At 40.0% G+C, this 139,574-nt stretch overlaps 65 non-coding genes and 1 pseudogene across 65 annotated transcripts; all 66 read left to right on the top strand.

Annotated features, from left to right (window-relative positions):
* Positions 1–36,884: 36,884 nt before the first annotated feature.
* On the top strand, positions 36,885–38,576 carry LOC141010724 (uncharacterized; annotated as a pseudogene).
* Positions 38,577–49,903: 11,327 nt separating this feature from the next.
* LOC141011323 (U4 spliceosomal RNA) lies at positions 49,904–50,044 on the top strand. Its single transcript, XR_012180294.1, has one exon. It is a non-coding gene; the product is annotated as a U4 spliceosomal RNA (small nuclear RNA).
* Positions 50,045–50,426: 382 nt separating this feature from the next.
* LOC141011267 (U4 spliceosomal RNA) lies at positions 50,427–50,567 on the top strand. Its single transcript, XR_012180239.1, has one exon. It is a non-coding gene; the product is annotated as a U4 spliceosomal RNA (small nuclear RNA).
* Positions 50,568–50,948: 381 nt separating this feature from the next.
* LOC141011324 (U4 spliceosomal RNA) lies at positions 50,949–51,089 on the top strand. Its single transcript, XR_012180295.1, has one exon. It is a non-coding gene; the product is annotated as a U4 spliceosomal RNA (small nuclear RNA).
* Positions 51,090–51,471: 382 nt separating this feature from the next.
* Positions 51,472–51,612, top strand: LOC141011258 (U4 spliceosomal RNA). Its single transcript, XR_012180231.1, has one exon. It is a non-coding gene; the product is annotated as a U4 spliceosomal RNA (small nuclear RNA).
* Positions 51,613–51,994: 382 nt separating this feature from the next.
* Positions 51,995–52,135, top strand: LOC141011257 (U4 spliceosomal RNA). Its single transcript, XR_012180230.1, has one exon. It is a non-coding gene; the product is annotated as a U4 spliceosomal RNA (small nuclear RNA).
* A 382-nt stretch (positions 52,136–52,517) lies between these two features.
* Positions 52,518–52,658, top strand: LOC141011339 (U4 spliceosomal RNA). The gene has a single exon (XR_012180309.1). It is a non-coding gene; the product is annotated as a U4 spliceosomal RNA (small nuclear RNA).
* A 381-nt stretch (positions 52,659–53,039) lies between these two features.
* Positions 53,040–53,180, top strand: LOC141011338 (U4 spliceosomal RNA). The gene has a single exon (XR_012180308.1). It is a non-coding gene; the product is annotated as a U4 spliceosomal RNA (small nuclear RNA).
* A 381-nt stretch (positions 53,181–53,561) lies between these two features.
* Positions 53,562–53,702, top strand: LOC141011337 (U4 spliceosomal RNA). Its single transcript, XR_012180307.1, has one exon. It is a non-coding gene; the product is annotated as a U4 spliceosomal RNA (small nuclear RNA).
* Positions 53,703–54,084: 382 nt separating this feature from the next.
* On the top strand, positions 54,085–54,225 carry LOC141011322 (U4 spliceosomal RNA). The gene has a single exon (XR_012180293.1). It is a non-coding gene; the product is annotated as a U4 spliceosomal RNA (small nuclear RNA).
* Positions 54,226–54,607: 382 nt separating this feature from the next.
* Positions 54,608–54,748, top strand: LOC141011256 (U4 spliceosomal RNA). The gene has a single exon (XR_012180229.1). It is a non-coding gene; the product is annotated as a U4 spliceosomal RNA (small nuclear RNA).
* Positions 54,749–55,130: 382 nt separating this feature from the next.
* LOC141011255 (U4 spliceosomal RNA) lies at positions 55,131–55,271 on the top strand. Its single transcript, XR_012180228.1, has one exon. It is a non-coding gene; the product is annotated as a U4 spliceosomal RNA (small nuclear RNA).
* Positions 55,272–55,652: 381 nt separating this feature from the next.
* On the top strand, positions 55,653–55,793 carry LOC141011253 (U4 spliceosomal RNA). The gene has a single exon (XR_012180226.1). It is a non-coding gene; the product is annotated as a U4 spliceosomal RNA (small nuclear RNA).
* A 381-nt stretch (positions 55,794–56,174) lies between these two features.
* Positions 56,175–56,315, top strand: LOC141011336 (U4 spliceosomal RNA). Its single transcript, XR_012180306.1, has one exon. It is a non-coding gene; the product is annotated as a U4 spliceosomal RNA (small nuclear RNA).
* A 381-nt stretch (positions 56,316–56,696) lies between these two features.
* Positions 56,697–56,837, top strand: LOC141011252 (U4 spliceosomal RNA). Its single transcript, XR_012180225.1, has one exon. It is a non-coding gene; the product is annotated as a U4 spliceosomal RNA (small nuclear RNA).
* A 382-nt stretch (positions 56,838–57,219) lies between these two features.
* LOC141011335 (U4 spliceosomal RNA) lies at positions 57,220–57,360 on the top strand. The gene has a single exon (XR_012180305.1). It is a non-coding gene; the product is annotated as a U4 spliceosomal RNA (small nuclear RNA).
* A 382-nt stretch (positions 57,361–57,742) lies between these two features.
* LOC141011251 (U4 spliceosomal RNA) lies at positions 57,743–57,883 on the top strand. The gene has a single exon (XR_012180224.1). It is a non-coding gene; the product is annotated as a U4 spliceosomal RNA (small nuclear RNA).
* Positions 57,884–58,264: 381 nt separating this feature from the next.
* LOC141011334 (U4 spliceosomal RNA) lies at positions 58,265–58,405 on the top strand. The gene has a single exon (XR_012180304.1). It is a non-coding gene; the product is annotated as a U4 spliceosomal RNA (small nuclear RNA).
* A 382-nt stretch (positions 58,406–58,787) lies between these two features.
* On the top strand, positions 58,788–58,928 carry LOC141011321 (U4 spliceosomal RNA). Its single transcript, XR_012180292.1, has one exon. It is a non-coding gene; the product is annotated as a U4 spliceosomal RNA (small nuclear RNA).
* A 382-nt stretch (positions 58,929–59,310) lies between these two features.
* LOC141011250 (U4 spliceosomal RNA) lies at positions 59,311–59,451 on the top strand. Its single transcript, XR_012180223.1, has one exon. It is a non-coding gene; the product is annotated as a U4 spliceosomal RNA (small nuclear RNA).
* Positions 59,452–59,833: 382 nt separating this feature from the next.
* On the top strand, positions 59,834–59,974 carry LOC141011249 (U4 spliceosomal RNA). Its single transcript, XR_012180222.1, has one exon. It is a non-coding gene; the product is annotated as a U4 spliceosomal RNA (small nuclear RNA).
* Positions 59,975–60,355: 381 nt separating this feature from the next.
* Positions 60,356–60,496, top strand: LOC141011333 (U4 spliceosomal RNA). The gene has a single exon (XR_012180303.1). It is a non-coding gene; the product is annotated as a U4 spliceosomal RNA (small nuclear RNA).
* Positions 60,497–60,877: 381 nt separating this feature from the next.
* Positions 60,878–61,019, top strand: LOC141011265 (U4 spliceosomal RNA). Its single transcript, XR_012180237.1, has one exon. It is a non-coding gene; the product is annotated as a U4 spliceosomal RNA (small nuclear RNA).
* A 382-nt stretch (positions 61,020–61,401) lies between these two features.
* On the top strand, positions 61,402–61,542 carry LOC141011361 (U4 spliceosomal RNA). The gene has a single exon (XR_012180329.1). It is a non-coding gene; the product is annotated as a U4 spliceosomal RNA (small nuclear RNA).
* A 349-nt stretch (positions 61,543–61,891) lies between these two features.
* Positions 61,892–62,032, top strand: LOC141011340 (U4 spliceosomal RNA). The gene has a single exon (XR_012180310.1). It is a non-coding gene; the product is annotated as a U4 spliceosomal RNA (small nuclear RNA).
* A 382-nt stretch (positions 62,033–62,414) lies between these two features.
* Positions 62,415–62,555, top strand: LOC141011360 (U4 spliceosomal RNA). Its single transcript, XR_012180328.1, has one exon. It is a non-coding gene; the product is annotated as a U4 spliceosomal RNA (small nuclear RNA).
* Positions 62,556–62,936: 381 nt separating this feature from the next.
* On the top strand, positions 62,937–63,077 carry LOC141011264 (U4 spliceosomal RNA). Its single transcript, XR_012180236.1, has one exon. It is a non-coding gene; the product is annotated as a U4 spliceosomal RNA (small nuclear RNA).
* Positions 63,078–63,458: 381 nt separating this feature from the next.
* Positions 63,459–63,599, top strand: LOC141011319 (U4 spliceosomal RNA). Its single transcript, XR_012180290.1, has one exon. It is a non-coding gene; the product is annotated as a U4 spliceosomal RNA (small nuclear RNA).
* A 382-nt stretch (positions 63,600–63,981) lies between these two features.
* Positions 63,982–64,122, top strand: LOC141011318 (U4 spliceosomal RNA). Its single transcript, XR_012180289.1, has one exon. It is a non-coding gene; the product is annotated as a U4 spliceosomal RNA (small nuclear RNA).
* Positions 64,123–64,504: 382 nt separating this feature from the next.
* LOC141011358 (U4 spliceosomal RNA) lies at positions 64,505–64,645 on the top strand. Its single transcript, XR_012180327.1, has one exon. It is a non-coding gene; the product is annotated as a U4 spliceosomal RNA (small nuclear RNA).
* Positions 64,646–65,027: 382 nt separating this feature from the next.
* LOC141011331 (U4 spliceosomal RNA) lies at positions 65,028–65,168 on the top strand. Its single transcript, XR_012180301.1, has one exon. It is a non-coding gene; the product is annotated as a U4 spliceosomal RNA (small nuclear RNA).
* A 382-nt stretch (positions 65,169–65,550) lies between these two features.
* On the top strand, positions 65,551–65,691 carry LOC141011330 (U4 spliceosomal RNA). Its single transcript, XR_012180300.1, has one exon. It is a non-coding gene; the product is annotated as a U4 spliceosomal RNA (small nuclear RNA).
* A 381-nt stretch (positions 65,692–66,072) lies between these two features.
* LOC141011317 (U4 spliceosomal RNA) lies at positions 66,073–66,213 on the top strand. The gene has a single exon (XR_012180288.1). It is a non-coding gene; the product is annotated as a U4 spliceosomal RNA (small nuclear RNA).
* A 382-nt stretch (positions 66,214–66,595) lies between these two features.
* Positions 66,596–66,736, top strand: LOC141011269 (U4 spliceosomal RNA). The gene has a single exon (XR_012180241.1). It is a non-coding gene; the product is annotated as a U4 spliceosomal RNA (small nuclear RNA).
* Positions 66,737–67,117: 381 nt separating this feature from the next.
* LOC141011329 (U4 spliceosomal RNA) lies at positions 67,118–67,258 on the top strand. The gene has a single exon (XR_012180299.1). It is a non-coding gene; the product is annotated as a U4 spliceosomal RNA (small nuclear RNA).
* Positions 67,259–67,639: 381 nt separating this feature from the next.
* LOC141011357 (U4 spliceosomal RNA) lies at positions 67,640–67,780 on the top strand. The gene has a single exon (XR_012180326.1). It is a non-coding gene; the product is annotated as a U4 spliceosomal RNA (small nuclear RNA).
* Positions 67,781–68,162: 382 nt separating this feature from the next.
* On the top strand, positions 68,163–68,303 carry LOC141011356 (U4 spliceosomal RNA). Its single transcript, XR_012180325.1, has one exon. It is a non-coding gene; the product is annotated as a U4 spliceosomal RNA (small nuclear RNA).
* Positions 68,304–68,685: 382 nt separating this feature from the next.
* Positions 68,686–68,826, top strand: LOC141011354 (U4 spliceosomal RNA). The gene has a single exon (XR_012180323.1). It is a non-coding gene; the product is annotated as a U4 spliceosomal RNA (small nuclear RNA).
* A 381-nt stretch (positions 68,827–69,207) lies between these two features.
* LOC141011316 (U4 spliceosomal RNA) lies at positions 69,208–69,348 on the top strand. The gene has a single exon (XR_012180287.1). It is a non-coding gene; the product is annotated as a U4 spliceosomal RNA (small nuclear RNA).
* Positions 69,349–69,730: 382 nt separating this feature from the next.
* LOC141011353 (U4 spliceosomal RNA) lies at positions 69,731–69,871 on the top strand. Its single transcript, XR_012180322.1, has one exon. It is a non-coding gene; the product is annotated as a U4 spliceosomal RNA (small nuclear RNA).
* A 382-nt stretch (positions 69,872–70,253) lies between these two features.
* Positions 70,254–70,394, top strand: LOC141011352 (U4 spliceosomal RNA). Its single transcript, XR_012180321.1, has one exon. It is a non-coding gene; the product is annotated as a U4 spliceosomal RNA (small nuclear RNA).
* Positions 70,395–70,775: 381 nt separating this feature from the next.
* On the top strand, positions 70,776–70,916 carry LOC141011312 (U4 spliceosomal RNA). The gene has a single exon (XR_012180282.1). It is a non-coding gene; the product is annotated as a U4 spliceosomal RNA (small nuclear RNA).
* A 382-nt stretch (positions 70,917–71,298) lies between these two features.
* Positions 71,299–71,439, top strand: LOC141011351 (U4 spliceosomal RNA). The gene has a single exon (XR_012180320.1). It is a non-coding gene; the product is annotated as a U4 spliceosomal RNA (small nuclear RNA).
* Positions 71,440–71,820: 381 nt separating this feature from the next.
* Positions 71,821–71,961, top strand: LOC141011328 (U4 spliceosomal RNA). Its single transcript, XR_012180298.1, has one exon. It is a non-coding gene; the product is annotated as a U4 spliceosomal RNA (small nuclear RNA).
* Positions 71,962–72,342: 381 nt separating this feature from the next.
* Positions 72,343–72,483, top strand: LOC141011350 (U4 spliceosomal RNA). The gene has a single exon (XR_012180319.1). It is a non-coding gene; the product is annotated as a U4 spliceosomal RNA (small nuclear RNA).
* Positions 72,484–72,865: 382 nt separating this feature from the next.
* LOC141011349 (U4 spliceosomal RNA) lies at positions 72,866–73,006 on the top strand. The gene has a single exon (XR_012180318.1). It is a non-coding gene; the product is annotated as a U4 spliceosomal RNA (small nuclear RNA).
* Positions 73,007–73,388: 382 nt separating this feature from the next.
* On the top strand, positions 73,389–73,529 carry LOC141011348 (U4 spliceosomal RNA). The gene has a single exon (XR_012180317.1). It is a non-coding gene; the product is annotated as a U4 spliceosomal RNA (small nuclear RNA).
* A 381-nt stretch (positions 73,530–73,910) lies between these two features.
* Positions 73,911–74,051, top strand: LOC141011300 (U4 spliceosomal RNA). The gene has a single exon (XR_012180271.1). It is a non-coding gene; the product is annotated as a U4 spliceosomal RNA (small nuclear RNA).
* A 382-nt stretch (positions 74,052–74,433) lies between these two features.
* On the top strand, positions 74,434–74,574 carry LOC141011347 (U4 spliceosomal RNA). Its single transcript, XR_012180316.1, has one exon. It is a non-coding gene; the product is annotated as a U4 spliceosomal RNA (small nuclear RNA).
* A 382-nt stretch (positions 74,575–74,956) lies between these two features.
* LOC141011346 (U4 spliceosomal RNA) lies at positions 74,957–75,097 on the top strand. The gene has a single exon (XR_012180315.1). It is a non-coding gene; the product is annotated as a U4 spliceosomal RNA (small nuclear RNA).
* Positions 75,098–75,478: 381 nt separating this feature from the next.
* On the top strand, positions 75,479–75,619 carry LOC141011263 (U4 spliceosomal RNA). The gene has a single exon (XR_012180235.1). It is a non-coding gene; the product is annotated as a U4 spliceosomal RNA (small nuclear RNA).
* Positions 75,620–76,000: 381 nt separating this feature from the next.
* On the top strand, positions 76,001–76,141 carry LOC141011326 (U4 spliceosomal RNA). The gene has a single exon (XR_012180297.1). It is a non-coding gene; the product is annotated as a U4 spliceosomal RNA (small nuclear RNA).
* Positions 76,142–76,522: 381 nt separating this feature from the next.
* LOC141011268 (U4 spliceosomal RNA) lies at positions 76,523–76,663 on the top strand. Its single transcript, XR_012180240.1, has one exon. It is a non-coding gene; the product is annotated as a U4 spliceosomal RNA (small nuclear RNA).
* Positions 76,664–77,044: 381 nt separating this feature from the next.
* On the top strand, positions 77,045–77,185 carry LOC141011288 (U4 spliceosomal RNA). The gene has a single exon (XR_012180260.1). It is a non-coding gene; the product is annotated as a U4 spliceosomal RNA (small nuclear RNA).
* Positions 77,186–77,567: 382 nt separating this feature from the next.
* Positions 77,568–77,708, top strand: LOC141011277 (U4 spliceosomal RNA). Its single transcript, XR_012180249.1, has one exon. It is a non-coding gene; the product is annotated as a U4 spliceosomal RNA (small nuclear RNA).
* Positions 77,709–78,090: 382 nt separating this feature from the next.
* Positions 78,091–78,231, top strand: LOC141011262 (U4 spliceosomal RNA). Its single transcript, XR_012180234.1, has one exon. It is a non-coding gene; the product is annotated as a U4 spliceosomal RNA (small nuclear RNA).
* Positions 78,232–78,613: 382 nt separating this feature from the next.
* On the top strand, positions 78,614–78,754 carry LOC141011325 (U4 spliceosomal RNA). The gene has a single exon (XR_012180296.1). It is a non-coding gene; the product is annotated as a U4 spliceosomal RNA (small nuclear RNA).
* A 382-nt stretch (positions 78,755–79,136) lies between these two features.
* Positions 79,137–79,277, top strand: LOC141011271 (U4 spliceosomal RNA). Its single transcript, XR_012180243.1, has one exon. It is a non-coding gene; the product is annotated as a U4 spliceosomal RNA (small nuclear RNA).
* Positions 79,278–79,658: 381 nt separating this feature from the next.
* Positions 79,659–79,799, top strand: LOC141011260 (U4 spliceosomal RNA). The gene has a single exon (XR_012180232.1). It is a non-coding gene; the product is annotated as a U4 spliceosomal RNA (small nuclear RNA).
* Positions 79,800–80,166: 367 nt separating this feature from the next.
* On the top strand, positions 80,167–80,307 carry LOC141011266 (U4 spliceosomal RNA). Its single transcript, XR_012180238.1, has one exon. It is a non-coding gene; the product is annotated as a U4 spliceosomal RNA (small nuclear RNA).
* A 382-nt stretch (positions 80,308–80,689) lies between these two features.
* Positions 80,690–80,830, top strand: LOC141011254 (U4 spliceosomal RNA). Its single transcript, XR_012180227.1, has one exon. It is a non-coding gene; the product is annotated as a U4 spliceosomal RNA (small nuclear RNA).
* Positions 80,831–81,212: 382 nt separating this feature from the next.
* LOC141011345 (U4 spliceosomal RNA) lies at positions 81,213–81,353 on the top strand. Its single transcript, XR_012180314.1, has one exon. It is a non-coding gene; the product is annotated as a U4 spliceosomal RNA (small nuclear RNA).
* A 381-nt stretch (positions 81,354–81,734) lies between these two features.
* Positions 81,735–81,875, top strand: LOC141011261 (U4 spliceosomal RNA). Its single transcript, XR_012180233.1, has one exon. It is a non-coding gene; the product is annotated as a U4 spliceosomal RNA (small nuclear RNA).
* A 382-nt stretch (positions 81,876–82,257) lies between these two features.
* LOC141011342 (U4 spliceosomal RNA) lies at positions 82,258–82,398 on the top strand. Its single transcript, XR_012180312.1, has one exon. It is a non-coding gene; the product is annotated as a U4 spliceosomal RNA (small nuclear RNA).
* Positions 82,399–82,779: 381 nt separating this feature from the next.
* LOC141011270 (U4 spliceosomal RNA) lies at positions 82,780–82,920 on the top strand. Its single transcript, XR_012180242.1, has one exon. It is a non-coding gene; the product is annotated as a U4 spliceosomal RNA (small nuclear RNA).
* A 382-nt stretch (positions 82,921–83,302) lies between these two features.
* On the top strand, positions 83,303–83,443 carry LOC141011341 (U4 spliceosomal RNA). The gene has a single exon (XR_012180311.1). It is a non-coding gene; the product is annotated as a U4 spliceosomal RNA (small nuclear RNA).
* The last annotated feature ends 56,131 nt before the right edge of the window (positions 83,444–139,574 follow it).

The following is a 139,574-nucleotide window of genomic DNA, read 5'->3' as shown; positions in this document are numbered from 1 at the left end:
CACCAGGGGAGGGTCACACTGCTACATTTATGTGGCTCAGGTCCAACAGCTACAGATGTCTCTTTTGTTTTTTTGATAACCCAACAGAAGAATGTAAAACCATCAGATACAGAGCAGTGGAAGGTACCGAGTGTCATTAGGTCATATCAGGTCAGCACATAGAGTATGATATGGTTTGAGCATAACCTTATATAGTTACATGATAAATTGACATTACAGCAAGAAGTAATCATTCCATGATCTTGGTATGCCAGCAATTTTCTCATTGTGTGCTACAGCAGTACAGTTGTATTATGACAATTGATAAAAAAATTGTTAAAGTTCTTACCACTTAAAAAGCCTGCAACTCCCCTCCAGTTAGTTAGAACTGGAAAAGCCTCTTGGATGAGAGATGAAACGTCTTCAAGAAACTGAAACAAGTCCAGTTGCCTATGATCTAGCACTTGACCTGACCTGGATGACTGAGAAAGTTCATCAACATGCTACTCATATAGAATTAAAAGTTCTAAGCAATGACCATGCAGCAGAGCTGTGCAGCTTGCTGCTACACGGTGGAAACAAACAACAAAAAAAGGGTCTATTAGAGTTACTTAATTTTCTAGAGGGAATCTGTCTATTAAGACACTAAATGTCTGACAGGCAGGGAGTAGAGCCATTACCATGAAAGATACACCACCAACCTGTATCTGTTTAAATATGTATACTAAACACACACATAAACCACACAGTGGATGCAGTCACAAACACATGCATAATGGATGGAGGGCATTATCAGTGTGTCCTTTCGATGCCAACTGTGTATTCATGAGATGAGATTGCAGAGCAGGGACAGAATTACAATACCTATACACACAGACAGACACAGCAGTGAGTAAGTAATTTTAAATGCTTGAGAAGACACAAGGAGCACTTGATTTCTTTCATCTGTCTGGTCCTGTGATGGTGGCTCCTTAAGGGTCTGGTAGGATAAACCAAGTGCATGCTCAAGCTGAGGTTTCTGTAACCATTAAGCTGGGATTATATAAAAAGCTTATGCTATGTCTGCTGTTTTCAACCCAGGTGTATTTGGCAACACAAAAATCCACATAGAATTCACCTGTTAAATCCACATAAAGAATATTTTATATATTATATTTTATTTTCTTTCTTTCCAACAGTGAAATGAAAAGATCAATACCAGCATATAAAGGCTGACAAGAAAGGGGAAACAGCTGGGCAGGCTCTAACGACACACATTTGTGTTTTTTGGGAGTGCAGTAACTATCTGAGTAAACAACAGTGTCTCTCTGTCCCATCTTCCCATCGTGTGTTTCTGGCTTTTGGTTCCTGAATTATCGCTTTATTTCTGGTTTGTACTTTGCCTTTTGGTTTATATCTTACTTTTGGTTTATAGTTTGTTTTGCTTTTGTTTCTTGGAATTTTCTTGTTATTTTATCAGCCTTTTGTTGCTACATTTTAGATTTGGATTTTCAGTCTCTTCATTCAAGTTACTTGTCTGCCTGTGTGTCTGCATTTGGGTCCCTTTTGTGTAAACTTAACAGTTATAGGCAAGGTGGTAATAAACCTGGTAACCAGAATGGTATGACAAGACATCTTGGAGTTACTGTACTTGGCTGTTCTTAGCTAAGAATAGTTACACCACCTAACACTCCCATTTTATGTGTATATATGGATATACTGAGCTTTAGATGTGTTAGTTGGCACATTTCTGAAACTTCAAGCTATTTTCTTGTGCTTCTAATAAGTAAAGCTAACTAGTTCCTAACTTCAATTACAATCTGAGAGCTTGCACAGAAATGAGAATACGAACAGCACTTATGCCAAAATATTTAACATTTTCGTCAAACTTGTATTAATAGTTTTTTGGCCTCATGGGGACAATAGAAATGGGCAGTAAACACATACTGTAACAAAGGCTTTTTTTTCGTTGTTGAAGTTGAGATGGCAGCCTTATGAGCAAACGGTTGCCTATTTACACATCCAGCAGACATAGCGCAACATTAACATTCATTTTAAGTTCTGTTTGCAGCCCTTTATTCACTCTCCTTTTTCTCTGCATTTGGCCTGGGTAAAAAGAAACCCTAGACATTGTATTTTGTGTTTTCACTGTTTCATCTTCAGTTATCCAGCTAACTCAAACAGATAAGTTAGACTAGCAGGACTCACCTCTTCCTGGTTGTCGCCAAGGAACCTAAAAAAGAAGGGTCATTGCATCACTGAATCTTGCTTTGGGGCCAGAATGTGGTGACAGGTCAATGGGAGATGCATGGAGAAACACACTAAAACCCAACATATCTACGTTGTCTATGACTACTGAAGAAGACACACTTCAGAGAGTAGGTTAATGACTGATCTTTTTCCCCAAATGATTGACAGGGCTAATAATATCATGACCAAACTCAGCAGGCCCGACCAAATATTGCTGATGAACAGGAGCCTCTCCCAAAAACAACTGAGGAATGAAATCTATGGTTAATCTACTCTCAGATGTGTGTTCTTTCATTTTCTGGAGGCATTTCTTCATCAGAGGTAATACAACATAGATATGTTGGGTTCAGAGCTCCAGGAGCAAACTGTTAAGATGAGGGACGGGAAGAAGGTGAACAAACAAATATGTCAATATGTATTATTCCATATGGTTGTGGTCTGTTCCACCTAATTACCTGCAGCAGGTAAGGTATACTGTATAAAGGAGCTAGTTGCTTTCACTATACATTTGACATTGGTGTGTCTCATAGTGTTTAAGACAATAAATGCCACATTTGTACTTTTCATTTTACCTCTATGTCATACCTCTGTTGGACCATCTAACATGTAGTGTAAGGTATGTTTTTACTGTTTTTTTCAAAAAAACAATCTGCCTGAAAACGTACCTGAAAATAACGAGAGTGAACCAAAAGCGTATGCATGGAACATAAATTCTCAAGACTGATCTGTGAAGAAAAATTGAAAAGGAGAAAAATTGAAAGGATCAAGACAGGAATGGCAGCAAAAAGTCATGGTACTTGGAGGGAGTAGGGAGAAATGAATGTCACCCTCTGCATGTTGGAGCTCAGTGAGAATTGTAACCAGACATCAGGGGAATCTGCTTGCAGAGGTGGAGCTGTAAATACACAAACAGACATGTTGTACCGGGTTTGGAGGGAAGAAACAAAACTGCTTGAAAACACACATCCCGAAGCTTCCAGGTAAAGTGAGAGCAGAGAGCTTCTACGTGTCTTTTACAGTTTGTGGGCGGTTCAATGCATCAGACAACAGAGTAAACAACTCACTCAGAGTTCATAAATGTCATGGCAAGCCACAGAATCCCCTGACAAGTGCAGACAGGACAGAATCCACAGCAGAATGCCACTCACTGTGTCAGCACAAAAACAGACACCTTCAAATAAATCAAATACCTGAGAAGCTAAAATCTTCCATTAAGAAACAAACTGAATTTGGAAAACCGTGTGTGACATATTGTTGGAAAGAGATAAGTGATGAAGTGCTTTTGTGAGGGGAATACAGTGAAAATTAAATGTGACTAGTGACTTGGAACAATTGACTTTGGTATTGCTGTTTGTTACATCACTTGATTAGCCCACTGCCTATTGACTTTAAATGTTTATTCAAACTAACAAAAAAGAAACTTTTAGTAGTCCTACTGGTCTTCATTTTCAGACAGTTGCATACTATACACGGTATGTATCACAATAATAAAAAACTATATATTTTTTAAAGAAATTAGATGTACATTTTGTAAATATGATGACTATGATTTTGTTATTATTTTAAGAGTAATGGACAGTGGACAATGGATCAGTTAGCAGTCTATGGAACACTCATTGGGGGATTTTCTTAATACATCCATGGTCCGTCTCTTTTATCCTTGTGATAACAGCACCTAGAGTTACTATTTATTAATATTACACTAAAAAAGATTTTGTTCTTTGTTTTGTTAAAAGTGATAAAAAACAGCTTACAGCTATTTAATATGACTAATATGAGGCACAGTCAGTTAAACCTAATTGATTGATTGTGTGGGTGAGAGTGCAGCCTTGAAAATTTCCCCAAACACAAGATACACACAGAGGCAGGCAGGTAAAGGAACAAAAAGCAAGCTTTAATGTTGATAACCAAAGTCCAAAATCCAAGTAACATAAAGGCAGGCAATGAAAAGGAAGGCAAAGGAAAATACCAACTTAATGCAAAAACTAAGGACAAACCAGAAAACCATGAGGAACAAATCAGAGACACTGGGAACACAAGAGGACCGAGTAACAGGCATGAACCAACCAGTAGTGACGCAACAACACAGGCCTAATGTCCCAATTCAGGGGCTGTGTCCCAATTCAGGGGCTGTGTCCCAATTCAGGGGCTGCATCCTTTGAAGGACGCATTTGAAGGTCGATTATGTCACAATGCCGTGCGAAGGCTGTCCCAATTTGAAGGCTCCTCCAAATGCGGCCTTCTTTTCCCTCTTTTTGGAGGACGCACCGCTACTATCCTTCGTGGCCTCCCATATCCCAAGATTCTTTGCGCCCGAAAAAGAAGAAAGAAAGAAAGAAAGAAAGAAAATGGCGACATCAAGTGGTGTAGATCGTCACTTCGCGGGCCTGGGCGGCAGAAATCGTGATGTAAGGGTATGGGCGGGAACATCTGGTGACGCAACCAGGAAATGCTCCGAAGGCTAGACCGTCCCATTTAACAACGTTTAAAGGTCTCTCCGAAGGACTCGCCTTCGAAGGCTGCAAAGGCCGCATCCTTCGAAGGATGCAGCCCCTGAATTGGGACACAGCCACAAACTAAACTAACAAGGAGATGAGGTGCAGGTGAAGAGACACTGGGAACAGGAGAGTGCTAATGAGGCTGATGTGAAACAGGTGTGGGGGGGAAAATCAGGCTGGGGAGGAGCACAGGAACACAGGAGGGAAACAATAGACCTTTTTCACAGCAGCCATATTGACATGATATAGAGGGTGAACACAGGTTTCATTAGTGGCAGTAAATGAGGGTTCCATTCCATTTAGTGTAGCGGAGACTTTCTAGTGAGCCAACTTGCACAATAGCAGCACCTTGACTCTGTTTGACCTGAATGGAACAGAATCTTAATTAGTGTCATTGGTAACACCTGTGTTTACCCTGCTGTTTAATGTCAAAATGGCTGCTGTGAAAAAGGTCTATGAAGCACCTCACAAAACTCAACTCTCCACTTAATGTGCAAAAGCAGCCATTAAACCCCAAAAACAAAATTCTATAACAAAATTAATGAAAGGTAAAAAAAATCATTTTTTCTTTTACATCTTACATAGAACAACCATTAATTCTGACATATCAGTTGCCACCTTGACATTTTCATATCAAACCCTTGTTGAATTAATGCCAAGTCAGTCTATTTTTATTGCATCTTATGTTGCAGGTGATGTGAGAACAATGAACATGTGTGACTCAGCCCCTACTGCACCTCACCTCCTAATTAGACACAGTTACCTTTACAGTGAGTCACCAGGCTACCAAGCATACTGAAACGAGGGACAGGAAACCCTCTGTTCAGCAGACAGAAATGCCACTTTACCAGAACGAACAGTTCAGTCATGATAACAGAACCCACTGTGTCCTGACTCACTATGAGGTGAGCTGTTTGATTAGCTGCTGCATTAGAATATTACACTGTGTATTTCTCTCTGAAATGCCATCACTGAAGTGAGCTATAGCAACTGTTAAACACAATGTAAAGTTGAACCTGTAATGTATAGGCTATGCTATTTTTACACCCAGTACGGTTTTACAGGTGGTGTTAGCTGAAGAGTGAACTAACAGCAGCTGGGTCATTGGGTCAAAGGGTTGACAGTGGCAGAGAGGCAGTGAGAGAAAAGGCATTAACAATCAGGTGACATTAGCTGTGAGGATTCATTAACATTAGACAACTCAACATTTTCACCTACCGGCATCAGCAGGACAGAAGCAGCAGAGTGTGACCAGTGTATGTTACATGATTTTGACTGTATTCCCAAGAGGTATGAAAATGTCTCTGCTCCTTTAAGTCTTACCACTGATAATACACAGAACCAGGTTTCAGCCAAGCTGGAGCAGGTCTGTTCTATTTCTGTTACTGCTTGTTTATATGGGAAAAGGTCAGGTTATGAATATATGACATTTCGTTTTTTTACATAATTATTTTCTTTTTCGCTTTCTTCTGCATAATCTGGTTGTGTTCCTGTCAGGCTGTGTTCCCCGGGTCTGGATATGACTTTCTAATTCAGCGAGTCTTCATTTTAATACAGGGGTGGTTAGGTACAGCAGTGAGGAAAAAGTTATCTCATCATCTATCCAATGCTTCTCTCTCCCTCCACTTCTTTCCCTCCCCTGTTTCTGTCTTCATTCGTCACCACCTGCTCTTTCTGTCTCTTTGCACAATAATCTGTTATGTAACATTCCCACTGCAATGACTTGTTGTTTGCATTGTAGTAAATTGGAGCATTGAAATATTACCTGTATTTGGTAAATATGAATGAAATATGGTGAATCTATGAGTATTAAAGTTTAATGGGTAATTAGCAGGCAGGGGTGTGTTCATTGTAACGATTTTCATGTAGTCACACCTTGTTTATGCTACTTTTTATGGGTAGCATTCTTTCAGCAAGTCATTCAATGTATTTACATTTAATTTATTATCAGTGGTGGGGTACGCTTTTGCTCCAGGGTTGTTTAATCCAGGGTTATAATTAGTTTATCTCATTGATATCAGCCTCACTATATTGCTCACTCTGCTAGCACCAGGCATGCTCACAAGTCTTGTTCTGCGTGTCTCTTATGGCCGTAATGAGGATTCTATCATTTGCTCTATGCCATCCAGTCTGCTTAGAACTCTACATAACTATATCTAAGGAATTCAAAGCATGTGTTATTGTCACTCCTTTATCTTTTAGCATACAGTATCAGCACTGATCAGTTTTTGGTATATGATCACTTTAATAAAGCTTATTGCATTTCAATCTGAAAAAACACAAAATGAAAGCTTTCCAAGTTCATAACTGCATTGTGTCAACACCGATCTAATCAAGCTAGCTAAGGTTAGATAGCTCATGATGCTGACCTAAACATCTTTGCTAACCATCCATAGATGCTTACGTTACATTTCACAACTGACTAACTGACCTATCCGGGTGTGTTTTCAGGTGCCTGATAACGTTTGACGTGGTCGATCCAGTATGCTTTATTTTGATTTCTGCAGATGTTGCATTTTGCGAGTCTTCTGTTTGGGCCTTGTGTGAAGTCTTTATAGCCAAAGGTGATGACAAACGACGTAGCAGCTGCCGGTATGTTCGGCATGGTGTTGTTTTGAGCTGCTGAAGCATACATCATCATCTGTGGCCATACGCTTGTGAAACAGGAGGGAGGGGGAGAGGGAATGACGGTGAGCTCGCCAGACTTAAAACAAAGATTGGCCATGAGTCCCAGATCGTGATTCCGAGTGAAGTCTCAAGTCTCTGTGTGAGGCGACTTAAGTGCGACCCAAGTCCAAGTTGCAGACTCGAGTCCCCATATCTGGCTAGCACCGAAGCAGAGTTTTATTTAGTTGCTGCTATTGCACACCCAACGTTTCCTACTGATGCTGTTTCACAAAATATAAACATTCAATTTGTTTAACCGCAATTGCTGTTACCACCAGTAACCACGGGTATCGGCAAAGCAATCAGGACTAAAATTCTAAAAGTTATTGTTTTCTGTGAATCCACTGTGTGTTTGAAGGGAATTTGAATCCACTGTGAGATAACATCGTAAACTACTCTTTAGAGAGGTGTGTAAATTGAATAGCTATTGCTGAAAGACCGAAAAATTCATATCATGGACAGTTTTAGGATTAATGTTTTAAGATTCACTTTATGAAATAAATGTTCCAATGATGTTCACCTCTGTTTTGACTTTAAGATTTGTCTTGGTGCTTTTACTTTACTTCAAAAACCAGAGCAGGGTGTTAGATGAGACAGATGGGATATTGGAAGGGGAATAAAAAAACATTATTAACAGGCATCAATCACAGGCACAGTCAGCGGTCAGATCTTAGTAAATCTAAATGCAGGGGAAAAATCCTTTCTTTTTTGTAACAATGCTTTTGAAATGGGTAACACCAAATGCAAAAATGTACCTTTAAAAGAGATACTTCATGCCATCCAAAATAATACAGAAAAAACATTTCAGCAGTTTTCTGATTTGACATTTTAACTTCTATGAAAGAAGGGAAGAAAGATAAAAGGACTACTTGCAGAACCAATTTTCTTTGTTTTCATGTTCAAAGTAATTCAAGATACTACATTCTTCAATATGCAAATGACCAATTTTATAAAGTTCAGTTAAATTTAATTGAATTAACTTTGGAGCAGATAGTAGTCAAAACAGAGACATGACTGAAGAGAAAGGAGCAAGTATGGAGGAAGAGAAACAGAGAGGGAGAGACATGCAGAGAGAGGTAGAAACCTAAACTGCTGGTTAGTCTGATCGATGAAGGGTTTGTGTAAAGTGGGATTGCCGGGATCCTGTCCGCTCTTTGTAACGTCTTCTTCCAGGAATTACTTGACCATAGAGACCATGTGGGAGGAATACCTCCACTACTCATCTATATCATCCAGTCATCTCTCCATCTGGAGCTGTCAAACAAAGCGCAGTCTAAATCAATGAGAAGGAGCGAGGGAAGAGTCAGATGAAGACGTGGAATCAGAGTCATTTTACAAAGCTGGAAGGTAGTTTGCAAATTGAGATGTGTTGAGCTAATGTTAAAGGAACAGGCTGACATTTTGAAAAAAACAACAACGAAGACACATTTGCTTCCATGCAGCGAGAGTCAGAAAGTTACCACTACCAGTCAAGAGTCTGGCACATAATCCACGGTAAAGTCAAACATGTTTACACATGAGTTTTTGTATGGATAAAACAACGATAGGTTGCAATTAGTTTTAAAACTATCTTAGTTGGGTTTTGTTAGCTACTTACTGACAAAGTCATGCTAGCTGTTTTCCACGGCTTGTGGTTATAGATTCATATTTATTATACAAATGTGAAAGAGGTATTAATCTTCTCATCTAGCTCTCAACAAGAAAGCAAAGCAGTGCATTTCCCAAAATGTAAATTTCTTTAATTGGGCTGGATATACTTTAAATGTAATGGAATGGCGGACCCCGCCACTAACAATGAAAAATACTTTTTAGAGGGATAACCATAGAGATTGAATGGCTATTGATGAAAGACCAAACACTTGATATAATGAAACATTAAGGGCTGCAGCCTTTTAAGATTCATTTTATGAAATACACGTTTAAAGTCAGGATATGACTAAACCTAATTTAAAGGAGTGCTGTGTAGTCTTGGGGAAGAAATTTTATTCATAAGAGAAACATCTTTATTGACTGAAAAAACTAAACAAATAAACTCTCATGTTTTAATGACTGGATAAACTAAATAAATAAACTCTCATGTTTTAATGATTGGATAAACTAAATAAATAAACTGACCTTAAAGGACAACACAATTTCATACTGTTTTACTTTGTTGATATGTGGGGGACCCTGCCACCTTTCTAGCTTCAAATAGTGTCTTGGGACCTTATTTTCCTCTGAGAACAGCTTGTTTATTCAGTCATGAAAAAAAAAAGAGTTTGTATTATTGCCTCATTCGTATGGTAAATATTTAAATTTCTTCTCCAAAACTATACAGTGCCCCTTTTTAAAGAGAGGGTTTAAATAAAGACAAATCCGAAATGTAAAGACAGGATGAGAGGAGGAAGTGAGGAAGAGGAGAGTTAGAGACAGACAGAGGTTGATGAGGGTCTAAAGGTCAGTTTAAAAGTCTAACCTTCAGTTTGACTGATTCTGCCGGCATTTACACAGAGTTAATGCAGGCATACACACACACAAACACTGACAGACAGGACTGTAAGCAGAATATCTCTGTCAGTTTGCCTCTTGCCACATAAACTGATACACAAGAACAGAGGAAGGGCTCCATAATATGAACTGCTGCTCATATCTGACAGCCTGCTCAGTGCCTGTCTGCCTCACTTTGTATCTGTATGGAGTGGCTTTGCTGACTTCCTTCTTCGACTGCGATGGCACCTTCTGTATCATAAACATACGGGGACACATTAATCAACACTTCAACAGATCAATCAGCAGATTTTTGTCAAATATGGAGCATTTGTTTTACATAGAAGGAAACACATGCAGATGAAGACATTCAGGTACAACACATTGGAAACAATGACAGACAGAATTAATTTCAGTGCTTTTATGTGCTATTTTATAAGGTGTCGGAAGGAAACAGATGATATAACTTGTTTTGCATATACATCTTGAAATCGAGCAGTTCATCTTTGAGCAAATTCAGTTATCCACACAGTTTAACATATTGCAGAACAGAAGACAGATGTACCAGTTAAGAAGTGTTGTATATTACATAAAACTTCAAATGAAAGTCTGGAAAAATAAGAAAACGATTAATTTCTTTGCTCCAGGTGAACTCTGAACTGAAAATTCATCTACCTTTATGACCTCCAGACACAGTATAAACACTACGTGACAAGGTTGCAGGTACATTAAATCATTTGGAAAACTTGTTTGATCTGTATGTTATGTGTGGTGAATATTGAATTTGTTTCACTTTAGTATGTCAATACAGTACAGGAGAACACAGTGCTCTTGTTCAGTGTCTAGCCGGGAGATGAACTCAGATAACCCTTAGTGAGTGAAAATGAGGGGGATTTTGGATGAATGATATGACTAAATCAGGTAGGATTTAACTCGGAATGGAGTCATCTTTTCCAACAGAGCCTCAGGCTGGGTTGTGTTGTGAGTACCCGCCCCATAAACGGCCTCTTAGTCTTAAAGGGGTGCGACCACAATACAAAGACAAACTATCAGAAGCTAAGTAAGACTGGAATACATAGCATAAAACACAAAACTATATCTTCCAAATACATCCAATACAAACATACACACAAAACCTTACTTATTTAAAGTATTGTTCTCTGTTAACACTTTCTAATAACTATCATTAATGAATGAATGTCTATTTTATAGTTGATTAAACTTTAATTTATAGCTATTTCGCTGTTAACAGACAATGGAAGTCTTTATAAACCATTTGAAAAAGCAATTGTCAAGGTTTATAAACTTTAGATGCAACTTTGTAATGGTCTTCCAAATAATATTTATAGATAAACTACACTATAACTACTATAAATGTATCATTTATTAATCATGGTTATTATAAAGTGTTACCAAGGAATTTAACCACTTTTAACTTCAGGTGTATCCATTGTCATGGGCTCTGTTTGTTTCCATTGCCTCCTGCACATTGGAGATGAGTTCCTGAAGCTAAATTTGGCTGCTGCTCAGTAGGTGGTGTGAAATCCAAGTTCAAAGTAAACAGAGAGAAAAATGCAACAATTTGCAACACAGCAAACCCTGTAATTAATAACACAGGACATGTGAAACACCTGGTCGAGCCAGATGGCCCACCATTTTCTCGCCACTGTGATTTGCAAAACAAAGTGAAAATGCAAGGCAGATCCATGAACCAAAGCTCTAGAGGCTATTAAAAGCTCAAGTTATGGGTAGCTCCCATAACTTGGTTACAGGTTGTTACAGGTTGCTAAAAACTACTATGTGCTACACGTTTTTCTGCAATATCTAACAGCAGATGTGACAAAAGACAGTAGGGGTAATTTAAGGTAAGTAGTGTAACTAATGAGCCTTTGGTTCTTCAAATATTCTCCAGCTACCTGAGGGGTGTTCACAGCAAGTTGAAAAATGGTTTAATTTCACTGTAATGAAATTTACTAGCAATTATCCCACTTGGTGAATGCAAAAAATGGCTGTTCTAATCAAAGGTTTCACTCTCACTGCTGAGGTCTCAGGGGAGGCAATTATGATTCAACGCCAAATCAACAATAAAAATGGTCTCGGTATGAGTCACTGTGACTAAATGTGATCAAATGGAGGTCTGTGGTTTAATGTGCCTCTGTTTGGTGGCTTGTGAAATGAAAACGATTAAGAATCCCTGTTCTTTACTGTTCAGATTTTAGGTGTAAGGAAATGCAGGAATATTTGACCATTTGGGCATCCTTCCAAACAAATGTATGTAAATACAACAAGCCAATTAATGTTGCTAAAGATAGACTGCACTGCAAAATAAAAAATAAAAAATTATTACCCTTGGAACTATGCATATCAGCAAGGTACAGTAGTAGGACTCTTTTTTACATGGTGCTTTCTCTGAAAAAGAAATAATTTTGTTTGCATGTAAATCACCTTGTCTCAACAAAGGTAACTGCCTGAATAGAGTTTTACTTTAAATAAGGGAAAGTTCATGTTCATTTTGCCTATTGTACAATCTTCATACTTTGTTGCCTCATAAATAAAACCCTGTATTTGTGTCTACACTGTGTACATCCACTCTCTGGCACAGGCTGAACTTTACTTTCATTTCCCCAGCCAGACAAAGTTGTCCCCCCTGCCAAAACACATAACCACACATCACATTACATTTGCATATTTTGCTAAGGGTACAGACCAGACTGTGTGACTGGAAAGAATGCAAAAGAGACCAGATCTGGATGATGAAAGTACCCTGAAAACAACTGAACACATTTCAGCAGCATATAAACTATGGGGATGCACAAGCCTCTAAAACTTGGATGGTATTTTAATAGGAAGACAAATCCTCTTCTGTTGCCATATAGCACACAATCTTGTCCTTATTTTGTGTGTGTGGTAACAATATCAATCTGTATGAATTGTTTTTGCCCATTTAAGGTTTGTACAGCATGCTATTGACCCATTGCAGACACGTCACAATGATCACGTGACGCGGGAGGCGACGCCATGACGGACGGCAAAAGAACACTGGACTCAATAGAAAGACAAGGAGGCTTGTTATTGTTCCTGACATTTTGTGGTTTTCTATCGGTTTTAACTTAATTTTATGTTGTTAAAATGGGTATTTCCTGCTGTGCCGTGCAGTGTACCAACAGACAAGGCTGCAAACTTGAAATAGCCTTTTACAGAATTCCCTTTGAGAAGGACAGAAGACGGCTACTCTGTTCGTATTAGCTGGTGGTCCTAGATCGGATGTTCTATACTACTGGGGGTGCCAGCTTATGCATACAGAGTCATGAGAAGGACTAGCCAGCTAGCATCGCTAGTAGGCTAGTAAACAAACCCTACTTGAGTTTATTAGCTAACAGTAGCTACGTGAGCTAACTACATTGAATTTGTTTTGACTGACCCTAACATAACTTTGCTAACGTTTTAATATGAAACTTACCTTGTACAAAATGCTCGCTGCAGATCCTCGAGTATTTTGAGGGCTGCCAGTCCTTGCGATTAATTGCAGCTATTCGTAGCCGTCTTCTATCCTTCTCAAAGGGAATTCTGTAAAAGGCTAGATCAGGTTTGCAGCCTTGTCTGTTGGTACACTGCACGGCACAGCAGGAAATACCCATTTTAACAACATAAAATTAAGTTAAAACCGATAGAAAACCACAAAATGTCAGGAACAATAACGAGCCTCCTTGTCTTTCTATTGAGTCCAGTGTTCTTTTGCCGTCCGTCATGGCGTCCGTATCTCGCGCGAGTGGAACGTGACGTCACGTGCAAAGGGTCAATAAACACAAGACTGACATATGAACAAACAGTTACACATCCAGCAGACATGGGGCGTTAGCATCAGCAAAACATAAGCATGCAGTCAAAATTGTGTTCCTGCTCACCTGATGAATCTTACCTAGATGAATTCTAAAACCAGAAAATAAGCATTTTTGCACTTCCAGTTCCCTTGTCTCAAAGGTAATGGGTTTTTGAATGGCCTTATTGGTTGGATGCCTAAAATAAGGTCTGTGATTAACGTTTTGCTATGATATCAAATACGTCAGCAAGTACCCCATGTTCAAATTATGAAGCATTACTTGTCTTCAAAGACGCAGTTGCTAACAAGTGGCCAAAATGATACAGAAGATTTTGGAGACAGTAAACATCATTACGCCAAACATGGAGAGTCATCAATCTGCTAGACAGTCTTTACAGGCAGACTTTAGTTGCAACTATTCTGGCTCTAACTTTCCAATTTGTAGATTGATCAGTTATAGTAGAGTGTATATGGTATAGTGTTGTAAAATGTTAAGTGGTGGTGACGCTGAAGTCAAGCCATCGCGATGTTGTTCATTACCCTAACATTAGCTTTTAACTTCTGACTATTTCATTTACACTTTAAACATGGTAAAAGTGTTGTTCATCTGTGAAGATTATCTTGCTGAACAAAACCATAAACTTGTGTTTGCCACACATTTTCTGCAATAATCCAAAAGTTTGCTGCTGGACAACTCTCCCACCCTCACCTGCCCTGTCTTGTCATCCCCAAAGTCATAGTTGTTTTTGGAGCTGCTGTAAATCACCTCTGTTCTATATCCCCTGTTGTGAAACTGACCTCTGGCAGTCTTGGAGGCTGTGTTCAGTCCAGTTCATTTGCCTCTCATGTCAGGCTGCCAAATCCAGTTGAGCTGGCCCCCGTCGCCTGTTGAATCTCCTCCCGTGATCCGAGGTCCCGGTCCTGACAAACTCTATGGCTACTGGCTCCACGGCTAACTGCACCATGAGCTTATTAGCCAACAGTAACTAGCTGCAGCTACTTTTGAATTCTGGCCACATGCTACAAATTACACTTTTAGGCTTGTCTGTTTAAGTAAAAACTCTTTCATAGAAAAGCACTGATTTGCAGTACGTCTTTTAAACTGTGTGAAGTCTATGTCCTGCTAGCAACCAAACTGTTGGCATAAAAGCTAACTAATTAGTTTTGTTTTCCTTCTTGAATAACTTTTTATTGAACAAAATAGTCAAGATCATTAGAATTGGCAACCATCACACCTTAATCACACTCCATGTAGGCTACATGTGTAAATGTGCATGGGATGGGGAAAGAGAAGGAGAGAGAAAATTGAAACAAAGTACAAATTACTTAAGAGCCATCCAGTTATTCAGCACACAACACTCAGGGCTCGAGCACAAATAAAACCACACAAGCACAAAAGCTCAGAGATATAGAGAAGAGATGAACAGTGAACGGATTGTCCCCAGGTCAAAAGCCTCCCCCCTGCAAATGAGCTTTGTTAGGAGGTGGAAAAAGAAGGGACAAAAGAAAAGCAGAAAAAGAAAAATGTAAGGCCAGTTGAGAGGAAGCCTGTGGAGGTTCATTTACCAAAATAATGGGCTTCCTCCTGGGATTCTAACAAGCCCAGAAGGCCTGCCACTTGACAAGAGAGCAAGTATGTTTTATTAGACTGATTCTTTGGGTGAGAGGTGAAATCTGCTCAAAATGTGGTGAAAGAAAACAAAAAAAACACTGCCATGTGATTTTCTGTGCTATGAGAGGTGCAGCAGCACTGCAATATTAAACATTACTGCCACAGGTGACCCTACAATAGTGTACGAAAGAGGGAAATTTGAAGCATACAGTACGATCGCTAGGCCGAGCAATTGACGAATCTAAATTTCTGCCCCCCTTAGTTACTGTAGTTAGCTTAACATTAAGAAACATCATGACATCGGTCCCGTTTAGCCTGGTGCCACGTTGTTTATTAGAGAAGCGGAGCATTGTACTGGTAAATGGTACCGACAGAAATACGTATTTTAGCCACCTAAAAGAACTTCCACCTAAAAAAATATTCATCCCTTTAAGTGTACCCTATATTTATAACACTTAAAAAAGAACTGAAAGCATCACTACCAGAGAAGCGAGAGCAGGTGAGGTAGAGTTTTAAATGACACCACTGGTCATATTAGAGCCTGTGCCCACCTGATACCTTTTTGAAGCACTAAGCAGACAGTTTTGATAAGTGTGGCAGCATTGGAGCCACTGAAAAGGCATTTCAAGAGCATGATCCTCTGCTAAATTGAAATAATTTCAGCTTTGAGTGTCGACGCTCATGGACATTATAAAGCTACAGGCTGGTGCACACAAATAGACAAAGTTTGTGAGCTACTATAAAGACTGGGCTGGTGGTTGTGGTAGTGTTGTTTTCATTCTTCCTATATGCAATATGAAACATGCAGACTTATATAGAACTCTTCACCTCTTCTCATAGAGTAGAGCCATAAAAGAAACTAACACACACCATGGGAGTGCCCAGACCGCAAGCGAACCAATTTTTATCCCTCTTGTCTCTCTCGGATTAAATATTCATAAGGAAAGCATCCATTGTTTTCTTCCTTTTTTTCTTGTGTGGCATACAAGAGGAGAGATGTGGTATGTGCGTGACTTTGTCTGCACAACAAAGATTTATTTTTAGCATACTGTCACAGCTTTTCGCACAAATTGAAAGGTTCCTGTATCTCTCTTCACTTATTATTAATAACTCATAATACAAGCACATTAAGTTCTAAACGTATTCTTACTACAACTTGTGGGATTAAAAAAACAAACGTTAACTGCAGATATGTTGGCTTTATTTAACTGTTAAGTTACATTCAAACGGAACAATATGTACAGAGAAATTCCTGCCAATAGCTCATCAAGGATTTCTAGGAATCTCTCCTCCAAGCCCACCGTGTAACTTCACTGCTGACAAAGTTAAAGTGGCAGTTAAGAGTAAGGAATATATGACTGTAAGATTATGCCTTAGTCATGGTTAAAAACCTTTTACTTTAGTGATCTGTTTCAACTCAAAATTGATGCCATATAGAAAGCTGAAGTCATGACGTCCTGTTCAGGCTTGCATCTGTCCCACTAGCTTCTATAACTCAGTGCAATCTCTTCTGTCATCAGTCTTCCTGAAAAATGAGGAGTGTTCCTTAGGTTTACTTTCCATTTTCTAAGACAAATCACTATCTACTACAGCAGCTGCTATAAAAACTGAAACCTTCCTGGTTTTGACAAGGTTAACATTGATTATTTGTGAGCACTACAGCTCCAATGAAGAAAGTTAAGGTGCAGCATTGCGGGTACTTGAGTCTTAAAAAGTCACCAACACTGTCCTCTAAAGACATTTTTTCAACTTTCTAGTTGTAGTCCTAGCTGTCTCAAACAACAACAGCATTAATTCAGCATAATTCTTCTCCTGCTGTAATTAGCAACCGAGTCTCACATCAAAATGTGCGACTGTCAAGATTCTGAAACCAAAAAATGGCAGACCTTTATTTTCATTCTTTGCGGAAAATGCAATATTTTGTGTCTGCATTAAAACATGTTTTGATAATATTTTTAGTGAGAAATATATGTTGTATTTTCATAATCCAACCCAAATAAAAATGTCAGAACTAACCGTAACCTCACAAACCACCTCTTTTGTTGAGCTGTGAGGTTGAGCCTGAGTGTCTTGTGCATTTGACCAATAGTGTTTGTTTAAAGATAAAAACATAAATACTGAATAAATAACAGTATTCCGCCACACAGCATACTTTTCAGAAAGTCTCTCTTACAAGGCTGTTTATTCACTAAGGTTGTTGTATATGTCAACAAGATTTTGAAAGAGGGTTTCTTATTTTCTTGCTTTTGGAATACAACCAGGATAATTGTGAAATGCGGGTCATTGTTTGTGGAAATATTTTGGGTTCTTCACCATAGATGGTAAAATACCAACAAAGATAATGAACGCAGCTGCCTTACTTTAGAATGAAAACAAATCGGAGGCCTCGCCTGCTAGCTTTCAATCCAAGTGAAGCAACAGAGACACCAGAAAACTGTAAAACCTTGTCTGACATCCGAATCATGACACGTGTGGTTGTATGACACCTCAAAAGTAAAATATAAAGATTATACTGAAGGGTAAGACGTTCTGTCTCATTTCAATGGATGGCCAAGGAACCTCAAACACACTACTTCTCAGATGAATGGTGTCATGATTATCTGATAAGTAAGTACAAAGCGACATGCAATGGGCCAAGCTAGGAGTGATTCTCCCAAACAAAGAAAAAATTTTCAACTGAAATGAACTCCATAAGTGTACTTGGATGACTGTTTGTTTCAGCCACATCTCTCTGCTGTCTGTGCTTTGTATTTTCAGTCTGAACACAAACGTCATTATTTATGTTGAGTTGAAGCTTGTGAAGTCAATGTACGTAATGTACAGCAGGTAAATCTGCAGGCCGATAAACAGTGAATTAGGATTCTGTCGCATGTATCGACATTAAATCTTCAAATTTCTCTTTGGTACCCTGAGAGATTGGAAAAACAATGGTATGGATTTTGTCCAGAACCAATAAACATTATTCAACCAGCTTGCGACATCTTTCTTTGGAACAAGCATTTCCCCACCACCTTGTAATTAGCAAACATTAGCTCCAACCGCAAATGTATTAGCATTAAACAGCAGGCACATTCACTCCAATTAGCATTTAAGTGCCATACATTACCCGGCTCCATCTGAGTGAGGGTTTGTTTGGTTTTCTTACTCAAATATGGCTTATTTAGTCGCACTCAATGTGTTCTCCTATTCAGACATTTCTTCTCCTCTGAAGCTTATTGGTATTCTTCCTCTATTAAATCCCTCACCTGCTTAAATTCCTCCTCCCCTTCTTCCTCTTTCTGTTTTGGCAGTCTGGTTCTTTGCTAATCTGGTTTTAATTGTGGTTTAATTCTCTCTTCGACACCGCCTCAAGATCATATTACCACAGCAAATCAGGAACATGACTCCCTCCTTCCTCCGTACCCTCCGTCAGCCTGCGCAGTTTTTCTCCTTTTCTCAGCCTCTCTCTCCATCATGCTCTCATTAATAGTTTTATGACATCTCTCCAGCAGTAATGGACTTTAAGATACCCACAGTGTTGGGCAATTTATATTCTCATCATGCCACTCGCTCTCTCACTATCCCTCTCCCTGCCGCTGCGTTGCTCCCTCTTTCTAGCAACATAACATCATCTTTATTCAGATCACACCTGCCCCTATCTTTCCTTGCCACATGAAACCTCTCAGTTATGAGGATGTATTCTGGATGTTCACGAAAGACACCTGTGTATATGCAGTAGAAACTGCCTTGACCACATACTTTTTAACACTTAATGTGCAAAGAGGAATGCTATGATGACAAGTTGTTTGACAGGTATTTGTAGTAACTTTGGTGGTAGCAGCCGCTGTGTTGGAGTGCGCATTTTTTCCGTAGTCTGACTCACCAGATATAGACTGCTGGAATTAAGCCTGTCATAAAACGTTCCCCTCAATAACAATAACAATACCAATCTCCAAGCTAGAAACCTACACACTTATAATGCCAAATTACCCTAACCTGGTTGCTAACAGTACAAACCTTAACAAGCCAGTAGCTCTTACCTTTTCTTTTGCCGTTTTAATCCCAGGGCTTGCTTCCCCACGTGTAAAACAGCGTTTGTGTGGGGAGGCGAGTGTACTATAGATGCCATTAGCTAGTTAGCCCAGTTAGCCATGTGCAGCTAGCGGTTCGGGCTTGGAGTTTGTAGCAAGTGTTGGTGTTTACACCACTGGCACAGGAGCTTTGAACCCAGACAGGTGGAACCTAGCTGGTTAGCATGCTGAACATTGCATACATTTCCTTTACAACAGGGTTTTTTTAACTAATGACACACTTGTCTTGAGTTGTGGTCAAAGGAGCGGCTGTACACTCCTTCTCCCTGCAGTACCACTAGCAAAGCTCTGCAAGGAAATCCGAGGAAAATGATTAAATTAAGATTTTACTATTTTTATATATTGTATTTTATTTTATATTAATAACATGCAGTTATGCAGGACACAGGTTCAATAAAAAGATTCCACTTGGGCAGAGGATGGGTTCAGTTAAAAATAATTTATTGGACAAAACAAACAAGAACAAAAAAAAGGTAACCAGCTAAACAAAAGATGTCGGCCATCAGGGTTTAAACCGAAAACTAATAGCACAATAAGGGAAACCAAAAAGGGGTTGAAGACAGGGCTGGGGTTTACCAAGGCAGCAGGGATCAGAACGAGGGAAGGGGGTCCACAACCAAACAAAATCACCCGTGACACAGCAAACCAGCAAACAAATCGGGAGTGCAAAGAAAACCCACCACCAGAGGAGTAAACTGCTGCCTGGGCCCACAGCACCTGTCAATTAAAAAAAAATTAACACACGTCTGCAAGGAAAAAAACACAATACAAAAACCCTGGTGGTGACTATAATAAAATCTAACTAACCAAATCTACATACTCACCAAATCAATATTCACAGGATAAAGAAGTACAAAATAACCAAATTGTTTTAATTCTTAACACAAATTAAGGCAGAAAATAACTAGATAACTAAGGAGCGATAATTAGAAAACAAACAAACACAAACAAACAACCAAAATCAATGCACACAAACAATAAGGAAAGGACCAGAGCGGCAAAGCGGCAAAGCAGCAGTGCAGCGAAGCAGCAGAACAGCAGCAAAACAGCAGCTGTATTTAGGGGGCGGTGGCCGGTGACAGGCCACGCACCTCTACAGCCATGGCAGGCACTGACCCAGCCTCACTGGCTATAGGAGGATGAAGTCGCGGGTCTGCGGCTGAACTTCACGAGAGAACCGGAAAGCAACCACGCAGGGCTCCGAGTGGGGCAACCAGTCCCTCAGCACCAACAGCCAGCTTTGGACGACAGTGAAGCACGTTGGTGGCCACGCAATCACGCCAAAAACACACTGCTCCACCACGCCAGGCTGCAGCCACCACCACGGGGATCATCCAAGGAAGGAGAGAGAGGAAGAGGTGTGGTTGGGCACCTGCCTATGTAGGTGCGCATGGTGCCGCCCAGCAAACAGCACAGCAAGACCCTGGCACAGTGCCATACAGTGGCATGGAGAGCCACTACATCTTCCGGCCACATTTAGTACATTTCATTTCCTGTTATTTTGTTATTTAAAAGTTTTTAGAATGAAGCAGGAAATCAGAAAATTATGGGTTTTCACAAGCATTAAATTAACACAACTTCTGAAACAGCTGAAAGCGAACATGATGAACAAGTAAAATAAAGCAGATATCTGAAAGTGCCAACAGGGACACAGAAGAGAAAAAAAACATCAAACCAAAGATTCAGTTGGCAGCTACACAAGTACTGAGAGCTGAACACACACAGACTTTTGAAAATGTCTTTCTGTGTGGTCTCTTGCACAGACATGAGTTCGCAATTCCAACACATCTTTGTTTGAGAGAGACAGGGGCTCGTCACTAGTTGCTCGCAGTAGTGAGATGTCACTGCAGCCCATTTGGAGGCAGGATGGCACGCTACGTCCCTACTCCGAAGACAGCCCATCTTGGCACTTAGGGCTGGCACAGTAAACTGGTGGAAACACAAACCAGCACGGCACGGTTTCACTCAGCGTGGCCCAAAATACCAGTGAAAAAGCCCCTTAGGTTAATTGCTGACTCTTATTTACCTGCTATATGAGGGGTCAGCAACCTTTACGATCAAAAGAGCCATTTTTGTCCCCGTCCCTCGCCAAAAAAATATGTCTGGAGCCACAAAACATATTTGTGTCTTATAATGAAGGTAACACGGCCTAGAAAGTCTAAATTAGCCTATCAAGATTATTAATCAGCCTCAATGAGCATTCATTTATAATTCCACATGATGTGGCAACTCTGCAGTGGGCTACTTATGCTTACAGTATAAGGTACTTGAACTTTGCATTTCCATTTCAATGATGCCATGTTTTGGTGCATTTATGAAATAAAAGAACTACCCTACAATAAATAGAAATAGAGGAGCAATACAGAACTATATATGCAGACCTACTTAAGTCCTCCCTGTGTTTGTGAAAATGTACATAATAAAAAGTAGCCTCTTTTGATAATAAATAAAACACATAGTGGCAGGCAGTAAAAGTAAAAAAAAAAAAAACACAAGACAGTTTAAATTTATTTTAGTCCATTTCAGTGTGAGTTAATCCTTCTTTTTTATCCTTGGCCACATACAGCAATCAACCCTCGGGCTTGAGCATAAAACACAATGTGTTAACTCAGGATCATTCAATTAATCACAACTTGATAGAACAGATACAATTCTGTGTGTAGGCTACGCATTTTTACTTTAGGAGAATGCAAGAATCACTGTCAGCCTGCAGTGATGATGATAAAAAAAAAAATATATATATATAGATATATCTATATATCTATCTATCTATATATATATATATATATATATATATATATATATATATATATATATATATATATATATATAGATATATATATATATATAATTTCTTTTCATGTGAAATGTCAAAGCCAAAGGGAGCCACTGCAGTGGGGCAAAAGAGCCGCAGGTTGCAGACCCCTGCCATATATGTATGTGAAATGGTGACCTGTCCGGGTGTACCCTGCTGCTCACGCAATGTCAACTGGGATAGGCTGCAACCCCCGACAACCCTGCAAAAGATAATAACAGAAAGTGGATTTATTCAGCAATACTGTTTTAATTCTTTTGGGAAAATTACAAGTCTCAAGTCATTCAACTTGAAATCAAAGGCTCAAGTCTTGTGTAGTCAAATTACAAGCCTTATTCTTAATTACACCCAATTTACTAGTTTTTCAGAGCCTTTAGCCTCATCATAAGGTCTTCTTCGGCAGATAGGTTGTCATGAAGATGCCAGAGCTGAATTAGGCATCTCCATGGGCACAATTATTAACACATATGCATTTAAATCTTACCATTAGCTACAACTCTTAAACGGATCGTTCGGGTCTTTTGATGTGGGGTTGTATGAGGTACTTATCCCTAGTCAGTGTATTACCTGCAGTAGATGACCGTCAGCTCTCCCCCTGTGTAGAGAAGCAGTGCGTAGGACCAACAGGGAAGCAGAGTATTGTACTGCTTAATGGCACCGACCACAAGACGTATTTTAGCCACCTAAAAGAATCGCACAATGAGTGAACTCATCCAGTTTTTTCTTGGTTTAGCTGGCTGACCTGCTGATGATACTTTTGAGTTACCAGGACCAAAAAGCCCTATCTTTTCATGACACATATGCTTTAATTAGGTGCAGATAATGCTATCTTCCTGTTCAGATGACAATAAAATATTCTTTAATACCACAATGGCTTTCTGTAGTACTCATGTTTCATCTATCACTTCCATGCAGTGTGGAACCTGAACATGACCTTGCTCCTGCTTGTCAGCCAATCACAGCATGATAAATGACCTGCCTTCTGTCTCTACTACCTACATATACATTCTTTCTTCTCTTATATGTTTTCTTCAGGCATGTACTGTAAAAATACAGTACATGCTTTCTCTTGCAAATATAAGTCATCTCTGAGTGTCTGTAGGATTGAAAACAAATTAATATGACTATATGTATGTTGTAAAACTGCTTAAACAAATTACTTGAACTTTTCAGAAATTTTTGCAACTCTTTCATCCAGAGCAAATTACACTGAGAGGAAAAGTAGAACACACTTCAATATAGCTATTTTCAACAGTATAGGTTGCCGATATGTAACAATTCTTTCTCTTAAATATCTTGCACACAGGGAAGAAACTGTGGGGAGTCAGATGACAAAAGCTGAAACTATTGTTTTCCTGTCCAGAACGTCAAACTGTACATGACTGATTACCTACATTATGTGACACGTTTCAGGGGACAAGCAGTAATTAGTGCAAGAGGTGAAAAGTCTGCTCATAGTAACAATGTTAAGTCTATGCCACAATCGAAAAAAAGTATATCGTCTGGAAGTACATGGAGCCCATTTAATTGAAATCATCCCAGTGAGGGACAGACTGACAACTGACAGCTTATCACCCCAAAACACAGCCACACATTTGAAACCATTCAAGCTATTCTTTGCAGAATATTTAAACATTTTTTATATCTTTGTGTAATTAATGTAAATTAGACCATGAGTGTGATTAGACCTGAAATAATTAGTCATTTAATTTGATTGAATTAATCAGCCAAGCTTTTTTTAAATGTTATTTTATTAAAAACTGATGTCTTTGGGTTTTGCACGTCGTTCAGTCAAAACAAAGTAATTTAAAGATGTGTTATGACACATGAATAGTATTTAGGCTTTAGGAAAATATGATGGACATTTTGAACTATTTTCTGACATTTTATTAACCAAGCAATTTATTGATAAATGGCCAGCATTAGGGGTGATAATGATTAATCAAATAATTGCCTTTCAGAATTTAACAGTTTAAAAATGTATTAACCAACGACTTAATTTGTTCTGTTAACTCCTAATATAGCCTACTCTGATTTTACATTGAACATAGATCATGTCAGTGGTTCAAACAGTTTTCTAATAGAAAATGCCTATTTCATATATTATTAGTGATTAATCAACAATTGATTGAAAAGACAGCTGACTATCAGTTAAAGAAATGACTTAAATTGTACATCCCTAGTATGAACAGGAGGAATGATAACAGCTCTTTGAATATTCACAAGGTTTATTTTCATATGATTTAAGACACACTTTTTGTGAACCTAGTCCCAGTGTCAGGTCTTCATCACTGGTACTGTATGATAGATATCTCTAGTCTTACATTCTTTCACATGTACAAATGACTTCATAGACAGAAGGTATGAGTATGTCTTTGTTTCTGAACAAAGAGGGCACAGGTTGTTCATATTATCACTAGACAATAATAGTGGTTAATGCTAACAAGATTGAGGTTGTATCTATATTCCACAATCTTCCCATTGAGTTCTCTGTGCTTTACATCAATTCACCCCCACTACTGTTCTGCTTAAACTGCCACATGTTGGCATTTCTTTATTACTTGGCAACTGATTTTCTTGTTGAACAGTAATTGTACACCAGTATGAGCGTCTGCTTTGGCTCTGATTGTTTCAAGCCTGTTAGTTTTACTCCAGTGTTACTTGAACATCTGTTACTTCTCTATATTTGTTATGTGTTATCTCATATCCACTGTAGTTACATCAGCCTGAACTGCTAAAGCCACAGCCCTGTTTTTCCTGTAAACACTGACCTCTGTGTGAACTCTTAAATCTCTTATCTTACCTTAAATTCTGAATCTACTCTTTAAGGTTTGCATTATAGCATCTTCCTATCTTCTGAGTGGATTCTGATATTGTTGTGATTACCTCCTAAAAAGATTGGCTGAGCAGACAGGGCATCCTGTCATGAACCAATTTCAAGCCAATCCTGCTCTGTGAAGCATATCGGGATGTCTTGGAAATAGTCTGTGGCCAGATTTTGGATTATATCTGGCACTCTAATAAAGTGTGCGTGTGGGGCTGAGCTGAGTATGTTTTCCCACAAATACAAAAGTGAGATCTCTTTTCTGTTGTCTGGCTGATTGAGTTTGGCAGCAAATCTGGGAAAGACCCATGGCTGGATTTAGAAACGTTTTAATGGGAGAGCAGACTGGGCATCTGATCCAAAGAATGTTTGTAAAAATAAGTAAAAACATGTTACTGTTTTCTTTTATAAATGCTAAGTCACATTTCTCTAAATGTTCTTTTACTCTTCACACAGTCAGCACAGCAGAAATCGATGTGGTTTCATTGATTTTTTCATTTATACACACATTTATACTGACAATGTACAGTTTTATATTGCAATACTTTTTATTTTAGTAAAATTTTACTCTATGGCAAAATGGCAACAAAATCAAGCCAATTGAAGTTTACAAATCTGTGACTGTGAGGTAGAACAATCCATGCAATAAATAAAAGATACTTCACAAAGACAATTTTGACACTTTTGTAAGGCCCTCCGTTGTTAGTGATTTTTATTGTCATTATATGATGAATGACAGTGTTAAGATTGGGAGGCAAATGTTTTCAGTGTTCTGGTACACGAGTTGGTCCTGAGATGTGAATGAAGTGTTTTAGTTGCATTAGCACATTTTGAATGTGAGATTAACTGTTGAGCTGAGCTGCATGTTGCTAAAGCAGACTGAATTATAGATACATGTGGCTCAGCAGTAAAGAACTGCAAGATTCAAATTGAAAGCCCTGCTCTTGGAGATAATGAACTTGTTAAATTTTTTCAGTTTAATAAAATAATTATAACACCCTTATTCTCTGTGGGATAGATTATGCTGAATGAAGAACTGTAAATATTGTAATATGAAATAATATCGATCTGTAGCTCATATTTTAAACTCACTGGGCTCCTGCACACAGACATGTAGAGGGACTCTGGTGGAGGGAGCATCACCACTCCTCTGGCCCTGCCTCTGTGACTTTGTTAGCTTGCAACACATCCTTATGGTGTTATCTGTGTCTATTAGCAAAATGCATCTGGGATATATTTACTGTTTAAATACACATACCTGCTCTGCTCCTCCCTTTCCTCTCACAGGCCCCTCTCTGGTGAGCTCCTGTACACATGGTTTATTTTCAAAATGTTCCCCTAACACTGTCTTTCTTCACACCCAAATCCCTGCTCCTCTCCCCATCAACTTAGGTGCCTTCTATTATTTCCTTACCCCTCTCTTAACACCTCCCATCCCTCTTCCTCTTTCTCTTCTCTTCCCCTGTTGTTTCATTTACTTCCAATGGGGCTTTCAATACAAGTTCAAGTGGTAAGACACTTGCTTTCAGCAACCTGATTTGTCTCTTTGCTGTTGTACAGTATGTGTGTCACCCTTTGCCTCCACCACCACTCCAACAAGGCCCCATGTGTAGATGCACAGAGGGAGCCTTGAGGACTTAATTTACTTATAGGGACTGATCCTCTACGTTGTTACTACAGGGCAGGGTCAATGTCACAACTGTTGTTTTATATCCTTTTATAAATAACACATTTTGTACATACCCTTCCGTGTCTTCACTGATTAAATCATAAATAGCCTCCTGAGGCTTTAATGCGTTTTATGTCTCCTATCTTTTTATGTTCTGAATGTTGCAGACACACAAACTACACCAGATAATTCATTGAAACAGAAGTGCAATTCAGGATATAAGTGCATATGTGTGTGTTTCTTGTGTGTGTGTGTGCATGTGTGTGTGTATGTGTGTGTGTGTGTGTGTGTGTGTGTATTAAATGTACTTTCTGTGCCAACGGATAGCAGTGATCTTGTAGTACCAGTTGTTTTAAATGAGTAAATACTCAAAAGTAAACGTTCTCGTCTGAATAAATGTCAATGTCGGTAATGTACGTTTCTGCCAACGACGGAAATGTTTAAAATTTACATTTCTTTATGTTGCATGTTTAAATTGTGTTTAACTTCTTGTTTCAATTGTATGTTGTGACCAGGATGTGCTAATGGTCTGGTTAAGTTAAGGAACTAAAACCACTTGGTTAGGGTTAGGAAAATATCATGTTTTTGGCTTACTTGGTTCTGCTGCCACAAAAAAGGCTGGAACTTGTCAAGATGTTTTCCTTAAAATAAGACCCAGCTTTCGGCTGTAAACTGTTCCATCTCAACAAAAAATTTGTTGAAAATATCCAGTGGTTTCAGACTTACGTCTCAAACAGTAGTCTCTCGCTGCCTCTTGATGAGATTACTATCATGAATGCAGGTTTAAAACATGTTTAGGATTACCAGTGAAATGTAAAAAGCCAAGCAAACATGACACATAGGCAGTCAGGTTTATCTTCACAGTTTTAAAAAACTCACCAAAAATGTATCCAGTGTGATCAAACCCCAACTTGTTAGTAACAGATGTCAGACAGTGCATATATTCCTACATTTACAATGACATAAACATTTCCTTCAAAATTGGTTAAATTTGTGAGTAAGACCCAATCCCAATACACCCCCTGGAAATGGAATATGAAACTAAATATTCTACTTCTACAATAGCTATTATCCATTTAGTGTGGCTGGTTTCACCAAACAACTTCACTATCAGAGGAGACTAATAAGGTAGGGATTATTTTTATTTTTATTATGTTTATCTGATTCAAATAAGACCTCACCGTGAGACAGTTTGAGACAGTATGTAGTGGCTCATATGGCACATGTAAATGTGTCCATTCTGTCTAGTCCTGTGAATTAACACACGGGTCACAAATAGAGATATAAGTCAGGTCTAACCCAAATGAGCATTGAAATATTATGAACTTAGATATATTAATCATTGTCAACAAAGTAAAGGATCATCGATTTATGGTAAGCTCTCAATGAGTTAAACCCTGCATACATTGCCCTTGGTAGGGAAAGTGTACTGGGTCTCCATCTTTGCCTTGAGGAGGCACAGAAGTGAGGGATCTTACAACACAATTATCAGTCACGCATCACAAAACCTGCAGAGTCAATTTCCACTCTCACCCTGCAATCTGTTGCCTTAAACTTAGAGTGAGTCTCTTTTAGCCTACAATCTAGATTTTTCTGTCAACTTTTCAGCATTTGGGGATCTGAAGTAGTTTTCATTCATGAAAAACATTGTTTGCAGCTCTGTGGTCACACAAAAGCACAAATAATACATTTTAAAGTGCATCTAAGGGACAGTATTGTTATCCCAAGGCTGGATCTACAACTATGGCTCTGTACACAAAACTGAACATACGTGTGCCCATTTTTATCAAACTGCAAAAAAATAAACTTTTATTTTAACTTCCAATCATTTTTCCCCACACACAGCAATTTAAAACAGACATACAGACAGTACAAGATATCATTAGTCATGATGATGCAATGAATGATACATTACCCGAAGAAATGTGTGTTTTTCAGAATAGTGTAGTTTGAGTCAGTATTTGCATTTAATTGCAACGTTTAATAAAATGCTTAACCACTTGTCCTCTTTTGTATTGCCCAGGGCTGAAAAACTACAAGAATACATGAGGGATTGATTTTGTTCGCAGTCACTTTGCATGCATCTTCATCGTCTGCACACTCAATGTGATTTTTTTTTTCTGGTGTTTCTTCTCTGATCCAGTTGATTTTTTTTTGTTTCTATTTGAGCCTATTTCCCAGTGGTATAAGAAGTATTCAAATCAGTCGTTGAAGTAAAAATATTAACTTTTCAAATACTTCACTACTGTAAAAGTCCTGTATTTACAACATTACTTAAGTAAAAGTGTTATAAGCGAAATCTATTTAAAATATCAATAGTACAAGTACTCTTACTCTTACTTTAGAAGTAAAATGTTCCCTGTCACTGATATTTTTGGATTGTTATTATTGAGCAGATTTATCTACAGCAATGCATCATATTCTATAAGATCATCATATGTTTGTACAGTGGTAGACTCTCACCATGTTTTGTCTACCATGGGGGCATCCGAGGGGGCACTTTCGGAGTGTTCTTTTTTTTTGTCCACCAGTGTCTTTGTATCATCGTTGTGAAACCAACATACAGTATTTCTGAAAAGTCCACTTGTCATGGGTTCAGACAAACAGCTTTGTGACTATGTATTTTCCAGCTAATCAAAGAGGGTTGTTAAAGAGTTTATGTTGCTTAAGAAGAAGTATAGAAGTAGGAGTTTTCTCAACACATGAAAGAACACTTCAAGGGTATGAATAATTCTAATCTGATAAGCTGTCAAGGAAATGGTTGTCGAGTAAAAAGTACATTTTTCTGTCTCTGAGATGTAGTTGAATACAAGTATAAAGTTGCATAAAATGGAAACGTAAAAGTAAAGTTCAACTACCTAGAGTTTGTAACTAAATGCAGTACCTGAGTAAATGTACTTACTGACACTCCATCACTGCAATTTCCTGTGACTTTATCCCCTTTTGAATTGTTATTTTATAATTGTTCATTTCACATGTTAGTTGATACTTGTTTATGCAGAATAACTTAAGCTGGGCATACACTGTATGATTTTAGAAATGTTGTTGTTTAATTCCAACTCATACTGCTCACGATTAACATGCTCACACTGTACAGTTCGATTGTCAAGCCACGACCTGAGAGCTCACACTGTATGTGTAAAAAAGGCCCATCGGCCCCTGCAGACCATCCTGGCTATTGACAATTGTCAATAAAAATCAGTTTGAAATCTCCAAGGCAGGTATTATTAACAATGTTAACATGGCAGAAGCGTGCTGCCTTGTTAATCTGTGCAATCCTGTGTGCCGAAACCTCCACTGAAAAAAGAGGCACCGGTGCATTTGGATTCGAAGATGGCTCGGAAGCCGTGGACAGTATGGCTTGTCCATTTTGTAGAGAGAACTGGAGGTAAGCTAGCTACTTTACTGTTGTTAACTTAATAGTTAACGTTTCTTGTTGTGCAGTTGCTACCAGCCATGAACTGCACTTCCTACATATGTTTTGGTCCATTGTCCTGTTGTTGAAAAAAAGGCACTGACGTGGGGATTCGACTCTTGGCTCTGCTTTAACTGTGTGAGAGCCTGTGTTGGGCGACCAAAATTTCTGTCAGAAATTCATCCCACTGTCCGACAACCGTTCGGGAGCAGATGATCAGTCCTCACTCCCCCTGTGCACTGCACGGCAAACAATGCCTTACAAAGCTTAAATTCGGCCTGACTCTAAAATGATTTGTGCAGCTCAAAATCGGTCTACTTGGCTTTAGAAGTATAATGTCAAGGTTTTTTGAAGGACGAAGAATATGGCAGATGTAGGGTAAATCCTTGTCTCTGATTTGCCATTCCTAAAATTGTCCTCTGAGTGAGTCAGATAAATGCCTTATATTTTACTTTTCAACTCCTAAACTGGCTCTCTAGAGAATTAAGAGTAATTTCAGAAATGTGTTGATATCAGAGCTTGATCTGGAAAGCCTATGTGCTAAATAGGATTACTGGATTTGAAGTGTTGTTTTCGTTAAGAGATTCTCATGTCAGATGGTGCAGACATCTTATCAGAAGTCCCTCTCTAAATTATGTCACCTTGGTGAAAGCTTGACATAGTATACAATCTACAGACATGTCATGTAAAGCCCTGTTTGGCAGCAAGGACACAAAGCAGAGATAACCTGTGTTAGCCAAGTGAAAACATTTTCCAACTACTTCATCAGAAAGGAGTCATGGTCCTCCTCTCCATCAGTAAACAGTCCACAACTCCGTCATACTTTTAGGAGGCAGGCTGCAGAGTGTTTGTCTAGGAGGGATTATGCCAGGTAAACGGGGGATTTAGCATAATGTGGGCCATGCCTGTTTTGGCTTCAGCAGGATATGGGGTCATGTAAACATTGCCGTGGCAACCCAATCCACTGTGGGAGGAGGTGATTAGAGAATTAAGGGGGAATGAGCTGTCTAATCCCTTTAATTTGACTCTCTATGCGTCTCTCCTGCTTTCTCTCTCTTTCACTCACTTTCCCTATTTTTTACTCCCCTGCTGTGCTTGTTTTCACAATTTTCTTGTTATCTTTTCTCACTCCACCTTTCTCTGTCTCTCTCTTTCTCTCTCTCAATCCTCTTGTTATACTTTTGAGAGGGAGGTCAAAATAATTAAACTCCGCAAAAAATAAGCCTGTAAACTTTTTAAAAACTAAACTCACTATTTAAATATTAGTTTCCAAAGCATCATTAGGAAGGTTGTATCTCAAATAGGACAGGCATTTAAATATACATGCTGTATATATATGTCCAAATTGAAAATATATCAAATTCCTTTTTATTAGTTACATTAAGCACTTTGTTGATTTAATATACAGTTGCATTCAAAATTATTCAACCCCCATTGCATTTTAGGTTTATTGGCAAAATTTAACATTTTTCAGGTGTTTGCAATAAAGAAATTACACAAGAACAGTTTAAATAGTTAAATAAAACTAATATTACAAGGATTTTATCCAAATTCAACACTTTCAAATCCTACTTTCAATGACTACTGCAGTCTCAAAAATATTCAACCCCCTGAATAGAATTCCTCATAAGAGCACGCATTTGCAAATCAGGTGTGGTCTCAAGCACACCTGATGCAACCAATCAAGGGTTTCATTAGTTGCATCAGGTGTGCTTGAGATAGAACACCTCAAATACCTGGACTGTTGACGGTGACGTTTCATTGCATGTTAGAAATATGGCTGAGTCAAGAGAATTGTCCAAAATGTTCAGAGAAGAGATCATTGCCTTGCACAAACAAGGAAAAGGATATAAAAAGATAGCAAAAGCACTGAATGTTCCTAAAGATGCAGTTGGAAGCATAGTTCGCAAGTTTAAAGTTAAAGGAACAGTGGCTACACTACCTGGACATGGCAAAAAGAGGAAGCTATCAATGGCTGCCACCAGAGTCCTGAGGAGGCAGGTGGTCAAAAACCCTTGACTGACTGCAAAAGACCTGCAGCAAGACTTGGTGGCAGCAGGCACTGAGGTTTCAGTTTCCACAGTAAGGCGCATACTAAACACTGAAAGGCTTCATGCCCGAACTCCAAGACAGACATCACTACTGACCCAAAAGCACAAGAAAAGTCGGCTCCAATTTGCTCAAAACTATATAAATAAGCCAAAGAGGTTTTGGGATTCTGTTCTGTGGAACGATGAAACAAAACTGGAACTTTTCGGGGCTATGGATCAGCGGTATGTCTGGAGGAGGAAGAATGAAGCATACGCTGAAAAGAACACCCTGCCTACAATGAAGCATGGCGGTGGCTCAGTGATCTTCTGGGGCTGCTTTGCTTCCCTTCCAACAGGACAATGATCCCAAACATACCTCAAAGTCCACCAAGGCATGGTTTCAGAAGAAGTCCTGGAAGATACTAGAGTGGCCATCACAGTCGCCTGACTTGAACCCCATTGAAAATCTCTGGTGGGATTTGAAAAAGGCAGTTGCAGCACGCAAACCCAAGAATATTAGTGAACTGAAGGCCTTTGCCCATGAGGAATGGGCTAAGATTCCTCAGGAACGCTGCCAGTAGCTGGTTTCTGGCTATGCATCACATTTGCAGCAGGTCATAACAGCAATAGGGTGCTCTACTAAGTACTAAAGAGGCTTGTCATGAAGGGGTTGAATAATTTTGAGACTGTAGTAGTCATTAAAAGGGGCATTTTGTGTTGAATTTGGAGAAACTACTTGTAATATTGGTTGTGTTGAGCTATTTAAATTGTTCTTGTTTGATTTGTTTATTGCAAACAGCTGCTAGTTTGTACATTTTGCCAATAAACCTAATTTGTAGTGGGGGTTGAATAATTTTGACTGCAACTGTATATGACATGTTGACAAGAAAATCCCTCTAGCAATGACATTTACAGCATAATGTGAAGCTCCACATGGGCTGTATTCAGTGATTGTATTGTCATGCTGATATCAGCACGTCCTCACGTTTGAAAGCCTTCAAATTAATGAAATACATAATTATATATATATATAATATATAATAGACAACAACCTGAATATCATGAAAAAAAAATACAAATTGTGCGAGTAACAATTCTGTTAAAGAGGATGAGACAATTAAAATTGTAAAATAAAGTTACATCTTTGGTTAACTCAGTTCAATTCAGAATCACCTTTTTTGGCCAAGTATGTGTACACATACAATGAATTTGACTCTGGTGTTCAGTTGCACAACACACAATGTCTAGTAATACAAAATAGATTACTTTATAAGCAGGATACGGGTGGTTATGTATCCAGCACAAACATGTGTGTGTACATATACATATATATATATATATATGTATATATATATATATATATATATATATATATATATATGTATATATATATAGGGTTAGTGTCCTCTCTTCACTATGTTAGAGCACTGTGTGTATTTTAACCTGTAAATATATAATTTATAATTTGTAGGTAAGTGGTTGTTTTAGTGTTCCAGGGTTGTTTATGTGTGTGTAGGTGCGACATGCACAATGAGAGAACCACAGAGAGGAGAGAGGGAGAAAAGACAGAAACGTGTCAGAGGTTAATTGCACAAACACGCAGATACCTGACGGACCAGCTGAATCTGTCCCTCTGTCTCTCTGTCACACACACACACACACACACACACACACACACACACACACACACACACACACACACACACACACACTTATCCACATGGGATACAAGTGAAAAATGTACCTTTTAGATGAAACACTTCACTGACATCAGCAATCCCCCTCTGGCCCTCTGCATACATACGTACATAACAAATACACACAACATACACACTCTGCTTCAAACACTTTGCAAAGCGTTTTATCCTGGTGCAGTAACCCTTTGGCCTTTTTCTATTGTTATTTTATCACCTGTTTTTACCATGCTGCCCCTGGGGTTCTATCCATTATGGACCCCAATAGCAGGAACTAAATGTCAGGCTTGGAATCCCTCAGCCGATGTATAAACCATTTGTCTCATTGTTTAGATCCTATAGTGCTGTTACTGGAGCCATGATACAGAGACAGTAGGTGTAAAGGAGAAAACAAGGTCACCATTTCAAATTTGTGAGCTTGGACTTCCTGAAAATCATTGACTTTAGCGCATTGTGGTAATATTTTATTACACACTAATCGAGGGCTGCTAAAGTTGTTGAAATAAGTTAATGTTTCAGGTTGTTTGCAGATGCACACGCTTGCTCAAAGGTCAGGAGTCCTGGTTCAGATTTTTGTCTCTGAAGCTGAGGTTCTATCCAGAACCATTTGCTTCTGAAGAACCATTTTTTGAAGACAAGAGTCTTCAAGGGTTTTTTGTAAGAATAAGGGTTCTGTTGCGGCTTCTTGCTTCCTAGAGCCGCTGAGAAGCTGAGACTGGGAGGATAAACCTTTTTATTACGCGCCATCCAATGATCAATATCCACTCCAAGTTGTTCTGTTTTAAAGGTTTTATTGCATAATTCAAGGAACGAAAAACTGGTAGAAGACTGTGAGCTAAATGTGCAGTAAACGAAAAATGTGCACTCTCAGGTCACCCCCTCTCTCTAATGCCGGCATCCAGGTGACAGGTGAAATTATATAGGGTAATCAAGGGGTCCATCCCACATCACGTCCACACCAAAATAAGTGCAAATAAACATAAACAAATCTAACGCTAATATATGGCTCCTACAGGTTCCATTAAGAACCATTTTCATCCAAAGAACCCCTTTTGGAAGAAAGAGTTCTTAAAGGGTTGTTGAAAGCATGGCCATTAAAAGATCCTCACCATCAAATATTCAAATGTTTACCGTGTTTCAAATGGTATTTTTAAACGTAGATGTATCTGGAATCTCCGTAATCAATTCATTTTACTTGTGCCACTTCTGCCATGGATGATATCTTTACCATAATTTCATGCTATACAATAGTTAATTGTGTACCTGTATCAAACAGACACTATATTAATTGGTTAGTTCTTCCAAGGTGAGATACATTGTGTGTAAGTGTTGTAGACTGTGAAGATCGAGATCATAAAGACAAGGGTTGAGTTGAGGAGCATTTGTTTGTTGAAGATTTTTTTTTTTCTTTTTTTGATAATTTCTAATACATGATGTACCACACTTAACTTTTATAATGGAGTAGTAGCAAAGAATACAGCACATACATAGAGGATGCACCCATCCAATTCTAACATCAGTGTTATATGGACTTGATCAGCTGGATCAGGTGTTGGCATAGACTGATCTATTCAATTAAATTTTACTTGACAAGCAGTAGAGGCTATGATAGGCACAGCAACAAGATCTTTAAAATACAACTGTAAAATAGAGCCATGAAAGTCATGAAATGTTACAGCCACCTCATTAATGGTTAAAACTATAAACCAGCACAAAAACGACAATTACCAAAATAAGCCACCATGTTCTGAACAGAAAAAACCCTAACAAAAAGTAAGATTTGCATTTCTGAATATAAAACAGTAAGCTTAACAAACTGCTCAGTCCAGCACTAGGCATGATGGGAAATGTGGGCTGTCACTATAAGGAGATGCTGACTTTGTCTCTGCATCCCTACCATCTCCCCTGGCATTTCTACTGTTGTTGTATTTTCATATACAGCCAGTGATTGAACCAGGAACCTTTAGATTACTAGACAACAGCTCTACCTCCTGAGTCATGCCACCCCAAAAGTGGTAGTCAGTCTTAAATATCTGTTTTGAGAAGCAAATCAAATATTTTAAAGTAATTTAAAATATTTTTAAATATACTTTACTTTTACTTTTACTATACTTTATGGAGTTGATGATGATATGATATGAACCAATTACCTGAGTCTCATCACCCTAACCACCTGTGTCTCATTGACTCAACCACCTATGTCAACCTGATTCAATCACCTGCAACTCATATAAGCATGCCTAACCAGTGTTCTCCCGTTCATCTCAAGTTCTGACATTCATCTAACTGGACTAGCAAAGAAAAAAAAAAACAACTAAACTATTAATCTCATACCTCATCGCCTTCGTCATGGACCCGGAGCTGCTCCTCTACCCTTCGGACAACGACCTCTTCACTGAGCGCTTCGTCGTATCCGAGTCTCCCCATCCAGCAGCTCCAGCCAAGCATCACCAACGTCACCTCATCCACACAGGGGTCGTAGCCCTCCACAACGCGATCCAGCTGATAGCCGGGCTTCCAGACACTGCTGATCCGACCAGCCAGCCTCCCGGCGCTCAACCCACGGCCGCACAGCCACCAGCCCGAGACTCCCGGCTACGCCTCCCCGTTCCACAACATCCATCTCGGACTGGACAGTTGCCCGCCTCCAGCATGCCCTCAGGGAAAAGCGCATCCCCTTCAACCGGACCGACAAAAAAAAGCCCGGCTGTTCTCGCTGTTGACGACCTGCACATCCACCTCCGCTACAGCCACAACGCACTCAACACGGCGCACCAATGACGTCAGTCGCGCCGATGACGTCACCGCAGTAAGGCCGCAGTTTCTTCCAGCCCCAGCAGAGGGCCAGGTTGTATCTCCCCTTGTGCCTGCTCCCTCCATGTCTCACCTGTCTAACATGTTTTCCTCTTTCCTCTCATCCTTGTACCCGCAGGCTGCACATTCATCCCATGCACACACATCCCTTCATCCCAACATCCCTTCTTCTTCTCTTTCATCTGCCATCCCTCCGATTAACCTCGCTCCGGCACTAACATCCGGTTACCCTTTTCAGGCAACCTCCGCCAGCAGCGCCACTGCACATGCTGCCACCGCAGCATGGGCCAGGGCGCATCCACTGCCAGCCCTTCCCAACCTTCTACTTTTCTATCCCTGTACCCTTCCCACCTCCTCCCTCCCCCCTCCCTCCCCAAACACCCTCCTGCATTTTCTGTTCCCACAGCGTCCTCCACCATCAACCCCGCGACCATCGGCAACTTCACCTTGGCTTCGGCCACCCCTCCAACCCGCCCCCCTTCAGCTGCACGACCCTCACCCATTTCGACTTCCCTCAGACAGCAGATCATTTCAGGTCCTTACGTCGACCTTGCACAACTGTTCCAACCATCTCGTAGCCCCGCCACCCCTAGGGAGTCCCCCACACCCTCCGGCACAGCCCAGCTCAGGCACCCCCCGCCGTCACATGGCCGGGAACTCACCCCGGTCGAGTTCACTTTCTCCCTTTACCGGGACTCACTCTGTTCTGTCTTCCCTGACTACAGGGCCGAGATGGACGACTATCTCTCCACCATCTTGGACCTGACCCTGCGGTTCGGTGGCACAGGCTTTTATACTTACCACGTCCTCTTCGCCTCCCAAGCCGCAGGCCGCTTACACCAGTTCAACCAGGGCACATATTGGGGGGCCCTGGACTCAGAGCTCTACTGCTGTGTGTTCGCGGCAAGCCCCTCCCTCCCGCCACTTTTACTTCGCAGTCCGTCTCACCTTCGGATGCAGAAGCAGCCCAAAAATATTCGACTCCCTCTCCGAAGCCCTCTGCTGGATTCTCCTCAATAATAACAACCTGCCTCACGTTGTCCACCTCCTGGATGACTTCCTCACAGTCACCCCACCATTCTCTCCACCAGCTCTAGGCCTCTCCACCCTCAGATCAACATTCTGCCAACTTGGCGTACCCCTTTCTGCCGAAAAGACGACGGGACCCAGCACGTCCCTTGAATTCCTCGGCATCACTCGCAATTCACTCACCTTCCAAGCCTCCCTGCCAACCGACAAGTTACTATGCACATCACTGTTCATTTCCAACTATCTCCTCGCCCACCGCTGCACCAAGCGCCAGCTTCTCTCCCTGCTCGGACACCTCAACTATGCCATCCGAATCATCCCTCAGGGCCAATCATTCATCTCCCACCTACTGTCCCTGTCTTCCGCCATTCCGTCCCTCCACAACAATGTCGACCTGGATGCTTCATGCAAAATGGAGCTGAGAATGTGGCGCGATTTTCTGTCCGCATGGAACGGCATTTCCTTTTTTTATGATGACCGGATCACCCAACCAGAAGATATCCAGCTGTACACAGACGCTGCACCCTCCACAGGTTTCGGAAGCTACTACGCCAGCAGATGGTTCACCTCTACGTGGCCCCTGTGTTCTCACTCTCCCCTTCCATTGCCCTGTACGAAATTTACCCAGTCATCATCGCTGCTCTTCTTTGGGGGCACGAATTGTCCAGAAGAATCATCCTCATCTACTCCGACAACCTCACAGCCGTCAACATCATCAACCAAGGCCGCTCACAATCGCTGGACATCATGCAATTCATCCGTCGCCTCACCCTGATCTCAGCCCAGCACCAATTCATAATCCGCGCAGCCCACATTCCCGGCCACCTGAACCACATCGCTGATTCACTCTCCCGGTTCTCATTTCAGAAATTCAAGTCCTTGGCAGCATACTCGGACCCTCACCCTACACCAGTCCCACTGTTTTCAGCCACCATTTACACATAAACCCCCATCTCCTCCACCTCGTCGTCTCTTCCCAGCAAGTTATCCTGGACAGCCTTTCACCCAAAACCCTTTCTTCATACTACACCGGATGGTGCTGTTTCAAGTCTTTTCATACCCTTCACAACCTCCCCTTCCCCTCCATCGACATCGTATCAATCACCAGCTTCATCACCTACGCCCACACAGTCCCCAAAATCAGAACATCTACCATCCAAGTCTATCTCTGCGGCGTCAACTTCTTCAGCAGCTGCCACCACCGCGGCAGCTGCCTCGCTCGCTAGTGGCCGCGGTGCCCCGCTGCCGGGGCAGCAGCCACTATCCGTACGAGCTGCCGGGCCAGCAGCCACTATCCGGACGAGCTGCCGGGGCAGCAGCCACTACTGAGGCAGCCTCGACATCGGCAACTGACGGTATTTCAGCACTTGCCGGTTACATCTTCAGGTGTTCCCACAGCTGCCAGTGGGTGCAACTGCCACTGTTTTACCTACACTAAAGCTATGCCCTTTATGTTTTTTTATTTATTTATGTAACATTGCTTCTTACTGTGAAATGCTTTACACAACTACAACTTATTATTTTGCAGCACAGCCTACTTGACTTGCAGAAAGGTGACGCTTTGTGGTGGAACCTTATTACTATAAAATTATGACCCTTTGGTTTTTTGTTTCTATGAATTGCATGCATGTAAAGGAATAACAATGGAATTATATACAAACCAAGAAGACAAATGAGGTTTAAATTTTATTTCAATGAAACTTAAATAACAGTTAAGTGTGGGGTCTTAAAAACAAGACAAAACAGTTCACAGAAGTACTGAAGCATTAACATTACAAAGCTTATGAATGCCACTTTGACATAAAATATACAATCTTGCTTTTATCGTAAGGCAATATAGCAAATTCAACACTGTGAACAATGGTAGCCTAGCCTACTTAATAAAGATTATCTATAAATATCTGGTTAGGGAGTTTGTTGACAATAAAGTAATAAGCATTTCTAATTATATCATCAATTTGTTAATTTGCTGTAAATTATAAGCTAGTTTGAATCATTACTTGGGAATATCAATATACAATGAATACTTTGAACTTGTTTTCTTGTTTACTGCAGAGCGACGTTATTTTGAGAGACTGCATAGCTGCTGCTGACTGGTGTCGCAAGGCAAAGTTTGATGGAGGACTTGAAATGCCACAGGTCCTTTCCATGGACAAAGAGGAGCAAACTCAAATCCTCCAGGACCTTCGTAGTTGGGAAGATGAACATGATTCAGATTCTCCAGCAGAAATGTTCACTTTCATTTTTCAAAAGAAAAAGGACTATGACCATTTCTGGGAACAAGTTGTCGAGGGGAAGAAGTACAAAGTCTCCAGATTTGAAGAAGAAGACAGATTTTTTTTCTTTAACTGTGCAATGTCCCCACATGACTTTCTTCCCCCTCCCAAAATGTGCAATATCTCCATATAACTGTCCCCTTTCCCCGCCTTCTCACAATCCAGGAACAGCACTCAGGACCAGCCTATTTATCATTTAGCACTCATATTTAAAAATTGCATATATACAACCACCTTCTTGTACAGTGTTTTTTTAATAGTTTTTATATTCGATATTTTGTTATAGTGTTTTTATTCTTTTTTTCTAGACTGTTGACTCAGAGAGTGCCCCGCACAAGATATTCCTATGTGTCTGGACTGCGGTTCATGCACAATCGGCAATTTAAAAAACCCTGCACCTTGAAGCTTGATGCTATGGTTATAACAGCCAAAACTCAAGAATATTTTATTACATTTTTTTGCCTTGGTGTGAAATATTTTATTACAGATTTAATAAAGGCGTTACATAAAAATCTTAACAGCTGTATAGTCTCTTTATTCCTATTCAATGATACAAAGCCTGTAGTACATTATTGGAAAATTCTGAGGTCAACAGCTGGAATGATCTTGAAGCAGTGTGTATAGATACATACATACTCATTCATACTCATTCGTAGGGCACCATAGGCAATCATCAAATAAATACACATACAAAACAAACATCCTCTACCCTACACTAGAAATCCACAACCCCAATAACCATAAACAACACACTTGTTTAAGTGCTCCTTATATAAAGTGCAATCAATTTCACTGTTTATTCATGAGTAGGCTACTCTCCTGACCAGCACAAATGATCTGTGAGTCCTTCTGTGTATATATATATATACACCTGTAGATGGTGTTGTGGCCCTAGACCTCCTGGTATTCTACTTATCTGGGTCTGAAAAATAATAAATACATAAATTAAAAAACATAAAGGGCACAGCTTTAGTGTAGGTAAAACAGTGGCAGTTGCCATGGCAACTCACTGGCAGCTGTGGGAACACCTGAAGATGTTCCGGCAGGTGCCAATACCGTCAGTTGCCCTCGGCAGCTGCCTCAACAGCGGTAGCGATAGTGTCAGCTGCCGATGTCGAGGCTGCCTCAGTAGTGGCTGCTGCGTCGACATCGGCAGCTGACACTATAATCTACGAGGCAGCTGCCTCAGTAGTGGCTGCTGCCCCGGCAGCTCGTCCGGATAGTGGCTGCTGGCCCGGCAGCGGGGCACCGCGGCCACTAGCGAACGAGGCAGCTGCCGCAGTGGTGGCAGCTGCCGCGGCTAGCTGCCGCAGCCACAAAATGCGCTAGGCCTTTCTCATATATTTTGCTAGGTAATGTCAGACTGAAGATGGACCTCAATAAGCTTGTTAAAAGTGGCAGTCTTTCATGTGCAGCAAAAACAAAACAAAACAAAACAAAACACAGAAGTCTCTTATAATTTAGAAAGAGAGGATTTTGTTTCAACTTTATATTCCCTCCTCTGTCTATATCAAGTCAATACATACAGCATGTAGACTTAAGGCCTTTGAACATTATATTACATTAGAGTGGTACAAATCATGATGTGGTATTCTATTAGTAGTATAATAAGTTAAATTTTCTGTCCAGCAAACAGAGTGGCACCTCCAAATTAACCAACAGTTTGCAGCTGCCTTTCAAAATGACACATGATTTTACATCCCAGTAACAAGATTAAGAGAATGCAGCCACACTAAGGGCTCTTTGAGGCTCTACGAATGGTGTGAATGATGTGACACTAATGATGTAAACGTGAAATTCACGCAAGTTGAAAATATTGAGCTTAAGTGAGGCTGTGTTGGGAAAGCAGTGATGACATTCACACTGAAAACAGTTGGAAATATCCCCAGGTGACCTGTTTGCTTGTAATAATAATTATACTTGTTACACTTTGCAGTAGATAGTTGGACCCAAAAGCGGACAACGAGGCAGGGAGTTGAGTGCAAGGTAATTAATTAAGCTTCAGCAAGGTTACTGCAGGTGAAGTGGGGAGATACTCATGCTTGAGTCTCCGTCCAAGAGGTGGACAGAGGAGAAGAGTTTGCTCACAGTGGTGCTGGTGGATTGCGTGGCGTATAGAGACTCAGGTGAGCACAGGGCAAGGCTGTTGGCTGCAGAGGTGCAGAGAGCTGGGTTGCTGGAAACAGAGCCTCTAGTAGATGGGAATGCAAGTGCTCACACCAATGGCGATTCTGAGGGGTGGCCTGGGGTGGCCGGGGCCACCCCTGAAAACTCATTGGCCACCCCTGTGGCCACCCCAGATCTGGTAGGTAGTTGGTCAAGTTCGTCAACACAAGAAACAAGAGAAATGCTGTCAATCAATGATGACAGCTGATCAGCTGATTTAGGGCCAGTTTTACATTTTTAACTAACACAGTAATGGTCGTACTGAGGCTGTGAGAGCTGATTTCTGCTCAGCGGACGTTTGGCCATGCAGGTCTGATAGGTGAGCCATGAGAGATGAGCACGGCATGCTGCATCTGCTGCTGCTGCTGCTGGTCCGGTCGTTAATGAAACAGGAGGACGTCACAGTGACAACGTCAACTGCTGGATAAAAACGCTGAAATCTGTTGATTGAGAGGTATGGTAATTTAATGTTTAGTTATGTCGTAGTTCCCTCTGAATGTGTAGGGAAACTTTATCTAGCACTAAGTAGCAGCTAAAAGACGAACTACACTGCACTAGCTAGCTTAGCAGCGGCTGCTAAACTAGCTAGTGCAGTGTAGTTCATCTTTTAGCTGCTAGATAAAAGACGAACTAGCAAACCAAGTTAAGCATTTAATGTTAGCGTTTTGTTTTGTTTATTGTTATATGGATACCGCCATGAAATATGAAAGGCTGTTTTCTGGACTGAAGACTGAGGGTGTTTTTTGCAGATGTGTGTGTTCAATAGAGCTAATGTTATATTTTTGACCAACCAGTGTGTGAAATATAGTGTGACAGTCTAGATTTAAGTAGCTCTAACACAAGAACAAGCTTGAATTTATTTATTTGCTCTGTGATTTAAGGGCTGTTTAAAGACTTTTTTCTCTTGGAGGTAAAGGACTTTTTGTTTGTATCAATTAGCTCATCTTCACAGTTCACATGTTTTAGACGTTAAATAGGCAGAGGCAGAGCAAATTGCATTCAAATGCCACAAATGCTTGAGATGCAATATGTGTTAATTGTGTTATTAAAAGCAATCGAAGATGTCGGTAGTTATGTAAAAATAAACCTTTGTAGATACTATAAATAGACATAATTAGGCACATTGTTGACACCTCCTTTCTTTTTGACATTTTAATGGAGTCAAAGCTGTTATTTAAGGGCCTCCAGAGCCCCACGAACATCCTGTATTTTGCACACTGATTCTAACCCAATTTGACAATGATCCTGCATGACGTTTGTAGTTATAGCTATTACTTCAAAGTGAATTGGCTGACTGACTGACTGACTGACTGATTGATAGATTGATTGATTGATTGAGTGATTGAATTACATTTCTTTGCTTTACTAATTTAGGCGCCATCTTGCGGTTAAATAAAAACACACCTGGCAAAGAACAAACCAAAAAAAATCAAATTCCAGTATCTCCAACAAATTATATCTAAGCTAAATAATAACATAAACTAAGCATGTAAAGAACAATAAATATTTATGTTTTTTCCTTACAAGCTTAGTTTCTTTTGCTTACAGATAAACTTTTTAATTAGGCCTATCTTTAAGTATTAAGCTTTGACTTGAAGTTTTTGGTTTGTTCTGTTGCCTGGATTGCTGTGTTTTTATGTAACCACAAGATGGCGCCTCAATTAGTAAAGCAAACACAGGTAACAACACAGGTGACACAGATGATGAGCTGATGACTGATTAATGTTATTCTATAGGATGAGTTAAGAGCAGTTGAATTTTGCTACCCTAATCTAACTTGTGAAGGCTCTTAGAAAATTTGTACCCTATCCTGAACATAATTACTGATTAAAAATAGACATGTTAAAATAACCAGAGATTCCTGAGGACTGTGATAGGTGGAAATGGAATAAAAAAAATGACTTTTTTTAAAAAGATTTTTTTACCAGCATAGACACCCTTATTTGACAGTCATGAGACAGGAAATCATGGGAGAGAGAGGGGATGTGACATGCAGCAAAGGACGTCCAGCCGGGATTCGAACCGCGGTCAGCTGCGTACGTGGTATTAAACTTCGCTATGCCATGGCCACCTCACACTAGCTTTGTGTCCCATCTTGGCCACCCCAGTAAAAATGTCCTGGATACGCCACTGGCTCACACATCTGACTGAAGACATCATCTGGCAGCAGGTAGTGTGGAGAGCAGGGCTTATCAGCAGGCGCTGATTGCCAACCTGCTGCAGGTGCGTGTGTGTCAGCAGCTCCGGTGAAAGGAAAACTCCACCCAACCTCTCAGTGCACCTCTGCAAGCACAACAGAAAGCAAAAAAACACCACACACAAAAATCCACCACAGAATTTGAGATTGTGACAATACTATATATTTGTATTATACTGAGTGTATTGATACTGTATATTTGTGAATTGTGCATCTTTCGGAGATATAATTTTTTATCCTATTGTTTTACTTGTTTATAATTGTGAATATGAATGCTTTGACTTGACTTGGTTTTCCAGGCAAAACCACAAATGTACACTTATTGGTGGCACTAGAGAAAAGAAGAATTATCACAAAAGTCATTAGCATACATCCTCTGTGTTTACTGAATGTCTGTACAAAATGTCTTTCATGGATGTTGAGATATATCGTCCTTACGATTCAGCTTCTGGGGGCAATGACTGTGCAAATTTCATGGCAATCCATCCAATAGTTGAGCTATTTAAGTCTTGACCAACGTGTATAAGATGCTAGAAATGTACTTCAATCATGTTATGTAAATGTGTGAAAATGTCCCTTTAAATCACAAGTATAGTAACCATGATCTCCAACCTAAAGGCGCCAACAGCACAGCAAATGTTCAGTATATAAACACTAAGAGCAGCTTATGACCAGCAAGGCCAGAATCTTCAATCAGTTTAAACCATCAGGATTTCACCTCAGCAATAGAGGCATGATTGCGTTGTCTGTTTGTCAACAGAATATAGGTGGGTCATTAAGTCTTTAGAGGGTTAATACGCTGGCATGCTGATACAGTGCAGTTTCTGACCTTTGGTTAGGGCTCTGTCACACATGCCTGAAAGTGCTGATATGTGTCAAGATTGTTTGAAGCCACCAGCAAGTGTCAGCCTTCTCAGAGAACCATTACTGCTAAAATACGTAGAGATTTTAGAGAACAGAGAGCAATGTTGACAACCCTAATTGTATGTCTAAAATAATAATGATTAACTCTGGAGCTCTGTTTTGTGTCTGCTGCAGGTGCTGTGGTTCTAATTCCTCCAAACATCTGGGATGGGAGGTCCTCACTTGACAACTCCACTTACTCACATTTTCCTGTAACATTTAGGTGGTGGGTGAATGATGCTGCCTTTCTGACGGTCCTGTAGATTTATGGCACTATAGCCTTGTGTACTGTGTAGTCACAAATTGTGGGTAAGCTCATCAATCTTCCGTCATCTAAATTGGGCCTCTATATGATTTCTTACCTTCGATTAAAGTACACGGGATTGCAACTTTCAAATCCGTCAGGTTGGTGAATAAAAAACATTGCATCTTAAGGAAATGCTGCCATTTATCATTCTTCATGCAAAACCTTATTCAACAATGTACTTCAGATGTGGTGGTATAAAAGAATAAAGGACCTCTTCTTCTGAACAGCATTAGCTTTGATCAATAAACATCAGAACACATATTTACAAAATAACATTTGTCCAAATGTTCTGTGCTTATGATCTGGTTAGGTTGAGGCACAAAAAACACTTTGTTAGGGTGGAGAAAATATCCTGTTTTGGCTTAAAATACCTACAAATGTGAATGTATCAGTGGTCTGCAGAAAAGTTAGATGCCAATACTTTACTCTGGAAACTGGGCTGTTATGCTAGAACAGAAAACAATAAAAAAAAAAAAAAAAAAGATTTTCATTAGATTTGAACTTATAATAAAGAAAGAAAGAAAGAAAGATATTTTATGTTTGATAATATTAGGAGGAGCTCTACCCTGCCATATGCAAAAAATGCAGCCCCTTTATTTCCATGTCTTCTATGCATTAGCTGGTGAGGATGCTAACTTTTTTGGAACCTAGCCACAGCAACTTCTGACTGCCCAATTAAATAAAGAGTAGCACACTAGGGCAGAAAACCACCAAATCCGGCGAATCTGAGTGTTAGAAAGGAAAGTCTGACAGGCATAGCAACAGCAACTAAGGGGTGTGGGTCTTAGCAAACAGTCAGATAACAGCAGAAAATGTTCCATGCACCTTTCAACATTTCATACATAAATACACTCAGTCTCTTTTCTATCCCCATACCCACTGCACACTAACACATCATCACACACATACATACACACACACACACACACACACACACAGGTAGTGGTGGATTCACCTCACAGCTGAGAGCAGTTTCAGGTTTTATTGACAGGCAGATTTATTAGCAAACAGCAGCACTGCCCTGACCCATCTATCATAACGTGAAATAAATCAAGACACAAAGTGGAGAGGGTATACTAATGAGTGTCAGCGCAGGAGAGTGGTACCAGCACCGGTCTACTCCATCACTCATCATCAAGAAAGACAGAGAAGGTGTGTGTGGGTGAGAGGGTTCAGGGGTAGAGAAATTGTGGATAAAAATAATTACCAACAAATGACATGTCATAACTATGCAATGACGGTGATTAGAGATAGAGGAAGAGGGAATACGTTCAAAAAGACAAGAACAGAAGTAAAGAACGCAAGGTAAAAGTTAAGGTTGCATCTAATTAGGTGGCATTTATGTTCCTTTTTACTGGAGAAACAAACTTGGAGGGGTTATATTGGGGACTTGCTTGCTGTATGTAAAAGTATGATTAATTTTCACAAAGTTCTTAAATTGTCATGAAATTAGAGGTGAAAAAATCAGCACAATGACCGAATTATCTCACCTTGCCAGGTAAAGTCCTAAATTATTATATCACACACAAATGTGTGTCACCAGTTTGTTACTAGCCACCTGCCAGGACTGTACATATGGTTCTAATAGCATATTTCCAACAATGATTATTCAAACAATGTTGAGAGCGATTGTGTCCTGTTATGTAACTCTGGTGTAGGTGAGAAATTACATACATCATGTATTTCCTGAATATGCATTTTAAAGAGCATTTTACATGGGCTTCATAAAACAAACTGAACAGGAAAAAAAATTCTATCAGAGTCACAAACAGGGAATAGCTTTGTGTTTGTACTGTAGCTTTGATATTGTTGGGGATCCATCATGGTTTCTGAATCTTGATCTAGTTAAAATAGTTTTTGACAAGTTGGAAGCCTTTATTGAGCAAGTTTAACAACTGTAAGTCTTTACAGCTTGGTAGCTTTTTTTAAGTCAGCAAATCAGTGTTAGTCCTGAAAAATCAATGTTGTAACTAAGTTATGTTCAGTTAATTTGTCTTCTAACACACAACAAACAAACTTCCTGGCTCAATTTAACTGGTCTGGATAAAGATTTCCCATTCAGTGATGATAACATTTGTATGTATAAGGCGGGACCTGTCGTAAATGAGCCTATCATGTGATGCTTCAACATTTTTGCGCCTGGAGAGTGATGTTAGTGTTGGACAAGATACAGTTAAAACTCATTGGGTCCAACAGTATCCTTTTGCAGAGGCAATTTCATAGTCTACTATGAGACGTGATCATTGCTGGTTGAGATCTTAAAGGAGAAATTCGCCATGTTTTATATGGATATCCCAATCAGTGATGATGGTAAATGTAGTTAATTGAGGCATTAAATTCCCCAGTGCATGGTGTCTCGAAAGACAAAGTAGAGTTAGAAGGGTTTACCTGATTGCAAAGCCTGCCTAAATGTACCAGGATACATTGCATGCAACCTCCTGACACTCCACCCCCTAATTCCTCCTAAACCTGCCTAGCCCATGAAGGTGCGTGTTTCAAACGGGGCTGTGTACAAAAAGGCATCTGAAATAAGTTAGCTACGTCATTGCCAGTAAAGAGGAAGAAGAGAAAGAATGTGACAAGATCATCATAGTTTTCATTGCTAAATACTACAAAGATTATATATTTGTTCATATTTGGTGGTGTTGTATATACACATAGTTTATGTAGTTTCCTTTAGATCTTAGTCTGGTGAGAAAAATAGTATGTTGTAAAACTCTCAGTGAATACAACAAAAACTGTCACAGTCAGTCATTCTCTGTAGTGGATTTGTGCTGTGGCGTTTTTTTGTTTCTTTGCTTGTTGTGCTTTAAGAGGTGCACTGAAAGGCTGGGCAGGGTTTCCCCTCACCGGAACTGCTGACACACACACACCTGCAGCAGATTGGCAATCAGTGCCTGCTCAAAAGCCCTGGTCTTCACTCTACCTGCTGCCAGATGATTTCGTCAGTACTGTATGGTACATGGGCCCTGCTTGTGCTGATCTCTTTGATTGTTTTCTCCTGTTTTTCACTGTGGTTTCTACGAAGATGACTAACTTAGTTTTTGCTATTTTGCCTTCAGTGTTCTACCTGGTTTCATCTACCAGTGGCTCCATTTCCAGTACCCAGCCTTCAGCACCTCTGCAGCCAACAGCCTTGCCACTGGGTTCCCCTGAGCTCCACACTCCAGGCTATCTGCCAGCGCCACCGTGAGCTACCTCTCCTCCTCCTCTCCGGCTGATTCTCCTGCCAGAACCTGGGACTCATACCTGCATACTCCCTGTGAAACCTCAATAAATTTCCATGCTTTACTACTCCCTGCCTTGTTGTCCCCTTCTGGGTCTAACTACACAAACTACTTGAAACAAAAAAACAATAATATGGAAGATGGCTGAGTGGACCGATGAACTAATAAAGTTTACTGATGACCCGCAGTTGTCACAGCCTGTCCCTTTAGGTCATATTTCAAGCAACGCTAAATGAAACAAGGAGAAATGTGCATAAAAGTCAGATCACCACCTAACCGCTCTGTGTATTATCTTGTGGTATTAATAATGATTTAAAATAATGTTCAAAAGAGCAGGACTCAACATGTAGCTCACTAACGTCACTATACAGCTGCGAGTATGAGGAATATTATATGCCAGGTTTATTGCCTGTGGTCTGTCTACTGAGAAGAAGAGCCTCATGGAAATTATATTTGAAAAAATCTGCATTGTATAACAAACAAAATTTGTTAACACAAGTCATTTGATGTTTTCAAAGTCACTCTATGAAGCTGAGGCGGATTATTCTGTTGCACTCAGAGGCTGCTGGTGTGAATCTGTGAGACATCTGTAATTTACATTTACATTTACATTTACATTTAGGACATTTAGCAGACGCTTTTGTATAAAGCGACTTACAATAAGTACATTTGTCATAAGAAATAATCTTTCTTTAGTTTAGTGCTGCATGGAGTTGGTCTGTTGCCACATAATGTGCGCCTAAGTTAGCACAGAGATAAACATAGTGAGTTTATTGATATACTACACCATTTAATTTGATATTAATGTTTTTAAATTAAAAACTTGGAAGTCCTGATTTACTCAGCAAATTGAGACTTTACACTTTGTATAATGGTAAATTGACTTTGACAAAGTTTTCTGGCTCAGCTGGTCTGGATAAGGTGAAACATTTTACAACTTGGAAGTCCCGATTTACTCAGCAAATTGCTTCATGTCCTTCTGAGAAAGACTTTTACACAAACAATTTATGATTTCCCATTCAGCGGTGATTTCCTTTGTATGTAGAAGGCGGGGCCTCTTCTAAATGAGCCAATCACGTGCAACAAGAAGAGTATGTGCACCTGGAAAGTAGTGTACATACAGGAAGGTTGAGAAAGTACCACGCTTGATGTGAGTGTTGGACAAGGTCCAGTTAAAACTCATTGGGTCCATCAGTATCCTTATGCAGAGGCAATTTCATAGTCTATGAAGTTCTACTGAGACGTGATTATTGCTGGTTGAAAACTTAACCCAATACCCCGCCTGGATGACTTGAAATATAGTCAGCTGAGGCAATTTTTGTTGGTCTCTGAAGAGACTTTACACTTTGTATAATGGTAAATTTTTTTTGACAAAGTTTTGCTTGGTGAGTTTCTCTTCTGAAAGACAACAAAACAAGTTCCTGGCTCAGCTGGTCTGGATAAGGTGAAACATTGTACAATTTGGAAGTCCCCATTTACTCAGCAAATTGCTTCTTGTCCTTCTGAGAAAGACTTTTACCCAAACAATTTAAGATTTCCCATTCAGCGGTGATTTCCTTTATATGTAGAAGGCGGGGCCTCTTCTAAATGAGCCAATCACGTGCAACAAGAAGAGTATGTGCACCTGGAAAGTAGTGTACATACAGGAAGGTTGAGAAAGTACCACGCTTGATGTGAGTGTTGGACAAGGTCCAGTTAAAACTCATTGGGTCCATCAGTATCCTTTTGCAGAGGCAATTTCATAGTCTATGAAGTTTTACTGAGACGTGATTATTGCTGGTTGAAAACTTAACCCAATACCCCGCCTGGATGACTTGAAATATAGTCAGCTGAGACAATTTTTGTTGGTCTCTGAAGAGACTTTACACTTTGTATAATGGTAAATTTATTTTGACAAAGTTTTGCTTAGTGAGTTTCTCTTCTGAAAGACAACAAAACAAGTTCCTGGCTCAGCTGGTCTGGATAAGGTAAAACATTTTACAACTTGGAAGTCCCGATTTACTCAGCAAATTGCTTCTTGTCCTTCTGAGAAAGACTTTTGCCCAAACAATTTATGATTTCCCATTCAGCGGTGATTTCCTTTGTATGTAGAAGGCGGGGCCTCTTCTAAATGAGCCAATCACATGCAACAAGAACATTTTCGCGCCTGGAAAGTAGTGTACATACAGGAAGGTTGAGAAAGTACCACGCTTGATGTGAGTGTTGGACAAGGTCCAGTTAAAACTCATTGGGTCCATCAGTATCCTTGTGGAGAGGCAATTTCATAGTCTATGAAGTTTTACTGAGACGTGATTATTGCTGGTTGAAAACTTAACCCAATACCCCGCCTGGATGACTTGAAATATAGTCAGCTGAGGCAATTTTTGTTGGTCTCTGAAGAGACTTTACACTTTGTATAATGGTAAATTGACTTTGACAAAGTTTTGCTTGGTGAGTTTCTCTTCTGAAAGACAACAAAACAAGTTCCTGGCTCAGCTGGTCTGGATAAGGTGAAACATTTTACAATTTGGAAGTCCCCATTTACTCAGCAAATTGCTTCTTGTCCTTCTGAGAAAGACTTTTACCCAAACAATTTAAGATTTCCCATTCAGCGGTGATTTCCTTTGTATGTAGAAGGCGGGGCCTCTTCTAAATGAGCCAATCACGTGCAACAAGAAGAGTATGTGCACCTGGAAAGTAGTGTACATACAGGAAGGTTGAGAAAGTACCACGCTTGATGTGAGTGTTGGACAAGGTCCAGTTAAAACTCATTGGGTCCATCAGTATCCTTTTGCAGAGGCAATTTCATAGTCTATGAAGTTCTACTGAGACGTGATTATTGCTGGTTGAAAACTTAACCCAATACCCCGCCTGGATGACTTGAAATATAGTCAGCTGAGGCAATTTTTGTTGGTCTCTGAAGAGACTTTACACTTTGAATAATGGTAAATTTATTTTGACAAAGTTTTGCTTGGTGAGTTTCTCTTCTGAAAGACAACAAAACAAGTTCCTGGCTCAGCTGGTCTGGATAAGGTGAAACATTTTACAACTTGGAAGTCCCCATTTACTCAGCAAATTGCTTCTTGTCCTTCTGAGAAAGACTTTTACCCAAACAATTTATGATTTCCCATTCAGCGGTGATTTCCTTTGTATGTAGAAGGCGGGGCCTCTTCTAAATGAGCCAATCACGTGCAACAAGAAGAGTATGTGCACCTGGAAAGTAGTGTACATACAGGAAGGTTGAGAAAGTACCACGCTTGATGTGAGTGTTGGACAAGGTCCAGTTAAAACTCATTGGGTCCATCAGTATCCTTTTGCAGAGGCAATTTCATAGTCTATGAAGTTCTACTGAGACGTGATTATTGCTGGTTGAAAACTTAACCCAATACCCCGCCTGGATGACTTGAAATATAGTCAGCTGAGGCAATTTTTGTTGGTCTCTGAAGAGACTTTACACTTTGTATAATGGTAAATTGACTTTGACAAAGTTTTGCTTGGTGAGTTTCTCTTCTGAAAGACTACAAAACAAGTTCCTGGCTCAGCTGGTCTGGATAAGGTGAAACATTGTACAACTTGGAAGTCCCGACTTACTCAGCAAATTGCTTCATGTCCTTCTGAGAAAGACTTTTACCCAAACAATTTAAGATTTCCCATTCAGCGGTGATTTCCTTTGTATGTAGAAGGCGGGGCCTCTTCTAAATGAGCCAATCACGTGCAACAAGAAGAGTATGTGCACCTGGAAAGTAGTGTACATACAGGAAGGTTGAGAAAGTACCACGCTTGATGTGAGTGTTGGACAAGGTCCAGTTAAAACTCATTGGGTCCATCAGTATCCTTTTGCAGAGGCAATTTCATAGTCTATGAAGTTTTACTGAGACGTGATTATTGCTGGTTGAAAACTTAACCCAATACCCCGCCTGGATGACTTGAAATATAGTCAGCTGAGGCAATTTTTGTTGGTCTCTGAAGAGACTTTACACTTTGTTTAATGGTAAATTAACTTTGACAAAGTTTTGCTTGGTGAGTTTCTCTTCTGAAAGACAACAAAACAAGTTCCTGGCTCAGCTGGTCTGGATAAGGTGAAACATTTTACAACTTGGAAGTCCCGATTTACTCAGCAAATTGCTTCTTGTCCTTCTGAGAAAGACTTTTGCCCAAACAATTTATGATTTCCCATTCAGCGGTGATTTCCTTTGTATGTAGAAGGCGGGGCCTCTTCTAAATGAGCCAATCACATGCAACAAGAACATTTTCGCGCCTGGAAAGTAGTGTACATACAGGAAGGTTGAGAAAGTACCACGCTTGATGTGAGTGTTGGACAAGGTCCAGTTAAAACTCATTGGGTCCATCAGTATCCTTTTGCAGAGGCAATTTCATAGTCTATGAAGTTTTACTGAGACGTGATTATTGCTGGTTGAAAACTTAACCCAATACCCCGCCTGGATGACTTGAAATATAGTCAGCTGAGGCAATTTTTGTTGGTCTCTGAAGAGACTTTACACTTTGTTTAATGGTAAATTAACTTTGACAAAGTTTTGCTTGGTGAGTTTCTCTTCTGAAAGACAACAAAACAAGTTCCTGGCTCAGCTGGTCTGGATAAGGTGAAACATTTTACAACTTGGAAGTCCCGATTTACTCAGCAAATTGCTTCTTGTCCTTCTGAGAAAGACTTTTGCCCAAACAATTTATGATTTCCCAATCAGCGGTGATTTCCTTTGTATGTAGAAGGCGGGGCCTCTTCTAAATGAGCCAATCACATGCAACAAGAACATTTTCGCGCCTGGAAAGTAGTGTACATACAGGAAGGTTGAGAAAGTACCACGCTTGATGTGAGTGTTGGACAAGGTCCAGTTAAAACTCATTGGGTCCATCAGTATCCTTTTGCAGAGGCAATTTCATAGTCTATGAAGTTTTACTGAGACGTGATTATTGCTGGTTGAAAACTTAACCCAATACCCCGCCTGGATGACTTGAAATATAGTCAGCTGAGGCAATTTTTGTTGGTCTCTGAAGAGACTTTACACTTTGTATAATGGCAAATTAACTTTGACAAAGTTTTGCTTGGTGAGTTTCTCTTCTGAAAGACAACAAAACAAGTTCCTGGCTCAGCTGGTCTGGATAAGGTGAAACATTTTACAACTTGGAAGTCCCGATTTACTCAGCAAATTGCTTCTTGTCCTTCTGAGAAAGACTTTTGCCCAAACAATTTATGATTTCCCATTCAGCGGTGATTTCCTTTGTATGTAGAAGGCGGGGCCTCTTCTAAATGAGCCAATCACGTGCAACAAGAAGAGTATGTGCACCTGGAAAGTAGTGTACATACAGGAAGGTTGAGAAAGTACCACGCTTGATGTGAGTGTTGGACAAGGTCCAGTTAAAACTCATTGGGTCCATCAGTATCCTTGTGCAGAGGCAGTTTCATAGTCTATGAAGTTCTACTGAGACGTGATTATTGCTGGTTGAAAACTTAACCCAATACCCCGCCTGGATGACTTGAAATATAGTCAGCTGAGGCAATTTTTGTTGGTCTCTGAAGAGACTTTACACTTTGTATAATGGTAAATTGACTTTGACAAAGTTTTGCTTGGTGAGTTTCTCTTCTGAAAGACTACAAAACAAGTTCCTGGCTCAGCTGGTCTGGATAAGGTGAAACATTGTACAACTTGGAAGTCCCGACTTACTCAGCAAATTGCTTCATGTCCTTCTGAGAAAGACTTTTACCCAAACAATTTAAGATTTCCCATTCAGCGGTGATTTCCTTTGTATGTAGAAGGCGGGGCCTCTTCTAAATGAGCCAATCACGTGCAACAAGAAGAGTATGTGCACCTGGAAAGTAGTGTACATACAGGAAGGTTGAGAAAGTACCACGCTTGATGTGAGTGTTGGACAAGGTCCAGTTAAAACTCATTGGGTCAATCAGTATCCTTTTGCAGAGGCAATTTCATAGTCTATGAAGTTCTACTGAGACGTGATTATTGCTGGTTGAAAACTTAACCCAATACCCCGCCTGGATGACTTGAAATATAGTCAGCTGAGGCAATTTTTGTTGGTCTCTGAAGAGACTTTACACTTTGTATAATGGTAAATTGACTTTGACAAAGTTTTGCTTGGTGAGTTTCTCTTCTGAAAGACTACAAAACAAGTTCCTGGCTCAGCTGGTCTGGATAAGGTGAAACATTGTACAATTTGGAAGTCCCCATTTACTCAGCAAATTGCTTCTTGTCCTTCTGAGAAAGACTTTTACCCAAACAATTTAAGATTTCCCATTCAGCGGTGATTTTCTTTGTATGTAGAAGGCGGGGCCTCTTCTAAATGAGCCAATCACGTGCAACAAGAAGAGTATGTGCACCTGGAAAGTAGTGTACATACAGGAAGGTTGAGAAAGTACCACGCTTGATGTGAGTGTTGGACAAGGTCCAGTTAAAACTCATTGGGTCCATCAGTATCCTTTTGCAGAGGCAATTTCATAGTCTATGAAGTTCTACTGAGACGTGATTATTGCTGGTTGAAAACTTAACCCAATACCCCGCCTGGATGACTTGAAATATAGTCAGCTGAGGCAATTTTTGTTGGTCTCTGAAGAGACTTTACACTTTGTTTAATGGTAAATTAACTTTGACAAAGTTTTGCTTGGTGAGTTTCTCTTCTGAAAGACAACAAAACAAGTTCCTGACTCAGCTGGTCTGGATAAGGTGAAACATTTTACAACTTGGAAGTCCCGATTTACTCAGCAAATTGCTTCTTGTCCTTCTGAGAAAGACTTTTGCCCAAACAATTTATGATTTCCCATTCAGCGGTGATTTCCTTTGTATTTAGAAGGCGGGGCCTCTTCTAAATGAGCCAATCACATGCAACAAGAACATTATCGCGCCTGGAAAGTAGTGTACATACAGGAAGGTTGAGAAAGTACCACGCTTGATGTGAGTGTTGGACAAGGTCCAGTTAAAACTCATTGGGTCCATCAGTATCCTTTTGCAGAGGCAATTTCATAGTCTATGAAGTTCTACTGAGACGTGATTATTGCTGGTTGAAAACTTAACCCAATACCCCGCCTGGATGACTTGAAATATAGTCAGCTGAGGCAATTTTTGTTGGTCTCTGAAGAGACTTTACACTTTGTATAATGGTAAATTTATTTTGACAAAGTTTTGCTTGGTGAGTTTCTCTTCTGAAAGACAACAAAACAAGTTCCTGGCTCAGCTGGTCTGGATAAGGTAAAACATTTTACAAATTGGAAGTCCCGATTTACTCAGCAAATTGCTTCTTGTCCTTCTGAGAAAGACTTTTGCCCAAACAATTTATGATTTCCCATTCAGCGTTGATTTCCTTTGTATGTAGAAGGCGGGGCCTCTTCTAAATGAGCCAATCACGTGCAACAAGAACATTTTCGCGCCTGGAAAGTAGTGTACATACAGGAAGGTTGAGAAAGTACCACGCTTGATGTGAGTGTTGGACAAGGTCCAGTTAAAACTCATTGGGTCCATCAGTATCCTTTTGCAGAGGCAATTTCATAGTCTATGAAGTTTTACTGAGACGTGATTATTGCTGGTTGAAAACTTAACCCAATACCCCGCCTGGATGACTTGAAATATAGTCAGCTGAGGCAATTTTTGTTGGTCTCTGAAGAGACTTTACACTTTGTATAATGGTAAATTGACTTTGACAAAGTTTTGCTTGGTGAGTTTCTCTTCTGAAAGACAACAAAACAAGTTCCTGGCTCAGCTGGTCTGGATAAGGTGAAACATTGTACAATTTGGAAGTCCCCATTTACTCAGCAAATTGCTTCTTGTCCTTCTGAGAAAGACTTTTACCCAAACAATTTAAGATTTCCGATTCAGCGGTGATTTCCTTTGTATGTAGAAGGCGGGGCCTCTTCTAAATGAGCCAATCACATGCAACACGAACATTTTCGCGCCTGGAAAGTAGTGTACATACAGGAAGGTTGAGAAAGTACCACGCTTGATGTGAGTGTTGGACAAGGTCCAGTTAAAACTCATTGGGTCCATCAGTATCCTTTTGCAGAGGCAATTTCATAGTCTATGAAGTTCTACTGAGACGTGATTATTGCTGGTTGAAAACTTAACCCAATACCCCGCCTGGATGACTTGAAATATAGTCAGCTGAGGCAATTTTTGTTGGTCTCTGAAGAGACTTTACACTTTGTATAATGGTAAATTTATTTTGACAAAGTTTTGCTTGGTGAGTTTCTCTTCTGAAAGACTACAAAACAAGTTCCTGGCTCAGCTGGTCTGGATAAGGTGAAACATTGTACAACTTGGAAGTCCCGACTTACTCAGCAAATTGCTTCATGTCCTTCTGAGAAAGACTTTTACCCAAACAATTTAAGATTTCCCATTCAGCGGTGATTTCCTTTGTATGTAGAAGGCGGGGCCTCTTCTAAATGAGCCAATCACGTGCAACAAGAAGAGTATGTGCACCTGGAAAGTAGTGTACATACAGGAAGGTTGAGAAAGTACCACGCTTGATGTGAGTGTTGGACAAGGTCCAGTTAAAACTCATTAGGTCCATCAGTATCCTTTTGCAGAGGCAATTTCATAGTCTATGAAGTTTTACTGAGACGTGATTATTGCTGGTTGAAAACTTAACCCAATACCCCGCCTGGATGACTTGAAATATAGTCAGCTGAGGCAATTTTTGTTGGTCTCTGAAGAGACTTTACAGTTTGTATAATGGTAAATTGACTTTGACAAAGTTTTGCTTGGTGAGTTTCTCTTCTGAAAGACGACAAAACAAGTTCCTGGCTCAGCTGGTCTGGATAAGGTGAAACATTGTACAACTTGGAAGTCCCGACTTACTCAGCAAATTGCTTCATGTCCTTCTGAGAAAGACTTTTACCCAAACAATTTAAGATTTCCCATTCAGCGGTGATTTCCTTTGTATGTAGAAGGCGGGGCCTCTTCTAAATGAGCCAATCACATGCAACAAGAAGAGTATGTGCACCTGGAAAGTAGTGTACATACAGGAAGGTTGAGAAAGTACCACGCTTGATGTGAGTGTTGGACAAGGTCCAGTTAAAACTCATTGGGTCCATCAGTATCCTTTTGCAGAGGCAATTTCATAGTCTATGAAGTTCTACTGAGACGTGATTATTGCTGGTTGAAAACTTAACCCAATACCCCGCCTGGATGACTTGAAATATAGTCAGCTGAGGCAATTTTTGTTGGTCTCTGAAGAGACTTTACACTTTGTTTAATGGTAAATTAACTTTGACAAAGTTTTGCTTGGTGAGTTTCTCTTCTGAAAGACAACAAAACAAGTTCCTGGCTCAGCTGGTCTGGATAAGGTGAAACATTTTACAACTTGGAAGTCCCGATTTACTCAGCAAATTGCTTCTTGTCCTTCTGAGAAAGACTTTTGCCCAAACAATTTATGATTTCCCATTCAGCGGTGATTTCCTTTGTATGTAGAAGGCGGGGCCTCTTCTAAATGAGCCAATCACATGCAACAAGAACATTTTCGTGCCTGGAAAGTAGTGTACATACAGGAAGGTTGAGAAAGTACCACGCTTGATGTGAGTGTTGGACAAGGTCCAGTTAAAACTCATTGGGTCCATCAGTATCCTTTTGCAGAGGCAATTTCATAGTCTATGAAGTTTTACTGAGACGTGATTATTGCTGGTTGAAAACTTAACCCAATACCCCGCCTGGATGACTTGAAATATAGTCAGCTGAGGCAATTTTTGTTGGTCTCTGAAGAGACTTTACACTTTGTATAATGGCAAATTAACTTTGACAAAGTTTTGCTTGGTGAGTTTCTCTTCTGAAAGACAACAAAACAAGTTCCTGGCTCAGCTGGTCTGGATAAGGTGAAACATTTTACAACTTGGAAGTCCCGATTTACTCAGCAAATTGCTTCTTGTCCTTCTGAGAAAGACTTTTGCCCAAACAATTTATGATTTCCCATTCAGCGGTGATTTCCTTTGTATGTAGAAGGCGGGGCCTCTTCTAAATGAGCCAATCACGTGCAACAAGAAGAGTATGTGCACCTGGAAAGTAGTGTACATACAGGAAGGTTGAGAAAGTACCACGCTTGATGTGAGTGTTGGACAAGGTCCAGTTAAAACTCATTGGGTCCATCAGTATCCTTGTGCAGAGGCAGTTTCATAGTCTATGAAGTTCTACTGAGACGTGATTATTGCTGGTTGAAAACTTAACCCAATACCCCGCCTGGATGACTTGAAATATAGTCAGCTGAGGCAATTTTTGTTGGTCTCTGAAGAGACTTTACACTTTGTATAATGGTAAATTGACTTTGACAAAGTTTTGCTTGGTGAGTTTCTCTTCTGAAAGACTACAAAACAAGTTCCTGGCTCAGCTGGTCTGGATAAGGTGAAACATTGTACAACTTGGAAGTCCCGACTTACTCAGCAAATTGCTTCATGTCCTTCTGAGAAAGACTTTTACCCAAACAATTTAAGATTTCCCATTCAGCGGTGATTTCCTTTGTATGTAGAAGGCGGGGCCTCTTCTAAATGAGCCAATCACGTGCAACAAGAAGAGTATGTGCACCTGGAAAGTAGTGTACATACAGGAAGGTTGAGAAAGTACCACGCTTGATGTGAGTGTTGGACAAGGTCCAGTTAAAACTCATTGGGTCAATGAGTATCCTTTTGCAGAGGCAATTTCATAGTCTATGAAGTTCTACTGAGACGTGATTATTGCTGGTTGAAAACTTAACCCAATACCCCGCCTGGATGACTTGAAATATAGTCAGCTGAGGCAATTTTTGTTGGTCTCTGAAGAGACTTTACACTTTGTATAATGGTAAATTGACTTTGACAAAGTTTTGCTTGGTGAGTTTCTCTTCTGAAAGACAACAAAACAAGTTCCTGGCTCAGCTGGTCTGGATAAGGTGAAACATTGTACAATTTGGAAGTCCCCATTTACTCAGCAAATTGCTTCTTGTCCTTCTGAGAAAGACTTTTACCCAAACAATTTAAGATTTCCCATTCAGCGGTGATTTCCTTTGTATGTAGAAGGCGGGGCCTCTTCTAAATGAGCCAATCACGTGCAACAAGAAGAGTATGTGCACCTGGAAAGTAGTGTACATACAGGAAGGTTGAGAAAGTACCACGCTTGATGTGAGTGTTGGACAAGGTCCAGTTAAAACTCATTGGGTCCATCAGTATCCTTTTGCAGAGGCAATTTCATAGTCTATGAAGTTCTACTGAGACGTGATTATTGCTGGTTGAAAACTTAACCCAATACCCCGCCTGGATGACTTGAAATATAGTCAGCTGAGGCAATTTTTGTTGGTCTCTGAAGAGACTTTACACTTTGTATAATGGTAAATTAACTTTGACAAAGTTTTGCTTGGTGAGTTTCTCTTCTGAAAGACAACAAAACAAGTTCCTGGCTCAGCTGGTCTGGATAAGGTGAAACATTTTACAACTTGGAAGTCCCGATTTACTCAGCAAATTGCTTCTTGTCCTTCTGAGAAAGACTTTTGCCCGAACAATTTATGATTTCCCATTCAGCGGTGATTTCCTTTGTATGTAGAAGGCGGGGCCTCTTCTAAATGAGCCAATCACGTGCAACAAGAACATTTTCGCGCCTGGAAAGTAGTGTACATACAGGAAGGTTGAGAAAGTACCACGCTTGATGTGAGTGTTGGACAAGGTCCAGTTAAAACTCATTGGGTCCATCAGTATCCTTTTGCAGAGGCAATTTCATAGTCTATGAAGTTTTACTGAGACGTGATTATTGCTGGTTGAAAACTTAACCCAATACCCCGCCTGGATGACTTGAAATATAGTCAGCTGAGGCAATTTTTGTTGGTCTCTGAAGAGACTTTACACTTTGTATAATGGTAAATTGACTTTGACAAAGTTTTGCTTGGTGAGTTTCTCTTCTGAAAGACAACAAAACAAGTTCCTGGCTCAGCTGGTCTGGATAAGGTGAAACATTGTACAATTTGGAAGTCCCCATTTACTCAGCAAATTGCTTCTTGTCCTTCTGAGAAAGACTTTTACCCAAACAATTTAAGATTTCCCATTCAGCGGTGATTTCCTTTGTATGTAGAAGGCGGGGCCTCTTCTAAATGAGCCAATCACATGCAACAAGAACATTTTCGCGCCTGGAAAGTAGTGTACATACAGGAAGGTTGAGAAAGTACCACGCTTGATGTGAGTGTTGGACAAGGTCCAGTTAAAACTCATTGGGTCCATCAGTATCCTTTTGCAGAGGCAATTTCATAGTCTATGAAGTTCTACTGAGACGTGATTATTGCTGGTTGAAAACTTAACCCAATACCCCGCCTGGATGACTTGAAATATAGTCAGCTGAGGCAATTTTTGTTGGTCTCTTGAAGAGACTTTACACTTTGTATAATGGTAAATTTATTTTGACAAAGTTTTGCTTGGTGAGTTTCTCTTCTGAAAGACTACAAAACAAGTTCCTGGCTCAGCTGGTCTGGATAAGGTGAAACATTGTACAACTTGGAAGTCCCGACTTACTCAGCAAATTGCTTCATGTCCTTCTGAGAAAGACTTTTACCCAAACAATTTAAGATTTCCCATTCAGCGGTGATTTCCTTTGTATGTAGAAGGCGGGGCCTCTTCTAAATGAGCCAATCACGTGCAACAAGAAGAGTATGTGCACCTGGAAAGTAGTGTACATACAGGAAGGTTGAGAAAGTACCACGCTTGATGTGAGTGTTGGACAAGGTCCAGTTAAAACTCATTAGGTCCATCAGTATCCTTTTGCAGAGGCAATTTCATAGTCTATGAAGTTCTACTGAGACGTGATTATTGCTGGTTGAAAACTTAACCCAATACCCCGCCTGGATGACTTGAAATATAGTCAGCTGAGGCAATTTTTGTTGGTCTCTGAAGAGACTTTACACTTTGTTTAATGGTAAATTAACTTTGACAAAGTTTTGCTTGGTGAGTTTCTCTTCTGAAAGACAACAAAACAAGTTCCTGGCAACTTGGAAGTCCCGATTTACTCAGCAAATTGCTTCTTGTCCTTCTGAGAAAGACTTTTGCCCAAACAATTTATGATTTCCCATTCAGCGGTGATTTCCTTTGTATTTAGAAGGCGGGGCCTCTTCTAAATGAGCCAATCACATGCAACAAGAACATTATCGCGCCTGGAAAGTAGTGTACATACAGGAAGGTTGAGAAAGTACCACGCTTGATGTGAGTGTTGGACAAGGTCCAGTTAAAACTCATTAGGTCCATCAGTATCCTTGTGCAGAGGCAATTTTATAGTCTATGAAGTTCTACTGAGACGTGATTATTGCTGGTTGAAAACTTAACCCAATACCCCGCCTGGATGACTTGAAATATAGTCAGCTGAGGCAATTTTTGTTGGTCTCTGAAGAGACTTTACAGTTTGTATAATGGTAAATTGACTTTGACAAAATTTTGCTTGGTGAGTTTCTCTTCTGAAAGACGACAAAACAAGTTCCTGGCTCAGCTGGTCTGGATAAGGTGAAACATTGTACAACTTGGAAGTCCCGACTTACTCAGCAAATTGCTTCATGTCCTTCTGAGAAAGACTTTTACCCAAACAATTTAAGATTTCCCATTCAGCTGTGATTTCCTTTGTATGTAGAAGGCGGGGCCTCTTCTAAATGAGCCAATCACGTGCAACAAGAAGAGTATGTGCACCTGGAAAGTAGTGTACATACAGGAAGGTTGAGAAAGTACCACGCTTGATGTGAGTGTTGGACAAGGTCCAGTTAAAACTCATTGGGTCCATCAGTATCCTTTTGCAGAGGCAATTTCATAGTCTATGAAGTTCTACTGAGACGTGATTATTGCTGGTTGAAAACTTAACCCAATACCCCGCCTGGATGACTTGAAATATAGTCAGCTGAGGCAATTTTTGTTGGTCTCTGAAGAGACTTTACACTTTGTATAATGGTAAATTTATTTTGACAAAGTTTTGCTTGGTGAGTTTCTCTTCTGAAAGACAACAAAACAAGTTCCTGGCTCAGCTGGTCTGGATAAGGTAAAACATTTTACAACTTGGAAGTCCCGATTTACTCAGCAAATTGCTTCTTGTCCTTCTGAGAAAGACTTTTGCCCAAACAATTTATGATTTCCCATTCAGCGTTGATTTCCTTTGTATGTAGAAGGCGGGGCCTCTTCTAAATGAGCCAATCACGTGCAACAAGAACATTTTCGCGCCTGGAAAGTAGTGTACATACAGGAAGGTTGAGAAAGTACCACGCTTGATGTGAGTGTTGGACAAGGTCCAGTTAAAACTCATTAGGTCCATCAGTATCCTTTTGCAGAGGCAATTTCATAGTCTATGAAGTTTTACTGAGACGTGATTATTGCTGGTTGAAAACTTAACCCAATACCCCGCCTGGATGTCTTCAAATATAGTCAACTGAGGCAATTTTTGTTGGTCTCTGTAGAGACTTTACACTTTGTATAATGGTAAATTGACTTTGACAAAATTTTGCTTGGTGAGTTTCTCTTCTGAAAGACTACAAAACAAGTTCCTGGCTCAGCTGGTCTGGATAAGGTGAAACATTGTAAAACTTGGAAGTCCCAACTTACTCAGCAAATTGCTTCATGTCCTTCTGAGAAAGACTTTTGCCCAAACAATTTATGATTTCCCATTCAGCGGTGATTTCCTTTGTATGTAGAAGGCGGGGCCTCTTCTAAACGAGCCAATCACGTGCAACAAGAACATTTTCGCGCCTGGAAAATAATGTACATACAGGAAGGTTGAGAAAGTACCACGCTTGATGTGAGTGTTGGACAAGGTCCAGTTAAAACTCATTGGGTCCATCAGTATCCTTGTGCAGAGGCAATTTCATAGTCTATGAAGTTCTACTGAGACGTGATTATTGCTGGTTGAAAACTTAACCCAATACCCCGCCTGGATGACTTGAAATATAGTCAGCTGAGGCAATTTTTGTTGGTCTCTGAAGAGACTTTACGCTTTGTATAATGGTAAATTGACTTTGACAAAGTTTTGCTTGGTGAGTTTCTCTTCTGAAAGACAACAAAACAAGTTCCTGGCTCAGCTGGTCTGGATAAGGTGAAACATTGTACAACTTGGAAGTCCCCATTTACTCAGCAAATTGCTTCTTGTCCTTCTGAGAAAGACTTTTACCCAAACAATTTATGATTTCCCATTCAGCGGTGATTTCCTTTGTATGTAGAAGGCGGGGCCTCTTCTAAATGAGCCAATCACGTGCAACAAGAAGAGTATGTGCACCTGGAAAGTAGTGTACATACAGGAAGGTTGAGAAAGTACCACGCTTGATGTGAGTGTTGGACAAGGTCCAGTTAATACTCATTGGGTCCATCAGTATCCTTGTGCAGAGGCAATTTCATAGTCTATGAAGTTCTACTGAGACGTGATTATTGCTGGTTGAAAACTTAACCCAATACCCCGCCTGGATGACTTGAAATATAGTCAGCTGAGGCAATTTTTGTTGGTCTCTGAAGAGACTTTACACTTTGTATAATGGTAAATTAACTTTGACAAAGTTTTGCTTGGTGAGTTTCTCTTCTGAAAGACAACAAAACAAGTTCCTGGCTCAGCTGGTCTGGATAAGGTGAAACATTTTACAACTTGGAAGTCCCGATTTACTCAGCAAATTGCTTCTTGTCCTTCTGAGAAAGACTTTTGCCCAAACAATTTAAGATTTCCCATTCAGCTGTGATTTCCTTTGTATGTAGAAGGCGGGGCCTCTTCTAAATGAGCCAATCACGTGCAACAAGAAGAGTATGTGCAGCTGGAAAGTAGTGTACATACAGGAAGGTTGAGAAAGTACCACGCTTGATGTGAGTGTTGGACAAGGTCCAGTTAAAACTCATTGGGTCCATCAGTATCCTTTTGCAGAGGCAATTTCATAGTCTATGAAGTTCTACTGAGACGTGATTATTGCTGGTTGAAAACTTAACCCAATACCCCGCCTGGATGACTTGAAATATAGTCAGCTGAGGCAATTTTTGTTGGTCTCTGAAGAGACTTTACACTTTGTTTAATGGTAAATTAACTTTGACAAAGTTTTGCTTGGTGAGTTTCTCTTCTGAAAGACAACAAAACAAGTTCCTGGCTCAGCTGGTCTGGATAAGGTGAAACATTTTACAACTTGGAAGTCCCCATTTACTCAGCAAATTGCTTCTTGTCCTTCTGAGAAAGACTTTTGCCCAAACAATTTAAGATTTCCCATTCAGCGGTGATTTCCTTTGTATGTAGAAGGCGGGGCCTCTTCTAAATGAGCCAATCACGTGCAACAAGAAGAGTATGTGCACCTGGAAAGTAGTGTACATACAGGAAGGTTGAGAAAGTACCACGCTTGATGTGAGTGTTGGACAAGGTCCAGTTCAAACTCATTAGGTCCATCAGTATCCTTTTGCAGAGGCAATTTCATAGTCTATGAAGTTTTACTGAGACGTGATTATTGCTGGTTGAAAACTTAACCCAATACCCCGCCTGGATGACTTGAAATATAGTCAGCTGAGGCAATTTTTGTTGGTCTCTGAAGAGACTTTACAGTTTGTATAATGGTAAATTGACTTTGACAAAATTTTGCTTGGTGAGTTTCTCTTCTGAAAGACTACAAAACAAGTTCCTGGCTCAGCTGGTCTGGATAAGGTGAAACATTGTACAACTTGGAAGTCCCGACTTACTCAGCGAATTGCTTCATGTCCTTCTGAGAAAGACTTTTACCCAAACAATTTAAGATTTCCCATTCAGCGGTGATTTCCTTTGTATGTAGAAGGCGGGGCCTCTTCTAAATGAGCCAATCACGTGCAACAAGAAGAGTATGTGCACCTGGAAAGTAGTGTACATACAGGAAGGTTGAGAAAGTACCACGCTTGATGTGAGTGTTGGACAAGGTCCAGTTAAAACTCATTAGGTCCATCAGTATCCTTTTGCAGAGGCAATTTCATAGTCTATGAAGTTTTACTGAGACGTGATTATTGCTGGTTGAAAACTTAACCCAATACCCCGCCTGGATGACTTGAAATATAGTCAGCTGAGGCAATTTTTGTTGGTCTCTGAAGAGACTTTACAGTTTGTATAATGGTAAATTGACTTTGACAAAATTTTGCTTGGTGAGTTTCTCTTCTGAAAGACTATGAAACAAGTTCCTGGCTCAGCTGGTCTGGATAAGGTGAAGCATTGTACAACTTGGAAGTCCCGACTTACTCAGCAAATTGCTTCATGTCCTTCTGAGAAAGACTTTTGCCCAAACAATTTATGATTTCCCATTCAGCGGTGATTTCCTTTGTATGTAGAAGGCGGGGCCTCTTCTAAATGAGCCAATCACATGCAACAAGAACATTTTCGCGCCTGGAAAGTAGTGTACATACAGGAAGGTTGAGAAAGTACCACGCTTGATGTGAGTGTTGGACAAGGTCCAGTTAAAACTCATTGGGTCCATCAGTATCCTTGTGCAGAGGCAATTTCATAGTCTATGAAGTTCTACTGAGACGTGATTATTGCTGGTTGAAAACTTAACCCAATACCCCGCCTGGATGACTTGAAATATAGTCAGCTGAGGCAATTTTTGTTGGTCTCTGAAGAGACTTTACACTTTGTATAATGGTAAATTGACTTTGACAAAGTTTTGCTTGGTGAGTTTCTCTTCTGAAAGACAACAAAACAAGTTCCTGGCTCAGCTGGTCTGGATAAGGTGAAACATTGTACAATTTGGAAGTCCCCATTTACTCAGCAAATTGCTTCTTGTCCTTCTGAGAAAGACTTTTACCCAAACAATTTAAGATTTCCCATTCAGCGGTGATTTCCTTTGTATGTAGAAGGCGGGGCCTCTTCTAAATGAGCCAATCACGTGCAACAAGAAGAGTATGTGCACCTGGAAAGTAGTGTACATACAGGAAGGTTGAGAAAGTACCACGCTTGATGTGAGTGTTGGACAAGGTCCAGTTAAAACTCATTGGGTCCATCAGTATCCTTTTGCAGAGGCAATTTCATAGTCTATGAAGTTCTACTGAGACGTGATTATTGCTGGTTGAAAACTTAACCCAATACCCCGCCTGGATGACTTGAAATATAATCAGCTGAGGCAATTTTTGTTGGTCTCTGAAGAGACTTTACACTTTGTATAATGGTAAATTAACTTTGACAAAGTTTTGCTTGGTGAGTTTCTCTTCTGAAAGACAACAAAACAAGTTCCTGGCTCAGCTGGTCTGGATAAGGTGAAACATTTTACAACTTGGAAGTCCCGATTTACTCAGCAAATTGCTTCTTGTCCTTCTGAGAAAGACTTTTGCCCAAACAATTTATGATTTCCCATTCAGCGGTGATTTCCTTTGTATGTAGAAGGCGGGGCCTCTTCTAAATGAGCCAATCACGTGCAACAAGAACATTTTCGCGCCTGGAAAGTAGTGTACATACAGGAAGGTTGAGAAAGTACCACGCTTGATGTGAGTGTTGGACAAGGTCCAGTTAAAACTCATTGGGTCCATCAGTATCCTTTTGCAGAGGCAATTTCATAGTCTATGAAGTTTTACTGAGACGTGATTATTGCTGGTTGAAAACTTAACCCAATACCCCGCCTGGATGACTTGAAATATAGTCAGCTGAGGCAATTTTTGTTGGTCTCTGAAGAGACTTTACACTTTGTATAATGGTAAATTGACTTTGACAAAGTTTTGCTTGGTGAGTTTCTCTTCTGAAAGACAACAAAACAAGTTCCTGGCTCAGCTGGTCTGGATAAGGTGAAACATTGTACAATTTGGAAGTCCCCATTTACTCAGCAAATTGCTTCTTGTCCTTCTGAGAAAGACTTTTACCCAAACAATTTAAGATTTCCCATTCAGCGGTGATTTCCTTTGTATGTAGAAGGCGGGGCCTCTTCTAAATGAGCCAATCACATGCAACAAGAACATTTTCGCGCCTGGAAAGTAGTGTACATACAGGAAGGTTGAGAAAGTACCACGCTTGATGTGAGTGTTGGACAAGGTCCAGTTAAAACTCATTGGGTCCATCAGTATCCTTTTGCAGAGGCAATTTCATAGTCTATGAAGTTCTACTGAGACGTGATTATTGCTGGTTGAAAACTTAACCCAATACCCCGCCTGGATGACTTGAAATATAGTCAGCTGAGGCAATTTTTGTTGGTCTCTGAAGAGACTTTACACTTTGTATAATGGTAAATTTATTTTGACAAAGTTTTGCTTGGTGAGTTTCTCTTCTGAAAGACTACAAAACAAGTTCCTGGCTCAGCTGGTCTGGATAAGGTGAAACATTGTACAACTTGGAAGTCCCGACTTACTCAGCAAATTGCTTCATGTCCTTCTGAGAAAGACTTTTACCCAAACAATTTAAGATTTCCCATTCAGCGGTGATTTCCTTTGTATGTAGAAGGCGGGGCCTCTTCTAAATGAGCCAATCACGTGCAACAAGAAGAGTATGTGCACCTGGAAAGTAGTGTACATACAGGAAGGTTGAGAAAGTACCACGCTTGATGTGAGTGTTGGACAAGGTCCAGTTAAAACTCATTAGGTCCATCAGTATCCTTTTGCAGAGGCAATTTCATAGTCTATGAAGTTCTACTGAGACGTGATTATTGCTGGTTGAAAACTTAACCCAATACCCCGCCTGGATGACTTGAAATATAGTCAGCTGAGGCAATTTTTGTTGGTCTCTGAAGAGACTTTACACTTTGTATAATGGTAAATTGACTTTGACAAAGTTTTGCTTGGTGAGTTTCTCTTCTGAAAGACAACAAAACAAGTTCCTGGCTCAGCTGGTCTGGATAAGGTGAAACATTGTACAATTTGGAAGTCCCCATTTACTCAGCAAATTGCTTCTTGTCCTTCTGAGAAAGACTTTTACCCAAACAATTTAAGATTTCCCATTCAGCGGTGATTTCCTTTGTATGTAGAAGGCGGGGCCTCTTCTAAATGAGCCAATCACGTGCAACAAGAAGAGTATGTGCACCTGGAAAGTAGTGTACATACAGGAAGGTTGAGAAAGTACCACGCTTGATGTGAGTGTTGGACAAGGTCCAGTTAAAACTCATTGGGTCCATCAGTATCCTTTTGCAGAGGCAATTTCATAGTCTATGAAGTTCTACTGAGACGTGATTATTGCTGGTTGAAAACTTAACCCAATACCCCGCCTGGATGACTTGAAATATAGTCAGCTGAGGCAATTTTTGTTGGTCTCTGAAGAGACTTTACACTTTGTTTAATGGTAAATTAACTTTGACAAAGTTTTGCTTGGTGAGTTTCTCTTCTGAAAGACAACAAAACAAGTTCCTGGCTCAGCTGGTCTGGATAAGGTGAAACATTTTACAACTTGGAAGTCCCGATTTACTCAGCAAATTGCTTCTTGTCCTTCTGAGAAAGACTTTTGCCCAAACAATTTATGATTTCCCATTCAGCGGTGATTTCCTTTGTATTTAGAAGGCGGGGCCTCTTCTAAATGAGCCAATCACATGCAACAAGAACATTATCGCGCCTGGAAAGTAGTGTACATACAGGAAGGTTGAGAAAGTACCACGCTTGATGTGAGTGTTGGACAAGGTCCAGTTAAAACTCATTAGGTCCATCAGTATCCTTGTGCAGAGGCAATTTCATAGTCTATGAAGTTCTACTGAGACGTGATTATTGCTGGTTGAAAACTTAACCCAATACCCCGCCTGGATGACTTGAAATATAGTCAGCTGAGGCAATTTTTGTTGGTCTCTGAAGAGACTTTACAGTTTGTATAATGGTAAATTGACTTTGACAAAATTTTGCTTGGTGAGTTTCTCTTCTGAAAGACGACAAAACAAGTTCCTGGCTCAGCTGGTCTGGATAAGGTGAAACATTGTACAACTTGGAAGTCCCGACTTACTCAGCAAATTGCTTCATGTCCTTCTGAGAAAGACTTTTACCCAAACAATTTAAGATTTCCCATTCAGCGGTGATTTCCTTTGTATGTAGAAGGCGGGGCCTCTTCTAAATGAGCCAATCACGTGCAACAAGAAGAGTATGTGCACCTGGAAAGTAGTGTACATACAGGAAGGTTGAGAAAGTACCACGCTTGATGTGAGTGTTGGACAAGGTCCAGTTAAAACTCATTGGGTCAATGAGTATCCTTTTGCAGAGGCAATTTCATAGTCTATGAAGTTCTACTGAGACGTGATTATTGCTGGTTGAAAACTTAACCCAATACCCCGCCTGGATGACTTGAAATATAGTCAGCTGAGGCAATTTTTGTTGGTCTCTGAAGAGACTTTACACTTTGTATAATGGTAAATTGACTTTGACAAAGTTTTGCTTGGTGAGTTTCTCTTCTGAAAGACAACAAAACAAGTTCCTGGCTCAGCTGGTCTGGATAAGGTGAAACATTGTACAATTTGGAAGTCCCCATTTACTCAGCAAATTGCTTCTTGTCCTTCTGAGAAAGACTTTTACCCAAACAATTTAAGATTTCCCATTCAGCGGTGATTTCCTTTGTATGTAGAAGGCGGGGCCTCTTCTAAATGAGCCAATCACGTGCAACAAGAAGAGTATGTGCACCTGGAAAGTAGTGTACATACAGGAAGGTTGAGAAAGTACCACGCTTGATGTGAGTGTTGGACAAGGTCCAGTTAAAACTCATTGGGTCCATCAGTATCCTTTTGCAGAGGCAATTTCATAGTCTATGAAGTTCTACTGAGACGTGATTATTGCTGGTTGAAAACTTAACCCAATACCCCGCCTGGATGACTTGAAATATAGTCAGCTGAGGCAATTTTTGTTGGTCTCTGAAGAGACTTTACAGTTTGTATAATGGTAAATTGACTTTGACAAAATTTTGCTTGGTGAGTTTCTCTTCTGAAAGACGACAAAACAAGTTCCTGGCTCAGCTGGTCTGGATAAGGTGAAACATTGTACAACTTGGAAGTCCCAACTTACTCAGCAAATTGCTTCATGTCCTTCTGAGAAAGACTTTTGCCCAAACAATTTATGATTTCCCATTCAGCGGTGATTTCCTTTGTATGTAGAAGGCGGGGCCTCTTCTAAATGAGCCAATCACATGCAACAAGAACATTTTCGCGCCTGGAAAGTAGTGTACATACAGGAAGGTTGAGAAAGTACCACGCTTGATGTGAGTGTTGGACAAGGTCCAGTTAAAACTCATTGGGTCCATCAGTATCCTTGTGCAGAGGCAATTTCATAGTCTATGAAGTTCTACTGAGACGTGATTATTGCTGGTTGAAAACTTAACCCAATACCCCGCCTGGATGACTTGAAATATAGTCAGCTGAGGCAATTTTTGTTGGTCTCTGAAGAGACTTTACACTTTGTATAATGGTAAATTGACTTTGACAAAGTTTTGCTTGGTGAGTTTCTCTTCTGAAAGACAACAAAACAAGTTCCTGGCTCAGCTGGTCTGGATAAGGTGAAACATTGTACAATTTGGAAGTCCCCATTTACTCAGCAAATTGCTTCTTGTCCTTCTGAGAAAGACTTTTACCCAAACAATTTAAGATTTCCCATTCAGCGGTGATTTCCTTTGTATGTAGAAGGCGGGGCCTCTTCTAAATGAGCCAATCACGTGCAACAAGAAGAGTATGTGCACCTGGAAAGTAGTGTACATACAGGAAGGTTGAGAAAGTACCACGCTTGATGTGAGTGTTGGACAAGGTCCAGTTAAAACTCATTGGGTCCATCAGTATCCTTTTGCAGAGGCAATTTCATAGTCTATGAAGTTCTACTGAGACGTGATTATTGCTGGTTGAAAACTTAACCCAATACCCCGCCTGGATGACTTGAAATATAGTCAGCTGAGGCAATTTTTGTTGGTCTCTGAAGAGACTTTACACTTTGTATAATGGTAAATTAACTTTGACAAAGTTTTGCTTGGTGAGTTTCTCTTCTGAAAGACAACAAAACAAGTTCCTGGCTCAGCTGGTCTGGATAAGGTGAAACATTTTACAACTTGGAAGTCCCGATTTACTCAGCAAATTGCTTCTTGTCCTTCTGAGAAAGACTTTTGCCCAAACAATTTATGATTTCCCATTCAGCGGTGATTTCCTTTGTATGTAGAAGGCGGGGCCTCTTCTAAATGAGCCAATCACGTGCAACAAGAACATTTTCGCGCCTGGAAAGTAGTGTACATACAGGAAGGTTGAGAAAGTACCACGCTTGATGTGAGTGTTGGACAAGGTCCAGTTAAAACTCATTGGGTCCATCAGTATCCTTTTGCAGAGGCAATTTCATAGTCTATGAAGTTTTACTGAGACGTGATTATTGCTGGTTGAAAACTTAACCCAATACCCCGCCTGGATGACTTGAAATATAGTCAGCTGAGGCAATTTTTGTTGGTCTCTGAAGAGACTTTACACTTTGTATAATGGTAAATTGACTTTGACAAAGTTTTGCTTGGTGAGTTTCTCTTCTGAAAGACAACAAAACAAGTTCCTGGCTCAGCTGGTCTGGATAAGGTGAAACATTGTACAATTTGGAAGTCCCCATTTACTCAGCAAATTGCTTCTTGTCCTTCTGAGAAAGACTTTTACCCAAACAATTTAAGATTTCCCATTCAGCGGTGATTTCCTTTGTATGTAGAAGGCGGGGCCTCTTCTAAATGAGCCAATCACATGCAACAAGAACATTTTCGCGCCTGGAAAGTAGTGTACATACAGGAAGGTTGAGAAAGTACCACGCTTGATGTGAGTGTTGGACAAGGTCCAGTTAAAACTCATTGGGTCCATCAGTATCCTTTTGCAGAGGCAATTTCATAGTCTATGAAGTTCTACTGAGACGTGATTATTGCTGGTTGAAAACTTAACCCAATACCCCGCCTGGATGACTTGAAATATAGTCAGCTGAGGCAATTTTTGTTGGTCTCTGAAGAGACTTTACACTTTGTATAATGGTAAATTTATTTTGACAAAGTTTTGCTTGGTGAGTTTCTCTTCTGAAAGACTACAAAACAAGTTCCTGGCTCAGCTGGTCTGGATAAGGTGAAACATTGTACAACTTGGAAGTCCCGACTTACTCAGCAAATTGCTTCATGTCCTTCTGAGAAAGACTTTTACCCAAACAATTTAAGATTTCCCATTCAGCGGTGATTTCCTTTGTATGTAGAAGGCGGGGCCTCTTCTAAATGAGCCAATCACGTGCAACAAGAAGAGTATGTGCACCTGGAAAGTAGTGTACATACAGGAAGGTTGAGAAAGTACCACGCTTGATGTGAGTGTTGGACAAGGTCCAGTTAAAACTCATTAGGTCCATCAGTATCCTTTTGCAGAGGCAATTTCATAGTCTATGAAGTTCTACTGAGACGTGATTATTGCTGGTTGAAAACTTAACCCAATACCCCGCCTGGATGACTTGAAATATAGTCAGCTGAGGCAATTTTTGTTGGTCTCTGAAGAGACTTTACACTTTGTATAATGGTAAATTGACTTTGACAAAGTTTTGCTTGGTGAGTTTCTCTTCTGAAAGACAACAAAACAAGTTCCTGGCTCAGCTGGTCTGGATAAGGTGAAACATTGTACAATTTGGAAGTCCCCATTTACTCAGCAAATTGCTTCTTGTCCTTCTGAGAAAGACTTTTACCCAAACAATTTAAGATTTCCCATTCAGCGGTGATTTCCTTTGTATGTAGAAGGCGGGGCCTCTTCTAAATGAGCCAATCACGTGCAACAAGAAGAGTATGTGCACCTGGAAAGTAGTGTACATACAGGAAGGTTGAGAAAGTACCACGCTTGATGTGAGTGTTGGACAAGGTCCAGTTAAAACTCATTGGGTCCATCAGTATCCTTTTGCAGAGGCAATTTCATAGTCTATGAAGTTCTACTGAGACGTGATTATTGCTGGTTGAAAACTTAACCCAATACCCCGCCTGGATGACTTGAAATATAGTCAGCTGAGGCAATTTTTGTTGGTCTCTGAAGAGACTTTACACTTTGTTTAATGGTAAATTAACTTTGACAAAGTTTTGCTTGGTGAGTTTCTCTTCTGAAAGACAACAAAACAAGTTCCTGGCTCAGCTGGTCTGGATAAGGTGAAACATTTTACAACTTGGAAGTCCCGATTTACTCAGCAAATTGCTTCTTGTCCTTCTGAGAAAGACTTTTGCCCAAACAATTTATGATTTCCCATTCAGCGGTGATTTCCTTTGTATTTAGAAGGCGGGGCCTCTTCTAAATGAGCCAATCACATGCAACAAGAACATTATCGCGCCTGGAAAGTAGTGTACATACAGGAAGGTTGAGAAAGTACCACGCTTGATGTGAGTGTTGGACAAGGTCCAGTTAAAACTCATTAGGTCCATCAGTATCCTTGTGCAGAGGCAATTTCATAGTCTATGAAGTTCTACTGAGACGTGATTATTGCTGGTTGAAAACTTAACCCAATACCCCGCCTGGATGACTTGAAATATAGTCAGCTGAGGCAATTTTTGTTGGTCTCTGAAGAGACTTTACAGTTTGTATAATGGTAAATTGACTTTGACAAAATTTTGCTTGGTGAGTTTCTCTTCTGAAAGACGACAAAACAAGTTCCTGGCTCAGCTGGTCTGGATAAGGTGAAACATTGTACAACTTGGAAGTCCCGACTTACTCAGCAAATTGCTTCATGTCCTTCTGAGAAAGACTTTTACCCAAACAATTTAAGATTTCCCATTCAGCGGTGATTTCCTTTGTATGTAGAAGGCGGGGCCTCTTCTAAATGAGCCAATCACGTGCAACAAGAAGAGTATGTGCACCTGGAAAGTAGTGTACATACAGGAAGGTTGAGAAAGTACCACGCTTGATGTGAGTGTTGGACAAGGTCCAGTTAAAACTCATTGGGTCAATGAGTATCCTTTTGCAGAGGCAATTTCATAGTCTATGAAGTTCTACTGAGACGTGATTATTGCTGGTTGAAAACTTAACCCAATACCCCGCCTGGATGACTTGAAATATAGTCAGCTGAGGCAATTTTTGTTGGTCTCTGAAGAGACTTTACACTTTGTATAATGGTAAATTGACTTTGACAAAGTTTTGCTTGGTGAGTTTCTCTTCTGAAAGACAACAAAACAAGTTCCTGGCTCAGCTGGTCTGGATAAGGTGAAACATTGTACAATTTGGAAGTCCCCATTTACTCAGCAAATTGCTTCTTGTCCTTCTGAGAAAGACTTTTACCCAAACAATTTAAGATTTCCCATTCAGCGGTGATTTCCTTTGTATGTAGAAGGCGGGGCCTCTTCTAAATGAGCCAATCACGTGCAACAAGAAGAGTATGTGCACCTGGAAAGTAGTGTACATACAGGAAGGTTGAGAAAGTACCACGCTTGATGTGAGTGTTGGACAAGGTCCAGTTAAAACTCATTGGGTCCATCAGTATCCTTTTGCAGAGGCAATTTCATAGTCTATGAAGTTCTACTGAGACGTGATTATTGCTGGTTGAAAACTTAACCCAATACCCCGCCTGGATGACTTGAAATATAGTCAGCTGAGGCAATTTTTGTTGGTCTCTGAAGAGACTTTACACTTTGTTTAATGGTAAATTAACTTTGACAAAGTTTTGCTTGGTGAGTTTCTCTTCTGAAAGACAACAAAACAAGTTCCTGGCTCAGCTGGTCTGGATAAGGTGAAACATTTTACAACTTGGAAGTCCCGATTTACTCAGCAAATTGCTTCTTGTCCTTCTGAGAAAGACTTTTGCCCAAACAATTTATGATTTCCCATTCAGCGGTGATTTCCTTTGTATTTAGAAGGCGGGGCCTCTTCTAAATGAGCCAATCACATGCAACAAGAACATTATCGCGCCTGGAAAGTAGTGTACATACAGGAAGGTTGAGAAAGTACCACGCTTGATGTGAGTGTTGGACAAGGTCCAGTTAAAACTCATTGGGTCCATCAGTATCCTTTTGCAGAGGCTATTTCATAGTCTATGAAGTTCTACTGAGACGTGATTATTGCTGGTTGAAAACTTAACCCAATACCCCGCCTGGATGACTTGAAATATAGTCAGCTGAGGCAATTTTTGTTGGTCTCTGAAGAGACTTTACACTTTGTATAATGGTAAATTTATTTTGACAAAGTTTTGCTTGGTGAGTTTCTCTTCTGAAAGACAACAAAACAAGTTCCTGGCTCAGCTGGTCTGGATAAGGTAAAACATTTTACAACTTGGAAGTCCCGATTTACTCAGCAAATTGCTTCTTGTCCTTCTGAGAAAGACTTTTGCCCAAACAATTTATGATTTCCCATTCAGCGTTGATTTCCTTTGTATGTAGAAGGCGGGGCCTCTTCTAAATGAGCCAATCACGTGCAACAAGAACATTTTCGCGCCTGGAAAGTAGTGTACATACAGGAAGGTTGAGAAAGTACCACGCTTGATGTGAGTGTTGGACAAGGTCCAGTTAAAACTCATTAGGTCCATCAGTATCCTTTTGCAGAGGCAATTTCATAGTCTATGAAGTTTTACTGAGACGTGATTATTGCTGGTTGAAAACTTAACCCAATACCCCGCCTGGATGACTTGAAATATAGTCAGCTGAGGCAATTTTTGTTGGTCTCTGAAGAGACTTTACAGTTTGTATAATGGTAAATTGACTTTGACAAAATTTTGCTTGGTGAGTTTCTCTTCTGAAAGACGACAAAACAAGTTCCTGGCTCAGCTGGTCTGGATAAGGTGAAACATTGTACAACTTGGAAGTCCCAACTTACTCAGCAAATTGCTTCATGTCCTTCTGAGAAAGACTTTTGCCCAAACAATTTATGATTTCCCATTCAGCGGTGATTTCCTTTGTATGTAGAAGGCGGGGCCTCTTCTAAATGAGCCAATCACATGCAACAAGAACATTTTCGCGCCTGGAAAGTAGTGTACATACAGGAAGGTTGAGAAAGTACCACGCTTGATGTGAGTGTTGGACAAGGTCCAGTTAAAACTCATTAGGTCCATCAGTATCCTTTTGCAGAGGCAATTTCGTAGTCTATGAAGTTTTACTGAGACGTGATTATTGCTGGTTGAAAACTTAACCCAATACCCCGCCTGGATGTCTTGAAATATAGTCAACTGAGGCAATTTTTGTTGGTCTCTGTAGAGACTTTACACTTTGTATAATGGTAAATTGACTTTGACAAAATTTTGCTTGGTGAGTTTCTCTTCTGAAAGACTACAAAACAAGTTCCTGGCTCAGCTGGTCTGGATAAGGTGAAACATTGTAAAACTTGGAAGTCCCAACTTACTCAGCAAATTGCTTCATGTCCTTCTGAGAAAGACTTTTGCCCAAACAATTTATGATTTCCCATTCAGCGGTGATTTCCTTTGTATGTAGAAGGCGGGGCCTCTTCTAAACGAGCCAATCACGTGCAACAAGAACATTTTCGCGCCTGGAAAGTAATGTACATACAGGAAGGTTGAGAAAGTACCACGCTTGATGTGAGTGTTGGACAAGGTCCAGTTAAAACTCATTGGGTCCATCAGTATCCTTGTGCAGAGGCAATTTCATAGTCTATGAAGTTCTACTGAGACGTGATTATTGCTGGTTGAAAACTTAACCCAATACCCCGCCTGGATGACTTGAAATATAGTCAGCTGAGGCAATTTTTGTTGGTCTCTGAAGAGACTTTACGCTTTGTATAATGGTAAATTGACTTTGACAAAGTTTTGCTTGGTGAGTTTCTCTTCTGAAAGACAACAAAACAAGTTCCTGGCTCAGCTGGTCTGGATAAGGTGAAACATTGTACAACTTGGAAGTCCCCATTTACTCAGCAAATTGCTTCTTGTCCTTCTGAGAAAGACTTTTACCCAAACAATTTATGATTTCCCATTCAGCGGTGATTTCCTTTGTATGTAGAAGGCGGGGCCTCTTCTAAATGAGCCAATCACGTGCAACAAGAAGAGTATGTGCACCTGGAAAGTAGTGTACATACAGGAAGGTTGAGAAAGTACCACGCTTGATGTGAGTGTTGGACAAGGTCCAGTTAAAACTCATTGGGTCCATCAGTATCCTTGTGCAGAGGCAATTTCATAGTCTATGAAGTTCTACTGAGACGTGATTATTGCTGGTTGAAAACTTAACCCAATACCCCGCCTGGATGACTTGAAATATAGTCAGCTGAGGCAATTTTTGTTGGTCTCTGAAGAGACTTTACACTTTGTATAATGGTAAATTAACTTTGACAAAGTTTTGCTTGGTGAGTTTCTCTTCTGAAAGACAACAAAACAAGTTCCTGGCTCAGCTGGTCTGGATAAGGTGAAACATTTTACAACTTGGAAGTCCCGATTTACTCAGCAAATTGCTTCTTGTCCTTCTGAGAAAGACTTTTGCCCAAACAATTTAAGATTTCCCATTCAGCTGTGATTTCCTTTGTATGTAGAAGGCGGGGCCTCTTCTAAATGAGCCAATCACGTGCAACAAGAAGAGTATGTGCAGCTGGAAAGTAGTGTACATACAGGAAGGTTGAGAAAGTACCACGCTTGATGTGAGTGTTGGACAAGGTCCAGTTAAAACTCATTGGGTCCATCAGTATCCTTTTGCAGAGGCAATTTCATAGTCTATGAAGTTGTACTGAGACGTGATTATTGCTGGTTGAAAACTTAACCCAATACCCCGCCTGGATGACTTGAAATATAGTCAGCTGAGGCAATTTTTGTTGGTCTCTGAAGAGACTTTACACTTTGTTTAATGGTAAATTAACTTTGACAAAGTTTTGCTTGGTGAGTTTCTCTTCTGAAAGACAACAAAACAAGTTCCTGGCTCAGCTGGTCTGGATAAGGTGAAACATTTTACAACTTGGAAGTCCCGATTTACTCAGCAAATTGCTTCTTGTCCTTCTGAGAAAGACTTTTGCCCAAACAATTTAAGATTTCCCATTCAGCGGTGATTTCCTTTGTATGTAGAAGGCGGGGCCTCTTCTAAATGAGCCAATCACGTGCAACAAGAAGAGTATGTGCACCTGGAAAGTAGTGTACATACAGGAAGGTTGAGAAAGTACCACGCTTGATGTGAGTGTTGGACAAGGTCCAGTTCAAACTCATTAGGTCCATCAGTATCCTTTTGCAGAGGCAATTTCATAGTCTATGAAGTTTTACTGAGACGTGATTATTGCTGGTTGAAAACTTAACCCAATACCCCGCCTGGATGACTTGAAATATAGTCAGCTGAGGCAATTTTTGTTGGTCTCTGAAGAGACTTTACAGTTTGTATAATGGTAAATTGACTTTGACAAAATTTTGCTTGGTGAGTTTCTCTTCTGAAAGACTACAAAACAAGTTCCTGGCTCAGCTGGTCTGGATAAGGTGAAACATTGTACAACTTGGAAGTCCCGACTTACTCAGCAAATTGCTTCATGTCCTTCTGAGAAAGACTTTTACCCAAACAATTTAAGATTTCCCATTCAGCGGTGATTTCCTTTGTATGTAGAAGGCGGGGCCTCTTCTAAATGAGCCAATCACGTGCAACAAGAAGAGTATGTGCACCTGGAAAGTAGTGTACATACAGGAAGGTTGAGAAAGTACCACGCTTGATGTGAGTGTTGGACAAGGTCCAGTTAAAACTCATTAGGTCCATCAGTATCCTTTTGCAGAGGCAATTTCATAGTCTATGAAGTTTTACTGAGACGTGATTATTGCTGGTTGAAAACTTAACCCAATACCCCGCCTGGATTTCTTGAAATATAGTCAGCTGAGGCAATTTTTGTTGGTCTCTGAAGAGACTTTACAGTTTGTATAATGGTAAATTGACTTTGACAAAATTTTGCTTGGTGAGTTTCTCTTCTGAAAGACTACAAAACAAGTTCCTGGCTCAGCTGGTCTGGATAAGGTGAAACATTGTACAACTTGGAAGTCCCGACTTACTCAGCAAATTGCTTCATGTCCTTCTGAGAAAGACTTTTGCCCAAACAATTTATGATTTCCCATTCAGCGGTGATTTCCTTTGTATGTAGAAGGCGGGGCCTCTTCTAAATGAGCCAATCACATGCAACAAGAACATTTTCGCGCCTGGAAAGTAGTGTACATACAGGAAGGTTGAGAAAGTACCACGCTTGATGTGAGTGTTGGACAAGGTCCAGTTAAAACTCATTAGGTCCATCAGTATCCTTTTGCAGAGGCAATTTCATAGTCTATGAAGTTCTACTGAGACGTGATTATTGCTGGTTGAAAACTTAACCCAATACCCCGCCTGGATGACTTGAAATATAGTCAGCTGAGGCAATTTTTGTTGGTCTCTGTAGAGACTTTACACTTTGTATAATGGTAAATTGACTTTGACAAAATTTTGCTTCTGAAAGACTACAAAACAAGTTCCTGGCTCAGCTGGTCTGGATAAGGTGAAACATTGTAAAACTTGGAAGTCCCAACTTACTCAGCAAATTGCTTCATGTCCTTCTGAGAAAGACTTTTGCCCAAACAATTTATGATTTCCCATTCAGCGGTGATTTCCTTTGTATGTAGAAGGCGGGGCCTCTTCTAAACGAGCCAATCACGTGCAACAAGAACATTTTCGCGCCTGGAAAGTAATGTACATACGGGAAGGTTGAGAAAGTACCACACTTGATGTGAGTGTTGGACAAGGTCCAGTTAAAACTCATTGGGTCCATCAGTATCCTTGTGCAGAGGCAATTTCATAGTCTATGAAGTTCTACTGAGACGTGATTATTGCTGGTTGAAAACTTAACCCAATACCCCGCCTGGATGACTTGAAATATAGTCAGCTGAGGCAATTTTTGTTGGTCTCTGAAGAGACTTTACGCTTTGTATAATGGTAAATTGACTTTGACAAAGTTTTGCTTGGTGAGTTTCTCTTCTGAAAGACAACAAAACAAGTTCCTGGCTCAGCGGGTCTGGATAAGTCAAAACATTTTACAACTTGGAAGTCCCGATTTACTCAGCAAATTGCTTCTTGTCCTTCTGAGAAAGACTTTTGCCCAAACAATTTATGATTTCCCATTCAGCGGTGATTTCCTTTGTATGTAGAAGGCGGGGCCTCTTCTAAATGAGCCAATCACGTGCAACAAGAAGAGTATGTGCACCTGGAAAGTAGTGTACATACAGGAAGGTTGAGAAAGTACCACGCTTGATGTGAGTGTTGGACAAGGTCCAGTTAAAACTCATTGGGTCCATCAGTATCCTTGTGCAGAGGCAATTTCATAGTCTATGAAGTTCTACTGAGACGTGATTATTGCTGGTTGAAAACTTAACCCAATACCCCGCCTGGATGACTTGAAATATAGTCAGCTGAGGCAATTTTTGTTGGTCTCTGAAGAGACTTTACACTTTGTATAATGGTAAATTGACTTTGACAAAGTTTTGCTTGGTGAGTTTCTCTTCTGAAAGACAACAAAACAAGTTACTGGCTCAGCTGGTCTGGATAAGGTGAAACATTTTACAACTTGGAAGTCCCCATTTACTCAGCAAATTGCTTCTTGTCCTTCTGAGAAAGACTTTTACCCAAACAATTTATGATTTCCCATTCAGCGGTGATTTCCTTTGTATGTAGAAGGCGGGGCCTCTTCTAAATGAGCCAATCACGTGCAACAAGAAGAGTATGTGCACCTGGAAAGTAGTGTACATACAGGAAGGTTGAGAAAGTACCACGCTTGATGTGAGTGTTGGACAAGGTCCAGTTAAAACTCATTGGGTCCATCAGTATCCTTTTGCAGAGGCAATTTCATAGTCTATGAAGTTCTACTGAGACGTGATTATTGCTGGTTGAAAACTTAACCCAATACCCCGCCTGGATGACTTGAAATATAGTCAGCTGAGGCAATTTTTGTTGGTCTCTGAAGAGACTTTACACTTTGTATAATGGTAAATTTTTTTTGACAAAGTTTTGCTTGGTGAGTTTCTCTTCTGAAAGACAACAAAACAAGTTCCTGGCTCAGCTGGTCTGGATAAGGTGAAACATTTTACAACTTGGAAGTCCCGATTTACTCAGCAAATTGCTTCTTGTCCTTCTGAGAAAGACTTTTGCCCAAACAATTTATGATTTCCCATTCAGCGGTGATTTCCTTTGTATGTAGAAGGCGGGGCCTCTTCTAAATGAGCCAATCACGTGCAACAAGAACATTTTCGCGCCTGGAAAGTAGTGTACATACAGGAAGGTTGAGAAAGTACCACGCTTGATGTGAGTGTTGGACAAGGTCCAGTTAAAACTCATTGGGTCCATCAGTATCCTTTTGCAGAGGTAATTTCATAGTCTATGAAGTTCTACTGAGACGTGATTATTGCTGGTTGAAAACTTAACCCAATACCCCGCCTGGATGACTTGAAATATAGTCAGCTGAGGCAATTTTTGTTGGTCTCTGAAGAGACTTTACACTTTGTATAATGGTAAATTGACTTTGACAAAGTTTGGCTTGGTGAGTTTCTCTTCTGAAAGACAACAAAACAAGTTACTGGCTCAGCTGGTCTGGATAAGGTGAAACATTTTACAACTTGGAAGTCCCCATTTACTCAGCAAATTGCTTCTTGTCCTTCTGAGAAAGACTTTTACCCAAACAATTTATGATTTCCCATTCAGCGGTGATTTCCTTTGTATGTAGAATGCGGGGCCTCTTCTAAATGAGCCAATCACGTGCAACAAGAAGAGTATGTGCACCTGGAAAGTAGTGTACATACAGGAAGGTTGAGAAAGTACCACGCTTGATGTGAGTGTTGGACAAGGTCCAGTTAAAACTCATTGGGTCCATCAGTATCCTTTTGCAGAGGCAATTTCATAGTCTATGAAGTTCTACTGAGACGTGATTATTGCTGGTTGAAAACTTAACCCAATACCCCGCCTGGATGACTTGAAATATAGTCAGCTGAGGCAATTTTTGTTGGTCTCTGAAGAGACTTTACACTTTGTATAATGGTAAATTTTTTTTGACAAAGTTTTGCTTGGTGAGTTTCTCTTCTGAAAGACAACAAAACAAGTTCCTGGCTCAGCTGGTCTGGATAAGGTGAAACATTTTACAACTTGGAAGTCCCGATTTACTCAGCAAATTGCTTCTTGTCCTTCTGAGAAAGACTTTTGCCCAAACAATTTATGATTTCCCATTCAGCGGTGATTTCCTTTGTATGTAGAAGGCGGGGCCTCTTCTAAATGAGCCAATCACGTGCAACAAGAACATTTTCGCGCCTGGAAAGTAGTGTACATACAGGAAGGTTGAGAAAGTACCACGCTTGATGTGAGTGTTGGACAAGGTCCAGTTAAAACTCATTGGGTCCATCAGTATCCTTTTGCAGAGGCAGTTTCATAGTCTATGAAGTTCTACTGAGACGTGATTATTGCTGGTTGAAAACTTAACCCAATACCCCGTCTGGATGACTTGAAATATAGTCAGCTGAGGCAATTTTTGTTGGTTTCTGAAGAGACTTTACACTTTGTATAATGGTAAATTGACTTTGACAAAGTTTTGCTTGGTGAGTTTCTCTTCTGAAAGACTACAACACAAGTTCCTGGCTCAGCTGGTCTGGATAAGGTGAAACATTGTACAACTTGGAAGTCCCGACTTACTCAGCAAATTGCTTCATGTCCTTCTGAGAAAGACTTTTACCCAAACAATTTAAGATTTCCCATTCAGCGGTGATTTCCTTTGTATGTAGAAGGCGGGGCCTCTTCTAAATGAGCCAATCACGTGCAACAAGAAGAGTATGTGCGCCTGGAAAGTAGTGTACATACAGGAAGGTTGAGAAAGTACCACGCTTGATGTGAGTGTTGGACAAGGTCCAGTTGAAACTCATTGGGTCCATCAGTATCCTTTTGCAGAGGCAATTTCATAGTCTATGAAGTTCTACTGAGACGTGATTATTGCTGGTTGAAAACTTAACCCAATACCCCGCCTGGATGACTTGAAATATAGTCAGCTGAGGCAATTTTTGTTGGTCTCTGAAGAGACTTTAGACTTTGTATAATGGTAAATTGACTTTGACAAAGTTTTGCTTGGTGAGTTTCTCTTCTGAAAGACAACAAAACAAGTTCCTGGCTCAGCTGGTCTGGATAAGGTGAAACATTTTACAACTTGGAAGTCCTTTGTATGTCGAAGGCGGGGCCTCTTCTAAATGAGCCAATCACATACTTTACACAATTTTATTATAGAGGTGTAAAAGGAAAAGAAATTCTTTTCCTTGCCTTTAACATCTTGTTTTTTTGTTGTTGGTCTGAAAACATTTTTTGTCAAGAATATTACTGTAGTTCACTGTTGATTTAGACTGTATTTCCATTTATACACAATTTTCACCCTGTACTTGTTCCTAATCCTGTGGGATATCATGAACATGTGTTGACTTTTAACCCTTGCATACAGCCTAAAATCTTTTATCCAGGTCTTTCTTAGAACAGGGTACAAATCTCAGGAGGGCAGGTTTTATATCAAGGTTACAGAAAGTAAATATTAGTGCAGTTCTGCTTCAGGATGGATTTTCATTTCATAGCCTTGGTGGTCCCGAGAGCTCATTTGGAACCTAGTTATCACCCCTGCTATGTTACATATTTCTTTACAATGCTGCATTGAATGTATGACCAACCAAAAGACAACAGATAACTTGTCTAAAATATTATTGATGGCAATTTTATGTTGATTTGTATTAACATAATATTAGCTTGCTAACTGAGTGAACATGAACTGATTTAATTTTTTTCAAAGCTAACAATATAACAACCTTCTGTTAGCATGTTATGAGTGGCTAGACAAAGTAGGCCAAGTGTAACCAGTGGGATTTATTTGAATTAGCTGAGCATTCTTAAGTAATTTTGATGAACAGAAGACAGATTTGCTCTTGGAGCCCAAGGTGTATGAATGCCACAGACACAGGTAAGTTTCTATTGCAATATATGTATATATGTATATATATATATATATATATATATATATAATATATGTATATATACACACTGAACAAAAATATAAACGCAACACTTTTGTTTTTGCTCCCATTTTTCATGAGCTGAACTCAAAGATCTAAAACATTTTCTATATACACAAAAGACCATTTCCCACAAATATTGTTCACAAATCTGTCTAAATCTGTGTTAGTGAGCACTTCTCCTTTGCCGAGATAATCCATCCCACCTCACAGGTGTGGCATATCAAGATGCTGATTAGACAGCATGATTATTGCACAGGTGTGCCTTAGGCTGGCCACAATAAAAGGCCACTCTAAAATGTTCAGTTTTATCACACAGCACAATGCCACAGATGTCGCAAGTTTTGATTGAGCGTGCAATTGGCATGCCGACTGCAGGAATGTCCACCAGAGCTGTTGCCCGTGAACTGAATGTTCATTTCTCTACCATAAGCCGTCTCCAAAGGTGTTTCAGACAATTTGACAATACAGCCAACCGGACTCACAACCGCAGACCACGTGTAACCACACCAGCCCAGGACCTCCACATCCAGCATGTTCACCTCCAAGATCGTCTGAGACCAGCCACCCAGACAGCTGCTGCAACAATCGGTTTGCATAACCAAAGAATTTCTGCACAAACTGTCAGAAACCGTCTCAGGGAAGCTCATCTGCATGCTCGTCGTCCTCATCGGGGTCTCGACCTGACTGCAGTTCGTCGTCGTAACCAACTTGAGTGGGCAAATGCTCACATTCGATGGTGTCTGGCACGTTGGAGAGGTGTTCTCTTCACGGATGAATCCCGGTTTTCACTGTTCAGGGCAGATGGCAGACAGCGTGTGTGGCGTCATGTGGGTGAGCGGTTTGCTGATGTCAACGTTGTGGATCGAGTGGCCCATGGTGGCGGTGGGGTTATGGTATGGGCAGGCGTATGTTATGGACAACGAACACAGGTGCATTTTATTGATGGCATTTTGAATGCACAGAGATACCGTGACAAGATCCTGAGGCCCATTGTTGTGCCATTCATCCACGACCATCACCTCATGTTGCAGCATGATAATGCACGGCCCCATGTTGCAAGGATCTGTACACAGTCCCTGGAAGCTGAAAACATCCCAGTTCTTGCATGGCCAGCATACTCACCGGACATGTCACCCATTGAGCATGTTTGGGATGCTCTGGATCGGCGTATACGACAGCGTGTTCCAGTTCCTGCCAATATCCAGCAACTTCGGACAGCCTTTGAAGAGGAGTGGACCAACATTCCACAGGCCACAATCAACAACCTGATCAACTCTATGCAAAGGAGATGTGTTGCACTGCATGAGGCAAATAGTGGATACACCAGATACTGACTGGTTTTCTGACCCCCCCAAACCCCCCAAACCCCCCCAATAAAGCAAAACTGCACATTTCAGAGTGACCTTTTATTGCAGCCAGCCTAAGGCACACCTGTGCAATATTCATGCTGTCTAATCAGCATCTTGATATGCCACACCTGTGAGGTAGGATGGATTATCTCGGCAAAGGAGAAGTGCTCACTAACACAGATGTAGGAGATACACTAATAATAAACACTCGTTAATGGGGCACCACCTCCGTTATTTTGTCTATTTGAATAATCCGGAGGTAATTAATCAAATTCGACTGGACAAGTTTAACTTGTATCAATTCTAATCAATTTCAGATCAATTTATTCATCTCATATATGAAGTAGTGAATTCTACACATATCCATCGGTTCTCCACATTAAAAACAAACCTGCACAGACAACGACGTACGGTTAAATATGTTTATTTACTAAATAAATCAAGGTGAATAAATGAAAGGATGATTCAAACAAACAATATTGATAACATAAAATGTAGAGACTAAATGATCATGGTAATGAATGGATGGAGATGAGCGGATGGTAAAGTCGCGAGTCTGGGAAGCATTCAAAGATTACTATAGTAATTTTGACACTAACGAGACCCTAACCGGATTTCTTATTAATTAAAGATTACTATGAATCAAAAGAAAAGAGACATCACCAACTCAAGAACATGCGTGTGACTCCAGCAGTGTGCGTGGGTGTTTAGCCTACTTTGCCTGAAGACTGGGAGATGTTCACCACTTTGGACCTCTCCGGAGCTGATAGCTTGACCTCGGCTTGAGGTGCCGGTCCGCTGGCCGGAGGGATGTCGCAGAGCGTCTGCGACTTGCAGTGGGTTTCTCCCGTCCCGGTGTCGGAGGGAGAGCGCCGTCTGTCCAGTACTCGGCAGGAAGGTCCCGGTCCGCTGCCCAGCGGGATGGCACCGCTCGTGAGCGTTGAAGGCAGGCCGGTCGGCTTGGCAAAATGTCTGTTCGTTGCAAACCGTTCACACGGTTTGTTGATGCAGGCAATTACTGCACAATGTTATTAACGCTGGTGGTCGGATTAAAGGTCTTCTTCTTGCATGGAGTGATGGCTCTGAACTTTTGATCGAACTAATTCAACTTTCTTGACGAAAATAACTAGAGAATAACGCTGGCCGGGCGAGTCCTCAGTTATTACTCAAAACAAGACGAATTAAGTCAAATTAACTTCTACTGAGTAAAATAATGATACTTAACAAAACGAAACGAAAGCACTTAGAGTCAGTGCGTCCTCAAATTAGGGTATTGAGGTAAAAATCGCACGTGGTCAATTGTGCGGAGATTTCTGCCTAAGAGCGTGTCGCAAAAATACAAAAAGTAAAGGTTTTAAAAGTGAAGTGAAGAAAAATTTAGAGAAGAGAGTTACAAAAAGAGGTTACAGCAAGAGAGCGAGTGAGCAGTTGTCTCTTGGTATTTGTAGTCCATATCAGCAGGCGGTTCCTAAGGGGCGGGCTCACTGTGTATCATATCAATCGTCTACACTTACGAAACTTGAATTAAATTAAACTGATTTAATGTTTCGCGATCGTGCTTCACCTTTCTCAGGACCTTACCATGGCAAAATAAATGGACTTAATGAAATAATATGACCTGATTAAATTCGCTGAACGAATAAAAGAAATTAACACTGGATCAAACATGAAAACACTTAAAGATACAGTAGAACTGATAGAATCTGACCACATATATAAGCATTTCTTATAGTTCTAATACCTGTAAATGAAGAAACATATTACAGACTTTTAATCAGGAAAACATATTAAAACATAGATATCTTGAAAGTTTAATTTCTTTGTACCCGGACTCACCACTGGAGGGCACTGTGGTTCCACCAAACACATGACACAATTAAACATTAAATTTGATTTTAGCCAAATTTCATCACAGAGAAACGGGAGAAAGATCAGTTTTATGAGCTTCTCTTACTGACCCTTAATCTGTTGGAATTAAGAGAATGAGATCCTGACTTAATGGTTAATTAGAAATGGTCTGAAATCTGGAGGAACACAGAGACCATTTGGTGTGGAATGTGATCCAGATTGCATCCAGACGGGTAATAAATTCAGACCTGAAGTGTTTGCATAGAACAAGTCAGAAGGTGTCCAGTGTTCTCTTAAAAGCTAATGTGTGCTTTAGAAGTTAGAGGTGAGGAGAGAGACACAGGTAAAGAGAGAGATACTCTAAAACAAAGAAAGAAAAAAACATTTGATGTGAGTTAATTTACATCTATAAAGACTCTGTATTGACACCTTCCGATGGCCAGTTGTTCGTCCCTCCTGGTAAACTTCACAGAGGCCTCCCCATGACCTGTGAAAGAGGATATGTGTGCTTGCAAGGGAGAGGAGGTTCATCCAAAGGCTTTGGGTTGTAAATTAATTAAAAGTGTCTTCATACGAAGTATTTACAACCAAGAAAAACACTGTCCTCTCTGCCAGGCGATAAGATGGCGCCCCTCTTCCTGTAGAATTGCTTCATCCAGAAAAACAGAGGTGATAACAAAACAGGGCCTCAACATCAAAGGGGAAGGAACACAGGCCCGAGTTCCTACACAGATTTAGACAGATTTGTGAACAATATTTGAGGGAAATCTTTGAGTTCAGCTCATGAAAAATGGGAGCAAAAACAAAAGTGTTGCGTTTATATTTTTTGTTCAGTGTATATATAGTCAAGCCCGAAATTATTCATACCCCTGGCAAATTTTGAATTAAACTTACTTTTATTCAACCAGCAAGTTTTTTTTTTTTGACCGGAAATGACACAGGCTTCTCCCAGAAGATGATAAGACGATGTACAAGAGGCATCATTGTGGAAAAAAATAATTCTCAGCTTTTATTTACATTTGAACAAAAAGTGGCATGTCCATAATTATTCATATCCTTTGCAAACTGTCACGGTCTATGGGAAAATCCAAAGTTCTATACCATTCCAAATAGTCCAAGCTGTTCTAAAGCATCCTAATTACCCTGATTCATTGGGAACAGCTGTTTTAATCAACTCAACAGGTGAAAAACAGCAGCTCTCTGCAGTTGGTTTGTGGACAGTCATGGCTAAGAAAAAAGAGCTCACTGAGGACTTGCGGCTGCACATTGTGGTTGCTCACAAGTCAGGAAAGGGCTATAAGGCCATATCTAAATGTTTTCAAGTTCCAGTGGCTACAGTGCAAAGTATTATTAAAAAATACAAGACGTTCCACACCGTGGAAAATCTCAGAGGACGTGGTCGGAAGCCAAAAGTGACACCTGTGCTGGCCAGGATAGTGAGAGAGGTGAAAAAGAATCCAAGGATCACCACCAAGGTGAATCTGGGCTCTGCTGGTGGCAACGTCTGAAGGCAGACAGTCCAACCGACACTGCACACTGCTGGGTTCCACGGACGCAGACCAAGGAGGATGCCACTTCTCCAGATAAGGCACACAAAAGCCCGCTTGGCCTTTGCAAATGCTCATCTGTACAAAGAAGACTTCTGGTCTTCTGTTTTATGGTCAGATGAAACAAAAATTGAATTGTTTGGCCACAATGATGTATCCTTCATTTGGCGTAAAAAAGGAGAAGCCTTCAACCTTAAGAACACCATCCCCAATGTCAAACATGGTGGTGGGAACCTAATGCTTTGGGGGGTTCAGCCAATGGACTAGGGAACCCAATCACAGTAAACAGCACCATGAAAAAAGAGCAATACATCAAGATTCTCAACAACAACATCAGGCAGTCTGCAGAGAAACTTGGCCTTGGGCACCAGTGGACATTTCAGCACAACAACGACCCAAAACACACAGCAAAAGTGGTGAAGAAATGGTTAGCGGACAAAAACATCAACGTTTTGCAGTGGCCCAGCCAGAGTCCTGACTTGAATCCAATTGAGAATCTGCGGAGGGAGCTCAAGATCAGGGTGATGGCAAGGAGACCCTCCAACCTGAAAGAGTTGGAACTCATTGCTAAAGATGAATGGGCAAAAATACCAGTGGGGACATGAAAAAGCTGGTCAGCAATTATGGGAAGCGTTTGATTGCTGTAATAGCCAATAAAGGCTTTTCTAGTGATTATTGAGAAGGGTATGAATAATTTTGGACATGCCACTTTTTGTTCAAATGTAAATAAAAGCTGAGAAATATTTTTTTCCACAATGATGCCTCTTGTACATTGTCTTATTATCTTCTGGGAGACACCTGTGTCATTTCCAATCAAGAAAAAACTTGCTGGTTGAATAAAAGTAAGTTTAAGTGAAAATTTGCCAGGGGTATGAATAATTTTGGGCTTGACTGTATACATATATATATATATATATATATATATATATATCTATATATATATATATATATATATATATATAGATATATATATATATATATATATATATATATATTTATATATTTATATATATATATATACAGTTGCAATCAAAATTATTCAACCCCCACTGCAAATTAGGTTTATTGGCAAAATGTACAAACTAGCAGCTGTTTACAATAAACAAAATCAAACAAGAACAATTTAAATCACTCAACACAACTGATATTACAAGTGGTTTCTCCAAATTCAACACAAAATGCCACTTTTAATGACTACTGCAGTCTCAAAATTATTCAACCCCTTCATAACAAGCATCTTTAGTACTTAGTAGAGCACCCTTTTGCCTTTATGACCTGCTGCAAATGTGATGCATAGCCAGAAACCAGCTTCTGGCAGTGTTTCTGAGGAATCTTAGCCCATTCCTCATGGGCAAAGGCCTTCAGTTCACTAATATTCTTGGTTTTGCGTGCTGCAACCGCCTTTTTCAAATCCCACCAGAGATTTTCAATGGGGTTCAAGTCAGGCGACAGTGATGGCCACTCTAGTATCTTCCAGGACTTCTTCTGAAACCACGCCTTGGTGGACTTGGAGGTATGCTTGGGATCATTGTCCTGTTGGAAGGTCCAATGACGCCCAAGCTTCAGCTTCCTCACAGATGGTATGACATTTTCTCCCAGGATTTCCTGATACTTGATTGAATCCATCTTGCCCTCCACACGCTGCAGGTTTCCAGTGCCAGAGGAAGCGAAGCAGCCCCAGAGCATCATTGAGCCACCACCATGCTTCACTGTAGGCAGGGTGTTCTTTTCAGCGTATGCTTCATTCTTCCTCCTCCAGACATAATGCTGATCCATAGGCCCGAAAAGTTCCAGTTTTGTTTCATCGCTCCACAGAACAGAATCCCAAAACCTTTTTGGCCTATTTATATAGTTTTGAGCAAATTGGAGCCGACTTTTCTTGTGCTTTTTGGTCAGTAGTGGTGTACGTCTTGGAGTTCGGGCATGGAGCCCATCAGCGTTTAGTATGCGCCTTACTGTGGAAACTGAAACCTCAGTGCCTACTGCCACCAAGTCATGCTGCAGGTCTTTTGCAGTCAGTCAAGGGTTTTTGACCACCTGCCTCCTCAGGACTCTGGTGGCAGCCGTTGATAGCTTCCTCTTTCTGCCATGTCCAGGTAGTGTAGCCACTGTTCCTTTAACTTTAAACTTGTGAACTATGCTTCCAGCTGTATTTCTAGGAACATTCAGTGCCTTTGCTATCTTTTTGTATCCTTTTCCTTGTTTGTGCAAGGCAATGATCTCTTCTCTGAACATTTTGGACAATTCTCTTGACTTGGCCATATTTCTAACATGCAATGAAACGTCACCGTCAACAGTCCAGGTATTTGAGGTGTTCTATCTCAAGCACACCTGATGCAACTAATGAAGCCCTTGATTGTTTGCAGCAGGTGTGCTTGAGACTACACCTGATTTGCAAATGTGTGCTCTTATGAGGAATTCTATTCAGGGGGTTGAATATTTTTGAGACTGCAGTAGTCATTGAAGGTAGGATTTAGTGTTGAATTTGGATAAAATCCTTGTAATATTAGTTTTATTTAACTATTTAAACTGTTCCTGTGTAATTTGTTTGTTGCAAACACCTGAAAAAATTTAAATTTTGGCAATAAACCTAAAATGCAATGGGGGTTGAATAATTTTGATTGCAACTGTATATATACATATATGTTAAACAGATAACATAACCGCAAATACAAACAATAAATAGGCCTTTTCAAAGTTTGTTTCTTCACTCGAGTTCAGAGTCCATAGTTCATCACTTTTTGGAAGGTGGTGACAGGTGTGTGTGAAAGAGAGAGTGCTAATGTCACCATTGTCTCCCATTTCTTTTCCTGGTAGCTGTAGCCCTTCTCGTATTTCTCCATCTATTCTCTGTCCTGTTATTTGATTTATTTATTTCTGTTTCTGCTGTGGGAGACAGATGGTCAGATTGTCATGGCTGGACAACTAATTTCCTCTGATATTTACCATTCTAGCACACATAGGCACTCCTCATCGATGAAAGCCAGATAGTGTGAAATGGTCCATGAATTTTGTTTTGAGTGTGTGTGCGTGCATGGCTGCACACATGCATGCCTGTCTGTCTGCCTGTTTTTTTTTTTTTTTTTTGACAGCTCATATTATTGGCTGTGAATGAAAGTAATTCGGGGACAATTTGTGCAGCTGTGTGTGTGAATTTGTATTTGTGTTGAGGTGTGACTCCTTGACATGTGTGAGGTTGTGTGTGTGCAGACTGTGTTTGTAAGTGTGTGTATGTTTCTTTGACAGGTTGTATTTGCAGTGCATGAGCATGTGCAGCTTGAAGTTTGGGACATTTTTGTGTGTCTGGCAGGCTTGGCTGTGAATCAAAGTATGGCAAATGGTGTTTGTGTGTGTGTGTGTGTGTGTGTGTGTGTGTGTGTGTTAGTAAGATGAGAGAAAATATTTGCAGCTAAAAACATTCTCAGTAAAGTTGAGGTCACTGTAGGTTGCACAGTGGTTTGACTTAAAATCCTTAAAATTGTAAATCTGGTATGTTTTCTATTATTAACTTGGGAATTGAGTGTTTGTGTTATGCTCTGTTTTTCTCAGCTCCTAGAGCTGTTGTTAACAACTGTTAATTGCTAATTTTCCCCAGACACACTGTATTTTGTGGTTCAATCATCAAGTTCAGGTGTTGATTTTTTCATCACAAACACAAATAAAATCTAAATATGAAATGGTCCTTAATGTGTGATTGACAGGTTATTAGTCTGATTAATTTATTTAGAGGGCATAGAACAATGCGAGGACTGTTCAAGGCGAAACATTCATTTGACAGGAGGTTTCACAAGAAAACCAACATATTCTTATGTTTTCAAATTAATTATGAATTGGCAGTGATATACAGTATTTGTTACAACACATTTGATTGTTACAGCTTTAGGTTTGGGCGGGCTGAATAAGCCCTTTCCTCTATACTCAAACACACAAGTATGGAGGTGAATTGATGATTTGATATTCTGTGGAATTGATGACTTACCTGTCTCTGCTGGGATTAGAATAAACAACGTTTTAAAAGCAAGAATATATTATTTCTTTCTTCGGTCCAGTCCAAGGAAAATTAAATTGTGAACACAACCTTAATGACACCCATTTTTGGTGTAAATATTTGACACAGTGATAGGCTGGGAAAATGTTTAAGATGACTATCAGAAAGAAATGTAAGAGAATGCTGCACTCTACATCCAAAGGCACCCATTAGATTTTGAAGTGATGTTGAAGTAGGTAGCAAATCACAATAGCAGATGAGGGAGTCAGTAACGCATTGTTATAGATACCACTTGTTTTCTTGCAATACCCGTCCTACTCCGCCACTTATTGTCTTGAGTCTATCATTTTCATATGATGAAAGCCTTGATGGCTTCATGGTCCTGGTACTCCATGCTAAATACATCCCTGAAGTTTTTCCAATTGAAAAGAGTCGAGAAAAGCCAACTGATAGATGCCTTCTTCCCATAAAAAAAATGGAAGATAGTGCTGGACAACTAGAGGGAGATTGGTGGGGCCCATGTCCACGACCAAGTTCCTGTTCTCAGCAGTCCTCCTATGTCTACACAGCGATCGGTGCCCTGGTAGTCTGCTGGACAACCAGAGGGAGGAAGGTCAGTGGGCCATGATGAACTCACAGTTTTAAGAATCAACTAACTAGTATGCTGTTTCTCAACTTTATGTCCAGTGGTTGTCTGTTGTTAATGGATTGTGTTGGTGTTTCTTGCAGTTGGTTTGTAAAGAAAACAGTCAGCGGTAAAGCTGATGCAGCAGATTGAGCTTTAGGCTTGTCCACTCTACTTAATGAGCCCAGAGACACTCAGGCAGTGAACAGGGACTACGGCTGATGAGTGACTCTGAGAGGTACAGGAAGAAGGCAGACGATGTTGTTGTGTTTACCAGGGAGACTACAGCTCCTAAACCACTGTAGTAGAGCCGCATGATACAGACATAAACACTAAACATAAACTGGCTTTCAAGCTACACTATTACTTAACAGTTTCAGTTTTAACCCTTTATTATTAATATTAAAACTATTATGTATATTGAACCGTTTAAGTGTTTAACTACCAAAGGTGTGTGTGAGGGTATATACTGTAATAATTTTACTTAATTTTAGTACATTTATAATTATAATTGTCTATTAGAATGCTAATAGTAATAATATGAAATGATCTACACAATTTTATAATTTGGGGGAAAATGTAGTGATATGTAACAATAACTCTCTCCTATGAGCTATTTTTGTAATTTTGTATTACTCCTGCAGTCAAAAGTTTATTCTATAGACTAGGCTGTGCTTCTGTATTATGTTCAGTTACACATCAAAAGAGAAACATTTTTGTTTTAATAAATCCTGTCAAATATATCATGCAGTTTATATTTAAGATTTTTTTACACAATAAAATCTTTTTTCTTTTAGTTTTGAGTTTTGGACCCTGCAGGTTAATTTCAGTCTCTCCACACTTCTCAGTGTTCATAAATCAATTGATCTCGGCATGTTTTAGAATGTGCAACAGCATGTATTTTCATAGATCAATAAGTAGAAAGAGCCTCCTCAAGTTAAAATGGCTTTCCAGCAGACGCACAATGAGTGAGTGAGTGTTGACGTTGTTAGAGGGGATGTTCTCTGATCATTTTGTGCTTTGTGTATAATGAAACATGTACATTTATTGCACCACAGCTGCGGATACGAACTCCCACTATCCTGTCTGCAGAATGTTACATGTCTGTCTGTCTTTGTGTAGGTCACCATCCCTGCCTGAGGGGACACACATCAGAAGGTCAGTGTTTTCTTGTCCTTATTCTGTCCCTCTCTGGGTCTCTGCAGGATGCAAAGGTTTCTGAATTCTTCCAAACTGCTTCATAAACCACTTAGCCAGCGTTTGAGTGTTCAACCACCCAAAAGGAGACGCCCTCGCCTAACACACACACTGAAATCAGATAAAACATGTGCACCTTCTCCAAACAGCTCATTTCACCCTTTCAAAAGGCTCACCATAATAAAGGCCCCACTATGGTTATTTCACAGTTACTTTTTATTGATAATTTGGAGCTTCCAATCCTCTTTATACAACTCCTGAAGAGACTGTGCTAGCAGTGCCTCATGTTTTTGGTGCAGCCACCAGAGTGAGTGTTTGGGATAAAATCACCTTTTATTTTGAGGCTGTCAGTGCTGTTTATCCAACATGTCAACTAACTTAACTGTTATAGGTGCTTTCTAAAATTGTTATTTTCTGCCTAATTTAAAGGATTCTGCTTTTGTTAAAGCTTAAATAAAAGTGATGTGGTACCACTTAGTGAATGTCTCTATTAACAGAATATATTCATTGACAAGTCACAAGGTTGGCAAATTACCTTTGCATCAGTTCAATCCCTGTTGGTGGTTTCAGCAGCTAAATTTCAATGGGTCCTGCCAAATTTCCTACATTTGGGAGAACATTTCCGTTGGTAGAGTGAGTGATCATGATCGGAGCCTGTGATAAAGCTCTGTGTAAGTGCTTTCTTATTTGACTGAAACAATCTGGTATAAAATTATGTTGACCTTGATAACATGCTAGACGTTCACAGACACCCAAACCAGTAAGCTCCTGTCTCCTGCAACTCTTCACCCAACAGTTCATTGTCTGCCAAGTTTGACAATTGTGGTTTGGGTTAAAATCACAGTCTTCCCCATCCACTCCAATGTGTTTTGCTCATCGTTACCTTACTTGGAGTTTTGAACTTCACTGAACTTAATGATGTATTTGCAGAGTTTGTTGTCTCATTCACCTATTTAAGGGGGAAAGTTTCTCTGTGCTCACCTTTTTGAATTTGAGTGTAAGGCCCATACGTATGAGCACTAATTTCATGACATCATAGCTGGTTCCAAACCAATCACAGTTAAATGTGCAACTTACACTACTTTAGTGCACATACACTGGGAATGGGAACCTTAACATGGCAATCCATGAGGATAGAAAGAGAAAGGGCAATAGATCAGCTCTATATGACATCTTGATTGTGGTGTGTGTGCATGTGGGAGAAAGAGGGAAAGAATTGAAATATTGGACGTGTTATTGAAATAAATGATTTGCTCTTGACAGATGAGATGCTTACCAGGTGTGTGCGTATGTGTGTGTGTGTGAGTGCATCCAGAGATACTGTATATGACTTTAAGTCTTTGGTCCTTTGGCACAGTAGAGCATTTAGCATGTCTGTTGGCCTCTCTGGCCAAGCACTATAATTTCACACACCCACACACTGATCTGTGGCCCTGGGCACATACGATGGTTGGAGCAGAGTCATCAGTCACGGCTGGTGATCAGAGCTCTTTGTGAAGATGTATACCAATCGATTTTTCACCTTTATGGAGCAAACATTGCTTTTAAAAATATGTTATAATTTCTTTATATACACACTGTGATGACCCCTCCCACTCTGCCTGGTGTTCTGACATGCTCTGACTGTTTTTTGCAGATATAGGTGGAGCTGGGAGGGTCATCTGCCTGTACCTGCCTTTCTGGGCTGGGCTTCCAGAGCATATATAAGGACTGCCTTTAGGGGTGTGTCTCTCTCTCACTTGGGCCTGCAGCAGGGCCCTCAGCCTCTTTTTCCTTTGTTTGGTTTGATGCACTTGACAACACACAATACACCATATCTTCACTCATCCACACGCTGCTAACACCACTGATACCTTTCCTATTGTACACATCCCACTAATTAGTTAACTTTTATCTTGGTTTGAGTTAAATAAATTACTTTTTGCTTAAGATGTCTGTGTGTGGCCTCCCTTCTTGTTGCCATTCTTGAGCCAGGTGGTAACAACACATTTATCTATTAATGTAAAGATTTAGCTCAGAAGAGGTTCTTAGCAGTTTGAAAATGAAATGAATTACATATTACTAGATACTGTCAGTTGTAATTAATGAGTTACTTTACAATATTACTGTCTGTGTAGAGACTTTTGTGTTACATTTTTCCAAATTAACCACAGAAGTATGACTAGGCATTATAAACTGGTAGACTCTATATTGTTTCACTACTATAGCCTCAGATTAACCTGGTCTCTATTGACTATAAAACCCTTTACTATCATTCAAATAAACTGGAAAAAGACGTCTTTGATTGCAAAAATGGCACTCTGTCTGACAGGGCCCTAAAGCAGTCTGTGAGGCTGAGGCAGCTTACCATGCTGGCAAATCTGAATGAATTATTTGCTGGTTCTTCTTCTGGTTTCCGTCAAAATGAACTGAATGAGTTGTGGAGAATCCAACTGATCTAACCATGCAAAACAATCACCAGAATAAATGTTAGCTTTAAACTAGCTTAAATGGGTCGCTAGCGACCCGGCGTGTCAGGTGGTAACAAAAATGGACATGATAGCTGTAATAATATTACTGCAAGTCCAATTAGACATGTGTTATATTACTCCATTAACTGCTTAAACTAATATATTACTGTTATTACTGGTGTTCACCCAACATCTGTTTTTTATCTGCCATCAAATAAAGATACATTCTCACTGGACAAATGGTTGTGTTTTATTGCTGAAGTTGAATTTACTGAAACATTTTTATTCAAGACTTCTTTTTCTAAAAATGCTCATTACACAATCTGAGGGGGGGAAAAAGAAGAGCATTCCGAGACTCATCATGCTGTCACAAGATTGTAAAAGATCCAGTCTCACTTCAGTCTCCTCACAAGCTAAAATATAAGCTACATTGTGGAAAGTCATGCATCAGTTAAAAATGTGTTTTACTTTCGGTCGCTCTGCATAATTTTATGTTAGGTGTCACTGGTGGGTTTATGAGATTGGGAGACACTTGGAGGATTATGCTCAGCACTCTCTCTCTTTTTTCCTTACACACACACACACACACACACACACACACACACACACACACACACACACACACACACTGACATGTCTTCCCTGTGGCCTGTTGTGTGTGAATTGATGTTCCATAGAAGATAAAATGGGCTCCTCAGGGTAGAAACAGCTTCACTTAATTTCTCTCTGTCCCTCCGTGTGATGTGAGAGAACAAGTGTGTGTGTGTGTGTGTGTGTGTGTGTTAAACAGTGTGTAGGTGTTGGAGCTATGGCCGAGATCCATCAGCTGGGAATCAGCTCAGTGTTTCTCCTCTCTGCTCTCTTTTTTCTGTCTAATCCAGCCCATCTTCCCCCTCTTTATTTCCCTGTTCTGTTTTCTTTCATCACACCCTCCTTCCCACTTCATCATCTTGTCACTCGCTCTCTCTCCAACTTATTCCTCATCCCCCTTGTTTTCAAATCGCTCACCTCGCCCGCTCTCCAGCAGGCCCACACCTCCTCTCCTGTCATCCTCCTTTACTCCAGTTATCTTTTTTAATCCTCCTATCTATCCCCTCTTCATCCCCTTTCATCCGTTTCTCATCTCTGGCCACCAAATCTTCTCTGCTTCTCAACCATCATGTGGCCCCTTCTTCATCACATCCTGCTAATCCAGTTCTCTTTCTCTCTGCCTGACCCTCCTCTTCTTCATCATCTCCTTTTTGCCTCAACCTCCATCTCTCATGTTTTTCTTCATCCTTGCTGTCCCAGTTGATCTTTTTTTAATCTTTCCACGCAGAAGTAATGTGCATCATTGTCATATATTTTGTCATCTATATTTTATTCCCTAATGATTTTTCTCTTTATCCCCTTCATTCTCCATCTTTCTCTTCACCACTTGACTGCACTTTGCTGCCGGCTGCCAGTAAAATGTTTTCTCACCATTAGCTACCAGCTCTCGTACTCCTTCCCTCCCTCTCTCCTCAATTCCCTCATCTCACCTACATTTACCCTCCATCCATTCCATCAATCTATCACATTTCTCCATCCACCTTCCTCTTGAGCCTCCTCTCTACCTGCTTCTAACACGCATCTTACCCAATATAATATGACTGAGCCAGATCTAATTTACACTTGACATTAAAGCTACGCTAGGATAGAATTATATGTTTAAATATAGATATTTTATCAGTCTAAATCACAAATTGGAGCTATTCTAAGCCTTTTGCCTTCTATAACTGAAAACCAGATTCTCCCTCATGAAAGAAATTAGTGTATCATGATTTTGTGACATGTATGATGACCACAAAGCCAAGCACTCCATCAAATTTTGTCCACTGACATGCTCTGGGGCTGTATTTATAAATAAATCCCAAGCACAGATTTTTATTGAATTTTAAGGAGAGATCTAGAGCTGTCCAAACCTGTAAAGAGTTGGCAGTAGGCAGAAGAATTCTGTTGGAAGAGCTATGAAAAGATACCTTTTTGACAAAAACTGATTGATTTACCTTGTGTAGGATGTACAAGAGAACATGTATTGCCCAAGAGAGAAATTAAGGTCCTTATAGCCTTGCGCTTTTTGGCCCAAGAAATTGAGCTTTGCAAAAATCAGGACATACACAGCTAGGCACATTTTTAACTGAGGTCTACCTGCAGCCTTTGGGGTTGTGGTGAGAAATGTACAATTTCCTGCAGTCTGAAGCAGCTGCTTCCATCCTCAACGTAAATGTAAATTTAATGTGTTGATTCTGTTCATCATCACCCTGACTGTGCATCTGCTCTCTCTTCCCCCTGACCAAGCGGATTCTCTGCCTTTAAACTCTCAGATCCTTAACTACATAGCTACCAAAATCACTTTAATTCAGAAAAAAACTACCCAAAATGGAATAGCCTGTGGTAAAAGGGAGCTGGATGACTGTGGCAACAGTAATGATTTGGGTCCGTCACAACCAATAGTTCCACCAAAGAATGTCATCATAATTTCATCTTTACTGCCCTGCGTGATGACACAATCTCTCCTAGCAGTTATCCTTCTCTTTGCTGCAAGTCAGTATACGAAGATTTAGGAATAACTATTAGGTCCTACGTTAAAGGGGAATTCCGATATTTTTAAACCAGGGCCCTATTTTCCATGTTTTGGTGTGTAAATGATTCATACTAACCAAAAGTTTTGGAATTGGTCCTCAGCTGGCAGCAGTGACATGGCTGCACTGGCTGCAAAGTAATCCTTTGGGGCAACTCCAACCGCCAGAGTTACGTTTATTAAAGTGACTACGAGGAACTTTTAAGTGTTTATGAGACAGTATTGGGATTCCTCTGATAATTATAAATGACCTGTAACAGCAAATGAGACCATCCATCCATGAAAAGACTTACAGCCATTGTAGCTGTGGTGGTCAACTGGAGCGATTCCAAAACTTTTGCAAAGTATGAATCATTTACAAAACAAAATGTATAAATATAGGGCTCAGGTTTAAAAATACTGGATTTATTTAATGTTTATTTAACAGGGACGATACATACAACATCCTTCCCCTCTAACTCTCAGGGTGATTCCAAGAAAGGACTCTGACACACTAAATAAAGGTCCTAAAGTAGATTTCTGGATAATTAGGTCCTTAAAGTTCAGATATTTCCAGTGATTGCATTAGACCATGTGTGTGTACATTCATTTTAGTGTAGAATAGTTAAGGCACATTCCACATAACCTCAACACCCCAGCTTTGATCCCTGCTGGGGACCTCCTCTGCGAGTCAAATCGCTCTGTCCCCCTGTTTCCTGTCTCTATACGCTCACCTATCTTATAAAATAAAAGCAAATGACAAAAAAAAATATAATAACATTTTGTGCAGCTTTAAAATATGTGAATCCATTATCCATGCTGATTTTTACATTAACATCCTTTAAATAGGAAGCACTGGGTTTATTTCTCCCATCAGAATATGTTCCCATAATTGTTTTTGTCTGAGCTCACTGCCTTTTCATTAAGCTTAACAATCGACATATTTTGTATTGATATGTTTTTGTTGAAGTGATGGCACATTATATTGCCCTTCATTTTTAAAAAAATATATTAACACAATTTCCATCACCCACTTTCCCTGAACATATCTTGGCAGCTAATGTGTTCACAACACAACAACTCATTAACAATGCATCAACCACTATGTGAGGTAATCAATTAAAAAAACAAGCAGATCCCCAACCAACAAATGCTTTCATCATATAGGTATTTCCCTTATATTCTCAGTTTGACAAGAAAGATTGTCTATCAACATATTTGATTGATCAAACAAACCCTTCAACCTTCAGTGCATCATGGGTACATTTATATCTGCTTGGCTTTTGGCTCTGTCCTCTTACAATCCAATCATCCACGCTGCAGGTTAATGTCTGGTCTGTTATCGCTGTACTCATCACTGTGTCCACTTGTCTTCTCATCTCCCGCTACCTTGTCTCCCTTCTCATCTAACCTTGTGTCAAGCACCGGCTTCAGTAACAACTGATAGAAATCTAGCAGAATATGACAAAGCGCATGAGATGGAACCAGCCAGGGCTGATCAGATGACTTTAATCTGAGAGAGTCGAGGTGCTCAGTATGAAATCTGCTTCATATTGAAGGTCTGTGGCCTGTTTGATATTTCATCTCATAGTAAGGCACCTAAAAATGATTCATTCATATCTTTTAAGTTGATTTAGCGCATTTGTCAGCAAACAGTCACTTGCTTACACATTATGGAGCAACATCATCATTCATTTGTAATCGTCTTTTCGGTGCATGCTGGTAGTGTACACGGCTGACAAATTAGCTGTTGTCTAATGGAAGCTAACAGTGTTGTTTTACCTTAAAATATGGTCTGATGTCCCTCCAGATTTTCACTATCCATTGTGTTTTGAGTTGCTGATCAATTAAGAAGTGGTGAAATGATAACAATTTGTTAGATGCCCGATGTTTTAAGGACTTGCACACAGCAATACAACATTTAAACTTCCAACCCTGACCTGTGATGTCAGAGGAAAATGACCGCAGTGTGAACAGATTCTTGATTTTGATAGTTTGATCAGAGTTTCATGAGCAGTTTGTGTTCAGTATTTAGTCATAGTATTGTCCCCAACTCTATTGAGTGAATGAGCCATGCATTTGTTGTGGTCTGAAATGACAGTGCTCTATTGCATTGATTCTCAGCCTGGAGGTCAGGACCCCCAGGGCAGTTGTGAGATAGTTCTGAGGGATTGCCAGATGGTAGTGGAGAAAAAAATACAATAAAATATTTTAGACTGGGGAATAGTTTTTACTTAACATCTCCTGTGTACACATGAACTCTGATTGGTCACCATGAAAGCCCCTTAATAATGTTAATTTTGACACTTTCAGGATGTTAAGAACTAAGTTGCAGTGCTGGGAAAGAGAGAGTGAGAGTCCACCATTTACAGCCACAATCATATCTATGTTATTCTGCAGTTAACATTACCGCAAAGGTTTATAATTTCTGTGCCTTTCAGGAGAGATAATGATAATGATGATCACAAATACTAGTTATCATGTACTGAGCAGTCACTCTGGTGGTACATTGTTGAGAGTTAAGTACATCAAATATTTCAGCAAAATGGACATAAAGTTCAATAAAAATACTTCAGGTTATTCTTCTTTATATAAGAAGCAAGTGAAAGTAATCGATTATATATGCATATTTCTGTGTCCTACTGCAGCCCCCCCGACTGGAAGGTAAACTGAGTCAGCACCACGGTTAATTTAGAGAGTGTTACTAAAATGATAAGCCTGTTCTGGAACTGCATAACTAACTACATCTTGTGCCAAAACACGTGCAAGAGGGAGAATCTGTGGTTGTGCTTTTACTTATTTCTGCACGTTCACACGGTGAAGGACAGAGTTGGTGTCACACATGCAAATACACAGAAAAATCGGACATCATCTAAAAATCATTCTTTGTCAGACACAGTTTTAGTTTTAGTTTTAGTCTAAGTTCTAGAGAGCAGTCTCATCATCTCTGAATGTCCCACTTCTCTCTGCCTTCAGAGTTAATAGAATCATTGGATTTAAAGCAGCATTTATTGGGCTCACATCAATCAGGTTGCAGAGGAATGGATATTTGACGTGCTTGTGTGTTTGTGCTCTGATTTAATTACATTGACATCTGCTTCAGGACATACAAAGTCACAGTCAGAAGGGTAAAAAGACATGGTTTTAGGATTAAGGTCAGAATTTGTTTTTTTGCTAAGATGTTTATATTATATTTCTGTGTTTTGAGAACTCCTTCTTCATTTCAGTGTGAAGCAGTTAGCAGAGACAGATACATGCTGCACACCCACATCATCAACAATTTCATCGACAATATAATCTAACAACACCACTGTCATCGGAGCAGCTGTTGTTGCTCTGAATGTTGCTGCGCTGCTGGGATGAAAACTTTACACTTTCAAACTCAGTCCAATGTTTGGATAATACATCTAAACAGATTGTTTCAGAGAAAAAGTTTGCAGTGTGTATAGAGGACACAAGTCTATATCAGCTGTGCAAGCTTCTACATTTGGTCTCATGAGCTTTTAGTTTTTCCAAGGGACAATCCTCGGGTTCCAAGGATGTTGTGATTCACAAAAGTGGCAGCTGGACTTTCGGTTTTCTGTTCCTTCCGAAAAGGTCAGAACTGTCAAGGCAGCTTGATATTGGTCAGGACTGTTGTTCTGTAAAATCAAGTTTAGACACACAAACCTGCAGTGGAAGCACAGCTGAAGTTTTGTATTGATTTGGTTGACCTCAGAAGTAAAGGTAGCTTCTGGCTTTAACCAGGGAAGGAAGTAACAAATGACATTTGACCTCCTCACTGGAACAAAGTTGTTATTTTATTTACTGGTAACTAGGTTTTGTATTGTGCTTTGCTGCATGTCATGTTGCAGCTATTACAATGTAAGTGATGAGTTCACTGGTGTGTGATTGTTTGGGGTTGCCAGGGGTACAGTAATACCTGGGAGGGGCCCTGCAGTTTTGTGAACAGTACAAAAAAAAGCTCAACAATACAATACAAGTCATTGATAGTTGTCATTATGTGTTATGCATTATAGTATCTCAGCATAGGTTCCTGCCTACAGCAGATGGTGGTATGGTGGAATGGTAAGGACAAGTTTTACTTTATACATTTTATTCTATACTGTAATTAATTCAAAAATAATGAATAATATAATTACTAATGAATTTAAAAATTTAAAAGTAAATGTCCATTGTTGCTTACAGAAAAAAAATGTAAAAACATAATATCTGTACGTCCTTAAGTGTTATGCATTGTTAAGTGTAGTGGATGCATTATACAGTATGCATTTTGGGCTTTACTCTGTTCTCTCATAGTCTTCTGGTTAATTTGTATAGTTCCAATTTGCAGGGGCTTTATGTTGGAACTTTTACTACGTTATCACTTCCATAAATCTACATGTGCTGGGTTCACAAATAAAGCTTATTTAAAAAAAAAAAAAAAAAAGCACGTAGGTTCACTGTCCATTTGGATGGAAGATGTGTCTTGGCCCAGAATAGACCCCATACATCATCATGTTTTTGACATTTTCATTAATTTCTCAGGGAATAATGCATGGATCTTGAGGAAAAAAAAACAGTCATATTTAGGTGGCTGGTATTTATGAGTACAATTTGATGCAGATCCTAAACCTGGTGATCTTAAATTATGGTTCAGCAGTTATGGTGGTTTAAAAATTAGAGTGATGAAGGACAATATCGAGTTACATGTTGGATTAGGCTTGATTGAAGTAAAGGGGACTGTTCGGCCTTGTGAAGGTATCACTGTACTGAGTGCCATTCTGGTGATTGACTGATTTAATGGTGAGCCCGCTAAGTGAGCTAAATCAAACACACCCATTTTTAATGACCAACAGCACATAAGCCTGGCTAAAATGCTCGCAGTGGATCCTCCAGCAGGGACCTCTTCATATACTCAGGAACTTATATCCTGGTAAGGTGTGTGAGGCCTTATTGCTATTTTTGTATTGTGGTTGTGGTCTCTCATTTAACTCCAAACTTGCAGTTGAATTTTAGGACACAGAGGGACAGAGAGGACTGATGACAGTATACGGTGCATTTTGAATGGATGAGCAGAGAAGTTCCACTTGAAGCTGATTGTGAAGGACTTTGTAGTGCACAAGGGTCAACTCCACTCAATGCTCAGACAGGTGAGAACAGCAACAAACTGACTGATGAGTGTAACCATCTCTACAGAGTAGAACATAGCAGTGTGTGTGTGTCTGATGGTTTGAGCCCTACAAAAACTTATTTTTGCTTTAATGCAAAGCTCTTAAGTCTCACGCATTGGGCGTGAGTCACACGCATTTCAACCTGTTCACATGCTCACACACCACACCTTGTATTTCTCATGCAGAGAAATTACCAGGATAACGCCCACCAAGTTGCACCACTATTTTTTATAACAATGGAACAGGTAGGAATCAAGTGGGTTCCCGCCTGCCATGCACCAGCTAATCAAATAAAAAGAGTATAGCTACCGAACAGCCAATCAAAAAATAGCATTGCTGTATCCGGGTAAGATTTAGATATTCCCGCTACAACAATGTAATATTCTGATTGTACAAATATACGTTTTGGGAAGATTGTTGTTATGAGTTGGGTGATATCTCTGATGTGATGGAAAAGGCATAAAATGTATGTAGGCATACAATTTATATGTAGTCTATGGGTAAAATAGCATGCTTACATAGAGGAATACCTTCAGCCACTTGCACTTATTGTGCATATCTTGCTGAATCTATGTGCACTTACTGTTTGTCTGTCTAGTTTTAAGTTAAAGTTCTGATTGCCAAGTCAAATTCCTGTGTGTCTACCTGATGCATTTGGCAAATAAAAAGTGATTTTGACTCTGAGATATTGTTTAAACTAACTGTACTTAATTTGCTTTATCTCTTTCTGTTCTCTGTCTGGTAGGAGAAAAGCTAAATGTTGGCTTCACCACCAGAGCTACCCTCAACAGGCTCCTTGAGGCAGGAGACATCACACCTCAGGAGGTGCAGCTATTCCAGCAGGCAGCACTGGCGTTTCTGGTCAGGGCTGTGGAGTGCGGAATCAACAAACTCCCCCTGAAGGAGGCCCTTCTGAAGCATGCTAAATTCGTTGACGTGCAGCAGAGGGCTGAGTGTGGGGTGGAAGATGCCCTATACTTCATAGGCAGGCAAGGGTTTCCACATTTTCCAGGATTTCAACATATTGAATACTTTGTTAAGTTTAATTTTGACCCTGTTTACAAAACAGATCTGTAATCAGTTCTTTACACATGGTGCTCTTTTTAGATTTCAGGAACTATTTCCTTTCCATGGGCCACAGGAACAGGACAAGGTGAGTGAGGAGTTCCTGGAGTATCAGCTCATGGATATCCCCATGCCCCAAGATCCCACCACCTTAAATGTTGAGGAGTTTTGGGGGAGTATGTCTCCAACCAACAGCAAGGTAAGAAATATTTGGCACCACATGACATACACATAATAAATTGAAATAATAAAAGCAAAGCATTTGAGTAATAGAGGCCCTTGGTTCCTTTTTTCAAAGGTGACCGGTTTGAGCCAGTTTGGGAGGCTTTCTAAGATAGCTGCATTAGTGTTAGTGCTCCCTCATTCGAATGCAGACGCTGAGAGGGCTTTCTCCATGGTTGGACTAAACAAGACCAAAACCAGGAACAGCTTGGCACTAGATGGAACTCTGTCATCCATCATGACAGTTAAAATGGCTGGCCTGGAACCACAGTGTTTCAAATGGGAGCCACCAACCCCTGTGCTGAAGGCCTCAAAACCTGCGATCAACACCTACGATAAACAACACTAACCATTATCTCTCTCTCTCTCTCTCTCACACACACACACACACACACACACACACACACCTGCACTAAGAAATGCTGAATTAAATAAATATTTTTATTTGTACGAATTTATGTGTCATTTATCAGATCAGACCCACATCCCCACCCCAACCAAACCCCCACCCCCGCCGCCAAAATCTCACTCTGAACTCAGTTCAAAACTTGAGAGCCCTGTTAATGTGTGTTTGTGGCTGCAGCTGTTTTATTTTGTATACATTTCCATGTTTGCTGTCTTGGTGAAGCTTTATTCTTTTGTAATAATTTTTATAATTGATCATCAGTTGTATGCACATGCTGCTACTGGCTATCTCAATTGTTGGTTTACTCAGAGTACTTTTGAACTGACCACCATTTTACTTTTATCAGACTACATTTTCAAAGGAGCAATAGGTCTTTGTCCAAGTTTTAGTTTAAAACAATAAAAAAAACCCTAAAATTAGCAACAGAATGTGAAGAAATAAGAGTTTTAATGTTATACCAAAGACATCTATGTATTGTGGTACAGAGATGTCTATTGAGGTTAGCCTGCTAACCAGCTAGCCGGTAGCCAGTTTGTACCTCAAGAGATCATAGCACAATAGTAAACAACACCAACACTCCCCTTGTGTGCCGAGCTCCCAGTCTGGGTAGAGTCAGCTAATTCGACCAGCTAGGTAGCTGCACAGTTAATTGAGTGTACTAGCTAATGGCAGCTATAGTACCAGCTGTTTTGTATGAATGTGACAGGTGCCTAATTCCTACATATTGCACCTTAAACAAGTAATTCTACTTTTGCTGTCGCACAGCTAATAATGCTGTCAGCAAGTGTCAGATGTAAAATAGGTGCTTTCAGTGTAAGACACAATGTACCACATTAATCTGCATAACTGATGTGTGTAATTGGAAATTTCACATCAAAATTCATTAACAAAGGCAAAAGGTTGCGAATTACAGTTATTAATGCACGTACCTGTTTTATTTTAGATTATATAACGTTCAGTCCTGAATATGTTATGGAAATGGATTTTATTGCACTGTAGAGTAAAATGGAGAACATTCATACACTTCCTCTCTGTCATCACATAAGCATATACCTTTTTTGCATCCAGGCCTTTATTGCCAATCAATGGCCGTTCTGCTGTGTCAGATCCAAAATTAAGCTCTGTGTATTGAACAGATTTAGAAAAGCTATAGTACAATCTCAGAAAGGCCTGTGGCAGTAGCTCTTACAACTGTGTAATATATTCACAACACACAACACAACACAATCATCGGCCTAACACTTCCATTTTAGTTGCTTGTACGTATTGGGGTCAGTGTAAACATTCTGGTAGAATGGCAGCAAAGCAGGAAGCCCCAGGTCACTGATTTCATCTCCTCGGTTCCAAAATAACATCTCCAGTTTAGGTCCCTTGGGCACTGAGGACTGTGTGCTTTAGAGGAGGGTTTTAGTAAACAAATATACATGTGTATCTTTCCAGTGCCACTGGTGCTGCAGTTTTCCCTACAGCAACTTTATACTGACATCTCACTTATAGTAGATTTGGTAAATGTTTTACTCTCTGGTGGAAACTCAGTTATTTAGAGTGGGAGAAGTTTCACCTCTGTATCACTGCATTTAAATAGGTGTCTCAGGGTTTGGTTTTGTTCTACAGTTATGTATAAGGTATATGTAAACTTAGCAGAGTGCCTTACTGCCTCATATTTGCTTGCTCAGTGTATAAAAATCAGCTTTCAAAATAGTGAAGACCACTTCATGGCCCTGATTTAGAAAAAAGCAATGATCATCCCCTGATCATGTGGCATCGCTTAATACATGAGTTGTCTTGATGTGCAATCTCTCATTGACATTCACATCAAATTGCCTGGTGCACATGTATACATGCAGAAAGTAAGCAAGCACACACATTTATCCAGAGTCATTCACACACATATAAAACCAGTGAACTTATCTTGAACCATAAAGAGACGATAAGAGATCAAAGCAGGCCAGTCTTGTGTGAAATTCGACTATTTAACTGATTAAAGCTTCAGTAGTAACAAAAGAGTATATACCTTGAGGACAGCTGAGTAATGAGGAGCATTTCCTCCACCGCTCTGTATCTCCTCTGCTTATGCAAAGTATCAGTTCTGTGAAATGAGTTGCCTAATTGCTGTCAGTGGTACTGTTGTTCCCACAGTGAACCTCTGCAAAAGAAGCATCAGGAGGTTGACTGACAGATTCAATCTTCAGGTCTTCGATTACTATCTCTCTTGTTTTCCATTCTCCTCCTGCTGCTCTTTTACTCCTCTGGCCTGGCCTTTCATCACTTTCACCTCTCCCTTTCAGTCTAACCTCCTCCCTCCCTTAAAGTAGAACAGAAATGCGAATTCTCCTCAGTTTTTGTTCAAGGACCGCTAATGTGCATGTTTTCCCATTTTTTCAAAAGAACCACTTTGGACAGGTTTATTTGTGGAAAGTGTCTCAGCTTTAATTATTAGGAGACATGCTGTCATCTTGTGTGGTGCACTACTGATTGCAGCATGTGATTGTCCTGTAGCCTATGAACATGAATACCTGGTGTTTTCAAGCCTCTTCAAATAGCCCACATATAGTGCTGGTTGGACAAGAAGGGTCTTCTTGCTGTAAAGACACAATGCAAACCACTTTACCACTGCGCTACCTCAAAACAAAAGCCATGCTGACATCTTCAAATGTCTTATTTTGTTGTCTGGCTTTTGTCTGACCCACTGTCTGAAACCATTCAATTAACTACATGAGAGCATTAAGACGAGTAGAAAATGTTGCATAAACAAATATTTAAATGATTAATAGATAATACAGACAGTAGCAGATTAATCTTGTGGATTGACTAAAACCTTAATTGACTAATCATTTGAGCTCTACTGTAAACAAAAATGTGATGCTTTCATTCAGTGCAATGCAAATGTAGCGTATCAGGGAGTGTGAAAGTTAGTGTGCACGTTTAGTTATAATTGCCTTCTAATAGAGAATTTAAATTAAGTCATAAATCTTTGCCTACAGGCAGAGGACAAGCAGAATGATAGTGTATGTATGCTGCGAGTGCAGGCTGGAGATTGTGTGGGCTTTTGGGTTTAAGTTTGATTTACTGCAATAGGTGTCTTTGCATTTCAATACACTTCTCTCTGTATTAGCATAGCGATGTGTGTGTGTGTGCAGGTGTGTGTGTGTGTGCTACTCTTTTATAGATAGTGTATATCCAGTTGATCATAAATCAAAGTCAACAAGGTTGCAAACTCCCCGAGCAGAACAAAAGAGAATAGAGTTCAGTCGGGTCTAGCAGAAGAGAATAATAACTGTATAGAGATGCAGTCGTATAAATCAATCAGACTACTTAGCATTTTGCTGACTGATGCTTTGGTCTGCCGAAAGAGCAGCACTGAAAGCCATTCAACCAATCCCGCACTGCAAAGAACCATCTGAAATGATTTACCGTAGCTTCATATTTAGACATGATATCTTCCTCTCTTTATTCTTTTTATTGAACAAGTGAGAAAATCAGCATGATGAGATATATGTCAGGATGAAACCCAGTATAAGCAAGTTGTATTCTGTAAAAATACCGTTTCCAGTATTGGGTTTTAACTGTCAGCAAAACTGATGAAATCAGCAAATAGGGTGACAGCATCTCAGCTTTCCCTGGTGCAGATATCCTCCTACACTCGCTTGATCAGACATTTAAGTTGATCTCAGTTGAAGTCAGTTTTCCATCAAAGAATAGAACAAGTCCTAAATTTAACACGTTTGTCCTCCAGACATCACTATTAGTAGGTTGTCTTTCAAAACAAATTACTGCTGAAAAATAAATCTGTTTTATGATGTCAAATCAGTTACCAGTGTTAAAGGTTTGGTTAGGTGTAGGCATAAAATGGTTTAGGAAAATATGATGGTTTGAGTTAAAATTGCTACTTTGTTATGTAAGGGACACTTGTTGTCATGGTGATAATAAACATGAGGGTTCAGGGACAATCGTAGTCACACTGAAAAACAAAAAGAAAGTACAATGACATACCATGTCCAAAGTCATTAGGTTGTATTCTCTGGGAACTTTGAATTTCTGCGCAAATTATGCCCCAATCCACGTATTACACGCTGAGATATTTCACTGGATAAATGGAGCTTTTACCTGCTGATCGTGTTAGATGAAAAATAAAAGTGATCACCAAGGTCAGTGGGTTTCATCCTCAAAATGTCATGACAATACACCCAATACTCGTTTAGATGTTTTAGTCTAGACCAAAGCAGTGGACTGACTTTGCCATTGCTACAGGCAAGCACCTGGCATGACTAAAAATTAATATGATGTATAAGTTATAGACAGCAGGCTGAAATATGTCTGTAGTGTACAAATGCTGATGTGTGAATCTGAAACAACGCACAAACATGATCAGGGACATACTTACTGTAAGGCCATATGGATACAGAGTAATACATTGGGTATGTGTACTGTGTGCAGCGTGCTTCAGCTACTAAGCTGTCTCCCATTTTTCTTCTTCTCAATCTCACTCTTCCATCTCTTCCTGGCTTTAATGACATCATCCATAAATGTAGTTAGACAGTCATGCAACACTTCATGAGACAAAGTGTGTTAAGTATATGTGTGTGTTGGTTTTCTGTGTGTGTTTAGTAATGTTAACACCACAACAGACAGATAAACCCGTTGACTCTCTAGTTCATTATAATGACAAATGGCTGTGTATTGTTTGTCTGTGTGTGTGTGTGTGTGTGTGTGTGTGTGTGTATGTGTGTGAGAAGGTCTGACGTTGTGTCTCTGTGTAGGTAAACTCAAACACACAAATGCAGATGGTGCACACAACGCTGCATTTGTTACTGCACGTTTGTAACTATAGTGATTGTGACAAAGAGCCTTTAAACCTCATTTGCATCTGTGAGCACTGTTGTTAACACTGACAACATGTGTGTGTACGCATTTGGATAGTAACACATGATGGATACACATATAAGGAGATGAAGACATCAATTTGGTAATAGTGTACTGTTTTCTGTTTACCATCAATATAAATGATAAATGAGTTCTTATCCCATAATTAAAGAAAGCAAATGGGGAAATGGTAAATATGAAAACAATAAAAATAAATATATGAAAGAGTTTCCCTATCAGAATCCATTTGAATCCATTTGTGTAACCAGCTTTCTAAAGCATTTTTCAATCTCCAAGCCCTCAAGATAAGCTGGGAGATGTAGTAGTCAGATCCCAAACAATACCTACTACTTACCATCCCTATCTGACAGTTATTCTCACAATCCATATGTCGTGTATCAACGTCTTGTTCTTTGTTTGTTCAAAAAGTTTTTCAGAGTCTCAAAAATCACCCAAAAATCACCAGGAGTCTTTAAAGCTGACTGCAGTAGAGTTTTATTGCCAGCAGCAAAACCCGAGACCACATACACAGACAAAGTCTATGAGGAATGATCTAACATTGAGCAGTAGGTGTCTTCTTTTATACCCAAAAACTGGGAGTGGAATGACCCAACCCCTCCCATAGCCTCATGGTCTCATCCAATCTTTACTCTCAAATACCTCAAATTTGCTGACACGGGTATTTTTCCTCGGTATTCCCCTCCTCCTTCTTTCTCTGGAATCAAGGCTGTTCCTGACACCAATATCTCCTTATCTCTTTCCTTGGTATTCAAGGTATCTTCCTCAGAATACACCATTAGCTTTCAGTAACTCTGGCCTTAGTTTTTTAAAAAACAAAACAAGTTTCCTTCTTGATATATCCCATTATGTGCGATTCCTCTTTTTACTGCATTTTTAGGGTTATATATAGTATATATATAGTATAATAAAAGTGTTGTATATTTGGTTACATGATTCCACTCTTGTGTCTGGTTACATTTCACATCCATAGGATTTACAATACAGTAAATTCAATTGACAAGTGCACATTCAATCAGCTGGTGTGGACTTACATTTCAACCACTTATCATCCCTTCACACTTGATTATCATTATCAGCAAATACAACAATCATTATCAGTAACAAATTATTTTAATTTTACTCTACACTTACCATCATGTCTTACCCTTAGATTCCACCAGATAAGTGTCCGCTGCGTTACAGCTCCACCACAGCAGCGGAGCTGATAGGTTTCACTCTAGTCTATGTGTTTACTTCCACTGGCTCCGCTGTGTTGTGTATCTGCTGCGTCCCAGCTCCGGCAGTCTGCAGCCTTCCGGAGCAGATACGCAGGACTTCTATTTCTGGCGGATGCCGGAGTACAACGCAGCAATTCAGCTGACTTCAGCACAGAGCAGACAGGAAGTCAGACACGAAACAACAACATAACACATACTTATAACTGCGGTCATGCGTGATTATGTAATTATCGCGGGAACTCCTCGGTCTCGTAACTCAAGCTGTTTGGCGGTGCTAAGCCGTGGCGGACTCAAAACGCAGCTGGTGGGGGTTGCCGGACGACGGAGCAAAACCGTACTGGAGCCGGAACGCAGCGGACATGCATCCAGTGGAATCTTTGGGTCAGAGCCCTGTGCTATTCTGATTCTTTGCGTAATAATTAAATTAAATTAAAATAACTACAATACTTCAAGTTATGAGCGTACCTATGTTACAACTGGTTATGTTATTTACCTTACTACATATTTAGTTAAAGGGGAATTCCAGTATTTTTGACCCGGGCCCTATATTTACCTATTTTGGCATTTACATGACTCATTCTTACCAAAGGTTTTGGGATAATCCTTTGGGGCAACTCCAACTGTCAAAGTGCTTGTGTTTTTTTTTGCCACTGATAGGCTGAGGTTGTTATTCTAAGTATCTGAGAACATAACAGAAACATTTTCCGATGGATAAAAGATCCCTTTTGTAACTATAAACACAAGTTCCGCTGATGAGTTGCATTGTGGTATTGTTAGTAGAGAGTAGTGTACATGCCTAACGAAAAAAATAAGCAAAGTGCAACTTATCTATGCTTTGCAGAAACATACATTGCCAACATTTTTTCTGGCGAATGGTTTGGCAAATGTGTAATCAGCCAGAGTAGAAAATGCCTGCAGAGCCTTATCCTGAATTGCTGGTAGCCATTTTAGAAAAACTAATAACACAGTCTAGTATTTAATCCACCAACCATATTGGTGCAAATCAAACAAAAGAACATAAGAGGAATATATGGTCGGATGACAGAAAGAGGGAAAAACTAAACGAACAAAGAATTATTAATTTCCCCAAATGACAGCATGTATTTTTCATTAAGCAGCCAAAGTTATAATTGAGGGTAAAAGGCGATTGTTGAGTCAAAATACTCCACCATTAAAGACTCTTCATTTCTGCTCAGTGAGTATAAATATTATTAATATAAATGTTGAAACAAAAGGGGAGTGACAAACAAAAATATTTGTAAGGTGAAAGTGGGATTGATGCATGCGTGTTAGCCGGCAGTTGGTGTATTATTGAACAACCCCACTTGGGGCAAAAGCACAAGTATAACACCGGGTAAAACACACAGGCACGCAAGTACTGCATTGTCACATTGCATCTTTTATAAGCAGGACATGTGTGTACATCTTTTTAATCTCTCAGAGTGGGTGAAGATTATGTTATGCCCCTTTAAGTTTTGCATTTAGTGTGATTTTTAATCTCCTGATAGTTGACCACACTTTGGCCTTTAATGTACAGTTCTGCTAATTTATGTTCTGTGTATATCTCACCCTACTTAACGGAGACCCGACACACATACACACTCACAGGCTTTGCTTCAGTTGATTTATCAGTGATGACAACATGGCTTCCAGTAGCTTCTCAAATGTCCCTTTCTGTCACCGGAACATTGTGTAGTGTAGCATGAAATGTGTGTACATACAACGGGAGGCAACCGCCATTCCGACATACCGCCATTCCGACATTAGGCCCTAATTGTCGGAATGGCAACACTTAAACCTTTAATTAAACATAAATTGGCAGCATGTAACCACATACAACAGCCTATATGTGTGCGTCTTTGACAGCATTTAAGTTTTGTAGCAAGCTGGCTGGCATGTTTTACTCTGAGGGTTTCTTTTTCTGAATAAATAAGGTGATGTTGGCACACCCGCAGCCGTTAATGGCTTTATGTTAAAGCGTCAGTTTGGTGTTTGTGTGTTTACGTGTGTGATCTGCTGTTTTTGGCTTCTGAAAGCATATGAGATGTGACAACTGAGTTTTACCACTGGGTAACACTTCCCCATGCAAAGCGACACAGAGGGTTGAATCCACATTTCTCAACAGCGTTTTACTTTCATCTTTTTTTTTTTTTCTCACACACACACACACACACACACACACACACACACACACACACACACACACACACACACACACACACACACAACACACACACACACACACACACACACACACACACACACACACACACACTCACACTCACACTCTGTAGTAGCTATGCTCTTAGCTCCCCCTCATCATTTCTCGACCCCTGGAGAGTGTATCCAGCACCGGCATTTCCCACTGTATGTTGTCCCTGATAGATGTGGGATTTTCAGACTATCGGGCAGAAAAGGAGAATCTGCAGCAGTATCACATCTGATTACCGTGATGGCTGATGTTGGTTGACGGCTCATGGACTCCTGCAAGGATGTTGATACTGAGATCTACAGGTGCATTTTCAAACAGGAAGCTCTTCTTCAGTACAGTACTTTCAAAGTTCAGGGCCTAAATTTCATGGAATGGAAGTGGGGATGATGGGATTTAGTTTAATTTTGGTTAAAGCCACAAACTGTACAATTAAATAAAAAATGTAAAGTCACTATGAGGAACTTTCAGTTTTCGTTGATTCTAGCGCCCCTTTGGACCAAAGCAGTCCGATCTGTTGTAAAGATCTTTGTGTGCCGGCGGCGTGTGCATTTATTTTGAAAGCGAGTGACAGAGAGACTGCAGGATGGATCGCGATGAGGTTATGTATTTATATGCGATTTTATATGTGATATATGTGATTGGACCAGAGCACAGGCATTAATAATAACTATATAAAAATAGCAGTCTTTTCACTGATGGTCTCATTTGCTGTTACCGGTCATTTTTTAATCATCAGAGGAATCACAAGACTGTTTCATAAACACTTAAAAGTTCCTCATAGTCACTTTAATTATACAGCCAAAGCGAATGAATTCTATTTAAGTGAATTCTATTTTGTGTTAAGGTTCCAGTGTCTATTTATGATTTTGCTGATTTTGTTTTTTCATCATTAAAGTTGTTACTCAAGAATAGTCCAGGTGATGTCAGTGGTTGTGGTGGTGTCAAATCCCTATATAAATCCAAGGCCATTTACCATTTACCTGGTATGTTTACTTTTTGTTTTTTAATAGTAAAACAAGTACAGATACTTACTGTACGTGTATGTGATGGGATTCTTTTAAAAGCCAATTCAAATGGCTGTGTGAACGAGTGACTGTTTGGGTTACAGAATTAGCAGTCTAAACAGATTATTGAACTCAAACCCTGATGAATAACTTGCCTCTATCAACATGGACGCTCATTAGTGTGATTAGTGAACACACGTGTCTATTTTAACCTCGTGACTTCTTCCTGTGTAAATCAGCTGGGGGCTCTTTTCAGCATCTTTTACAATTTGGCTGTTTTCTTCTTCCTTGTTTCCTTCCTTCTCTGTATCCGTCTCTGCCAAGCACACAAATAGATGAACATACACTCTTTTACTTAAGTACTCCTCCATTTCTATTTTACTTCTGACGTTGTTTATTTGTAAAATATCTGTATTTTTAGAGGAGATTTGGTGTTCTGTTTCAGAACACCCTGCGTCTATGGAAGTTGTGATACTTGTAGGAGATGATCCCACATGACTTCTCACAGTCTCACAGCCACAGACCTTCCACCTGAGGGTAAACCATTTTGACAAAGTGTATCTGGACATGCCAGTCATGTTGCATTACATTGCCTTTTAGTGGCACTAATGTAAACAGCTCCAGGTATTTTGTTTGCTACCTTAAAATAACGGTTATTAAACTGCAGCTAATTTGGCAGCCTTTAGATCAAGCACTAATCTGACAGCTGCTAACTGGATCACAAGCTCTAGGGAGTTACTTTTTTACCACAGCTCGGCGAAAACAAATGCCAAAAACAAGCATTCTGCTACAATTTAGTTTTATTGTGAGGAATTATTTAGGTAAGAAATCAATAATGTGACAGAAAGTTTAGGGGCAGGGTCCGGGTCAATAACACTCTCGGCTGTTAGACAAACAGCACAGTCTAAGCACAACACCATCATCTCTGAGACATCAACACAGCTGGTTATTTGCTCTGACAGTGCGCTGACCCAGAGATGACATATCTGCTCAACTGAGCAAACTCATGAAATTGATTTTGATCAGGTTAGTAACCTGACATGTTGTACAGAGTGAGAAATGGTACAAAACCCCTCATAGCACTTTTTACACAATGATGGTAACTTATTGCATATTTATGCAAACTCCCTGAACCTAACCTTTGAGTGGTTTTATTGAATCATATGAATATGATAACATGGAGCTCCATCTGTCATCAAATCCATGGACTAATATGTCCGCCATCTAGTGTTGCCGCCACTGCTGCATGACTGCATTTCTGCAACTGAGTGTCTGCGGCTGCCTGCCAACAGTGACAGCAGCACGGGTAGATGAATAAAGACATTAAACAGTGGCCCTCAGTTACTCATGAAGATACCTTATATGGATGGTGATCTTACTATTATTCAGATTTTACAAATTAGACAACTGATGATGTAATCATTTTTGAATCTATTTACAGTATATCTCAGACAGTCTTTATGGTGCCTAGTCTTGTGTATTTCGCATTCAATTTTTTTTTTCCCCCCAAACTTGAAGCTTGCCACTGTTGCTGGAAGAGCTGAGAGCTGCACAGGTTCTTCCCGATATCCTAGACATTGTTAAATTACATAGAGAGTAAAGGTAAAAGTAGGAAATCGTTTACTTCTGAGGACATCCTGCATTCAGATGCATGGATATTGTCGGAGACGCTACCACAGAAATGGCAACTTGTCTACTTCCGGTACTTCCCGGACTCATGTATAAAATAAGGAATGTAACAACTAGAATAGTCTGATAAAAGATTCACATGCACACTCGATATTCAAATTGGCTGTCTCTCACAGATGACTGTGTGTGTGTGTGTGTGTTCACTGTGAAATATACTCTTGCATTAAGAGGGTCATGTCGTAGGACTTTTTTTTATTGTAATTTACTTTTATCAAAGACTATGTTTAATCCATGAACCAGAAACAGAAAGAGGAGGAGACAGGAAACTACTACAAAACCATGGTAGAAAGAGTAGAGTCTGATACCTCAACACAAGGTTAATAACAAGAGCTGAGCGGTGAAGCTTTATGAAGAACATCAATTAGACTGATTTGGTTTCTAGCGCATCCTGGTATGCTGAGCTACAAAGAGTGTAGACGTATATGTCTCACTTCCGAGTGACCTATGGCATGGTTGGAAGCTGAATGCAAAGTGTGGGTGTTTATAGATGCAGAACCACAATAGTTTATGCAAAATATCTCCATTTCAAGAGTTTTAACCAGTAATGCCAATGATTTTCAATGTGAATCTTTTGTGGTGTTTTGACAATCATTGTTCCATTCAAGAGATAAGCGTTTAAAAATCAGCTGTTTCTAAGCAACATTGGCTTCACATGCAAATCATCTTCACCAGTTCTGTGGACATCAACTAAAACATTTTTTAGTCTGAGGTACATGTATTTTGTTTGGGTGTTACCTATTGAATGAGCTTTTACTTATGCTCAACTGGAATTTGAATGAAATACTTAATTTTATGTAAATAAATGTGTGTGGATTCTGTTGTTAAAAGTTCCACAGAGTTTTGCTGGATTGTAACAGGTGGTGTTAGAACCTAATTGCAGCACTCGAGAAACAGTGTTTGTAAGCGGCTTTAATGACTAAACAACTATGCAAGACGAGAATTAACACAGGAATGTCTCACTTGTAGATAAGCACAGAGTCAGCTACAGTACCAGACACACTAGCAAGCGGAGCAATGCCGTGAAAGCTTCCGAGCCACAGAAAGCCACAGAGGAGGGTGGGAGACTCACTCGATAGCAGGGTGGAGTAAAAACTTCGCCAGACAGCCACAGGCAATACTGTATCCAGAGGAATAGCGGACACTTGAAAAGCTGGGGTCAGAAGTCAGGTGCGTTATCTGGGGATCAAACAAAGCAGGCTGGTCAGAGAGGCAGGGTCAGCAACAGGTAATCAGTCCAGAGATAAGTGCTGAAGAGTCTTGCATGAGGTGAAGAACAATCTGGAAAAATGTCTTGTACATATGGCAGAATTGACAATAAAGTTGACTATGACTTTAAATATAAGCAGAATTGCAGAATTCTGCATTAAAATGCCTCAAAACGACTACACCTTTGTTTTAGTTGTGTACTCACATTATCCCAAATGCTTCCAACAATGTTCAAAACCAGAGAAATCCACAAGTGTATTCAAGGTACTGGTGCATTTCAATGGTGGAGTTCACTCAACATTATAGGACATAAACACATCCTTTTATTGCTGCTGCAGTCAGGTTGATAAACAGGAGTGTTCATAAATGGCTTCAGATCAGAGACGAATCCAACATGATTCTGGGTGTTTATTCCTCTAGAAGATCTGGCTCCATGACCAACTTTCTCAGCTGACCAGTGGCTCTCTGCCCATCCCTCCCCACACAACACACAGCAAACATCTTTTGTTTTATTTTGATAGAGACACCCATACCAGCAGGAATTGCATATGCGTTTAAGTAAAAAAATGATGAGATGAGAGCTGATGAGAAGTCCGGTGTAGTTTCTTATTCTTCAAAGTGCAGCTGGAGACCCGCGAGGGTACCCTCTGGTAGCAATAATCCATATAACGAGTGTAAATGGCGTCCGAGACAAAAAGGTCCATAAAACTACACAAAAACTTTGTAATATTCCTCCATACTGTTCGTCCACTGCAATCCAAGTGTCCTGAAGTGGCGCCAGAGTTTACTCGAAACAACGTCATTTAGTACATTTTTCTAGCCTAAACAGTCACTATACTATATTTGCCTGGAGGCACGCTCCCGCGTGCACGCGAGTCTCCCTCACAGCCGATTGCACTATGGAAGCCGCGTGGGACAAGATCAACAAGACTTGTGATAGATACACACCGGTATTTACATCCAGCTGTGAGTTTCAAAATTTCAAATCACTAGTGCAGGCAGATCCCTCTTGTGTTTGTGTGTCGCTCGGTCGCTCACAGCTGGATGTAAATACCAGTGTGTATCTATCGCGAGTCTCGCCTAAGATAGACCTAAGATACCTAAGATAGATAAAAAGCTTGCATGACTGCAACAGCATAAATGCACCTAACTGCTGATGAATCTTTCATTCAAAGTCCCTTTGATACCTGAGATCCTCACAGGTCAACTGCTTCCCCTACACATCGATTGAGGTATCCACTGTCAGGAGAAGAACCCTGGTCTGAGTTGGAGGTGCTGATCCTTATTCATCACTATCAGCTGAGTGTGTTTGCAGTAGTGAACACTGGAGGCCATGATGAGATCAGGCTAAACCAACACCACCATCCACACAGTAACCTAAAGGGACAGTATTTAGGATATGGCCAGAATTTAACTTTAAAACATTCAAACAGTGAAGTAACATTTTTATGAGTGTGAAGAAACAACAGTGTTAATGTAATGTCAAAGATGTCTAGTATTTTGTTGCAGAGATGTGTACTGAAGTTAGCATGCTAACCAGCTAGCCCCAGCTTCTAATGTCATACAATACCACTTTGAAACTCACAAAATGCTAAGACAGGAAAGATTTTTTACACCTATTTTCCTTACTGAAAATACAAATAAAATCGTTCACCTCTAAATTCAAGTTTCTTGCTTTTACCAAACTAAGACAAGCTTAATTGCCTTGTTAACTTAATGTAAAACACACTTCATTCAAACTGACATAAAAGAAGTAAACTTTACCAAAACAGTCCTGGTTTGTCTCTATAGAGTCAAGTCTAATTTGTTTGAAATAAATCCTCAATTTACAGAGAACGATGTGAAAAAATTCTACCTCGGCACATAATTTTTAGCCCGCTGCTAAAGCCTCTTTTTCCTCTGTCTCTTCACACCTCTCCTGTCCTCACCTGCCATGTCTTCTCATCTTGGAGTCGTAATGCTGTATCCATGGCATCGGTCAGACTAAGAGGGTGTGTCCAGCTGTGTTCACTGGGAGGTGGCTAAGGCGTAGCCCGGTCGCGCTGAGCCAGTTTGTCGAGTCTGTTTGTCGAGTTGCAAACGAGCTGCATTTTTTCCCCCTCAGATTTATTACTACGGGGCAGAAACAGAACAAACTACTTCTTGATTATGAAATGTCTGAGGAAAAGTCATCCCTGCTCTTTTTCACCGAACACAATCTGTTGCAGGACAGACATCTCATCTTATTTCTGTCCTTCAGATGCTCAGCTGTGAACATACTGTCTGACTGAATCCCATAACTTCTACTTGGCAGCCATTCAGTTTCTCAAGGCTGCTACAAAACTGTGGCTTGATAACATTTTGTTCAAGGATCTACACACCAACACCTGCAGCAGCAACACATCAGGAGAGCTGAGAGTTTGCAATGCTTTGTTGTTAAGTTGTCTCAGAAACTAGCTGAAGAACTTGTGTTTACATGGACAAATTGCTCCCATTCCAAACATCAGCATGTTACAACAGCTGCCTAATAGAGCCTTCTGTCCTGTAATTATTTGTTGAATACATCACCTGCCTTAAAGTGTACATGTCCTGTCTGTTGTATTGATACTGTGGCAAATGAATGAAAGTCATGAATGTTCACTCACACCCGCAGTTGTGCACATACATACCTGTACATCATTAAGCGAGTGAGGAGGCCACATTTCATGGCCATGGATCAATGTTACAACACTATATTTTAGAGCTCAGACATCAGCCCACGACTACAGACAAGACAACCCATACGTGGATTCACACTGACACATGCTAGAATGCACATATGCAGCAGAAATTCTCAGTCACAAGTAAAAGCCTTGTATTTTAAACTTTACTCAACAGACAACTTTTCCCCTCTAGCGTTTCCAAGTGGCATTATTGTTGGCACTGCTGTTGCAAAGACAACTGGATTGTTTCCATTTTCCTCTGTTGCAAAATACAACTACACAGGAAAAAATCGCAATTTATTTAATCATTTATTCCAAACAGAAATTGATCACCAGTTAACCCTGCTTTACCCAGGTGTCCATGAACCTGATGGCAGAAAAACTGTAGAGTGATAGTGAGGTTTAAAGGGAACCAATGTAAATGCCAATAGTTTCATTATTTTGTATTCATTACCTTGTGCAATCAATATTCACCTCAAAATGATACATTGAAGCATAAAAGTGGTCTATTTACAGTTAGTGCAAGCAGAGGTTGTAGCAGAGGTGTGGACTCAAGACACGAGTCTGATTACTTTTCATGTGACTTGACAAAATCCAAAATGACTTGAAGGTTGACTCATATTCTCGCATGCTGAAATATTAACATTTACGCTGTGTGCAACTAATCTACTGCACCCAATAATGTTGTGCATGCAGGAGGGAAAGGTACGTTTGCAGAGTTCAAGCATATGATCACAATTGGAAACTGAAAAATCAGGTAACCAGACTTCTATTATCTTTTGCTGGTTTAATGGTGCAATATGTAAGAATTGGGAATCTATCAAATTCATAGTCCAAACAAATAGGTAACAGCATACAACCATAGTAACTGCTAACTGCTGTTAACTATAACTGCCGTTGGCAAGTTAGCTCAGTTAGCTGTGCAGCTAGAGCAAGCTTTGGACCTTCAGGAGGAGGCAATTTTTAGATCAGTTTTAAACAAAACATTTCGGACTTGAGACTTAGTGCTTGACTTGAGATTAGGTAACAATGATTTAGTCCCACCTCTGCACTCATCTGGACCCCATTCATTCCAGATCGTATTTAATACTTTGTTAAGTCGATTTAACACATATGAAGGCAGCATCAGATGTCCAGAGAAGGAGAATGGCAGAGCGAGTGACATGAAAAAGAAAGATTGAAATCGAAAGTCACCGACAGTTGGAAGTGAAAGACCAGTAATCAAACAATGATGATGTTTGAATCATTTCCTACTGCGATTCAGCCTTGATTGCTGGGCGTGTGAGGACAGGATGGATTTGTGAGACTGTTAGTTGTGGATAAAAGCCTGACATGATGGGGATTGTTGAGGTGTCATGTTATCTGCCAGACACCAAGCTCACAGCAAACCACTGACTGCCTGCAGAGTGTCTTTTGAATTGCACTGGAGGCACACAACACGACTGAACAGACTGTGGAAAGATCGGACATCACGTTACTGACTGGCATTCACACCGTTACACGCCCACAGCAACACACACAGTGGTTGTTATTTTTTTCAACACACACTAAAACTACGACATCTGGGATAACTCCTTCAGGCTGCTGAAAGAGAGGAGAGTGTTGTTAAATGATGTGATAATTCATTCATAGATGTATGGCACCTGTTTGAGGAGATTATAGTCTTGCAATTAGAGTGTCTGTCAAGCTGAGATTGATTAAATGCTTCTCTCTTAAATAAATTGTGTAAAACACACAAGCTATGTGGCAACTTCTTCTTATATTACAGTAATTCTGTGTTAAGTATATTTAATTTGACACACAAATGCCTCGTTCCTGGTTTGTATGTATCATTACTATTGCACTTGACAATGACAGGTTAGAAAGGTTCTTCCACCACACCAGATGAATTAACTATAAATGAAAGACTTTGGGGCAAAGACTAAGATAAAGATGTATTGGCAGATACTGAAATATCATAAATACCATCTCACAGTTAGCTGCAATAATTTTATGAATAATCACCTTGTGTTAGCAAAAAATCTACACCTCCAGCAGAACAATGATAGTTATCATTGTCTCTGTAAGATTTTCATTCCCATTTAGCTCTGTTTGGTTTCCAAACCTAAATCTGGCTCTTCAGCTGTGAAATGCTCCACTTTGTTCACCAGTTATGTTGCAAACTTTTTCCTTACTTCATCCGACTGCCATGTTGTGCTGGGCAGGTAGTGACAAGAAGGTTTATCACAAACTACCATTCACAATTTTAGCTACAAAGTTTTCAAAGTTAAGCTAGGAGACAATGCTGCAAAACCAGTGAATGCTGTTTGAGACGGCGTTTCAACATCCATTTTCATGGATATTGGGACATTTCTTGCCATGTTTATGGCAACAAAAGAGGATATTTTTATCGGACATTTCGAGTTGCAACATAAAGAAAAGTAAAGTTTCAATATATGTGTTTGCAGAAATGGAGCGACGCCTGCGAGGTAGTTCAGGCAGGCAACTAGAGCTGCACTGATATACACATGACATGCCCCACTCTCCAGACTCATCTACCAAACACACCCTGTCAATTTCCCATCTCTCCCTCTGCCTGTCAATGCCACCACTTCCCTGCGTCAGTATTGCTGCATGTTCTTTGAGCCCCACCACCACCCCAGCATCCACCTGTAGGCTCTTAAGATGTTTGCTCATCACTCCCCAATATCTCTATGTAAACATATCTGTGGGGAGTGATGAGGTCAGGGCCTAGACGCCAACCTCTAACTATGTTTTGCTGCTCAAATAAACATTTCAAACGTGAATTGTCTGACTGAAATGCACATCACCGACCAACTACTGGGTAGTGTGGTGATGTGAGAAAGGTTGCACTTTCTATAGAGCCATATTAGCATCATACAATTCACACGCATGCACACACACACACACACACACACACACACACACACACACACACACACACACACACACACACACACACGGCAGAATTCTAGAAATGCTGCAGAATGCTTGAAACACAGTGATGTCTCTGACACTCCCAGGAATGAAAAAAGAAAGATCAGTTCTGATGAAAATTCAACCACAAAAGCAGATGAAAATCTTTGAGTCTGGCTCTGAAAAAAGAGATGGCTGGAACAGAAAAGCGTCGAAATAAATGGAAGGCACCAGGAAGAGGCATAGGACATCATTGCTTATTATTCATTCATAATTCTCTCTAACTCTCTCCCAGCTTAATAATCAATGATTATGGGTGTTATCCCCTCACGATTAAATCAACCAATCATGTCGTTGCAGTCAAACTTTAAATCAGTTCTCTCTGCTGCTGTCAGCTGTCATCTCAGTGCAAAGTCGTTGCGACCCTACTCCACCCGAGTCACCTCCAGTTCATCATATTCATTGCACAGGTTGAGCTCATCGCATCGGGATCTGCATCCATTCATCTTCCTCCCATCACCATCACCGGTGTCTAGTGGCTAATGGCTTCACCTTCCCTCTTGAAATATAATGGATGTCACGATGGGGCCTAATCGCCACAGACTCATATTTCTAAACTGAATTGCACATTGCAATAATTGAATTATTTGTGCCACTTTTGGTACTGGTGCAGCACCTTGGTAAACTCTAATTGTTTTTACTGTACTATATAAATGAACTTTTTATGATTTGTTTCATATTACAAAGTTGTGGACATTTTCTTTGAGTGTTTCACTAAAATTGAAACAGTGCCCCTCCGGTTTGCAGCTTATGTTAAAAGTCAGTTTGTGTGGTGAAACATGTTGCGCATCAAAAAAGCTCTTGAAGTCTATTAATGCAATGTCTGTTGATGAGTATCGTGTTTGGTAATTTGAGTGTTTTAATGACTTTATTTTAGTTTACTCAATTATTACACATGCTTTTCAAAGATGCTTTTTAAAGGCTGAATCTGATTTCTAAGATTTTAGACAAAAACAATTTGATCGTGTTGACACACACACACACACACACACACACACAGAGAGAGAGAGAGAGAGAGAGAGAGAGAGAGAAAGTGGCTAAGTGATTATAATAGTAATATGTGCAAGTTTTGTATCTCTAAGGAACCAGACAGTAATAGTCAGACATGGAGACTTGAATAGCTTTCAATTTAAGCTGGATGGACAGGAATCAATTTTCCCTCTTTTCTTTTCTGGCATTAAATATCTTTTCATCAAAGTATCCGTCTATCCTTTCTTCATTCCTTCTTTATTTAATTACTTATTTCACTTCATTTTCCTCTTTTGCTTTAATTTCTTCCTTGATCTTTCCTTTGGGCTTCATACCCACGCAATGCTTTGACAGTAATCTCTAATTGAGGTTGATTGAGGGGAGGAAACAGATTGCTTAGGAAATAGTCAGCCACTTAAATATCATCTTTGATTTTGAAATAGGCTGCTGTTTAATAATGATTTTCCTCTGCTTCTCTTCTCTGTGTCTCCTTACTGTACAAAGCATACATAAAAGCAGAAGTCTAAAGAATGCTACAAAGTTGCGTATTAACCACTGAAGTTTCATCAATAACAGATGTTCCCTCTTTACTACAGCTAGTTCCCACTTATTGAAGTCATGTCTGTCCAGAGAAAGCCTGTGATGTGTAAGGATTTCACTCAGCATCAATAAAATACATTTTTCATAATGTACCTTTATGTGATTTGTCAGCAGTTTGGCATTTAGGAATCCTCCATGACCCTTGTCAAATTTGTGGTAAATACAAATTTAGCTAAAATGAAAGCTTTAAAGTTAGTTGAGACTTCAGTTTTTGTTGCTATACCTGTCAAGCTCTTTAATATTGAAACACACATGGAGTTTACAATAATAACTATGGCATTGAAAGTTTTGGTAGTTTAGAGACAATGGACCCAGAGACAATTTATGTTTTGGGCTACACAGAATTAGACAAAAGTAGTTATTTAAACTGATGAATCTTGATTTTTTCGGTAGCCATCACTAGCAGATTTTATCAGCTGTAGCTAACTAGCTACGTAAGGCTATCTCAGTACGTTTGTTGAAAGGACTGTCTCAAGCTGACATATTACTGTGAGGCTAATGTAACTCCAGTGAACATGAATGCTGTAAAGGCAGTTAAATATGTGTAAACTAGGAATGGGTAGGAGTAATAGATTCGTCAGACATGTACTTGATCAAAAAGTACCTACTCAACAAAGTAAGAGTTGTATTACATTTGAGGAGGAAAAATGTACATATTATTCACAACATTAGATATTCTTATGTAAAGCGTGTACAGAAAGTGCTGCATAATTAATTGCTTGTAGTATTATTGTTACTGAGCTAGCGAGATTTTTCAAGTCCATTCTCATGTCTTGTGTTTTGATTTAGTGTTTCAGCCACTTTCGCCAAGTTCTGCTGCAGAGGAAACAAATTACTGACGAGTAAAAATGAGTCCAAAGCATGTCCTGATGTCTTCACTGCAGAAACAGAGCGGGGACCAAATGATCTGTCACAGGTGATGAGGAGTTCAAAAAGACATAAAAAATGCTGTCACAGAAAGTCAGTCTGACCGTTCCCTAGTTAAGAAGCTGGAGTGTATGTTAGAGTTTATGCATGGTATAACGTGTGACTCAATGATAATGACTACTGAACAAAATTAACATTAAATTAAAGTATCCCTTATTTCTGGATGGACCCCCTGGGACTCTAATAGACACTAGAAGTTCCCTGAACCACATTCTTAATTATACCACTAAACTCAGAGTGTTACACATTTTAAATTCAACAGTGACCCAGCTCCCCCCAGACTGAAGGAAAAAGAAATGGCTCACATGCAGAAGAAAGCTTGTTAGCTTCTGTCCTTTGCCAAAACATCCTGATGATATGATGATGTTTTTCTTTGTATGGAATCTGCTTTAAAGATGTTCAGTCCGCAGGCATTTTAACAACCCGCTGATTTCAGTAATGAGTTCATCTTGTCTGATGGGTACAAGCCTGCACGATGAACATGAGTTCAAGTGAGAGAAAAACATTTCATTGATAATTTCTTTCTTTCTTTCTTTCTTTCTTTCTTTCTTTCTTTCTTTCTTTTTTCTTTTTTAACAATTTAATTCAAACTTCAACCCTACTGAAAACATGGAAGAAGGCGTGAACTTGGAATGTGAACAGTGAGAATCCTTCAGCTCCTGGGAGCGGCATTAAATTGGTTATCTGCTTCTATGTTTGATTTCTCCTGACATTCATTATTTTCCATTGATTTGGAAGAAAGACAATGCTCACAACACAAACTACCTAAATAAAAATGGGAATTATTGTAAAAGGTAGCCCAACATTTTGGGGAAAAGATTACACAATTTCATGCAGAGTGCTGAATGGAAAGAATAAATTCTTATGTCTAAATCCACCTTTTATATGGCTCAAAAGATCTCTACCTTGCTGCAACTAACACAACCGGTGAGCTTTATGCAAATGACTACACAACGACATCACAGATATGCAAGTGATTGTATGATGCCATCTGGTGACTGTTAGCGACTTTTGGAGCTAGTGCTGTTTCCTTTCAAATTACCTGCTAACGCTTAAAGTGACATTTAACATACTAATGCTCAGTAGGTGTAATGTTAACCATGATCCCCATCACAGTTTAGCATGTTAGCATTGATCTCAGCGCTAAACATAAAGTATAGCTGAGACTCATGGATACATCATTGACTTTGCAGGGCTCTGGTCATAAACAAAGATATTGAACAAACTGAAAGTTTGACCTGATCACGGCATTAGACAAAAAGTTAAGTGCAGTTGAAAGTGATTTCGACTTAGTTGAGAGGCCAACACACACACACACACACACACACACACACACACACACACACACACACACACACACACACACACACACACACACACACACACACACATTTCATACCTTACTTGTTATGACATGAAAACACTTCAGGATGTGTTAAGGGACATTAAAGAATTATAAGTTCTGCAGCCTGTGCAGTCACTAATATTATTTCAACTTATAAAGACATGAGGTAGGATGATTCATCCCAACATCAGTGCATTTAGGCCTGTTTAAAATCCTATGTGGTGCCAATATAAGTGCCATAGCATTACTCTTTCTTTCAAAGTATTCAGAAAAAGTTGTCTCCACCATCCTCCGTCCCCATTCTGACTTTTGTTTGAACTGAAACTTTTGCGTGCCAAACTTTACACAGTTTAAGACACAAAGGGGAGACAAAGTAAGACAGATGGAGATAGAAAGTACAAGTGACAGTGACAGGGAGAGGGAGACTGACGCAGAGATATCTTTAGCTTGGACAGACTGCACTCAGTTTCACTTGTCTTCCCCATCCTGAAACTGTTTCCCTCTGGTTTTCTCTCGAGAGCTGACAAGTGGAAACAAAGGAGAGACAGACACTGACAGCAACACAGTAGGGGGCTGGATGAGACCACGCAGTGTCTGTATAGGGATCTTTTCGTTTGCTAATCCCTTTTAGCATGTCATACTGTAACTCTGAAAGTTAAACTTTTTCACTTTTAAATGACAGATGGATGTTGTGTATCTGAGTTTCTTTATTGGACTGAAACGAAGGTAATCCAGGTAATCTCAGGCCACAAATAATAAACTTCCCTTGTTTTGACGAAAAAAAGGACTTGGCTAAAAGGTCCATCACTAGCTTTTTCCTGAGCTTTCTATCTCATCGTGTGGTCTTTTTCAGTGGAGGGACATGGGGTCTTAAAGCTTTGCCAGCAGGGACCTTGTGGCATGATAGCTAGCTAGCTAGCTAGCTAGATAGATAGATAGATAGATAGATAGATAGATAGATGATAGATAGATAGATAGATAGATCGATAGATAGATAGATAGATAGATAGACTTTATTGATCCCAAGCTTGGAAATTAAAGTGTAGCAGCAGCATTACACACAGAGACAATGACAACACAATGAAATAAAAAGAACAACCTAGACATATTAACATAGCAATATAACATGTAATATAAAAAATGTATATATATATAAAAAGATGTATAAAAATGTATAAATAAGCAGTATTGATGTATAAATAAGCAGTATTGATTGTAGTGCAAAATAAAATATAAGGTGCAGTGAACAGATAAGGTGCAGAACAGTGTAAAAACATAGAAAGTACGTAGAGACTGTATGTTATGACCAGAGTTTTAGCTGTTATTGTACAGTGTGATGGCATGTGGAAGTGCTGTGTGTATTCACAATACCTCATGGTCATGGGTGGGCATTGGAAAATAGATTGACTGGTTAATTGAGAGCTTCACCTTAAGAAAAAAACTTACATTCAGCCCAAAGTAGGCAATTCACCATTTCCCAAAGTACCTTGGCTTCAGATTTAGGGCTCCAACTGCTTCATACTGAGCTGCTGTCCACACTGGTGATCATGGCCTGATAGTGAACAGTATGGGGTAAAATTTCAGGAACTTGTGTAAACTTTGAAGATCTTGCTGCCAAATAATTTTTCTGAAATTTAGGTCTCCTCTCTCTCTTCTTCTTCTCTTTACTTCTCTTCTTCTTCCTGCTGGGGTCATGTGCAGAGTCAAAGTGATATTCCCTCTCGGCCAGGGACTGAGACTCGATAATAACATCTTGCACTATTTCCATCTGGCGGCTCAAACATAGCAGGGCAGTGACCTTTGATGATATTAAACACTCATCTAGAATATTTTAACAATAAAGTCGAAAGCCCCATAACTGTTCAGACATGAAAGGGATTGATTGAGAGGAAGACAGACAGAGGGAGACATTTCAAAATGGATTCAGTAGAGTTGGTAAATTGATGGATTTTGTCTAGCTCAGTGGGACCAATAGGACTGCAACAGCAGAGGTCCATGTCGTAGTGAAGGCAGACCAAAGCAGACACTGACACTAATTGGATATAGTGGGTGTGTCGAGGTACACAACTTGGGCATGTTTGTGTGCATGCATGTGTGTCTTTGTGTTTTCATCTATGACTGTCCTAGGGGTTCATTTTGGGACAGCAGTTTGAAGCCTTTTTCATTTATTGATTTTCTGTAAAAATAAAAATACAATTGATCCCATGCCATGGTCTCGCTGTGTGAGTGTCTGTGTGTGCATGACAGAGGGAGGAAGAGGTTTTATGAAATAAAGTGGCCGCCTCCTAGAAACAGCATGAGTGATTCTGAACCTCTGAGCCTCATCGGTGTGATTAATGCTTGCTATCAGCCTTTTGGCTGTTTGCTTTCAAAAGTAGAGAAATTATTTACTTTCCCAAAGATAAGAATTGTAGAATTTTTGCTTTGCAGAGCAATTAAAAATAGTTTGTAGAGACAGGAAAGGAGGGTGAAGGAAAGGCGAGGATACTTTAAGTGACAAAGGCTGTGAGCAATATATGAAGCCTTGATCTTGTATGAAGTGTCTGCATAATACTGCCTTTATGCTGTGTTAGGAATATGGTTGACACGAGTCATTTAGCCTATCTAAGCAACAAGATGGTAAAAAACATATCACTATATTCTGTTCAAAAATATAATATGTAGGAAGTCCAATGTGGCTGCAGGTGTGAATTCCTCTAGAATGTCTGGCTCTACATTGGTCTGTCTAGCCAGCTTCGAGAAGATGAGAAGGAGCACTGCCACCTGTTCCGTCCACCGTTTTAATTTGATAGAGAGCCACCTAGTGGCAAAAGTTACATTATGTACATTTAAAACTGTTATTTAATATCAGAGATATCTTTATTCTGTGTTTTTGTTTGAGCTCTTCTCACTAGCTTGAAGTGGGTTGAGCTCAGTGGGAAAAAGGGTGATGTCATATACTTCTCTGCAACAATCAAGATTTAGAAACACTTGAATCACAATAGGATGACAATGTATCCAATATGGTGGTGCTAGTGTTCCTACAGCATCATAATTAATGTTGTTCCAGGATCATCATTGCAAGTTGTGTTGGTGTTGTTCCTGGAAGGTTAGAGTTACACTAGTTAGTACTCAGTGTGGCAAGAAGCCATTTGTTTGTTCTGCTGAGTGACCTAAATCGATGTAACATAATTATTAGCTTGCTAGCTTGCTAATACTGGCTGCCTAAAGCATCAAGTAAAATATGCTTTGGGTACCTTAAGTTTGATGGTTTCAGCTGAATGTGAATGTTTTCAGCTGAACGCTTCAAACTGCACTCCGCCATCTCACTTTTACAATGCTGTGTGCAAGGTCACTCTTCATTCTTTTAGTCTCTTTATAAACGTGCAAGGTTTCACAGTTTCACAGGAGGGTCTCACATGCTTGCCACTACCAAAATAAAGAACAGAGACGCTCTCACATACAGTGGGAGTGTGACTCTCTGCTCATGACATATCTTCACTATATCTTTAGATAGAAAATGTTTGTTTGCTTCTATATTAATGTTCAAAATCTCATACATAGAACATTTAAGATATTTTATTCAAATGTAAAATCACATGTTTTATCCTTAGTTCATTATTTGTTTATTAGATATTTTTACAATAAGTCTTTTTAATCTGTTATATTCCTAATCTTGTTCGTAACCTCAGGCCAACTGAAACAAGATATTGGAGTCATTTGTTTCCAACAGATTTAGTTTATTGCATTTGTCTCCTCCTCCAAAGTTTCTGTGGTGCATCCACAGTAGCCCAACTTCATTTTTTGACCGTTCCTGGCCTTTGCATCACTACAACAGAGGAAATGGGATCAAGTGAGGTAAAGAGGGGAGATAAAGGTTTGTGAAGCAAGGGAGAGTGGAAGGTTTGTGATGTTTGCCTTGAGGCTACAGAGGAGAGAGGACAGACACTGACACCGTGAATCAGACCGAGAGGGAGAGACAGGGTTGGGGAGCGGGCAGGGAGATCGAGAGATGAGTAAAAAGGATGAAGGTAGAAGAGAAGGATGAATCCTGAAGGAGAATGGATAAATTGCAAATAGAGGCTGAAAATCTCACAGGACTTGAGTGAACATCTTTTTCATTGCCACTCCAATAAATAAGAGCACAAGTTTAAATGTCTCAATACATAATGGCATCAGATGTAGAGGAAAGCACTCGAGGATCAGGGAGATGTGGAGAGGGAGAACAGTGAAGTATCAGACAGAAAGTAGATTGAAATAGATAGGAGCATGAGATGAGTAATAAAGAGACAGAAAGATATAAAAGCAGGTGAGAATACGGGTCAGGTCAAGTACTGCAGGGGTGGAATAAGAGAGGAGGGGGTCTCATGAACACATGCATTTAAGTCATTGTAAGAGATTCCTGTCAGGCTGAGTGGGATATCATCTGCTGTGTGTTAATGCCTGGATGGTGACTCATTCTGAGACAGACTGACAGAGAGGGCGAACAATTCGACAACTTTCTTTCCCCTTCAGCTCTCTGACAATCACCTGAGAGAAATGGCTGCGTAAAAAACACCAGCACTGCTCAGCAATGTCTGCAAATACAAATGATATTTCACTCTTTTTTCAGATTCCAATTAACCATTCTCACCAGTGCTTTAAACAATAATATAGACTGTCACATGCTACAGTACTGCCACTGGTTTGCTGGTAAACTGCAGTACACCAGTGCCAAAGCTACATAATAGAACACAACCTTGTGTGCATTATTGTTTTCATACCACATTTTTCCATTAGTGTTTTATAGTTATTGAGAAAACATGAAAAAAGCTATATGAGAAAATCCTGAATGCAAAATTTTACGAGACAAGCTCATCTTCATAATACACTTTGCAGTGTGAACACTGTAGTTCAACCATTTATTGTTTTTGCAACTATTTAAATTACTCTGGTGCAAATCAGAATTCTCTTCAAAAGTTGTTCAACATTCTTGCTCTGTGTGCTCAGGCAAGGTACCCTGAGTCAGCATGTCACAAGTCTTAGTACACATGAATGGCGAGAAAATGCTGAAAAGCACAAAACAGAGACATAAGATTTGATTTTCAGTTTTCTTGTTCATTATTGAGTACCTAAGTTAAGATGAAATGAGGAAAACAGTTTAGTGTAATTTTGGCAGCAGCAAGTTTGGGATACAAAGTTGACATGAAAGTCCAAAAATTTGGGATTTTTTTCGTAATAAATAAATAAATAAATACTGAAAACTGTAAATAAAATGCAAGAAATACAAACACGTTACCTCTACCAGCCAACCTCTCACTCCCAGTGCATCAAATACAGCAGCCTGGTCCGTGGCCATATGCTTCTATGTTTGTCGCTGCATTTACCCCTCTGTCACTTGTTGAATCGCCGCTCTAGTACAGTAGTATTAAGAGTGAGAAGAGTTTTCTGTTTCCTCTTCCACCACTACATGTTTTCTTTTTAATCATCAGACCTTTGTTTCTTCTGATCTGGTGGATAAGTGAACGGAAGTGCACAAAGTTCCTAGTTAAGTTCCTGTATCACATTAGAGCCTACTTTGTCAAAAGGGGACTATTACTTTAACAAGAAGTAAAAGACTTATCTGGTTAACTCTGATTTACTTTTTATTCAATATATGAAGAAAAATTATACAACAGCCTCTCATATCCAGTAAAGCGATTCTGACAGATAAAGGCCCTGTCATTATTATGTGAATCGTGGCCTCCGCCAGCGGTCCGTGCTGACCGAACTGAAAGCCAATTTAGTCCAAGGCTGGTTAAGTGGGAGTAGCTAGAAAGTGGGCTGCGTTCTCTGCTCCCCTGCCCAGTGGACATGAATAAAATGAAGGAATGAAATAAAAAAGGCAGGATCCAACCCTCCCAGCTAGAACAAGTCATGTGTCAGCAATCTCTCTATCTCTCCAATTACCAGCCTCTGAGTGCACTAGGGGGAACGACATCATCCTCACACACACACAACAACTAAACGGCCTCTATTCCCTGTTCTACAGGATCTAGTTGAGTTGGTGAGGAAGAGAACAACATGGTACTATTATCAGTTTTTTGTGTGCAGTCCTGCTGTACTCTGGTCAGCTGAGAGGAGTGTAATGGTAAAACGAACTTTGGAAAATGTTTCTGAGAAATCTTGATATCAGGTCCAGGTTTATATGCATAAACCTGTTTTCCACAGTGAGTGGAAGTGGGGTAAGCTGAGACAAATTACGTTGGAGAGAAGGCATCTGGAGTGCAGAGTTTGTTAAGCTTTTACCCTGACATGACAGGCTGTTTGTTCAAACAGTACTTGCAGTACCTTGTTAAAAAGCGTTACCTCTAACTGTGCTCCAGATCTCATCCATACTCTAATATCACTGTCTCATCTGTTAAGGCTCTAAGCCTGCTGATCTTAAAAGATCCCAAATACATATTTGCGCTCTACCATCATTACTGGATCAACCCAGTCACCAAAATAATTTGTTGGCAATGTACATTACGTTTCTACAAAACATGGATATGTTGCACCTTTACGTGTCTTTGACTTCCGTTTTCAATTGTATGTAAAAAAAAAAAAAAAAAAATCTTTTCTTTTTGCCACAAATACAGATGAAAAATGTCGTCCCTTGAAACACAGTCTTGAACAGTGGTCACTAGCATGCAGCCTTCTCGCCTTGCTCTAACTGCACCACCATCCCCTCTCCTCCTGACTTGAAAGTCAGCTCATACAGTGGGGAAAAAAAGTATTTAGTCAGCTACCAATTGTGCAAGTTCTCCCACTTAAAAAGATGAGAGATGCCTGTAATTTTCACCATAGGTACACTTCAACTATAAGAGACTGAATGGGGAGAAAGAATCCAAGAAATCACATTGTAGGATTTTTAATGAATTAATTGGTAAATTCCTCGGTAAAATAAGTATTTGGTCACCTACAAACAAGCAAGATTTCTGGCTCTCACAGACCTGTAACCTCTTCTTGAAGAGGCTCCTCTGTCCTCCACACGTTACCTGTATTAATGGCACCTGTTTGAACCCGTTTTTAGTATAAAAGACACCTGTCCACAACCTCAAACAGTCACACTCCAAACTCCACTATGGCCAAGACCAAAGAGCTGTCAAAGGACACCAGAAACAAAATTGTAGACCTGCACCAGGCTGGGAAGACTGAATCTACAATAGGTAAGCAGCTTGGTGTGAAGAAATCAACTGTGGGAGCAATTATTAGAAAATGGAAGACATACAAGACCACTGATAACCTCCTTCGATCTGGGGCTCCACGCAAGATCTCACCCCGTGGGGTCAAAATGATCACAAGAACGGTGAACAAAAATCCCAGAACCACAAGGGGGGACCTAGTGAATGACCTGCAGAGAGCTGGGACCAAAGTAACAAAGGCTACCATCAGTAACACACTACGCCGCCAGGGACTCAAATCCTGCAGTGCCAGACGTGTCCCCCTGCTTAAGCCAGTACATGTCCAGGCCCGTCTGAAGTTTGCTAGAGAGCATTTGGATGATCCAGAAGAGGATTGGGAGAATGTCATATGGTCAGATGAAACCAAAATAGAACTTTTTGGTAAAAACTCAACTCGTCGTGTTTGGAGGAGAAAGAATGCCGAGTTGCATCCAAAGAACACTATACCTACTGTGAAGCATGGGGGTGGAAACATCATGCTTTGGGGCTGTTTTTCTGCAAGGGGACCAGGACGACTGATCCGTGTAAAGGAAAGAATTAATGGGGCCATGTATCGTGAGATTTTGAGTGAAAACCTCCTTCCATCAGCAAGGGCATTGAAGATGAAACGTGGCTGGGTCTTTCAGCATGACAATGATCCCAAACACACCACCCGGGCAACGAAGGAGTGGCTTCATAAGAAGCATTTCAAGGTCCTGGAGTGGCCTAGCCAGTCTCCAGATCTCAACCCCATAGAAAATCTGTGGAGGGAGTTGAAAGTCCGTGTTGCCCAGCGACAGCCCCAAAACATCACTGCTCTAGAGGAGATCTGCATGGAGGAATGGGCCAAAATACCAGTAACAGTGTGTGAAAACCTTGTGAAGACTTACAGAAAACGTTTGACCTCTGTCATTGCCAACAAAGGGTATATAACAAAATATTGAGATGAACTTTTGTTATTGACCAAATACTTATTTTCCACCATAATTTGCAAATAAATTCTTTAAAAATCAGACAATGTGATTTTCTGGATTTTTTTTTCTCATTTTGTCTCTCATAGTTGAAGTGTACCTATGATGAAAATTACAGGCCTCTCTCATCTTTTTGAGTGGGAGAACTTGCACAATTGGTGGCTGACTAAATACTTTTTTGCCCCACTGTATACACATAATGTGAACGTGACATGTTGTAGAAATGTCAACATCGTATGTATGTGGTTACAATTTTTACATGAGAACTTTTTTATCCTTACTAATGATTTATTTGTGCTTATATTTTGACTTTTGTAAACTCTGTATGAACTGAATACTGTACTCTTTCAGTTGTAAGCAGCTGCGAGTTTTCACCATTATATCCTTTTGTTTACACAGCAGATATTGTGTAAGTTCAGCATGACTGTTAGGATAAATTGTACATGCAAGCAATAGAGGAAGTTTGAGGTAGCTCAAACTCATCAAAATCAGTTTGTTCTCTGCTCAGGAACAGCAAGCCAAATGTCTCGTACAGATAACCAACTGCATCGTGTTTTGTAAGTCAGCAAAAAGCTCCCCTGTATAAAACTCTGTAAAAAACTGTGTTCTAAGCTCATTCTCCTTGAGATGAGACCATTTGCATATGTCTGGTTCTGGGAATCAGAATAAGTCATTTGAAAGTAAAAGCTTCTTTATCACCTTTCGTTGCTGAAAAAAATGCAAAAACATGTATAACAATCTAATATTTTATTCTGGCGACTCGAAAGCTGGGGCCCTATTTCTGCACAATATCCTGTAAACCATAACAACGAAAAGGTCCTAAAACTACTAATTGACATGGGACTATAACACTCAGCATAACTGGTAAAAGACTTGGTGCCATGATTAGGTTATAATTCAGGACACGCTTGTTGTGCCCAGTTGAAAATCCAGCCTTTTCTACCACGACAGGCACTGTTCTGCACAGCACATACCTGCGTACCAACCTTGAATTCAGCACAAAGAAATATTTAGTGTTGAACTCAAAAATAATCACAAGGTCGTTAACGTTCAATAAGACTCAACCCTAACATCTGGATGTGTGTGTGTCCTGTTGCAGCATGCAAAATCGGTGGCAATCTACCTCTTGCTAGTTCACTGGAGCAAACACAGAAACAAGCTTGTGCATAAGATGGCACCCACAAATCTGATTTTGCGCTCACAAATCTGTGCCTCAAATGTTGACTTGCACTGAGTAGCACTCAGGATTAGTTTTGTGCTCTATCGAATGTTTTTTCCTTAACATACTTCCATACATTTTCCCGACTTCTTCAAGTCTGTGCAGAGTAGCTTCCATACTGAACGTGTTATGTGTTCTAACTGCTTCTATATGTTGTTTTTTTTTTCAGCTCTTTGTTTGTAGCTAACAGCTCCTCACCGTCTTCTGTTGCATTATTTGCAGAGCCACTGGGAACTCTCTACTTCCACTGCTTTTCATGTAGATACCAGTAGCCTATACACAGCGGCCCAGTGCTACTTTTTGCTTGTCACTTCTCTTTCTCTGAGGCTTAAAGCAATATTTCACTTTGCTGGAACATTTGCACTCCTCAGTATGCCTTCCACTCCCACTGGAGGACTGAAGTCTTCCCAAAGATGCATGTCGGGAAATCACTGCAATGTTGCCATCTTGTAAAGTAGAAATTAAATAAGTTTACTTTTTGCTCAGACACTTTCAGAAAAGTCAAATAGGAGAGGGAACTGACAAAAATATATACTGTATATAAAGACAACAAACACGTAGAGCAGGTTGGACTGATTCTGATTATAGCTTCCACAGTAGAGAGTGTCGAAGACTAGCTCTCGACGAGGGCTTCCTTACCTTTTTCTTGTCCGTGACACCATTTTTTGCATTTTTTCTATTTTTGTCCTCAAGACACAGTAATCAAGAAGTTGCCATTTCAATTTAAGCATGGTACTTTTTGCCTTTGATTTCAAAAAGCAGGGTGCAGTAATAACAACAATAACTCTATTTATATATCACCTTTTTTCAAACAAAGTAACAAAGTGCTTTAAAGTAAGAAAATCCCCAAATACTAAATCTAAGATATTAAACAAGATAGAACAATGTAATGTTTTTACAAAGAACACCATCCTTTAACAGAAGACCATAAGATAAAGTGAGTTTTAAGAAGAGATTCAGACCTCCAGGCGGTTTTCTACATATCGTACTTCTTCATCAAAAAGTTACAGTTATCAAAATGGCTTAGAATATAAAATATATATTTTTTCTTGCCATCCTTTCTCTCTGGTGTTTTGGTGGGAAAAGCAATTTTTGTCTCTTTGCGTCACCACTAGAACAACACAAAACTATCTCATTTCCTGATCATCCACAAAGGAGGAATGAGTCATCAACTTTTATGATCGCAAAGGGAAGCGATAACTAATTTACGGAGATAATTTAAGAAGTAATGAACACATCTGAGCCTTGACAAGCAGTGTGAACTCTTTGTCTGACGCTTTCCTCTTCTTCACCTCTCCAGCGTCTCATCTGTGTGTCACACTCCTCATCTCCCCTCGCACTCACCTCCTGTTCCTCCTGTTCTCTCCTCCTCTCTCCGGTCCTGGTCATTAAAATGATTCACTCAGCGTATGGCAACTGAAATCCATTAGATCAATAACTAAATTAGATCATAAAAAGGTGATTTATCAATTCAATTCATACATACACTTCCAACATAACAATAACCTACACACTTAACCACTTATTTGAACACACTAACCAATATCAGACTATACAAAAGCAAACCATTATTGCAGTATTTCATCCCATAGAAATGTATAGTCATCAGTGCTCATTTTTCCCAGTGGGCTAATAGCAACACTACTGGATGCCAGCTACGAGGCCTTACTTAATGCAGCAGCAGATG

The sequence above is a fragment of the Pagrus major genome, chromosome 16, assembly GCF_040436345.1.
Source record: "Pagrus major chromosome 16, Pma_NU_1.0".
NCBI lineage: Eukaryota > Metazoa > Chordata > Actinopteri > Spariformes > Sparidae > Pagrus > Pagrus major.
The sequence above is the reverse complement of the archived record's forward strand: the minus strand, read 5'-3'. Positions and strand labels throughout refer to the sequence as shown.